Raw genomic sequence first — 124,819 nt, forward strand, 5'->3', positions numbered from 1 at the left:
AAAACCGTAATAAACGAACGCGAGCGAAGGAAGAAGCGGACAACAGCTTGTATTCTTATTGTAAATGACTGTAACAACATGGCAACGGGACTACCAAAAGTAGCATGCTTGGTATATTTGCATACACTTTGCGTCGTTAGACGCCTTGCCGCGAATGTCCTGTGGCCCAGAGCAGATAACCGATAGGATTTTTCACAATATCCATTAAGTAGTTATATATCCTACCATTAATTTAAATATCTTAAGTTGATGGTACGCTGCTGCAACGAATATTCAATACAGACAACCTATTATAACTGCACTGTTCGCTCGCATCAAGGACATCCGCATTTCTTTGACGTGCCTGATGCAGATAATTTGTGCTGCTAACGTCATTCATTTTAAGTTTTAAAGAAAATAAATTTAAAACCCTCGCGAACTCATCCAGGGAAACCCCGCGTCTAATTTACCTTTTATCTAGTCAAATAAAATTAATTTCATATATATTTTTATTTACGGTCCTACATTCATATAGTTTGCTCGTAGCTCTTTTGAAGAGCTACGTCTACGATAGAGACGCTAAAATAAATAATAATATTACTACCTACGATAAAAATAACTAGCAAGTGCAAGTCAGATAAGCATTTGCAAAACGAGGGTGTTCGCACCTTGGAACAACAATAAATAGTTAATTTAACTAAATAGTTAACTTAAATTATACCCTTCATCTAGTAACTTTGACTATATTAATTCTCACGTATTGTGATGAAAATTTATTTTTCTTGCATTAAAAACCAAGAATTAGGTATTTTCAAAATTTAAAGTCGGTGATATCATTGGTTAGTTAATTATAAAGTTGTGTCGCACGAACAAAGTATAACAAACATTTTGGTAAATATTACAAAGGTTTTTAGTTAAGGGCGGACGGACGGACAGTTGTTACTTTGTAGTGCAACAAGTGCTATTTATCTAAAAATTTCGGAAAACTAAATCTTTGTGATATCGTGTTTCATGATTCCATTATTTTAGTTTTGGCTATGAATATTCAGATCCGTAGTAGTATTAGAGCTTTTTTTTGAGCAGTCCGACGAAGTAGGTACTACCGCCATGATTATTTCTGCTGAGGAGCAGCATTGCTGTATTCGGCCTGAACGTTGCCGGTTTATTTGCATTAACAAATACACGAATCAATGACATATTCCGTTTCTCAAGTCTAAAAAGCCTACAAAATTATTGAAGCCAATAATTAAGAGATTTGTTGTTGTTTTTTTTAAAGTAATACTAGGTAGCCATTGAAGACAATATCACCTAGTGATGATGCGGACAAAGACAAAGATGTTAGCCTATTAGGAATATTACAGTTATAATTAATCCAGATTACTAATATTTTCTACGCGGCATAATGCCGGAATGCTAAATCGCTTAGCGGCACATCTTTGTCAGTGGGGTGGTTACAACAAACAACACAGGACATTCAGAAATTATAAATTCCCGATCCATCCATGCCAGCTATCGAACCAGGGACCTATGAGACCACAGTGTTTATCACTGCGCCAATGAGATCGACGTAACGCTTTGTTTATTATTACACGTTAGTGGGTGATGATGTCCGAGACTGACGGTTTGCTCTCCGAACCTAAAGGCACGGGGATGGACATTGCTAATATTCTATTTCTATCTCTGGGCTGGTAGATTCTGCAATTTATTTAAACGGATGAATTGAATATCGAAGAATTTTTGCCTCACCGAAGGGCTTGCTCTCAGGACAGCTATCTTTAGTTTAGTTATAAAAACTTTAAATTATACTCAATTTTGATTTATATAACTTTGATCTACTTATTTATTTCAATTTGTATATGATGTTATAAAGGAGAGGGGCCGCCTGCCACAAGTGCTAGTAATGATACTAGTAACTTACTAGGATGACCCCAATTTCAATGTATTATTTTGCTGTACGAAACGATATAAATATTTTTAATTTAATTTAAAAGGATGTTACTTTAAAATAATACATTGAAATTGGGGTCATCCGCAGACCGAATTGCTTACTACTAGACCAAGGAGGCTGTGCCAATCCTTTTGGATTAAGATTAATGTTTGGAATGGCATAAATATTTTTTTTTTCTAATTTCAAAACAAAAGTCTCAGACAGTTCACTCATTGATTAGCTAATACTATTTCAAACGAATGAACTTTTATAATTTTACTGATTATAATACTATAAAAATGAACAACAATTTGAAAAAACTAACTAAACATTAACATTTAAAAAAAATATAAGCCGTTTTACGGCTCCCTAATGGGCATGCTATCCAAAATGGGCGCTATGGCCACTTTGAATTGCCGTTCGGCTAAATAAGTGCCAGCTCTTGGGTCACCAGACGTCAAGACCAATCTTTGAGACACCATATTAATAAAATTTTTCGTGGCTAAGACCATGGGCCCAGAGTCCCAAACATAAGCGCCGCCAAAATGTAGTCATTACATAGAACGGAGCATTTAGGGCGCTTTAGCATTTGAGCAGATTCAGCAGCTGCACCCGCTTTATGGGACGTACTCGGTAAGTACGAAACTACCAAAAGAAACTTAAACTCGAAGTTCATTTTGTAGTTTTGGTTGGTGCAAAATAGTGATAAACCTCTAGGCCCTATTAGGTGGACAAACTAAATAAAATAAGTTGCAAGTATCCGTTGAGTAAACGGCTCACATTGTGTGAGTTTCCGACTATGTTTGGAGAAGAGTGACGACAATATGTAAAATAATAATTGCTTGCGTAATGCTAATAACTTAAAGCTTTCTTGTCCTGAATTTTTTACATGATAGTTATGGTCACACTAGAAACGGAAAGGGACACACGAAAATAACGTCTTAAGTTATTGAGTGCTAACGTTTTATTTATCTTCTTCTCCTAGTATATTTATATATATTCCAAGTACATACTATACTATAGTATGGTGGTTACAAACTATAATTGTTTATATTCTCTTTGGCACATAGGTACTTTATTTTTGAGTCTGTAGGAAAAACCAGGCCAAAAATTTACTGTCAAATCAACTGGCAACTTTCAACCTCATATTTGTTTTTGGCACTATGGAAAGTCAGAAATCAAAAGAAAAAGAATATTTGTTGTCAAGTTGAGGGTTATTTAAAAGCTTAAACAAGAATATGGTCCATACAAATGTATTAAAAAGATCTTAATAATTGTGTGAGCCGTATTTCTGAAAGTTAAAGAAACTTTAGTCGTAAACATGGATTCAGTGTTTATGAAACCGGTGCAACCTCACGTATTCAAAGCACTTAAAGATGTTGATATACCAGCACTTGTTAACTGTTCTTCTGATGAAATAAGACCTATTATCCCCTGTCTCGTAAGGATGGCCCTCATAGCGCCATTGGACGTGACAAGGTACTGCGCCGAGGCAAAAAAAGATATACTGACTATTTTATCTGGAATAGATTTGGTAAATTTCATTGTTTCGTTACTATCTATCGAATTTCACGCACTTGAAGTTGATCTTAAGAAAGAACAGCAAATGCGGTAAGTCAATTGTTTTAATAAGTTAAATTATAACATAATCGTCTCATTTCAATCGTCATAACTAGTTTTATACATTGCATTTACCAACTGAAAGGTGAATATTCGAACTCTTAGTTGGCTAATAAACAAACTATTTTACTTGAAATTAAATATATTGAGACTGAGACAGCTGAAGAGTTGTAATTCACTGATAGTACCTATTAATGTAACCTTTTAGGATTAAAATATTAACTATTCACCTGCACTATACAGCTTCAAGACATGATTATCAATAAATAAAAGATTATATTTTTCAGGATGTATTTTATAAGCTTAAGCTCAATGAGTTTAAGGTCGAAAAATAGCTTTTCAATCCCTCGCCTGATGAATAATGCTATGCAATGTAATTTACAGGTTAACCACTGATATTCAATATTAAAATTACATAAAACACTTTTGTTACACTAAATACCACTAAAAAACAGATATTTTTCATGTTAGGTTTTACTTCTATGCAGTGGTGTGCACTGGGTTTCTTACCAGGGTATGCATACAGCAGGAAATTTGCATAAAACAGCAAAATTCCTCCTAGCATAAAACAGCAAAATTGATATATAACTCGTATAAACGAGTTATATATCAATTTTAGGGTATGCAGTGCTTTTGTGCATCTATGAAGTGCACCTCACTGCTTCTATGTAATTATACTAAAACAATAGAACAACAAAGATATTTAAAATTAAAACATTTGAACTAGTACTTTTTATCACATTTTCAACTTTTCTTTCAGACAAAAAAATGGTTCTCAAAGCGCAGACTCATTTTTAATTCAGAATGTGGTCAATGGAATAGCAAATGACTTTGAACAGTCCGATTCTGCTAGAAGGGTACGGCTGGTTCTCTCTGAATTATTACAAATGCAAGCACAATTGGCAGAATATAATCAGATTAAAAACTGTAATGCTGAATCTTCATTCAAGGCATCTGAACTTTTTGATAATGAAGTGTACCTTGAAGAAATAACAGATGTCATTTGTATAAGTCTTGCAGAGTTACCCAATTTGCTCAATATTTGCGATATAGTTGAAGTTCTTCTTTATGTAAACAAAGGACCTGTTATCATATCTTGGGTTGTTGCAAACATGCCAGATACTTTACTAGAAGGTAAGAGTACAATAATGTTTCTGTCTTGTGTGTTATGAAAGTGGAGTCTGCTTCCAAGTAATTTTGTCATTAAAAAATACATGAAGCGGGGCAGGCAGACGGCAGACAACTAATATAATACGTATTGGTAGTAAACAATATAGTATAAGTGTCTACTACTACTACTACTTTTGCAAATATAAACCTAATAGTATTAAACAACCTTCTTATTTATTTATTTACATAGGGTTATAAAAACGTATACCTAGCCCCATAAAGGTTATCTGTACTTTTCACTGACAATATGCAGATATCAGTAATATATAACCGTTTCTAGTAAGTTGATTATTTTAAGTACTTTTTTTTATTTATTCTAATATTAATGTTTGGTTTGCAAAGATAATAAAATTAAAAATATATTGCAATGTGAGACAAACTTCTTAGAATTTTATGGATTTACCATGCAGGTGCCAGGCAGGTTCCATCATGTGTGTTCCAAAGAGTGAAACTTCAGATACAGCTCATTTAACCGGCTAGTGTGCATTTAAGGAGTAAAAATTTTGTTTCTAGTTGCTGAATCACTTGTAATAAATGCTGAAAGAGGTGAAGAAGGCGGTATCAGAGCTAAAACTTTGTCAACATTATGTGATGCTTGCCCATTTATAGCAGCAGCAGTAAGGGCTAAGGCTGTTACTTCCTCTCGTTTACCATGTCTAGTTATCAATCTAACTTTAACACATCATCGGGATGACTTGGTAAGCTTTATATGACATCTTATTTTAACCAACTACCCACTTGCCTCTCTAAAATGTTTCAATTTCATTATTTGTTATCTATGAGTATAGACCTCATCAGAACATATAAATGTGAGCTTTTTATTGTATAGGTATAAACTTATGTCAACGATTTTATTATAATCATTTCCGGCCCTAAGCAAGCATTACCTGTTATTTTGGGCAACAAAAGAAAAACACACTGAATTTCTATTGCCATAATTTCGTGCTCATGTGAAATTGTGTATTACGGAGACTAGCAGTTGAGCTCTTGAGACAGACCTTACATCATCCCTTTGATATTATATAAGCCTTATGTTATCAATTACTTTCATCCCATATAGTGAATCAACAATTTTGGAAAAGAAAAGAATTGAATGGATACAATATTATTACATTTAATTTAGGAAATCTATTGCAAGATTCTAAACATAAGTACATAGGTGATAGGAACCGTAATAATAAATATCCCTAGATTCACTCCAATCCAATGTAGTTTTGGGACTTTCAGTATGACAGATAAAGATGAAACTACTTCAACCAATTAAAATTTACAAAATATATAGTAAACTGATTTTGTCCTCGGTTTTTACTTATTGTTTAATAGGTCATTTGACAGTGAAGCAACATCACAGTACATTTGCTGTTTGAAGTTTTCTTTTGTTAAAATATTAAGTTTGTTTTTATAAAAATGTATGTTTTTCTGATTCCTTTAGGAATAAAAATATATTTTTCACTTTTAGGTATCCTTTGTGTCTGGACTTTTGTTAGGCTCTGATCAGACCTCTAGAGCTTGGTTTGCAACATTTTTACGCAATTCACACAAAAGGGGTAAAGGCGATGGGCACACTGCATTAGTAAAGTTACGCCAAGAACTATTAAATAGACTGAAAGAAGCCACTGCTGGGGTAGAGGCCTCAGCATTGCTAAGATTGTATTGTGCACTAAGAGGAATTGCGGGAATAAAATTCCAAGATGATGAAGTATCTGGACTTTTGAGACTTGTTACACAGAAACCTCCACCGACTCCTGCTGGAGTTAGATTCGTATCTTTAAGTCTTTGTATGATACTTGCTTGTCCATCATTAATGGGTTTGTATTACATTTGTGAAGATATTTTTAATTTTCACTTAACATATACTTGACCTATAATATAACTTTTTACATAGCTGCTGCAGATCATGAAAAGAAAGCAATAGAATGGGTACAGTGGCTAGTAAAAGAAGAGGCATATTTTGAAAGGTATGTTTTCTTAGAGATACTTGTATTTCTTAGAAAAAAAATATTACATAATAAAAATTGAGTGTGGAGTGTATCAAATGAGTACAAATTACAATTTCGATATCACTGAATTTTACATATTTTTTTAGCAACTCTGGTGTTACGGCGTCTTTTGGGGAAATGTTGCTTCTTATTGCAATTCATTTTCATTCGGGACAACTTGCTGCTGTGGGCGAATTAGTTTGCGCAACTCTTGGTATGCGCGTACCCGTTCGGCCAAATGGCTTAGCACGAATCAAACAAGCATTTACTCAAGAAATTTTCACTGAACAGGTAAATGATGACTTAAAAATAAAAGAAATGTAGAAAGAATATGTTATTCAAATAATATAAAAATATATAATTATTACCTAATCATTCGCATTTTTTTGAATTATTATTTAAAAAAATATAAAAATTGCGAACAAAAGTTTAAGCTCGGCTCAATACTAAAATATTCGAACCCCTTTATATTGAACACCTTCTCATTTTTACTTGCCTAATTGTTTCAATAATTTATATAGTTAGCTGCAACTTCTGTCTGTTTCAGGTTGTTACTTCACATGCTGTCAAAGTTCCAGTTACTGGAAATCTTAACAGTAATATCACTGGTTATTTACCAGTGCATTGTATTCATCAGCTACTCAAGTCACGAGCCTTTTCAAAACACAAGGTACCAATAAAGAATTGGATATACCGTCAGATTTGCAACTGTACGGCCCCGTTACATCCAGTAATGCCCGCGCTTGTAGAGGTTTACGTGAATTCTATTCTTGTAATAAACAACAAAGGCACAAATGAATACTTCAACAAACCGATAGCAGAAGAGGAAATAAGAAAAGTTTTTAGAAATTCCATTTTCGGTGTTAATTTCGACACAGAAAATAAACCATTCACTCCCACTCCCGATGGGGAATCTTCAATGGAAATGAATATGGAGAAACCCACATTGGCATCACAATTACTACTAATATATTACCTTCTTCTATATGAAGATGTTAGATTGGCTAACTCGGCCACTCTTTTAGCTAATGGAAGAAAAATAAAAAGTTATTCCTCAGCATTTCTGTCTGAATTGCCCATAAAATATTTATTGCACCAAGCTCAGAAAGATCAAATGAGTTACGGTGGACTTTTTAGTCCATTATTACGTTTATTAGCTACTCATTTCCCACAACTATCTCTCGTAGACGATTGGATGGACGATCAAGTGTTTGGAGATACTTGTCGTCATCAAGTAGATGTTAACATTTCCGAGGTATCAATACATGAAGCATTTCAGTGCATTGAGGAAAATCCATACAAAACTGGTAAAATCCTTAAAGCTATGCTGAATAAAAACCCGACCGACATATGGCCTTTTGCTGAAATATTTGTCAGATATTTTAAAAGTGTGCTCGGCGACCAGGTTCCGAGACATATACAAGATCTTTATCGCGAAGTTTGGCTGCGACTAAACACAGTTCTACCGAGGTGTCTGTGGATAATGACTATAAACGCTCTACTAGACATTAATAATGGTAACAGTAGAAATGTTACAATTACTCAAGAAAACGTTTTAGTGGATCCACTACAAGTTTTACGGTGTGACATTAGAGTATTTAGATGCGGACCGATTTTGAAAATTATCCTTAGGATTTTAGAAGCCAGTTTAGCAGCATCTAGAAGTCAACTATGCCGTCACCTATTAGATAAGCCAATGTTGGAGAAGAGTGGTCAGTTAACGTCCGATGCGGAACGAGAAGAATTAAAGAACGCTTTAGTAGCCGCTCAGGAAAGTGCCGCACTGCAAATTTTACTAGAAGCATGTTTAGAGACTGAAGAAGACCAATCTAAACCTGAACTTATGTGGGCGCTAAGGGAAGTCAGAAGTATAATTTGTTCGTTTCTCCATCAAATATTTATTTCGGAACCGTCACTAGCTAAGCTAGTTCATTTTCAAGGTTATCCAAGGGAACTTTTACAAGTTACCGTGCAAGGTATACCATCTATGCACATCTGTTTAGATTTCATTCCTGAACTTCTAAGTCAAGCTTCCCTCGAAAAGCAAATTTTTGCTGTGGACCTTGTATCCCATTTGTCGATTCAGTATGCGTTACCAAAAGCAATGTCGATTGCGAGATTGTGTGTCAACACTCTTTCCACACTTTTATCAGTTCTTCCAAGTGACTTGCGCCTCGAACTCTTTCAGCCGGTATTAAAATCGCTTGTACGAATATGTATAGCATTTCCTTCCCTCCTTGAAGATATTACGTCTCTGTTATTGCAGTTAGGAAGAATATGTGAATCCCAAGTTTCCCTCGGGCACTGTTGGAATGATACCAATATACTAGGAGAGGGGGCGTATGTTCAGTCAGATGTTCAGAGAGACAGTAAAGTATTAGTTGCAGAAGTTTTGTGCAGAGATATTAAAATAACAATGTCTGAAATAATTCAAAAAGCTCTTCTTAATGATAAGTTATATTAGTTATTAAACCTATTATAAAATACAATATGCATTGTTTTGTTCACCTTTCATATTTAAAACACTTAAGTCGGGCAAAAAGAAGTAGTTACGGATTTTAAAATATAAATATATATTTTTTACTAAACGAACTAACTTATTACAAGATTTGCTCGCATGGAATTGAAGAGTCGATTTCAAATACTATCGTCAAAGTAAAAAGGACCTAATGTCCCTCGTTTTAAGTCGCAAATCTTGTGTTTCTGATTTTTATTTTTCACGTTTTGTCGAAAATCCGAGCACCAGAATTGAAGGCAATTTTCAGCTTTAATCAATACAAATGAGATCCATTGAACTCCGTTGTTGAAGTATTTAAATACTCGAAATCGATTCCTAGATTTTGAGCGAGCAAATCTTGTACGTACTAAGGCAAGGTGGTTCGGTGGCAAGTGACGAAACACTCGAAGGCTAGGAGTTAATTGGCAGAAGTTTGAGGCGGGAGTCCATCACTACGAATATAAATGGCAAGTGTAATTAAAATTTTAATTGGCAAGTGTTATATTATATTTACGGAGGGAAACATATTACAGTTGGTTTTTTCCCTCGGACGTAGTATTGCGAACTTTGAAATACTATAAAACTATGCTTCAAGAACGCAGACAAAAATATTACGAAATATAATTGTGTGAAACTAATTTATTATTCTTAATACATTATATGCAGCATATTAAATGGTTCTAGTGGTTGCTGTGTTTCTAGTTGTCTGTACATCCACGCACAATGATTCCTTGCTACGGTATTGCCAATATCATTGTAGAGTTGTGCCTGAAATTAGAAATATTTATTTAACCAATTAATTGGCATTTTGAGGGAGTTAATATTCCATGAATTATAAGTTCTAAATTTTATATGAAATTAGATATTTTATTGCTTAAAAAGTTTTTTAGTGTTAACTAATAACTCTTACTTATATTATAAATAAGAAAGGAATCACTTTTTTCATTTGTACCTCGATCACGCAGCAACAGTGTGTTATTTTGCAGTGTCGTGCATAGAGGGTATGTATGCACAGGGTATTATAAATACTTAAAGGTAGGCTTTTTATAACTCTTACAATGCCTATCCTTAAGTTTTTTATAACTCGTTGATTTGTTGGCGGGAAAGTAATAAAGGCTGGGTACTTTATAGACCGATCACCATTCATTCCACACCGTTCATGCTCAAATATTTGATCGCAAAGAAAAATACACAGAGAAGTTTTAAATTTTTATCCAGACATTATTAAAAAAAAAAAAAAAAAAAAAAAAAAAAAAAAAAAAAAAAAAAAAAAAAAAAAAAAAATACACATCGTCATCTAGCCCCAAAGTAAGCGTAGCTTGTGTTTTGGATTTGGATGACTGGTGAATATTTTTATGAAGAATATACATAAATACTTATAATATACAGATAAACACCCAGACGTTGAAAAACTTTCATGTTCGTCGCAAAAATATTTTCTAGTTGTGGGAATCGAACCCACGGCCTTGGAATCGGCCTTGGAATTGGAAAAGCAGGGTCGCTGCAATCGGCCGTTAAAATGCCTCAAGAGTCATTAGGGGAAGTACATAAGTTTCGGGCAGAACTAGTCTAAATGTATAAATGAAAATCGATTGCCTTACGTTAGACTCCCATATACTGTAAAAGGGCTCAACCATTTTGCATTTTTTTTGTTAACCTTAACAAGTGACAACTTGGTCATGACAAATAAATTTAGGAATAGCTACAAAATCATTTTTGTCATTTTTATACCTGAAGGAGCTTATGAGCATGAGCTGTTGATTTTGAACACACCCGTAGAAACCGTCAATAAACAAATTCTACGTTATTAAGTATTTTTAAACTTTGATAATAAATATGCTGTTAAATTAAAATTTAATGTTATTATGATAAATTATTAAAATAACAGACACATATCATATGTGTAAAAATATAAAAAAAAAGTTCTTTAAAAATTGAGTTTTGGCAGTTAATTTAAATCAGCTATAATGAGTCGACATACCTATTCTTGATACTAAACAAATAATACTGCCATATTACTACTACTGCATTACATTACCATTATCAGGCTATCACCGGACTAATACGGAGCACGGGCCTCCTTTAATAATGTTCAGAGTTTTGGCCGTAGTCAACCGTGCTGTCCAAATGCAGATTGGATTCTCAAGATCTGCGGGTTGGATTCACCCGCCCTTGTGATCATTATGAGACTCACAGGTTCCCTCACGATGTTTTCTTTTACCGTTAAAGCGAGGAATATTTTCACTGATTTTATTTAAAAAAAAAAGTTATTCAGAACTAACCTGCAGATACCATGTATGCAAAAGACGCGCTTGAGCCCCAACCTTCGAAAAGTTTTCCTTCACAGTGTCGAGAGCTTCACAGCATGACTGCAGCACTTGGGAGCGCGCTTCACCAGCCGGCGGCGCAGTTGCTATCCGGCATTTTGTATACAGTAGTGTACCTGGCATGAGGGAAACCATTTGAGCTTGTCCGGGGAAGTGTTACCGGCAAGTAGCACTGCTTTGTCCCGGTTTAATTACAGGCACATGAGCCTTCGTCGTGTCAACCCATTACCGGCCCACTACAGGACACGGTTCTCCTCCCACAATGAGAAGGGGTTAAGGCCGTAGTCCACCACGCTGGCCCAATGCGGATTGGTATATGAGGCTTAACCAGTGCTACTATCTTGTGATCTGCGTCATTATAGAAAAAAGTAATTTTATTTATATTTTTATATTACATGTGTAACATAATGCAATGACAAGAGTAATCTTGGCAATTCTATTACAACAGTGAAAGCGTCTGGTGGCAACTAATGCAATTTACCTTATTAGCAACTAAGTTGTTGCAAATTGTAACTAACCATCAGGTAGCATCAGTTATTGTTTGGTATAAAAAGATTTGACTAACTAGACCTAGAATTTCCGTCTAAGGCAATGTCCAGGTGTGTATAATTTGCCCAATCCGATCACCGTTTCACGGATGCGTACCATGATCGCATATACGGACGAGTGATCGAAACAGTCACGATGCCTTCAGTAGGGCTACCATGCGCGCAACGTAATAACTGGTACGTACACATACTTATAAGAAAATGTGTACCAAACTATCAGTAGGTGCAAATTTTCTCATCATATCAGATAGAAAACGGACAAGAAAATGGTAGACATAATTATCTCAACAATCACCATCAACTGGACAGAGGTAAACTCAGGAAGTTGGACTAATAACAGGACACAGTCCAATAGTGATATCTTTTCCTAAAGTTGTCGCAGGGCATGCATGGCGGCGGACAAAACACAAAGGAATTAGATAAAAAAAACCTCCATACTTAACCGGAGACCTGAGACAGAACTACAACTCGGGACGCGATCCTAATATAATACGGACTGAAAGTTGCCCACAATGAAAAGCTTCGGCTCTTATAGCCCGCAAAACGCGGAATGGATTCGAATTCCACCAGCTAATCATAGATTAGAATAATTATTAATAACATACTTAAATAACCTATAATATCCGCAGAAGAACTAGAGTTACCGACATAGCTCAACGAGTCGCGAAGCTGAAGTGGCAATGGGCGGGATACATAACTCGGAGAACCGATGGACGTTGGGGTCTTAAGGTGCTGGCTTGAGGCCCCCAAAGAGGTGGACAGATGACATCAGGCGAGTAGCTGGGAGCCGCTGGAGGCAAGCGGCCCAGGACCGTGTATTGTGGAAACTCCCTACAAAAGACCTATGTCCAGCAGTGGACATCAATTGGTTGAGGTGATGATGATGACTAAAATAACTTACCTCTGGCTAAATCGTAGGCGCTCCCGTGCTCCATAATCAGGGGCAGGACTTTCCTTACTAAGGTCAAAGCATTTTTTGTACAACCCATATGAAGTTGAACGTTTGCTATGTGCATTTCCGCTGTGGCCGCAAGGTAATGTAGGTGATACTTTCTTGCCAAAGACAAAGCTTCATTCAACAACATAATATTGGTAGAACGGATTGTACTGAAAGTATGTTGAACTTCTGACATCATTATCATGCCTTTCAACCTCAGACTCATATAATGCAAACTATCATCTTCGGTCTTGCAATAGTCCAGGATATCATGCAGAGTTTCAAGAGCATCCGTTGCGTCCCCTTTCAGGAAATACATCTCCGCTCTTAGAAGTTGGCTCTCCCATCGATCGTACGATGCCAATTGGCGTATGTATTGATCTGCCTCTTCCCATTTCGCTAAAAAACACAGGCTTTATTATTAGGAAACTGAGATGAATGACTTACCAACTAGGTATAAGGCGTTCAAAGTAACTCCAAACGACTTAGAGTTAAGTGGTAATAAAGGTTACCATTGACGCGAGTTATAAATTTGCAATGGTGATCCGTAATGTGTAAACATTGGTGAGCACTGAGAAAGGATTCTTAGAAATTCCATCACTAGATCTTGTAATATGAACCGGCTAAATAAAAAATAACAGGAAGCTCTCGGCCTGCAGTTGTTCACATTAAAACTAACAACTTTTGTTCTACGACTTTAAAAAACTGGATAGCTCGTGAAATACTAAATATTTAATATTTTACATAGATAGTCTGCTCGTTACTACTCTGTAATGTTACATCTGCAACAGCGCGCGAAGCACTACTCTTACGTGCGGTCACTGACCAGACCACGCGTCTTTGTCGAATCACATATATAGGGGTTACACAGTGTAATGTCACTTTACAGAAATGCCATGATTTATTAATTTTTTGTATGAAATAAATTAATACTGCATTTTGAAAATAAGTTGTTAGTTTTATTGATAGGAACTAACTACAAGGTCGAAGGTAGATTTTTTTTAATTTAATCCTGTATAACACTCACGAAATCTGTTAATAGCGTGTTTAAACATAATGCATGATCAACTTAATTGTATTACAATGTCCTTTATGCACAATTTATTAGGCACTTACTGCACTGTATTCAAGAGCGTCTTCGATTCTCAGTCCTTACCCAATGGAATATTCATCATAGTCATTATCAACTTACAACCGGCCCATACAGGAAACGGATCTCCTCTCAGAATGAGAAGGGTTTAGCTCGTAGTATGGCTTGGTAGACTTCACTTCACAGGTTTCCACACGACGTTTTCCGTCACAGTTGAAGCAAGTGATATTTTAATTCCTGAAAACCCACGTATCTTAGAAAAGTTATAGGTGCGTGCTGGGATTCGAACTCAGCCCCCCGAAAGTTACATCGAATTCCTACCCGCTGGGCTACCGCTGCTTCAACTGCTTTAACGCTTGTACTGGAGGTTAAGCTCCGGTAATTGGTCCATCTCGCAGTTTATTTTACTCCCAAGAATGAATGAATGAATGAAATAAACTTTATCGTACACCAAATAAAAAAAAAACACAAACATTAAAAAAAATATACACACAAGAAGAATCCTCACATCCTAGAAGCAAATGTCTCCATTGTAGCTTTTAAGTATGCAAAAGTATATTGCCCGGGAGTGCAAACACATGTTGTACCAAAACTTACCAGCCCTGAGAGCAGCTGATGCTTGTTGCTTGGCAAAAGCGGAGCGAACTTGCGGTGCCACAAAGAGTGAGGCGAGTGCGGTAGCCAGTTGGGTACGACCGCGCCAAGCAGCCGCGCAAAGAGTGCCCGCGCCCGCCGCACCCATCGGTCCCGCTGCACCCACTCCTTCCGACCACTGCCAAACACTTCCGTTGCCCACATTGCATTCTACAAAAAAATTACAACCCCAGATTAAACAGATATATGCTCTACCCGGACGATTACCAGCGTTATTAAAACCTTTTTATACCACGACGCAAAGACGACGGGGTGCTATAAGTTTGACGTGTGTTGTGCCACATACGATGCCACAGAAAGACACACTGTCTTTCTGTGGCATCGTATTTCCCGAAAGGATGAATCGATTTTGATTTTGTTTTAGAAGTTCAATTAGTCGGCAGTGTTCTTAGCTATGTTTAATGATAACCGGTTCAAGATGGCATTTTTTCACAACCCCCTCAATATGGGTATCAAATAAACGGGCGTTAATAGTAAAATAATGTGTGTATGTGAGACGCTTTTTTTCAAATATATTTAAATTTTATCACACGTATTTCCCAGGAATTCCGTACATTTTCTAAACAGCAATTATAAAACGTGTGACTTATCTAAGATTTATTTCAAATAAAAGATTCTAAAGACATGCCTTATGGCACTTAGCGATGCGTTACGAACATGCGTTTTTCTTTAAATGAGTTTTAGGATCGTATAGCTGTTACGGCTCGCCTGGTATTAACAGCGTATGAAATACTTACTTGTGTTTAAATTTAGAAGGAGCTGGCAGTTAACAGATGCCATTTCGGTCTTTCCATAGAGACCCCATAAAGCAGCCGTGTTTGACAGACCCGCCATAGTCAAATCAGTCATGGAGTGGAGGTAATTAATTGAGTCTCCTTTGGTAATGATCTACGAAATACAAACCACGTTTAAACCCACTTTAAAAGAAATAGCAATTAGAAAAAATTTGGAAAATCCAAAAGTGCACGACTCATAATACTCATTTAATTATCAAATATTGAAAAAAAAAAAAAAAAAAAAACATAAGTCGTTCAAAATTAGTTGCCGAAAAAACAGCTGTACTAGGAAGGTACTGCACAAGCGCCCCTGGTGGAATAAATGTACATAATATCCTTAGATATAGATATATCTCCATCCATGTTAATTTTACATGGATATATATATAGATATACAGTCTTGTAGTTTTCGTTTTTTATTAATTGTAATTAAACGACACTGAATTAATTAATCATTCGCATTCAGTGACCTACAATCGTCGATTAGAATTTTTTTTTTTTTTAATTTAACTCAAATAATAGATTTTTTCACAAGTTAGAGTGTTTTCGGGTTTCACACATGACGGACAGGAAATTTTTTTGACCTATTTTGGTGTTTTTTTCCAATTCTATTGCAGTAAATCATTTTTTTAAAAGTATGGAATTAATCTCCCTTAAATTATCTCGACAATAGTATGCAAAATATCTTGATTCCGTGAACTAACAAGGCTATAATAATAAAAATAGCCGCCGAAATGAGACGAAAAAAATTTTTCGATCGTAAAGCACTCTCTGATGCTTCGCATCATGAGTCGTGCAATTATCAACTATAATTAATTTTTACTTAATTTTTAAGTGTATTCTTGCTTTTAGCCAGAAATGGCTACACGTTTATAAATGGATTTAAACTTAAAACAGTATATTTATATTATATATTCGAAACACTTAATTTAATTGAATACTCCGAAACACGTTTTGTCGGAAGGGTGTAAAGCCTACGGCAAGACGCATTCTTTCGCTAGTAAAACAAGATAATTTTTACACTGGAAATTTTGGGAAACGTTTTGGAGCAAACGGATACTTTGAGGCCAATCAATTTCGTTTAGCTAAGAGATTTGTATACAAAATAATTGGCACCAGTGTTTAGCCAATTGATTAAAATTTGGTTTATTATACGAAAGTTTTATATATTAGACATTTTAGTACAATTTCATAAAAAAATATTTATTTAAATCGCATGTAATTGTGAAAATTGCCTGGAAGTTTTGGAAATTGTAATGTGAGGAATAATATATTCATCATGTCTCTAACAGATTGACGTCCACTGCTGGACATAGGTTTTTTTGAAGAGAGTTCCAAAAACCGAGGTCGCTTGATGTCGTCAGTCCACCGCGATGGGGGGCCGACCAAAGCTGCTTTTGCTGGTGCGGGGTCGCCATTCCAGCACCTTGGTACAACAACATCCATCGGTTATCCGAGCTAGATGCCTCACCCATTGCTACTTCAGCTTCTCGACTCGCTAAGCTATATCGAAAACTCTAGTTCTTCTACGTATCTCCCAGTCGCGTGCATACAGGCGTTTTTGTTCAGGGCAGGAGTAGCAAGATGGCGTTAAATAGAAAAATCCTCCTTCTATACGAATTATATAAAAATTCAGTAGGCAGTGCTTTTGTGCATGTATGAAATGCACACCACCGGTATCTCCGCATTCCTTATTTGATCACGAAGCATAGCTCTTTCTATCGCCCGCTGATTGACTCTGAGCCTTATTAAAGGCCTTGATAATAAGCGACCACGTTTCCTTATAGAACCATAATTTATTATTGAGGATATATTTCTTTATTACTTTCCCACCTGGAACACATCCGCGGGGCGCGCAGCGTTGACTGCCGCGTGCTGTGCCATAAGCTGCACGGCGGAGGCAGCGGCACGCGGCGGTCGCGGCACGCGGGCTAACAGAGCGGCACGTCGCGCGCGCCCGCCCGCCAGTGCGCCCCACGCAGCCGCGTGTGCCAGGCACGCGCCGTCCGCCGCCTCCTGTGCCACGGCCAACGCTTCTCGCACGCCCTCCATCGCCACAGACCTTAAAGTTTTAATTTATTATAGTATGTAATAACCATAAGCGGTGATAGCCTAGTGCACTCTTTCTCAAACTATTGCCCATTTTCCGCCTACATGAATTATTAAAAATATAAATTCATTAAATCAGAAAATTTTTTAGTAATTACTTTTTTTTTAATTTATTTTACGGCCCTGGATTGAAGTCATTTAAGGCCTTTCAAAAAACATTACATTTTAGCTTAAAACTAAGATAAGTTTAAATTTTCTTCTTACTTTTTTCTACATTAACAATGCTGCAGACACAACTGAATTGGCACCTTATCTATCTATGTGTAAACTGTACAGGTGTTTTTTTATATGTGAAGTGGAATGTCATCACCTAGAAACGTAGCAAAACTTCCAGGCAAATTTCAAAATTACATGCGTTTTAAGTAAATTTTTTTTTATGCCCCTTGTGGGTGTTGAGGACCTAGAGCGATGGTTGATTCTTAATTTTATTTAGTTAAATTAAATACATTCAACAGATCGCTATGCAGCGATAGGGCCACCAAATTTTATTTACAATTTTTATGTGGTGTACAATAAAAGTGTATTCATTCATACATTAACATATATTTCTTAATATTAGAAAGATGCGTGTTAATTACTCTCACTGGTAATTAATTATGTCTAGTTCAGAATGTAAGTTTAAACACAACAACCGACTTATATAGCACACCATAACTAAATTAATTAAAGTAATGAAGTTGTGGTGTTAAGGTTTTAGGAGTGTATAAAAAGTTGGGATACTGAAAAATAATTGATTTTAAGAGAAACAAGTTTGGTAATCGATCGATCGATCCTCGGCAAACACGGCCAATGGGCGCAGTGGGCAGTGAACCTGCTTTCTGTGATAGATATATATATATATATATTGTTGAAATTATACTTACTTGTGACCAAACTGAGTATGCATCGCAGCGCGATTTAGTGCAGCATATCGGAAATTTTTATTTCTATCATTTGATATGTTTCCATTTCCGCACATATTGAACACAGCACGATCGAAACAATTATAAAGCGAATCTTGCGCACCACTGAACTCTTTCATTCTTATACAATTCAAAAAACTAAGGAAATGCTGAAAGAAAAAATATTAAAAAAGGGTTTTATAACTTCACTTATTTATTGACACTCTCTATTTGCTCATTACTACAAGCAGAATACAAAATAGCTTAGTACTCTGCCAGGCAAAAAAGGCGACTGTGATGAAAATACGAAGATGGGTGCTTATACCATTCTGCTGCATTTAAAGTAATTCTTTCTTACCTGTTTTATGTTAAAAACAAATGTCTCACGATACTTACAATATCTGGATATTCCGGAATGTCATTCATAATTTGCAATATTGTTTTTTGCAACTGTTTAGGTTGCATTGCCCTTTTTTCATTAATTTGCAACAGATTCGCTTGTTGGGCTGTAAATAATTCTGCTTGCTTCCTGGACCATTGGCATTCCTCGAAACTGCTAAAATTAAAAATACACATTATTATTACAAAAAATACACATTATATAGAAAAAAAAGTTTGAATAACTCTGTGTGTAAGTTAGGTGTAGCCTTGTGCCAAGTAAAGTGATAGTATCACACACATCAACCCATAACCGGCCCACTACAGAGCATGGTTCTCCTCCCACAATGAGAAGGATGTTAAGGCCGTAGTCCTTCACGCTGGCCCAGTGTGCATTGGCGGACTCTACACAGCTTTGAGAAATTATGTAGAACTCTCAAGCACCCAGGTTTCCTGACGATGTTTTCCTTCAATGTTGAAGCAAGTGATATTATTGTGATTGATTACTGAAACTGATTATATGATGATATTGATTCGAACTCAGCCGCCCAAAAGTGTCGAGCTCCTACCCAATGCGCTACGACCGCTTCTAGTGGTAGTATAGTAAGTGGAAAACCGAGGCCTAAAATATCAACAATTCCTAATTCACGTAGGCCTGATGAAGCGTTCATACATATATCCAATGTTGCGAAGTGATGATGATAACCAAATTCTTACTTAAAACTAAAGCTATAAACATGACATGCAAGGAATACGTCCTGCAACGTGCTGCCCTCTGTCTGTCAACCTGAGGCGTACTTGTTAATCCACGTGTGCCTGTAATACATTTTTCACTTCGTTAGAGGCGAAAAAACTGTAAATCTCTGAAATCTAAAAATCCATCCAAGATGTAAGGATAAAGAATGCCTTTATGTAAATATAAGCACGCTGTTTCGAGCTATACGTGCATGAGTTGCATGATGTTGACTTCTAATTACGACTATATTGTTTTATTAACGTTTGTTCATACATTTCTCCATCAATTGTGGACCGATTTTGGAAATTGTTTTAAAGAGTATATATGCTGTCCTATTGTTGCAAATTTTGATCAGATGAAGGAATCTTAAGGAAATTTAGGGAAATCCTGTTTATCCATGTGCCAACAGTGAGGTAATGATTCAAGAGTTAAGAATTTTAGAGGTCATTGAAGTCGATTGAAGTTTTTTCTAAGTTTGTATTAAGCAAATTTTACTTACTGATCTCTATCAAAAAGGTTAATTTTGATTAATAACTCCTGCTGTTTTGATTCATCAGGTAGTACAGGTGATATTGTGGGTCCTGCCGCTTGTACCTCAACATTGTTCAGTTTCTGTAAATATATGTACACATATGGAGTATGCTATCAAAAACTTTTTTTTTTGATAAACAAAAAAAACAACAAACCTATTCTAAAAATCCATACCTATTAATATTATAAATGAGAAAGTGTGTATTTGTTTGTTACATATGTTCGGCTCAACTACTGCACCAATTTAGATGATATTTGGCACAGGGATAGCTGACATTCAGGAGACGGTACCTACATAGGGTAATTTTAATCCTGTAAAACACCTGGCAAGGATTCCTCCGGGATTTATAATAACATCCTTACTTTACTTTAATACACACACGGCACAGAAGCTATTTTGACGAAATTTTGTAAAAATATCCTATTAAATACCATCCAATTTTTTCTTTAAACATATCATAACAGCTAGTATCATATAAATTGACTTTGTTGGTTGATTTATGATTATATTCCGATGATTTCAATATTTAACAATATTTCCGTATGTTTCATTTTAGATTTAGAGTCCTGAAGACCATCAGTAAAACTTTGATAGCTCATAATTCGAAAAACTGACGCTTTTATCTGATATTGGACTTTTTCTTTGAATACACCTTATAAAATAGCTGTTTTTATTGATGAATAAAAAATATTTTTTTATTTATTACGTCAGTGGTGTAGCCACTATTTTAATATTTCCTCAAACATGCTTGGAAGTTTGATAGTTATTTTGTCAAATTTCTTTGAGATAAACGAGATTGTTGTACTGGCGATATACATGCAAACAGCGCGGCGGTTGGCAAAATTTGTATGAAAATCCTTATCTGTCGTGTTATTTACTAATGGAACTAACTATCACTGAAAACACTGAAACATGGCAAACAAAGAGGTAACTTATCAAACGTTTTATTTGAATTTCGAGGGGGCTTAGAAATAGAAAGCTAAAAACACTAATGATCACTTTAACGCGGGAAAAATTATTGATGATCGTTGTTCGATATTGATTTTGAATGTAATTGTATTTGACAAAATGAGTTCAAGTGAATACATGTTTGAGAAAAGTACGCTACAAGCCTTGGCCACAACTAAATAATTATCTGTCGTGTTTTAGCGGCGAAATAAATTACATAGTTATCTAGTATCTGTTGCCTTTTTCCCACATTTACACGTTTGCTGCCTCTTATACTGGCTGCTGCAGTAATGTACTATAAATGAAGGATGAGTATAATCCAAGATATTTCATCCACTTCCATCAGGATAAAAAAAAATTGTTTTCCAGAACAAATCAGATCAAGCGTTGACATACAATTATATGAATATATAGTACTGACCTCCTTGCTCAGGGATCTCATCATCAGTCCGGGTCTACCTCTTTGATAGTATATACAAAAAGCTTTGTACAGTGAGGCAACTTGCACAAAAGTAAGTTTATCCAAGTACAACATTATTCTTCGTAAATAAAAACCTAGAAAAATGTATAAGATAAACTGTCCATAATGCTGCTCCCACACAGAAGTTGATTTTCTTACTTGTCATATCATGCAAATAGTCTTTTTATTACTTTTTAGTGCATGAAGTATGTTTTAAAAATAGAAAAAATAGAAGTGTGTAAAAATTATGTTTCTATGATTCCATAGTTATTTCCTTAATGTGCCAAGGAATGAACCAAATAGTGATATATAGCATTAAAAAATATTTTTACAGCATAACAGGTAATAATAATAAATTACCTAGAACACTACATCTGGTTATGACACAAGGATTTGTTTCGCTTTGTTCTATCATTAACTTATCAATGGTTGAAGAAACACAATCTGTAAGAGCATTTACTCCATTGACATAAACATTTTGCAGACGTACACAAAAATTCTGCAGGTGTACACTTAATAAATTATACCTTCCATCTGTGAGTAGTGCTTCTAATTCTTTAAATTCCATATCAGGGCACTGTAAATAAAGTTTTTATAACTACTTTTATTAATATCTTTATACAACATGAAATTACTACCACTCTAACAACTAAACTAATGAAGCAGTTAGCATAGTTGTATGTGCTATAGATCAATTGTTATAATTTATAAAACTTCCAGCTGTTAGTTTATCATACCCTCTAAGGTACATTGTCGTCAACCAGAATTATGTAACTCCTTGCAAGTACTAAACATTTTTTTTACCAACTATTTTGGACCCAAAAATATAAATATTATATAAATGTATTATTTTCTTAATAATAAGAGATGCTTATTCAAATTTGTGTATTATATTATTATGTTATAAAACAATTGTCACATGTGTAATGAAGTGCAAGGGTTCAGCACAACATAATATCTCCTTCAAGAGGTAAGACAGACTTGTAGTTTGTAACGACTGTCTGACAGCATATGTCAACCGTCTCAATATATCCATTTAATAAAATTGAGTAAATCAGCTATGTACTCATTCAATAATTAGTTTGCATAAAACAATTATCACAACAATCTGTTCATTATTTTTGTAATCATACTAAAAGAAACATATTACATACCTGAATTAATTTTAAAGCCAAAATACAAAAATCTTTCCTGTATTTAGGTGCCATGGTACAATCAATCATATCTTTTGCTATAATAAAAAGGAAACTTTTTATATAAAAACCAAGAATTAGTTATTATTATTGTTTATTTATTATTATTGTAAGTCGTATGGTTTACTTATGCATTAATTATTTTTTTCGTAAAATAATAATTTAAAAAATAGTATACCTTCTATTTTTAACAATCCATATTCTCTAATAAAAGCCACCACTGCTATTTTATGGGGTGTTATATTATCAACATTACCCTTTATATTAATTAATTTTATGAAGTCTATATTTTCATTTCCCAAATCCATGGTTTATTCTTTTTAACAATGCAAAAGCTTTAGAGCTCACAGAAGCTTTTCTAAGATACAGAAACCTATTTTCCACCACCACTCTTGATTAAACTTTAATGTATGTTCTCCTATCCTCAATTATATGTATTTAAAAAAATAGAGTATCCCTTAATAATCACTGTTTAATAAACAAAAGTTTAAAAAGTAGATAAACAACAAACAGTTCCTTGACAATTTATAAATTTCAGAAATGTTTCCATTCTGACTTGGACTGATATTTGACATTGACACAGACTATTTCTATTTCTAACTAAAACAAACTCCCCCTCGGCATCTGTGTGGCGCGAAAAACATAAAAAGTACCGAACGAACTCTTAAAGGTTTTTTACTAATAGACAGAGTGATTCATGAGGAAGGTTTTGGTATATAGTTCATTACGTTTTTCTGTTAATTGACTGTAATATAATGATGCCGCTTTTTGTTTCAATTTCAATCTTAACACTGATACAATAGAAAGATGATGACATTCCTATCATATCATTTTGGAATTAAGATTAATTATGAACTGTATGTATTGTATGTAAATTCCTCTTTAAACTATTTATATTGAACCTATTCGTCCAATTTGAATAATATAATCTATGAATGATGGTGTTAATTATTTATTTTATTTAAATGTACGTAAAAAAAACATATTTAATTAATATTTGCAATTATAATTTAGACAATAATTAAATAGTTACAACAATATTTAAGAAATTTATATTCTCTTATATATAAATTGTATGTTCGTTTCCTCTTTGTTCTATAAACCGAGAAAAAAAACAATATAAAAACATAAAGATGGCGCCAATGATGGATTTAGGTACGAACCTCCATAGTACGAACGCTCAGCGTCCAAAGCGATGAGTAAAAATTTTAAATGATAATGCAAAAAAACGAATACAGAAATATTGAGAGTTATTTTGAACTATCAGCAATTTGCTTACAATACTAAGGCACCCATTTTACAATTGATTTGTAATGCATTAAGGTATTATAAAGTGGATTTTTTTATTTGTTGGATCCGATAGATACCGAGTCCAAAACAGATTTTTATTTAATTTTTGTCTGTCTGTCTGGGCATTACGTGAAGACTACTGAACGTATTCAAATAAAATTTGGTATAGTGGTAGCTGATATTCCGAGTCAACATATAGAATATGTTTTATCCCGATATATTCTTTTGGAGTTTACTCCTTAAGAATCGATTTTCATATATAAGGCGCCCGGTATAAGAAAATTGTGAGGAGTAAAATCTACTGATAAATGATCTCGTTACATTTTCGCTTTGCGCTGTTGCATGCTCGCAACTGTGATGCGCAAACATGCAACGTCGCTTTCGTTTCATTAACTTATTTATTTAGGAAAAGGGTTTAGTGAGTGATGGTGCGCAACTTTCTAATTTGTTTGTGAGTGTATTAAGACGTACATAGGGTATGCAGCATACCCTATGTACGTCTATGTACGTTATAATTTTTGTCATTATATTTCGCTAAAGTGAACTGAAAGTATTTTGAAATAACTATGGCAGAAAGGGGTGTAGATAATATTGACGGAATATCTAACAAACACGTGGGTGCAAGTTACGTTATAATTCATGGATACGAATATAAATACGAATATATATATATATATATAAACAGTATCTCCTTTGTGCCTTCTCCGTCTACAAGACATTGGCGGTATGGAGGGTAGAGGTTAGGAGAGTCATCTTATATGGGAGAAAAGTGTCCAGTGTATGCGCTAAATAACAGTTCAAAAATCCTCCACAATGGCGCTGGTGGATGCACAGGGTATGGTATGAATGTAGCAATCGTAGATGAATTGAAGTATGCCGAGTTAAAAAATGTAATGTCATTATCGACTAAAGTAGTTAATTATTGAGAATTTCAACAACTTACGTTGTACAAAATATTGTGGTAAATATAACCTTACTTCCTTGTTTATTTTTCAAGCCTACTCTAACAATATTTATATTTGGTGCTTCTTTTAAGAGTTACCCTGATGCAAATGTGGCGCCATCCTAATTTAATACATTTTGACGACACTTTTTCGTATACACAGATGACTCTCCTTACCTCTACCCTCCATAATTGGCGGAGTACCTTGTAACCAGTTGGCACAGACAAAAGTCATAAACAAGAATTGAATCGGAGGTAAATAGTCCAACGACTTTGATCTCAACAATTTAGAACTTTACTAACGAACAGTTAGACATAATTTTCTCTAACTCGAGTCTATTTTGTAACATAGTATCAAAAGAAGTATGTGCTCGCGATACGTTGAACGAATTCCGTGACGATGTTGATTTCCCGCCAAACGCCTAGGTTCTGAACACAGACTATGATGACCGTGCATCAAGTTATGTTGAAAGACTACCTACGTTTTTAATTTACGTTTATGTTTCAAATACATAGATAAGTAATAAATGATCCATTGTGTAATTATATATCGATATTGTATATGTCTATTCGTATACATATACCTACACGTTTATACCTGTATTTTCATATTTATGACGTGAATATAAGTAGTTCATGTACATTTATTATAGTTTTTACTTTATTCACCATCCACTTTCAAGATCACTTTTAGTGCCGCCTTGGCACACCAAGTACTTACTGTTTTTCCTATTGTGTTTTGTTGCAATCAAGTTTTTATATTCTATAAATTTAAACTTTATGCGATTGTGCATAAGATAAATTTAACTTATCTTAAAGGATGCCCTCTCACAGTCAATATTACTGATATTATTATCAATACCTACTTCAACTGTTTATTACGCCCCGCACACTGGCATTATTATTGTCAATAACATTAACGGGCAACAAAGTATGACTTCGCATGTCAATATTAAACAATATTTAAAATTCCTTTATTTAAAATTTCTTCGAACAGTGCGTGTTGCCAGTGATGACCTATGGCTCTGAAACATGGTCGTTAACTGTGGGCCTCATAAGAAGGCTTAGAGTCACTCAGCGGGCGATGGAGAGAGCTATGCTCGGAGTATCTCTACGCGATCGAATCAGAAATGTGGAGATTCGTAGAAGAACCAAAGTTACCGACATATGAGCTATGTCGGTAACTTTGGTTCTTCTAATCGCGTAACGAGTCGCGAAGCTTAAGTGGCAATGGGCCGGGCACATAGTTCGGAGAAAGGATGGACGTTGGGGTCCCAAGGTGCTGGAATGGCAGCCCCGTACTGGTAAGCGCAGCGTTGGTCGACCCCCAACGAGGTGGACAGACGACATTAAGCGCGTCGCAGGTAGCCGTTGGATCCAAGCGGCTCAGAATCGTGGAACTTGGAACTTCCTACAAAAGACCTATGTCCAGCAGTGGACGTCTATCGGTTGATGTGATGATGATGATGATGATTTAAAATTCCACAGAATTAAGAACATACAGAATCCTCTCTCTTAACATCCGGTAGACCACAATTTTTTCCTCATTTTCCCATTTTATGGTAAACGTTTACGTAACATTAGAGGTAAAATAATTATCTTCAACTGCTAAATGGTACGAAGTGACTTACCATTTATTTAAGAAAGAACTCTTAAAGTGGAGCTGTTTTTGATGCTTCAATATTAGTCGTGTATGTTCTTAATTCTACCATACGCTGTACGCTTCACACACAAGCAATAATGTTAACAATAATATTGATTGTGTGCGGGGACCCTAAGGGAGCATGAGAAGTGAAAAAGTTATTTTATCTATTTGATACGGTTCTTATCACTTACATGGGTCGCTTATGTGTTCCTCATCGTTAAATACACTTCCACAGTGAGCATATAGTAACATACGAAATCAATACACTTCCACATAAAAATTTGACTAGTGAACTATTAAAAATGAGTGATACTTTCACCGATGCTGGTAATTACAACAGAACTCCGGCTGCATCAGGGTAGGTTAGGGTATTATAATTTCAATATTTATTTTAGGTATAACTTTAAAATCATGTTATGTTTGAGTAGGTATTAGGTACGGTCCATTCAAGAACAAATGTTTAGGTTTAAATAAAAACCTTCAGGATATGCATTCTTTTGTTTATGTTTTTTAAAAAGATATTTAATATTTAATATACAATAATATTAAAAAAGACGATTAGATTATTTTCTTAGTCTTTAGAGTTTTTCGTGGGCTGGTTACCAATTCTGATGCTTTAAACGTTTTTATTGCAGTTAGTTAACTTGACATGACAAACCTTATATTATGTTACCTATATTTTGATTGAAATCTACAGTGGTTAGAAACATAAAACCTTTGCATGACTTGTTTTAAGCTTTTAAAATGTATATTGTTTTTTCTTCCAGAAACGCCACTGCTGATTCATCGGTAATAAGTAACGTCAAAGAAATTTCTTACTATGACGTGTCTGGTGAAAAATATTTGACAATATTCAATCACTATTGTTATAAAAATACCAGATATTTTCAGTAAGTTTGAAAATAGAATATAATATAAATCCTTACTGGTAAGAAGCACAGATAACTATGTTTAGGTACCTATCTTTTGATTAAGTTCGTTCAAAATAGCAACGATACACGTAATTTAGCACAAATCAGGAGTTAAATAATAACATAAGCGACAGTAAACGGTTTATATTTTCAATCTCCGATTTTAATCACCTGCTTAACAAGTACCTACCTACTTGGCAGAATCCGTACTTTTTCCATTCCCCCAACTTTTCCAGTCAGGAACCTGAATGTCTTGTCTAGGTGCTATTGCCTATTACTTTTGCATTAGAGACCTACTTTTAGAGATATTTTGTGAGAATCCAACTTTAGTTTATGGCTTTATGCTAAGAGTTGAAAGTATTTTCATTACTAAACGGTCGATCGGCGTCGATCCACGATATTATCCTCTATGTCTATAATTCATCGATCTGTTTGGTTTGCATGTGTTTTCCCAACTAAGCTCTCTGTTCACATACATACCCATTATCCAGGTATTTCACATTTTTACATTGCGGGAGCTCATTATTACGCACACGATACGAGACACGACGACATTGCCCTCTACGTAATGTAAATTTTCTTCTAAGCTAAGAAGATCCGAAAGCTTCGAAAACTAATAAGCTTCGTAGATCCTCCAGGGCACCTGCTACGGGCTAGAATGGCAATGCTAACTACGTAGGTTTCTAATGTGCAGTTATGACATAATGTGTTTGTAAGTCACTTATGTTGATGTACAAGGAACAGGTCCCAGATCTGATCCTTGCGGTACTCCAGCAGTGATTTGGTGAAAGGAAGAGTCATATTTATTTAATTAAACTCTTTATGAGTACACCGAAAAATAAAGGATACCACAGGAAAATAAAGGATGAATATAGAGAAACACAAAGACTGGACTGTACAATACAAAGTAGGCCTTATCGCTTAGAAGCGATCTCTGCCAGGCAACCTTAAGATTAGGAAACCAAGAAATTACACAAATAAAAAAAAGTTTACGAAATCCCTACTAATATTATAAATGTCGATAAGCCCGTAGCTGCGGGTGTCCATGAGGAATTCCACTCATGTAAGGAAAAAAAAAAAGGATACACATTAACAGAGGGCTCTCTCTGTTAATGTGGACTCCACATTTTTTATTTCGTAATAAAAGCTGTAGAACTAACCACTAACTTATAACTCAGGCTGACCACTGATAAATGACAAAGCAAATAACGAGTTTACCAGTTGATACATTGATTTAATATGTTTCTTTTATAAGCTCATTGAGTTGATAGGTAACGCTCTCAGAAGTATATTGTCCTTTAACGTGACATTGGCGAAATTTTTGTGCTCTGTGCACGTGTACAGCCTTTCTCGTAATAAATGATTCTTAGTGATGTACTGATTTCTTGTAAGAGTAAATATTTTTTTCTGCATGGTAATCTCAGTTCACGTAGAAGCGCATCAATTTAAATTATTATTTTTAGATATAAAAAACCATCATCACGCATTGGCACAAACGAAGATGTCAAAAGATTGACAAATACATTCCAAAATATGGATTACAAAGTTACTTGTCATGATGATATGGACTATGGCGATATTATAGACAAAATCATAGAAAGTGAGTATGTTTTGGCCGTTGATATGTTACTGCTGAGTATTATTTTTAACGGGCATCGCATAAAATACTTCCAATGACTACTTGAAAAAAACAAGTGTATACAATATTTAGATACTTAATATTTATTTAGGTTCACTAATAATCGTAAAGGATATTCGTATATAAAAAGGATAGTCGTAGTAAAAAAAGGTATAGCATTAACTTCCGATAAGAAAAGCTGTTGCATGACCGCTCGAACTTATATTAGATAAGAATCTACAGTACGTAGAAAGATATCCACATTCCATTGTCCAATACCGGCTCTAAGAGACCCGTTTAGCTGTGAATAATTGGGCAGATTTCCATCTCCCCAATCAGACTACATTAAACCGCAAATGAATGCTTAACAAAGCCTCTCTACGTTCAAGAATCTCAGCTTGAGGACCGGACATATATTTCTCCGTTACGATGCTGTCATCTGCATATCATAAGATATCAATCTGGTTTCAGCAGATCATTTATGCACAGCATGGAAACAGACACGTGAACTGTTCCTTGAGGCACACCAGCAATCCGCAATGGCTACTATTTGATCTGATGAGGAGCCATTTAGTACAACTCGAAATTATTCCTGTCGGGATATCTAACATGTCATGACAATTTAATAAGGCGAGAGGCGATACAATTTTAATTATTTTCAGTAAGTAAGCAGGATCATAAAGAAACATCATGCCTGTGCTTTGCATTTTTAACACATGGGCTAAAAGGCGGGGATCTCTTTGCAGCCGACCGACCTTATCAGTTCAAAGATGTGACAATATTACTTGAAAATGGACATCCAAGTCTCGTCGGCAAACCGAAGCTCTTTTTCATTCAAGTAAAATTACTATAACTTTTACACTTTCCTCCTCTCGGATATGTTGTTCATATCTGCTTTGATCAATTATGTAAAATAAGTTAATTTTTAAGTCAATTGATCGACATAAATAAATAAATCAAATGTAAAAAATTCTAAATTCAAAATCTATTTCCCAAGATTTATAGAGCTACTAGCTGTGGCCCGCGACTTCGTCTGCGTTTGATTTTGTTTTTAAAGTATTCAGTATCGCTAAGCCTTAAATGAGTATAGTAGTATATATATATATATATAACATGTGACTGTCAATTAATTATAGACAAATAATAAAATTGCAACTATAATTAAAGATCTATCTATAATTAAAGATATATCAACTATCCTATCTCTTAAGTTGAACCAGACTGCTCACGGTGTGCCAATTTAATTTAAAATCGGTTAAGTAGTTTAGGCGTCCATCGCGGACAAACATCGTGACAGGAGATTTATATATATTAAGATAAGGACTCTTCGGGAAGTCATTTTTATCCTAATTACATTATTATCCGGCTGCGGGATTTGTGCGTTTATCGGTTTTTTTTGCTGGAAACCAGGTTTTTATGCATATTTATAATTAGAAGAGTATATATTTACTAGGTTGTCTATCAAAATCTGGCCGCCAGTATTTTTAATTTATTTTTGGGACAAATTTTCGTTCACTTTTTTCGAATAAAATAACGTCTACATCAAGGTAATTCATATGAAGATTTTAAAAAATCACGGTTGCCGTTGCGCACTTGGCCGTACCTCTTCGCTGCCAGGTGTAAACAGGTATGATATCGATACACTTATAATTTCATAACGTTTATTTATGAATCATATACCAATTGAAAGCTATTTTTTTCTATTTATTACCATACATATATGATTGCGTAATTAAATCCGCCCGCAAATGAATGTTTAGTTTGCTTAAATGTTTAATTAACCAGTAAAATTCCAGCACCTTAAGACCCTAACGTCCATCGGTTCTCCGAGCTATGTGCCACGCCCATTGCCACATCAGCTTTGCGCCTAGCCTCGCTGAGCTATGTCGGTTACTCCAGTTCTACCACGGATCTCCTCATTTCTGATTTGATCACGTAGATTTGATCCTTCTAGCAATGTTCTCTCCATCGCCCACTGAGTGACTCTGAGCCTCGTTATGAGGCCCATAGTAAGCGACCACGTTACAGATCCGTAAGTCATCATTGGCAACAGGACTTTGGTCTTAAGGCTGCAATTAGATTGCTCGTAGCCTGATCCTGTATACGGACTGAAATAGAGGCGGTTTTGTACAAACACTTGGATGATCCGGCAGATATTTCGTGATCACAGACAGGTGATCGCTCCCGGTTTTCACCCTGTCGATCACAGATACATCATTGAATAAGTATATGCCATTTGGTGGCCATGATAAAGTCCATTTCATTTCTCATCGACCCATCCGGGCTCAGCCCTAATTAACAATCATAATTATCAGATTCACTCATTTGTTACCTGGTAATATAGCCAAATTGACATGCAAATACTTTAATACATATGCAGTAAAAATATAACCCTCCTTTTGGAGATCAGAGTTTGGTAACCGAACCACGTTTATAATTCCATAACGAGTAAAGATGTGAAGTGGGCCAGCTTTTAATATTATAAAGCTTTTGAGTTTCGTTTGGATGAACGCGCTAAATTCAAGAACTGCTGGTGCGGTTTGAATTTTTTTTTTGTTGGATAGTCTATTAATCGGCTTGAGGCAATATAACATCACGACACAACCAATACCTACCACCACCACGCTACGATCAGAAGAAGAAGAAATAAATAAATGATGACGGTAAACGTTCGCCAAAACGACAAAGGTATGCAGTAAGTATGAAGATAACAGTCCCCGTTGTGGATATTGGAATACGCGTGATATTAACGAATGCAATGCGCTGATTTTAGCACACGTAAAAGCAAAAATGCAAAAGATGAAGAAAAACTATATCTAATCTTAAGTAACTTGACATATGTAAGAATAAGTAACTTGACATATCTAAGAATAAGTATCACCGTAAAGAAAGAATTTATTAATTTAGAACTGTCAGTTTGTGTAGCTGTCGCAATATTGTGTCGTATTTTTGGAATTGATTTGTCAAATATTTATTTTATTTGCAACAGGCATGCAGGGGTGACCAGATAGACAGTGGCCGAAAGGTGGTAATTGATGGACCTGAAGTGTCAGTAAACATTCCTACTCACGCGGATTTTTTGGTTTTGTACTCAAGTGTAGAAAGTAAGTTTATTTTATCTATTTATATTAGTTTAGTTTGGTAATAGCATAAATGCTATAAGTAACTGCAAACAAAAAGTCAGGGTATAATAAATATAGCTCATGCAATTCGTCAAAACAAAAAAGATTCGATATATAAGTTATTATGTATCGAATCTTTTTGGCTAAAGAAAATAACTCTGTGTACAGCCATTACAAAAAAAAAATAAGCTTTGCTAAAATCTAGTTTTTTGAAATAACACGCTGAAGCAGCAAACTGGCGGTATTATATTCAACTTAGTTTTAATATTTCATTAATTCTGATGGTTACAGATTTCGTGTCCTATAGAGATAGAGATGGTTCATTCTTGGTCCAGGAACTCTGCGACATTATTGAAGAATATCACCAAGAGTGGGATATTTTGCATATTATTACACTGGTGCAGAGAAGAATAGCCTACTATAGAGCAACATTTTCGCCAGCAAACCTCTCTATACATGAGAAGAAACAAATGCCCGAGACTCGTTTTTCTTTGACAAAATTGTTTAAATTTAGAAGTTAAGGATAAAGAAAGAAATGAATAAATAAAGAATAAGTAAGAAAGAGAATGTAATTACAACGTTCTAAGAGACGAAACTTTATACATTATTATTTTATATTTACTTCATGCAGGATATTTTTCGTATACAGGTACAGTACGCGCGGCGAGAGTTTGGCTTTGACCTTCGGGTGGAGGGGATTACTGCGCATGGGTACTGTCACGCACACAATACTTTTCCTTTTTTATGTACCAGGTTGGATATTTCAGTGGGTCAAAATTCATGTACAGTGGTAATAATGCTAGAAAATAATACGAAATAGATAAACTTCTTCATTTATTAAAACTATTGATAGTTATTTTACTTATATAAAATGTTTATTTCCTTTTAAAGTTTACAGAGACAGCGATGAAAATTCTAAATAATTGTTTTTTAATAAAATTATTTATTCCAAGATACATGTAAAATTGGTACATACAAACAAAAGAAAACTTAAAATAATTATTAAATACAAAAGTTAACATTAAAAAAAAGTCTTAGCAGCAGTGCTATTCAGATTCTGAATCAGTTAAAGGTTTAACGCCTTCTATGAAATCACCGCATGGTCCAGTGGTGCTGCCGCGACACGAAATTGTGCAACGTCTTTTGCTTGTTGAGGGTCCGGGTTCAGGGCTTCCTCGGTTGCAGTTGTCATCATCATCATCTTCATAACCATCATCAGAATCATCGTCTTCGGAACTATCATCGACGCGAATTATAAATTGCTCGGTAAGTAAATCAACTACATGGTCACTCTTGACGTACTCTTCTTCTATATCTTTTACCTTTTTACATATTTTTCCCCATTCCTGGGCACCCATTAAGGATACTTTTTCTTTGATAAGTTTGGTACATTCTTGTAAATTCCATTTAACATTTTTGCTAGCTATGGGGTTGAGGTCTGGATGGTAAGGCGGTAATCTCAATATGCTATGGATGGTTCTGCTAAAATTTGATCTATTGAAAAAGTTTTAAATCTTTCTTTATTAGCTTTTATCAAGTTGTACAATTGTGGCTTGAGCATTGTTGAATCATATTGTATGCCTTTATCAGTTAGCCAATTCTGCATATCGGCTTTTTTGGTATTGGAGGACGGTGCTAAATCCCATTGTTTATTGTGGTATGAAGCGTTGCCGACAACCACTACAGAATTGGGTGGTAGGTTGGGAATTAATTGTGTCCTAAGCCATTTTTCATAATTCTCGTAATTCATGTTGTCGTGATAGTCCCCTGTTTTGGTGCCGGCTTTAAAAGTTAATAAAGCATTTGGTATAAACCCAGCTTCAGATCCTGCGTGGACTATCACGACTCGTTGTCCTTGAGAAATGGGTTTTTTTAGTCCTTCCGTAGGGCCATCGCTCCAGGCTTTGGTTGTTGAGTGCGATGAATCTACGTAGGATTCATCTGTGTAAACAATGGGTCTTCCTTCTTGTCGATATTTTCTTATTTTACTTAAATATTCAATGCGTTGTAATCGGATATTCGATGTTTCTATTAGTAATTTACGGTTGTTTTCTGTTTTTTTCCAGCGAAATCCTAACTCCTTTACAATTACACGAAGACTTGTTTCTGACCCTTTAAAGTTTATATCTTCCTCAAGTTTCTTTTTTAGTTTCCCAATGGTGGGAAGTTCATTATTCGTCTTGTGAAAATTGTGTATACATCTTTTTATAATACCTTGGTCAAAATTATCAATATTCGTAACTGGTTTAGCTCTGGGACGTTTTTTTCCAGGTGTTCTGAAAGTAATTAGCAAATCGGAACTCTTGGCTTGATTTGCGATATTTTTTACAGTTCCAATTGAAGTCTTAGTGGCCTCCGATGTCCGTTTTTGAATTTTAGCTAATTTACTGACTACACAATTTAATTTAGAAACAGTTTCCGTTTTCATTACCTGCATAGTCTGTATAGTTTGGTTATTCTCCGACTGACTGAGTAAAGAAGCAACTTCCTCAATCTGACTTCGAATTTGCTTCAGTGAATCGACACATTCGTCAGCTTCTTTCTTAAAAAAACAATTCACGTCATATATCATTTTCCGTGCTTGCCTTTTTAAAACAATGTTTTTTTTACGCATTTTCAAATCACTTTTTAATATTTAACAAAAAAAACTTAACTGACAAACTTAAACAAACAAACTCAACAAATAATAACAATCGACAACAATAAACAATTAACGAAAATAGCAATTCACTTGTGAACGTGATTGTACAACAGGAGTGCGCGGTACGTCGTATCGATGCGAGAGGCAGGGAACGACTGGAGCGCCAATCAGAGCACCGCGTGCGCCTACACACCCGCCCCACACCCCGCTAATTGCCCGTTGATACCCAATTTCTGATTTCTGCGCAATAACGGTCAAAGCCAAACTCTCGCCGCGCGTACTGTAATTGTATTGAGTGGAATTTCTAATATTATGAATCGCGCCTCAAATGGATGAAGCAATTAACTATTAATTATTTATCAACAAAATTTCTTAACAAAATAAAAATCGTTTGATAATTTGTATTCAGTATATCAATACCACCAGCATCACTAAAGCGCAGGTGGTAAGTAGTGAACACAAATGAAATATTATTTGCTATTTAGTAGTATTTGATACCTATGCAAAAATATTAAGTATTAGTAAATATGTTTGTTCCCTCGGAACTGGGTCATTTATAAACCGGTCAGAATCAGGAGCTGATAGTGAAGGGCTGGGAGGACACATCAAGCATTAGGTAACCTTAAAAGCACCATTTTGCAAAGTATGGCCCCGGTTTCGGGAATAACAATATTTTTGTAGGTTATGAGCAGTTGATATTCGGCTATTATAAACATTAACAGACTAGTCTACTATCTTGTACTGTATCAACACCAAGTGAGATTTTAATCCAATGCTACAATTTATATTAAATAAATATATCATTGGTGAGCCATGAGATCGCAGACAAAACATTTATTACTAAACCACCCGTAGACAGAGAAGTAAATAGACGAATGGTTGGCGTGCCGCTTGTGAGACAGAGCATATTTGAGAAGTGTTGCCTTACATTTTTTTTACCCCGATTCTAAGGTCCCAGATTTCAGGTCTTCTACCACACTTATAGTTTGTTGGTATGTGTTTATTACTATTTGTTCCGTACAAAATGTAGGCATTTGTTTCATTAGAAGCAGCTGCACTTAGAAACATATCCTAAAGGAACTGCATAATAATTTTGAATGTTCCGTAATTAACTTAATTGTAAAAAGGGAACAGTTTATGGAATAACATTAGTACGTTGGTCTGTGACGCAATTTGGCAGTTTTTATTAGAAAGGCTTCCGGCTCGTGATTAGTTGGAATAGGGAAACATAAATACTGAAAAAAATAAACAACGTTATAATGGTAATAATATAACAATAATCATTATTTGCATATATACTTTTGTATTTTGTTACGATTATCAAAAATAGTTTTGCTGTTTTACAGGCATTTCAATGGTTTATTTACAATCATAAAATTGAATTGTAATAATAACAATTTAACAAGTACACCAAACAAGAGAGAAGCATAATGTAGGTTTCGCATCAATCAGCTCAATTCAGAAGAATCTATATATCGAGGAAGGCTATAGAAAAATCTGAGCGAACGAAGTCGCGTTTTTTCGAACCACTAGTTTTAATTAAAGATAACCGAGGGTTCGTGAATGCCTCTCGAGATAAAAAAAAAATTGTATTTTGGCAAACAATTTGTTAAAGATTATCAAGGATATTTGTATCAAGGAGACCATTCTTAACAGAAAAAATAATAATTCGTAAATTAATAACAGAATTCTTTGTTTACTGTCCCTTAAAGAGAGATGAAAGCGGAGCGGCTTGCTTCCAGTCAACTTTGTCATTAACATTATAAATCTATATACATATATACAAACTAAAAATGATTTTATAGTAGGCTAATAAACAAAAAGTGTCATAATTATATCATCCAGCATATCTCCATACAATGAAAACTCAAAAGCAAAATTATTCACTGACCAGTGTTGGAATAGCGTTAGAATACAGAACCTAGCTTGTTAGCTTGTTCTTTTTAATGACCATATTTTTATGAAGGTGTTTTCTGCAAATCTTTGTACTCTTTTTGGGTGTCCAATTAGTGCGACCTGTGGATTCAACCCATAGCATCAATAAATTATGGTCCGTAGGAAAACTGTAACAAAATATTTTAAATATAATTTTTAATTATAGTTGGGAGATTCGTTTCTCCGCAGAGTATAGTTTTAAGTTTAACATTCTGTACATGAAAATGGTCAAAAACTATCTTCGATGGATTCCGAAATATTTCGAGGAGTATAAAAAATTAGGTTTAGACTTTACAACGTAGTGCTTACGTATTTGTAGGAGTCAACAAGTTTTTTTTTACAGTTCCACCAAATATTTTTTTTTCTCTAATACATCAACATCGTATTATACATCCATGGAATTAAATTTATGATTATTGACACATGAAACTTGAAATTTTATAATTTTAATAAATTAAACTGCGCAGTTTGGGGAATTTTCATTCTGAATGTAGGCAACACTGCACTCTATTATACTTTAGGTTATGTATGATTAAAATTAGCATAAAACCTTATAAACGATCTATTTTCTATTGTAAATTGTGTTGTATATTATAGAAATATAATAAACCATAATTATCTATACTTTTAACAAATCAAAAGTATTGTACTTACGAGTGGAACGACAAATCCGGAAATTTACGTTCTCTATCACTTTTACATCCTAAAACACTGCACCGAGCCATGTTTTCGCAGAAATTCTTCACGGTTATTAACAATGTCAAATTAGTTAGGTCTGTATTTTTGTGCTCACAATCCGTTTATCTCGAATTTCTTACTAATAAAAGTATCTCTTACTAATAAATAAATAAATAAATAAATAAATAAACTTTTATTTCAGGCCATTAGACCCATAATTGTGTTAGTATGACAAATAACTTAAACTATGTTAGTAGGTACTTATTTCTAGCTTAACAACTAATTCTATAACTAAAAACTATAACTAAAAAGCCCGAGGGAGCCTCTTGGCGCCTATGTGCGCACCCCCCCAGCACCTCCAGAGAGGACTATCTAGTTTCCTGGCCAATGCGCTGAGAAGAGTGTTGGTACTACTCATTAGCCTGCGCATCATGGACGCGGCACGCTTGCGCATGATCGCGTAGAAATCATCCACGCGAGCATCCGCAAACATTGCCGACGCACTGCAGTGTCGAGGCTTCCTCAACACCGCTCTCAGCACATTGTTATATTGAACACGCAAGGCACTGTAGGTCCGCTGCCTGTAGTCCGTCCACAGACTGCACGTGTAGAATGACTGGCAGTAAGCCCTGAATAAGGTCAGCTTTACTTGCCCAGTACAGCGCGCAAATCTGCGGGCTAACATATTACCTCGGACCGACAGAGCCCGGCGCTCTCGTTCCATGTCACTATCATCCCTCAGGCTGTCGGTTACTACATGACCGAGATACTTGAACTCAGTTACTTGCTTCAGGGGATTACCACATAATTGTATCTTTGGTTTAAAGCTGGATAGTTTGTTCTTTCCCCTGAAAACAAGGAACTCGCTTTTTTTGGCGTTGTAACTGAGTCCATTCATCTCGGCATACTCCTCACAGAGTTGCAGCAACCTTTTAAGACCCCCAACTGAGGGGCTCAGTAGAACCATGTCGTCGGCGTAGCTAAGGTTATTCATGCGTATGCCATCTATTGAACACCCGACACCAGCTCCACCGAGCCTCTCAATCAGCTGGTTCACATACAAATTAAACAGCCTAGGGGACGTCAGCCCTCCCTGTCTCACTCCACACTCCATTTTATATGGGTCACTAAGTTCATTACCCCACCTAACCACATTAGTTTGGTTACCATACCAGTATTTAAACAATGAAATCAGTTCGGGTCTCAAAGCTGATTCCTTTTCGAGCTTATGCCACAAGACGTCGTAAGCTACTAGGTCAAATGCTTTGGATAGATCCAAAAAACAGGCATAAACAGGAGTTTTCCTGTCGGTATAGTACCGCACAGCTTGCTTGAGGCACAGGATTGCGCTTTCCGTAGAGAGTTCAGGCTGAAAGCCGAACTGAGCGTCGTGTATTTTAATTGATTTACTTAGCTGTGCATCCAGCAAACTGTCCAGCACCTTAGCCACTATCGTCGCCAGCGATATCGGCCTGTAGTTGGATCTATCCGCCGCATCACCTGTTCTGTTATTGATAATGGGCACTACTACTGTCTTCATCATGGCTTCTGGCAGGTAACTGTGGTTAATACAAAGGTTGTAGAGCAATTTGAGGACTCTGGGAAGGTGCGAACCCGCATACCTTAAGTGCTCGATGCTCAGGCCATCGTGTCCCGGTGACTTTCCATGTTTCATACTCTTTAGTGCTCCCTTGACTTCAGTAAGCGTAAAACGCACCAAGACTTCCCTGTTAACCACGATGTCCTCAGCATCGTTGTTCGTAAAGGGTATTTTAAGAGGCTCCACTTTAAATTGCTCCCTAAACATATTAGCAATCTTTTGAGATCCGCTCACTCCACCTACTTCACTCGGAAGATTCGCCCTTGCATTCAGTCTATTGGTGTGCTGCCAGAACTTGCCGAAATGCTTAGTCTCGTACGATGTGGCTAACATGTCCATTTTGATTTGCTCCTCGTTGTTCTGGCACCATTTAAGTTTATTTTTAAATACCTTGCGAGATTCCCGCATCTCGTCGTACAAGACTCCACAAGTCGGCCTCCCAGCCCACACCCATGACTGAAAACAGAGACGAGCCTTCGCATGAGCCGGTCTCACATGTTTGTTCCACCCAGTGATATATCGTTTTTTATGTCGCTGGGTAGCTCTGTGACTATATATTGCCGCATCCTGTAGTATGCTTGTAATATCCTCGTACAATCGGTCTAAGATCCGTTTATGTTCCGGGTCGTTACATAGTTCATTACAGCAATCTACCATCTCTACGGGAAAGTCTACCATCTTCAACCTATTGTTACAAAACTCAGTATAGAGACTAATCTGATCAGTGTCCCTACGTCCCCAACTTATTTTATTAAAAGCCGTCGATTGCGCGCTTTCTAGACGAGTGTGAAATAAATTGAGTTTACAATAAACCTCTACAGGATAATGATCAGACCACGACACATTGTTCACTATGTTTATACGATCAACGTATTTTCTAGCCATACTCGTTACAAGGCAGTGGTCTAGCCATCGCGAGCAGCCGTGAATGTCACTAGTATATGTAAATACATCGCTTTTATTTGACAACAGTTCGTAGTCGGCACACACCCATGATTGCTCGCTACAAAACTGTATCAATTCATTAAAAAATAATTCCCCAGGGTGTGCGTTAAAGTCGCCTAACATAAAAACCATACTAATACCGCAGTCTTCAATAATTGCATTAATTTCACTCAAGCACTCTGTAAATTCCGCTAAATTATCCGGGCAGTCTGTAGGCATATACACAGAAAAAAATAGCATCGAGTGCTCACGTACCTGACATTTGAGGGCGCACAACCTCACGCTGTCGCACTTCACTATAGACACGGACGAAAACACATTCTTACGCCATAACAGCGCGACTCCTCCGTGGGGACGGCCACGTAGAATGCCGGCTCCCGTATCAACAGCCGATGTACCCGTAGACTCAAACTCGTCGTGAATGGTGCTAAGGTAGGTAAGTTCAAACGGCAGCAGCCAGGTCTCCTGGAGTGCGACTACATCCGCAGATCCGCATAGGCTCCTCACGCTGTCCACCGACCGCTTCAAGGACTTACAGTTATAGCTAACTAGCTTTAGTGTATGTTTGTTCCCTCTAATTTTGTTTAGATCCATTATTAATGTCTACTTTTTCTGGATTTACTATGGCCTCTTTTCCATGTCTAAATAATATATATCTTCTAAAATATATACCTTCTGGCCATAATTTACTGTCCGTAAATAATAATAATTTACTTCTAGGTATATAAAATTTAAAAGAATTGTAATCTCTAGACGATTTCATAGGTACCTTTTCAGGCACAATATTTATCTGCGTCTTTTCATATACATATTCCGCGACATCACGCTCCGTGTTTTCCTTCGAAACATTATAAATATATAACGGGATTTGTAAGTCCGCTGCTTTTAGTTTTGTTGAGGAGTCTACCGTCGCTGTACCTCTCGTTCCTTTAAATCGCGATGACTTACGCCTTACGACACGAACCCACTCTCCTTCGTTGTTATTTTGCGTTTCCGCGCCACTCGGTTCGCAATTCATTGCATTACATGACATCATCGCATCAGCTGGCGGTGACGCGTGCGCTTCTACTTGTTGCACTCGTTGAACGGGCGTGACAGAGATAGGTTTACTGGTCGGCACCGCTGCCACACACGCGTAAGACGGTGACGGGTGCGCGGGAACTCGTTTTTGCATTGTCACGTTCGGCGGTGTGCCATTTGAAAGGCCAGTCATTAACCCCATCGGGCCACTTGATGAGTCGTAGCTATCTTGCAAGCAAAAACCGCCTCTCTTGGTATTGACATAAGGTTCAGTCTCTCCTGCTTCAGCCTCAGACACAATTTTCTTCTTTTCGTAGTCTCTAACGGAAATTTCAAAATCTTTTTTTGTCATATACTCCTCCTGCTTCTCTTGAAGAGCCCGCACCTGACTCTGCAAGGTAACAATATCCTTCAAAAGGCGTGTCACATCGATATGATCGAAAGTAACGGGCGGCAGCTTGTGTAGGTCTTTAGCCACAAAAGTTGGAATATCATCGGGCTCTGTACTTCGTAAAACACTAATGATATCCTCTATATTTTTCTGTTTTCGATCCTCACCCTTTCTTTTGACGAGTCTCTGTGGAATCGCCTCAAACAGCAAGCGTTTCGCCTTGAAAATTTCCTCTTCGTCGAAGGATTGCCTACAAAGAAGTGCTAAACTGACATTATCAATTGAATCTAGGGTGTTAACACAAAAACTCAGGCACTCATTCACGACCACCCGGCACTTGTCACAAGATAAGGTATCCATCTCGCACGAGGTCACGGACCTCTGACCGACCGCGCGTGCTGTCAGCCGACGACTTCAACGACTAATAAAACGATGGCTAACTGTCAAACTTATTTCGCAAAGTGCTTTGCTAATCCATGAAAAAACCGGCACGCGGTATGAGACAAAAGACCCTATCGCTTTATCTCGTTTATTTACAAGACGTATACATAAGTTGTTCTCTTACTTGTGTGAATGCATATTATAAAAAATTTAAGCTCTTGAAAGAAGTATTAAAAAGTAAACAAGAATTTGGGCTGCTAAGATATAAGTATATCATGTCCGTTGCGTTGTTATATGATAAAACTTAACAGATATAGTATCGATGAGTACTATCGACAAAATATTCGGCACAACCTTGTCGTAGTACTCTCATCAGAGCTTCAAATCGGAACAATTTTGTGTTATCATTTTATATGGTAAAGCCTTAGGTAAGCTCTAAAGCCTGCCTAGCGTACTTAGTGTGACTATAGTATAATAGAGATCAGTGCTTTTCATGCATTCACTGCATTGACTATGCTTCAAGGCCACATATAGGACTATGGTACTCTGTCTTGGTCTTTCTAGTTCTTTATTTCTTTATCTGTGCCACAGACTAATGATTAGAATTTCAGGAATAAAAAAATACACCAGAAGTTTTACTGGTTGCAAAGCTTTTAGAAACATTTTTCTGATTTTTGTTGACATTTCAATTCCTAAGTTGTAATCTCATCAATTATTTATAATTTAATAATGTTAACTATACACGTTTAGTGAGGTCCGAGTGCTCTTAGTTTTACACTAACACTACACAACCAAAAATGGGGTGGCTATGGATGTTGTTTGGAAACGCATTGTTTGTTTTATGTAAAAGTTCACGTGTTACAGTGTACCAAGGGGATACTTTACCTCACCATGGCCGGTGTGAACCTATAACGATACAATTTTGCCAACAGATACAGTACAATCAAACCATTTTTCCAAACTTGCTGAACCACGCAAAGCAAGAGGATGCTGGTTCTTATGTTCATCAATTCACACCTCTTGTAAAAGTAAACTGCTCGCCGGACCTGAAATTCTTTTTATGCTCAGTTTATGCCCCCGTCTGTACAATATTAAACAAACCTATTCCGCCTTGCCGTCATTTATGCGAATCTGCTAGACACAATTGTGATGCGGTAATAATAGGTTTTGGACATGTATGGCCTGAGGAATTAGAGTGTTCAAAATTTCCAGTAGTGACAGATGAAAATGTTATATGTGTCGGAGATAACAATGCAACTCAGGAATCTCGAAAAGCTGCCGTGACAAAACTGCCGAAAGTAGATTACAAGTCTAATATTGATAGAGATCCTACAAAATTACAAGGTGCAAAAGACCTCGGATTTGTCTGTCCAGTTCACTTCAAGATACCCAAGAACTTAGATTTGGAATATTCACTGAAAGTTGGTGATAAAATTGAATTTGATTGTGGAGCACCATGCAATGGAATGTTTTTTAGTGACAATGAAAAGAGTTTTGCAAGATCATGGATTGCTATTTGGGCTGCTTTGTGTTCAGTCAGTTGCTTGTTTACTGTTTTGACATTCCTAATAGATACTGATAGATTTCGATATCCAGAGAGGCCCATAATTTTTCTGTCAGTGTGTTATCTTATGGTTGCTGGAGCTTATGTTATGGGATGGGGTGCCGGAGACTCTGTCAGTTGTCAAGGTCCCTTTGCATCAACAGTTAGTGGAACCAGATTGCCCAACATCTCAGTAATTACTCAAGGGACAAAACATGAGCCCTGCACAATTCTTTTTATGATTGTATATTTCTTCAGTATGGCATCTAGTATATGGTGGGTTATTTTAACCCTGACTTGGTTTTTAGCAGCTGGCCTTAAATGGGGCCATGAAGCTATACAAGCTAACTCTCAATACTTCCATCTAGCTGCTTGGGCAGTTCCTGCCATTAAAACTATATCAATATTGGCAATGGGTAAAGTTGACGGTAAGGAATATAAGGACTTTATTTATAAAATCTGTACAAGACTATTAGCGATGTGTATTGATATATGATTTTTATTTGCAGGTGACATATTGTCTGGTGTATGCTATGTTGGGCTATGGGATGCAGAAGCTCTACGTGGATTTGTGTTGGCACCATTGTGTGTTTATTTAGTTTTAGGCACAATATTCTTGATGGCTGGTTTTGTTTCACTCTTCCGAATAAGAACAGTTATGAAACATGATGGCACCAAAACTGATAAATTAGAAAAGTTAATGATACGCATAGGAATATTTGGTGTATTGTATACAGTCCCAGCTTTAATTGTGATTTCATGTTTATTTTATGAACAAGCATATTTTGACACATGGATGGTTACATGGCACCGTGACATGTGTTCAACTCCTCTCTATTCCATTCCATGCCCATTCACACACCAGGAGACCGAGAGACCTAAATTTGAAATCTTCATGATAAAGTATCTTATGACAATGATTGTTGGAATCACATCAAGTTTTTGGATTTGGTCTGGTAAGACTCTGATTTCTTGGCATCAATTTTTTGACAAAATAAGAGGAAGACGTGTTGAAGCATATGTCTGATGTTTCATTTTCATTAAGTATGGATGTAATGTTCTAATTTGTGATATTGATGACAAAATGTAATAGAATGTTTTTTATCTGAAGTACTATTGGTGCCAATTCAGTTGTACATAAGTCTCTAAACTTTACCAACATATCTAAAAATAGTGCTATACTTTTTCACTAGATACAGTATGTGAAGGACATACTACTTCCAGACTACTTTTAGAAATGCCTATTGTGTTTAGTATAGATATTATGTACAACTAAATCTGCACCTATGTTGAGGAAAATAATTTTATAAGAGTTTTATTGTTATACTTTAAAACGGGGCTGCTATGACAAGATGTAACTCATAGTTTTTTTACAAATCATAACTTTTTTACGTAAGTATTAATACACTATTTTACTGTATTTTTTTATTCATTAAGATCACTCTTGAGATTATTTATAAGGCTGATAGTGTAAATATTATCATAAACTTTTATTTTAATACCAGTAAGTACTAGTATAAGTAACATTAGGTGTCATAAATGTACATACCTATTAAATCATATTTTTTGTATTTAAATATCTTTCATTTGCTAGTTTCCAGATTTATTTGAAGTGATTTTATCTTTCCTGTAATTATTTAAACGTCACAAAAGAAGAAATTAGAATCCAGTACTTAAAGGTCCTTTTTAAGTGCTCTTTTCAAAATTATTTTGTTTGCAGTACTAACCTCTTTAAAAAAGGTTGTGGAGGTGAAATCAGTTACAAAATAACAACTGTTTATTTTCAAACTAATCCTGTACAAAATAATCATCAGCATCATATCAATCTATTTCTACACAACAACCTTTATAGTTGAAGTAAGTGATATTTGAATCGCTTAAAACGCTCATAACTTACTTTAAGTTACGAGCGTTTTAAAGTCAAAGTACCCACTGAGCGAGCACCGCTTTGCATTAAATAAGAAATAGATGGAATTTATAAAACTTAATTTTATTCAAGAAATAATAACTTACTTAAATTGATTTATTAAAATAGGTAAAGCTAAACTTCTACTAGGTACACAGTCTGACATGTTCTGATTTTTTATTAATGTAAACCACTAATCATTTTTATAACATGTCACAACTTAGTATTTACAAGGAGTTTAGCTTTGCCTATGCATACAACGTAAAATCAGTAACCATAACATACTAAACTTTCATTCTCTTACATTATCAATATTGTATTTCTATAATTTTAATTCTTATGTAGGAATTGGAAATATTTTATGCCCTAGTGTATTTTCCCCAAATGTGCAGCATAAACACTGAGGCAATAAACAGAAGAGACATTACTAAAACTGGTACAGGGCCTCTGAAACAAAAGTTGTTGTTAATACTTATGATTGAGACTCAAACATACAGAATAGAAATGATGAATAACTGTTCCCTTCACTTTAATTGCTTGAATATTTTTTCTTTACTAAATGTTATAAAAATAGAGGCAATATCAGGGATATGTTAATTATTTGAAACAAGAACTACAAAGATATGAATTGATGCATAACTTTCGAAGTTCTGAAGAAAACTGGATTTCTACAAAAACTAATTTTCAGATGTTTAATTGTGTAGAAATCCTCAGACATGAAAAAGTAAAGATTTTTTTATAAGTTTACAATAAAGCAGGCTAACTAATAAAGCAGGCTAAATAAGTTTACAATAAAGCAGGCTAAATGGCAGTTATATATATTTAGGAAAACCGCCATACTCCTAATCGGTTTCTAGGCGACATCACTTTGGCAGGGTTTTAACCTGCCATGGCTATAGCCTCAGACCAGAACGACTGAATTTGGATGAAATACTTACACTTTCACCCCAGGTGAATCGTCAGTATAGAAACGCCACATTCCGCCTGATCCAGCACCTGTACTGCGATTTCTAGCTGCTGTTGTTGTTGTAGTTGATTTACGTTGTCTCACAGTACCACCACTTGAAGATCGAGGAGCTGAGGTAGCCTTGCTGGGAGACCGACCTCCTGCTCCAACCGACGTAGAACTTGGAGCGGGCGGCTACAATTTTACAAAGACTGGTTATTTATTGAAAACTTTTAAACAAATTATTGCGTTAGTGTAACTTATCTTACCATGTTGTTTAAGAATAGAAAATATTCACAATTTCAGTTATTTTAATAAATCACCGCAAATCGACTTCGAAACTAAACAAATTTTTATTGCCAGCTAGTTAGAGTTGGCGATTGTCTTTGCAACGCGTACAATCAAATTGACACGTTGTCTTAGAATGTTGCTATCTGAAATAATTTAAGCTCTTCTTACACCTTCCGAATTCAGATTGGGGATAGTCGGAGAGTAGCTTTCAATCAAATATTCCGATCAGTGTAAAGCGGAGTCTTATCGCGTCGATGTAATGAAAATAATAATATTATGTTCTAGCTTTTCATTTATGTTATGTCCTGATAGACTAATTTAAATCGGTCATAATATGGGCGATAATGGGTCACTTTTAGATATAATTAAACAATAGTTTTGGCTGACCGACAACGACATTTCTTTTTCTTCATTTTTAACAGAAATGCAATTGCTAGTAATAATCGTCGCCCTTCATCATTGTGCGTTCAAAAAACTTGTACTATCAGTACTGACTACTGACACGTATACTATGCTTTCCGAGTGAAGAAAAACTAAAGTCTGCGCTAGTCTAACGGAAAACCAAATAGAAATTACGCATCGGTATTCAAATAAATTCAGGAAAATATGGGGCTGTCATGTCTTCGAGGACAAAAGTCCCCAAAAAAAATAAAGTCTGTGGCCAGCTTTAATAGAGGTCAGTGCGGTTTTTGTTACTGAGATAGTATATTATGAAAATTAAGCTTAATTTTCATAATATATTATCGATTTCCGCAAAGTATCGCCTGCTTCTATCCAATATTTATTATTTACTGAGATACCATAGACTACAAGACTACTATTTTTCTAAACTAGAGATTAATAGTTTAATCTGTGAACATAACTTAAAAAAAGTATTTACTTCTAACTTGTTTTACATATGGAGGGTAGAGGTAAGGAGAGTCATCTTATATGGGAGAAAAGTTGAAAAAGTGTCCAGTGTATGCGCTAAATAACAGTTCAAAAATCCTCCACAATGGCGCTGGTGGATGCACAGGGTATGGTATGAATGTAGCAATCGTAGATGAATTGAAGTATGCCGAGTTAAAAAATTTAATGTCATTATCGACTGAAGTAGTTAATTATTGAGAATTTCAACAACTTACGTTGTACAAAATATTGTGGTAAATATAACCTTACTTCCTTGTATCTCCATACTTCCTTGTTTATTTTTCAAGCCTTCTCTAACAATATTTATATTTGGCGCTTCTTTTAAGAGTTACCCTGATGCAAATGTGGCGCCATCCTAATTTAATACATTTTGACGACACTTTTTCATATACACAGATGACTCTCCTTACCTCTACCCTCCATAGATTTACACAACGATTACAAATAAAGAATTCTCGTAAATTCCTTTAATTTAAAATCATATCATATTCGGTACCTATGTTGCAGAAGTTTTACAAATCGTTTCGCTCTTTGCACGCTTTAGTCAGTATTTCCAAAAATCACAAAATGAACCAAGATAAGTGTTATTTTCGATACATTGAAAATGAAGATAAAATCAACATTTGTTTTCTTTATAATGTAAAAGATACCGTACGCCAATTTAATTTTAGTAGAAACTCTTCAGAAACTTTAAAAACATTATGCGTTCGTATGGCGACAAATGTTCAGAAAGTATGTAACAAGAAATCGAAAAAAAAAGGCGCTAATAGTGATCCTGAAATTGTGGTAAAGATTTATGACAAAAAACTGAACCCTATTTCTGAAGATAGCCCTTGCTCAGCTTTATTCAGCTATCCGAATCCGTTGGTATTAAAAATTTCAGAGTGTTTGTATGAAATAGTACTTAATGCTCCCTGGGTTATCAGTTTTAATTTACCAAAGGCTATTATAGTCGGATTTCCAGTGTATCCTGAAAATTTAAATACACTCTATACTGACCAACAGTTGAGTATTTTTAAGTGGTATCAAGGGAAATCCTATAAAGAAAATGGAAAAGAAATCAGTGATAAACACATACAATGGCAATTTATCGTCAATAGCTTTTATTATACTCCAACGACAGATGATATTGCATTTAAACTAAAATGTGAATGTATTCCAGGTAAGACCATTTATTTAATTTTTTTATAGTATGGAATTTATTATTTGAACAAGTAGATGGTCAACTTGATGTGGAAACCATCGCTTTTAACAGAGCTACACTAGTCTTACAAAGTGCAGTCTGGTGTCCATCAGACTGAAATGTAAGCATTACAGTAGCACTTCTATAGAAAACCACTATCACAAAAAGCTCTTCTTTATTTATAAATAGTTTTTGAAATTTAATGCAATGTAACAAACCTGCTCAGCATTAAGCTTTTACACTGAACATTAATAAAGTTTCACTTCATAAGAAAGATTCTAAATTCTTAATTGTAAGTACATAATAACATTTTGTTTTTATTTCCTCAGTTAATAGTGCAACTGTTGGTCCAGCTGTGGAAGATATATCTAAAAATACAGTTGAAGCAGGACCTGGCCCTTGTCCTTTTGAAACTCGTCAGTTATTTACTACTCAAAGATTGGAAGGCAAAAGGTACATAAAAACATATCTGAAGTGACATAAATAAGAAAAGATGTTAATGATGAACCTTGGTAGAACACCCAATAAGTTTTAAAGTTGATGGGAGCCTTGAGTCTCACTTATTCCACTACAAGTTAGGCCTTGACTGCAATCCCATCTGACGGTAAGTGATGATGCTCTCTAAGATGGTAACACACTTAACTGTTAGAGGTAAAGCAATTACATGAAAACCATACCTCTAATCTGTTTTTACGTAACATGTGTAGCCTGATACAGGCTATGCATGTTGAAAATAAAAGATAAACTTTATTGAATATATAGTTATGCATACCCTAGAATTTAGACTTTACTTTTTGAACTTCATTGGCTTGGTGTTCAATATTCAGTATCAGCCTATCAGTTGAATTGTACAGTCAACTACTTGTGCACTGCTACACTCTCAGCTAACTTCCGCAAAAACATAAAGTTTCAATGGAACTGTACCTAGCCTAAACTGAACTGTTCGATGGCCCTCTATTTCTGGCTGGTTTTGGGCACTGCATAACCACTCAACATCCAGGTAACAAGGTGGAGATAAATTAAATAATTTATCTCTTTCAGTTTTCGGTGTGTTTCATACAATATATTGGCAGACTTGTACTGTGATTCTGATTATACAAGGACAACTCTGCATCCTTACTGTCCTCCATATGCATTGCACATAGATTACAGGAAACAGCTCATCTTAAAAGAGTTAAAAGGTAAGACAGAATCAGTTTTATTTCCTTTGCACTACACAACAACTTAACAGAAACTCAAATTTAAGCATTGATATATGAGTTCTGTGTCATGTGAAATAAATTGTTCATTGAAGTGATTGTGTGGATTACACTGAGGGCACAATTATATTTGCTTTATATCATTTAACATGAAGTTGAGTCTGTTTGCAAAGGCCATTAATTTAAAAGAAACTTTTTGTCTAGACTTATTTATAATATTTGATTTATATGGTTGGAAACACAGCCTTTGATCCGTCAAAGTTTTATTAGAAAACCTGGTAGCTTGATAATTAAGATTCTCACTAACATGAGAAAATAATCAACATTCATTGGCTCATTGGAACATTATGGTGTTCTAAGTTCTAAGAGAGGAGAACTGGGCTAATTTCAGTATTAATCGGCCTAGGTTACACTGCCCACGTTACGCTGTTAAAATCATAAGAGTAAATCAGCTAAACACAATCTGAAAAAAAGAGCAGCTTATTTCGGCGACGACATAAATACTTATAAACGTACATTTACGGACAAACCCGATAAACAAAAAAAATATACATAATTTTAAATTATGGTTTCCCTAAATTTAAAATAAATGAATTCCATTTAGAAGTAACTCCATATTAATAGATAACATCATAAAATTACACAAAATTGCACTAAGTACTTATTCTGATAACTAGAGATATGAATGTGATAAAGTTTGTGATAAATTTTATCAATATGAAATGATTATTTTAATCAATATTTTTATGACTCAGGCGCTTACATGAAGCACCGCACTAAAGTATGCATCACATACCCAGGCAGGCACGCATACACGCGCGCACACACGCGCGCACACACACATACACACATACGCACGCTGGCACGCATGCACGCACGTACACACAAATATGTGCATTTTGACGAATACATTTTTATTTGATTGTTTTTGATCTATTAGTCTTAATAGTTTTCTTCGTTTCTTAATGTCTTGTTCATACTTTTATGTTATTAACTCTTTTAAATATTTATTAATTCTAAATACCTGATTATTTTTATGTTAAATCAGAGACCGTACTATTTCAAAATGTTATGATTATGTAATCTTTGTGGCCTTAGATTTAAGTGAAACTATTTATAAATATATTTTTATTGTTACGCTGTTGATTATGAATAAATAAATAAATATTTATATTGCAGGTTACAATGCTGATATAATTTGCCTCCAAGAAGTAGATAGAAAGATCTTCAATAGCAGTTTATTGTCATTCTTAGCATGTGATGGTTTGAAAGGGTTATTTTATAAGAAAGGTAAGTTAGTTGCTGAAGGTTTGGCCTGCTTCTACAGAGAAAATAGATTTAGGTAAGTGTTGTAAGTGTCACGTAAAAAGAGCGCTCATGGTCGATCAACTCAGTAGAAAATAATTAGGAGTTCATGCAAGTTTTATAAATATGTATATTTATCAAATAATTGCATTACAACAGATAATATTTTTTTACGACTGACAGTTTAACAGATAACAACAACTTTTTGAAAGTTAAGCTTATAAACTATTTTTTTTTCACATCTTATTGAGCCACATAACAAATGATAATAACTTGATTTACGATACTTACTTTTACATAATATATCTTCTATCTTATGTGTAAAAAAATTACCTGTCAGATACCGCAATATGCATTTCACGAATACATCCACGTCAATATGAGAGCTTAAACAATAGCTAATATGCATTTGTTGCATGTTCCAATTGCAAATAACAATTTATCTGCGCGACTATCAGTGCTCTTTTAACGTGACACAATATATAATAAAATCATCATATCAACCCATTACCGGCCCACTACACCGCAAGGGTCTCCTCCCGCTATGAAAAGGGGTTAGGCCTTAGTCCACCAGGCGCTGGTCCAGTGCAGATTGTTGGACTCCATACAGTTTATTGTGAAGAACACGCAGGTTTCCTCACGATCGTATCTTTCACCGTTGAAGCAAGTGATATTTAAATTTCTTAAAACGCACAGACTTAAAAAAAAGTAAGAGATGCGTGCTTGAAATCAATTTCGGCCCTTAGTAAGTGAAGTCACTGGGCTATCATAGATAATAAAATATATAACATATTATATTGTTTTTTTTTAAATCATAATAATTAATTTTATATATTATAGTAATTAATTTTATAAAAGCACCTTTGTAAAATATTAAAGATTTGAGAGTCTATATAAAATCCAACAATAATTATCTGATCACCCACATTGTAGTAGTTAAAGGCCTAAGCTCTATATGGATCTGTAGCCTTACTACAAGATTGCTGGTTTTCAACCAAGGAGTCATTTAGGGTCGTAAATTCTGTACTTCTGATTTTTATTTTACAAACATTCTGTCAAAAGACCGAGCTTAAAGAATTCTAGGCAAATTTGAACTTTAAAAAAAGTTAGTAAGATCCATTTGACTCCTTTGTTCAATTATTTCCATACTCGAAAACGGCTCCTCGATTGCAAGCGGGCAAATGTTATACTAAGGCCACTGTCCATTGCGAAAGTATTCCCAGCAGGCATATATTTAAGTTATGGTGCTATAGTAACTAATTAAAAAAAAACATTGCAGGTTTTTAGGAGACGAACACATAATATTGGCAAATGCTTTAACAAGTATACCATGTTTGAATGGCATATGGGAAAAAATAAAAAATAATAAGCCCCTCGTTGAGAGAGTGTTAGACAGGTCTACTGCGGCAAGCGCTACTTATCTACAATCTATTGATAATCCAAATGAAATCCTTTTGGTTGGTAATACACATTTATATTTCCACCCTAATGCTGATCATATACGATTAATTCAAGGAGGAATTGTAGTGTATTGGTTAAGTGATTTACAGAAAAAATTAGCTGAAGAGGTAATATACAAATTCTCTATCCCAGCTTAATATTAAAAATTCTATGGTGTGTTTCTATGTTTGTCCTTTCTTCTCGCGCTAACTTTGCAACCAATAAACTTGATTTTGTGCAAAGAGTTCGTTTAAAGGACGAAGAGTAACATATCGTACTTTTGCTTAATACCACTTATACTTTTAATAACAGAAAAACATACGCGTTATAAATGCGAAAGAACGCGGGAGCGTTTACACTTAGTCCCTAAAAACATAAAATAATAAAAATAAATTAAAACTAATATATACTATAAAATACTATAAATACTATAAATACTTTTGACGGCCTATTGGCGCAGTTTGCAGCGACCCTGCTTTCTGAGCCCAACGCCGTGGGTTCGATTCCCACTACTAGAAATGTTTGTGTGATGAGCATGAATGTTTTTCAGTGTCTTGGTGTTCATACGCATATTCTAAGTTTTTATGTATATTATTCATAAAAATATTCATCAGTCATCTTAGTACCCATAAAACAAGCTACGCTTACTTTGGGGCTAGGTGGCGATGTGTGTATTGTCGTAGTATATTTATTTATTTAAATAAGAGTAAGAATACTTTACCTACTCATCCAGTAATTTCCAACTACCCTTTTAAGGTAATCTGTTGTGGGCTGAGAAACGTCCCACAATACTGAATGTAACGTTCTACTCTGGAACACGTCTGTCCAAACGGTCAAGTGGTTCTACGCCAGACTTGTCCCGCCCACTGCTATAAGTAGCAGTATACTAGCTATACTATAGTAGAAAAGTAGCTGCTATATATAGCATATAGAATGCAGTGGCGTGCATAGAGGTTATGCACAGGGTATGCAGATGATAGAAAACGAAGAAAATGTCCAGTACGAGTTATAATTACTTTAAGGAAGGCTTTTTATAACTGGAGTGTTTCTTCATTTTATATCAACTGCATGGCGTGCATAGAGGGTATGCACAGGGTATACCCTCTATGCACGCCACTGATAGCATGCTTATTCTTTGAGCTATTTAAACAAAAAATAAGTGCATCTCCTTGCGAACGTCTGTTTTAACGTTTGCAGGTACAAACTTTTATAAAATAATGTTATCACTATCCATGGTTTTCAGCATCCAGGAAAAAGAGTTAGTGTAGTTCTGTGTGGAGACTTTAATAGTATCCCGTCATGTGGAATTTATCAGTTATACACTATGGGCACGGCACCAGACGATTTGCCAGATTGGAGTTCTAGTAAGTGTGTGGGCTCTTTTGAATTCGACGATTGACGAGATATATTCGGATACCAAAATGAAATAATAAACCAATAGGACTGAAACTTTATAATTATATGTATTTTATCAGTATTTATGTATATTATTCATAAAAAAATATTCATCAGTCATCTTAGCACCAATAACACAAGCTACGCTTACTTTGGGGTTAGAAGGCGGTGTGTGTATTGTGTCGTAGTACATTTATTTATTTATTTTAATATTCACTGTTTGGAGTCACAAATTAAATTAAATACCCTCGTAACTTGTTGGACTCATCCTAACAAAACCTTGAATTAATATTTTTTTATAATTATAGACATTTAATTATTATTTACTTCTCATTATTGCAATTTTAGATGCGACTGAAGCAGTTCAAGGCTTAAGTTTGTCACAAAACATTCCACTGGATAGTGCTTGCGGAACGCCGCAATATACCAATTTTACAGATGGATTTGCAGACTGCTTAGATTACATTTTCTATGAGAAAAGTAAACTAATGGTTCAACAGGTAAGAATTTAACTAAACCACATACAAAACAGGTTATAATATAATTGTAAAGTATGAGAAAGCCGGACTCGGCTTCCTTATAACCCGTCAGTTCATTATAACCTGATGGTGCTGATGCGGCCTAAAGAGGAGTGCGCTTACTTAATATGGATTATTCCTGCGTTGCTCTGTCTCCTTAGCGGGACAAATAGAAAAATAAGTGCGATCTGTCCCCCTGCGCCCCACGAGGGGACAGATTAAACTTTTATCATTATTTCATTATTCATTATATTAATAAAATGCCTATTCACTCTTGCTTGGTGGAACAAAATTATAAGTAACGGGAAAGACTAAAGTCGGAAAGGCATACCAAATCTTTGCAGTGCGTATAAGGAATTAGGAACGTTCGTGTCAATTACACTTTATAATATTTAGTATTCATTTAGTAGCCAATTAGCCCTGATAATTTTTAAGTCTAGTATATTTCTGATATTTACCTTATTTAGATGCAGGAAAACGTTATTATTTAATATTGAAACTATTCTTTTATTCTCAGGTTATACCGTTCCCCAGTGTTGAAGAGTTGAAAGTCCACACTGCTTTACCCAGCATAGTTTTCCCCTCTGACCATATTGCGGTTATATCAGATTTGAAATTTAAATAACTAACTCTTAACTGTATGTGTTCAATCAACTGTATGTTGATGGTACCTTATTGTGAAAGTAAAAAGTGCTTAAACTCAGAAACAGATAATTTATTAATGCTTATTTAGCATTGTGTTTATGTAATCATATAATAATAGTTGAGTTTTTTGATGTTATGTTAAGCTTGAAATGTACCCAAACTTTATCAAATCCTTATTTTACAGATTTATTTGATGTTGATGTTTTTTGTTCTAAATAAAATATTAAAATAATTATATTTTGTTTTTATTAGGATTACGGTTGAATTACGGTTGACCTAACATCCAACTGTTAGATATTATTTGTACTATAATATTCTAAGGGCAAAAGACTTCATTTTTAATCCTTTTTAGTTTATTTTTTGTGATTTATTTTTAAGCACTTGTTATTTTTCTAATATGAAACACGCTTTCTTTACACTAAAACGTAAGCTAATGGAAAGGTTATTAAGAAGAAATGTCTTTTAAAAATACAAAATGTAACATCCAAGCCGCAGGGGCATGTAAATCCTGACGAAATGGCTTAACGTGTTCGGTCATTACATTTTATAATATTCGTTATTATATTACGATTACATTTTATAATAATAACTAGAGTTGGAGTACGTTGTCTGGAGGAGATGTCTGACTTTGGATTTATTTACTTTTTATTTTGTTTATTTCAGCTTCTATTTTTGTCAAAAATTGTGCAATAAAACCTTTGTCTAAAACTTTGTCCAACCCGCATTGGAGGTAAGTTTTTAGGTTTTATATCCCACTCCTGAATAAGGAAGCTAGTGACCAGCTGTGGGATATTTAAAGTCTAATGGTGCCGGTCTTGTAGGCTACAAGTAACGGTCAAAGTGATGGTAGGCACTTAAACCATACTTCCTGATTAAGCCATAAAATATAAAAGGCATGCTTTTGTAAATCGCACTTGTGACTTAACAAGGTACCCAACCGCGGCGGACGTATCAACTGTTATCCACCTTGCCCGAAGTTTATAATCCATAATATCCTAATTCAGTTCGTAGACAGAAGTAGGTATTAGTTTTATGTGTTTTAATACAATATGTTATCGTTCATACGTAACAAACAAACGAACATTAATTATCACTGTCACTGTTAAATTATATCAAAAATATTTTATACAATGGTCGCATTGGCGCCAACAGGAAAAACATTAGTGCCAATTCTTTTGTAAGTATATAAATCTGCCTAAAGTGAAGTGCTGCCAGTGGCAGAAGCAAATCAAATCCATTATACTCCGATGTTAAAGTTTTCCATATTAGAAAACGACTTCTCGATTGTGAGCGAGCAAATCTAGTACTAAAGCTACAGATCTACATAGCACCATGTGAGATTCTCCGAGACTGAGCTTTCAACATATTCAATCCATTAAAACAATGCTCCTAAATGCATAAGGATGCATAGCACACACAGCACAGCTTCCAGATAGATCTTAGATCACAGTATAGACGTCTGAGGAAAAGACCTAAGAATAAACTCCATAAAAGATAGGTTAATAAAATCAAGGTCACATCACAATGGCTGGAGCCACAGAGTACCTACCCAGCCTTTTAACTTTTTATATACACAAAAATCAGAAGTACAAGATTTGCTCGCTCGCAAGAGGCCGGCTTTCAAGTAGATAAACTTGCATTTTGTGACTTGACACTCGGGCATCGTCACCGCGGTATTGTAAATACCTAGGTATTCTTAACCGTTATTTAATCTGTGATAAGTGATTCTGGTTTATAAATTTTGTATCATTTCTATTTTCATTTTATAATCCGTACAAGCACCAGTTCTCAGTACACACTTCACAGCTCTGTGCTTTAAAATCTTTAGAAGAACATTATAAACAGACCAGGTATTCAAGGTCAAATAATAAATATTATTGTTGTAGATCACAATCGAGGAACATATTGAATAAGAGTAAAAAATGTTGAAAATATACAAATCGAATTGCTTCCCTTCAAATCAAAACCAGTTCTTTTATACATTCTTCGGTAAGTACCGTTTTAATATTTCCTAGGTTATACTACTCGCTTATTGCTTACCTGCGTATTGAACACAAATAACTGTAAATATAGTACCTTACCTTGTCGTGTCGCAACTTTGAAATTTTCCAATGTTACAATGTAAGCTATGAGTTCACTATAGGTTCAACACTAAAATAATATAGTCTAGGTTTGTACTTTTTATGTCTTCAAGATGATTTTACTATCTTAATTTTTTGTGTCAGGTGGTAGAAAACAAGTTGGCAAAACTATTTACATTACTCCAATAGTAAAATATCCACAAGTTGCAGAACTTAAGCTACCCACAAATGTGATCAATATAAATGAGGCTGAAATGGGCAGATTTTCTCCTCTAAGAGTAAGAGACATATCTGGACCTGTGATTAATGCTTACAATATAAAACATGCTGCGTCTCAAATTGATATAACATTTCAATCTGACCCCCATGTCAATAAGTATGATTGCCGTGGAGCTGTGAGTTTGTCTTCATCAATGCAGAGTAATGTGCCAAGCCCATTTACTGGCAACAAGACACATCTCAACATGCCAGGCTCGCAGTGGGGCCAAGGACATAAGTACTTATCAGACCATCTGCATAGTGCTCATTACCTAACTCTGAGAAATGAATACAGGGGAAAGATGTATAAAGGTAAAGTTCCCAATTTTAATTATTTTATAAAAACATTTTGTAAATAATTTAGTACATACTTACAAAACAAGTATTCTTTTGGAGATAGGTATACTATTTTATATTAGTTTGAATGGAGGCCTCATAAAATAAAAAAGATTTTCTTCAAATAATAACCAGATCTTCTTTAGTCTGTCAAAAAAGAAAGAAAGTTTACAAAGAAAGACTTATTTCTCCTTTCTGTGGGTTGGAGGACTAATAAATATATATGTCTTTATACATATATTAAATATACTAATAATCAAATGCTACTAATTATATACCTGGTTCCTGTACACACTGATTATAAAATATGTATTGGTAGTTATAATATGTAATATACAGAAGGACAACACAAAACACTGGTCACACACCCAAATAAAGAATAAATTCAGCATGCTACAGCAATGAGACTAAATATCAGAATGTAGAAAAACAATGAGTATTTTAACATTGTGCTGTATTAATTATTATGGCACTAAATTAAAAATAATTTAAAACATACCTACTATCATACTTATCTGTTGATAGTGTTGTTTACTATTATAACAATACATTTGTTCCTTGTCCGTTGCTGGGCATTTGCCTGTAGTAAATATTATAAATGCAAAGGTGAGCCTGTGTCGTTAAAATTCCATACACACACATATGATATCCACACCTTTACAGCTAATCCACTGACAGAAATAGCAAGCAGTCTGTAGACCATAGGTTTCCAAATCTTTTTCTCAAATATTTGAGATTGATTTTGAAAGTGCTAAACATTATTCAAAAAAAGTATAAAATATAATAAATTGGTTAGGTCATGTTCTTTTTCTATCTTTCTTTCTCTGGGCTTGTCTCCGTACTTGGTCGGCCGGAACCTTCCGTTGTTCGTAGTGCCACTGGTACGGCTCCAGCCAGCCGAGCTCACTCCAGAAGCTTAGCAGGCCGCCCAGGTCGCCAAGTGCTTCAGGGAGTGATGCTGGGGAGCCAAGGTATGCTGCGCGTTGTTCTTCTACTCCTCTACATTGGAGCAGTACGTGAGTCGGTGTTTCATCTGCCTCCATGCATGCCCTGCACAGGGGACTGCTGGTTATACCTTAAATGAAAACGTGTTTGTTTAGTGAGCAATGCCCTGTTATCATGCTTACTACCGTCCTTAGTTTTTTCCGACTTAGTTTAAGTAGTTTGGTTGTTAGTCGTGTGTTTAGGTTTGGAAAGACCTCCTTTGTATGTTTACACTAATTTCCGTTAATCCATAGCTCTGAGTGTGAGAATTGCGTCTGTTTATGTAGCCATGTTTTATATTCCCTGAAAGGTATTGGTATGATCGGTTCCGGTCCTACCATTTTCAGTGATGTGGCCAGCCGCGCTGGTTCATCGGCTGCGTCATTTCCCAAGTTTCCCTTATGACCTCGTATCCATCTCACAGTTACTCTGTTTGATTGTGTTAGGGTTTGTAAAGCCTTTTAAGATTTTGGATGAGGTCGCGTATTTTGCTATAGTTTTCAGTACTGCCTGGCTGTCACTGTTTATGTTGATGTGGAAGCCTGATACCTTCCTGTTTAACATAGCTGTGGCCGCTGTTGTGATACCCACGCACTCCGCTTGAAAGACAGAGTTATTCCTCCCGAGCGCTTGGGCAATGTTTATGTTAAGCTCCGGGCAGTATACTCCTGCGCCTGTACCTGAGTTTGTTTTTGACCCGTCCGTGTAGACGTCGATTGTTAGTTTTGTATGTTATGTTGCCTTCTACAGTTACTTTAAAGTTCCTGTCTAGCACATGTCGCTTCCGCGTTTTGTCACATATCCACTCCAGTTGTGGTCATTTTGTCATTTCTTTTGATAGTATTTTTGTATGACCCGTGTTTGTGTTTTTCCACAGACCATATGCTTTAAATCTGAGGGCAGCGATTGTGGCTTCCTCTTTGATGTGTAGGTGTAGTGGTGGTATGGCGATTGTGACCTCTAGCGCCGTTGTTGGGGTCGTGCTCATGCACCCTGTGATTGCAAGGCACCCTTGTCGTTGAAACTTTTGTAGTTCTTGTTGAGTTGTCTAAGTGTTGTTCTTGGCCACCATATAACTGAGGCGTAGGTTAGCGAGCTTCTGACGATTAGGTCATGTTATCAGTATATGTGTAAACTTTGTATCAGAAAGAGCGAGGTCGGAAATATTTTTTTTTATTTCAACAACCCCTTTAAAATTGTTACTTGGCCCTCGGCTGCTACAATTCTACCTTGTGCCCAAATCTCAAAAGTTTATTAGCAGCTTACATTGATAAGTAAAGCCATAGCTTGGCTTTACTTATCAATGTAAGCTGCTGCATTTTTGTTTTTTGATATGAAAACTAAATAAATTATATTTTAGTCGACCCCCCACTAATAAATTCTCGAACCCCTCCTTTTTATATCATGCCCATGTAAATACGCGCCAAGCCTCCAGGGATCTGTGGTGGTCCAGCTGGACTACTTTGCGAGCATTGTTGGAGAATTATCATAATAAGCCTGGGTAAACTAATGGTTCCCGTTGATTTAAAAAAAGAAAATTACTGACACTAAACTACTTTATGACAGTAAAGACTTTACTGTACATTTAAATATAACAGTCAAAACAGGGTTAACGAACTGGTCGATAGGTCGATAGCACAGTAATGGCAAATTTTTAAAACATACCTACCACAGAGTTTATTGACCCATCCACACGTTTTTTAAAGGAGACAGTCATTGAAATCTGTTCAGCTGTTATTGATATTGAATTAATGCGGTTTTAAACGTAATCGCAGTAAATAGGTTCAACAGTACGCTGTCATCTTTATTAACTTGAGTCATTCTGGAAGACCATTTTATCTATTACTAGCTGTTGCCCGCGACTTCGTCCGCGTTTGATTTTGTTTTTTGATGTGGCATTCAATTTAGTTATAGTTCTAAAAAAATTAAAGTATTGAGTATCGCCAAGCTTTAAATGAGTGGTTTGCTGCTGTCCGCTGAGAAGTTTTGTCCTCTATCTCCAACCACAATCATCAGATCTACACAATGTTTAAGCAAAATTAACACATATTATAACCTCAATAATAAAAATAAATAGTAAAAAAATAATTAAAGTGTAAAATCGTCAAAAACTTTCATCCCCTCTCCCAAAAGAACCGAGCTTATTGTCGGGATAAAAAGTATCCTTTATTACTTCTAACACTTTCAAGAATATGTGTACAAAGTTTCATGAGGATCGTTTAAGTAGTTTTTGCGTGAAAGCGTAACAAACAAACTTACATTGACATTTATAATATTAGTAGGGATTAAGTAGGTATCTCCAGCACAACAATACCAAAACACAGTATACTTGAAGGCTTTTTTGATTTTTATGTCTTACATTCCCGCAACGCGAAAATATATTTTTTTGTTTGTAGAGAAGTACGTATATTATAGTTGTATGCTTGAGTATTGTTTTGAATCTTTTGTGATTAACGCCAAAGAAGTATTACTTTTGAATGGAGTACCAAAGTTGGCATACAGAAAATTTAAAAAAAAAATTATTATGTTGCATTACTTAAGAAATTGCTTTTTAGGAACTACATGTAAAATGTGAAGTTGGTTACAAGGACCAATTGAAGCTATTCTCTCCAGTTAGTTCCATAAACGAACGTAATCTTGTGGTATATTATGTCTTTTTATCGAATCCCGTCCTTGGACATTTGTATTGCCTTCTATATTTCCAACCACTATCATCAATTTATTTATTTTATGATTTCCTCTATCATCAATCGTCCATAAAATATTGTTCTGCAGGCTGGCTTACATGATAAGTGATAACTATTCATAGTAGCGTGCATACAGGTTTTTTGGGTTCCGTACTGAAGGTATAAAACGGGACCCTACTACTAAGACTCCGCTATCCATCCGTCTGTCACCAGGCTGTCATGAACCGTGATATTTGACAGTTTAAATTTTCAAATGTATATCTGAGTGAGAAATGTCAAAAAAGAGAATATCTTTGCGTGCGAGATCGACTCGCTCTTGGCTGATTTTTTATTTATAACTTGTACTGGAGATTTTTTTTCATTTTATATCATCTGCCCGCTTAGTGTATACCCTGTATGTACCCTTACCCTAACTTAGGGTCGTTCTTTGAATGATTACTATGGACAACCAGACCGACCAACAATTGAATTATGCTATCGATTTCTGATAATAATATACGACTCGAAAAGAGGCTATTACGAGGGGAAGTCCAAAAGTTCGTGGAATTAAATGATTTAAATAAAATTAATCAACAAATATATTTTTCATTTTCAATATAATCATACTTAAGCTGCATGCATATATTTATAAGATATATTAATTAACTTTTCTAAACCATCCTAAAAATATCCATCCGTTTCTTTCGCATCGTGGCCATTCTCGGTACCCATTTTGCACTGACTTTTGTCATGCCATGATGGTCACGTAGGATTCTCAAAATTTTTAAAACATCTGATACTTCTAACTTATGCTATCTGCATGTTGTTTCTTCAAACGGGTAACTTCCAGTACAATTTTTTCCACTTTTTCGGTGATAGACATCATGTGGTAGCCTCAACTGGCTTTCCTAAGCGAGGGTCGTCTTCAATCGTCCCCCGTCCATGTTTTAAAAGACCATGCCACTTGTAAAACATTTATTTACTAGGCAGTGGCGTGCATAGGGTTTTCGGTCAGGGTATGCATAAAAAAAAATAGGTACTGAACATGCTATTTTGATGTTACTGTAAAATTTTATTTGTGAGTAGGTACCTAACCTAACATTGTTTGTGATACCCATGTAGATCTTCTCATCATCTCCTATTTCCAGTAGGTATAGTAAGCTCTGAGACGACCGACTAGCGAGTTTTTAAAATTGTCTGCCATTGCGGCAATTACATTAAATAATGTTTTTTAGTGTAAACAATAAACAAACATAGGTATTATTATAAATAAATAATGAAACAAAACATTGATCACTGCTATTCGCCTGTTTCTGTAAGTCAGTCAGAGCTCTTTTTACGTGCCGCTCCTTGTAGGTGCATTCCTTCCTTTACGAATAATCTCAATTAAACGTTAGTTAAGAATTAGCTCTAAACTTACCTACATTTTCCAAGCACACTGAACCATCAGATCACACGCCGAATATAAGAACTTTCTTACACTAAGAATATTCCTCACAATCATTTACAAACAGTACACTGTCACAAAGGTTAATGTTAACAATAATAATTGTAACTATTTACAAACAACAGCAAACGAAAAAAACAGTAATTAATTCTAATTCGGTGAATATAAGTTGTTATGACAGAAGGTAAAAGGTAAACAATAATGGCGCTGAGCGATCGCCAGCAATAATGAGAATATCATAGTCAAAATATGTCCGTAATATTTTCTTAGTACACAAATGCTATTAAAAGTTGTCATTTGAAGAATATTACTTCATCAGTTACCAATGGCACCTGGTATACGTTAATAATTTATTTAACATAATTCGGCAACTTTTAATTTGGTTATTTTAATATACTTTTTGAACAAATTAGGTACTTATAAATTTCTAAAGACCTTGAATGTAATAAAATTCATTGATAAATTTTTTAACTAAAAAAAAGAATTATTGCCGTTTAAAACAATAACAAACAAAGCAAATTACTTGTGCTTATAAAAAAACAAAGCATACATTTGGATTTCAAATTTCCGTAAGCAGTGCTTTTAAGATTTGCACACAAGCGAAACCCCTATACTGGAAACCTGGAAAACTCGCACACATAGAAAGAGCCAAATATTGTGTAAGCACGCACGCGATTATATCACTACACACCAGAACTTCCTTGTGTGCTGGTGCACACAAGTAACGACAGATGCATTCAATCGCCGTGCTTCTATGGAGACCGCGGCGGCGCGGCGCATTAATTCGAGCGACGAATAAACGATTTGCCCGGCAATGGATACTTAATCGTGAAAACCCCAGCTAATTTTATGAGATTTAAATTTTTTAAAGCGTTACTTTTTATTTAGGGATACTGTTTACAACTCAAAATTAAAATATAGTCGAAATATTATGCAGTTTGCCTATTTTAGTTCTAAACCATGACACGGGACTTGTCCATTGATTTACATAGAAGTGCGGCCGGTTTTAACTAGATGGCGCTTTTATAGTTTTCTATAAATTGTTTAATTTTTTTTCAATCTTTAAATTTTAAGTCGTCCTTATGGTCTGAGAGGCCCTGAGGTCAGGGTATGCACTGCTTATTTGCATCTATGAGATGCACGCCACTGTTACTAGGGTACTGTTCCCCGAAATCGGGTTTAATTTCATTCAAAATGGTCTGAACTTTCCTTGCTTGGTAAGAAATTTTATCACTGCACGGTGTTCTATTTTTGACTTGTTTAGCAGGCGAGTTTTTGTAAACGAACGACGCAAAAAAGCTAAAACTCAACTTATATACTAATGATGAGTCGCTAATTATTAGTATGACACTAAGCGAGCACACTTTTCTCCACTCCATTCCCTCCATTCCGCGAACGTTTGGACCTCCCCACGTATTTCGAAATTTACACAGTTACTATAATCTTATTTATTTGTAAATATTGTTTAACATAGGTATACCTAAACATAGATTATGCTTTTAGTATTGCTAACAGATGATAAAACATTAACTATAAGTTATGTACATTCCACACTTAGATTCTGTGTAGTTATTATATAACAGACTTTATTCTTTAGATAATGCGACCTTCAGTTGACAGAAAATGTATGAAATTTTGTTTAAATCTAGATTTGAACAAACTTTCACCGAAGGTGTTGTTAATGCAGGTTCTTGACCGGACTGAAGTAAGCTCTTCTACCATGTTCACGCTGCATGTACCATGTTCAATTCCATCATTGAATTAATAAAAACTATATTTATATGTTCAAGGCTTACTTCAGCCCAGCAAACCTAGTTCGCAATCATACGTGTATAGACAACTATGCTACTGTCTTTTTGCTGTAAAAAAATGTTTTAATATCAAATTGTTTTAAAAACAAAACATTCGAAGGTTTAACAGATAACCAGTAGCAATATTTGAACAAAATATTATTTGTCTGCGTTATCTTGTGTAACCCACTTAAAAATTGTCATACAATGTTTTGAATAATGGTAACAGAAATATTGAGTGTGGACTGTATTTTCATTTTAAACTCTATACTAATATCATTATATCAATTTGTCCAAAGCATAGCTATAACCGTTGGGGCAAGAAAAATGAGTACAGAACCGGATGTTCCGCTAAGTGCTAAAGAGAAATTAAAAAAAGCAGTCAAAGATTATGGCGCAACTGTTATAGTATTTCATGTTACTATATCTCTACTATCTTTGGGGGGTTGTTACGTCCTTGTATCTAGGTATGTGTTATTCGTATCTATGCATGTTTATTATCACCTCATTTTGCGCTCATTTAATTATATAAGTATTTAATACTAATTTGAGACATACAGGGCAATGTCTTGGAAATAATGTGGTTCACTATTAATAATTTAGGATCAACTTTGCACGTAAATGGGTTCTTTACGTAACTGTTACGTAGAGTAAAAAAAAGGTGTAGGTCTAATATTACTGTACGTCATCGTGAGGAAACCTGCATGCCTGTGAGGTCTCCGTAATGGTATCAAAGGTGTGAGAAGTCTACCAATCCGCACTGGGCCATCGTGAACTACGGCCATAACCCCCTTCTCATAGTTGTATGAGACCCGTGCTCTGTAGTGGGCCGGAAATGGGTTGATATGATGATGATTCAATTAATTATCAAAAAAACAATTTATCGTGTCTTTATAATCATTGTGACAAGTGTCACTATAACGATAGCGGAAGACGGAAGTTTAGTCGGTAATGTCACACTAACTATAGCTAATTCCCGAGGTTCACGTGTGATGATTTACGATTTTCTTATCTAATGACACTAATTAATCGCTATAAGAATGGCCACTTTGAGAATTAGTCCAAAACCATTTGTATTACCAAATGCAAAAATCTGTTAACTATTAGCCTTAAGCTTAGTATTTTTTGGTAAGTTACCTTATTAATATTATTTTAATTACTGTTTTAGCGGAGTAGATGTGCTGGCAATTCTGAAGTATTTTAATATTGGTGAAGGAGCACTCTTTAACGCAGTAACATCCAACGCCGGCACATTTGTGATTGCATATGGAGTACACAAAATTTTTGCACCAGCAAGGATAGCCATTACACTGACCGCGACGCCATTTATTGTACGATATTTACGAAGGATAGGAATTTTAAAAAGCAGTGCTTCTGGTGGTGGGAAATAAATATCATTCTAAAACATTTTTGTTTTTATTTCCTGACGGATATTTTGATTTTTTTTATATTCCGTAGGCAGTACTCTCGTATAGGTCCCATTAAAAATGGATTTTTTCTTATTTTTTATTTTATAATAGTACGAACCTCTAAAATAACTAAACTGAGCGGTCTGAAAGTAGTGCTATCCTTTCACAATACAAGTAGATAAGAACGATCCTTCTTAGACCGGAATTCAGAATGTAATTTAGGGATTTGTGTATAACAAATTGGCACTATTAGCAAAACCAACGCCCTAAAAGGTTTTGGCTTTATATAATACTTATTAGCAGTGTTGAAGATAACAGTATCGGTTCTATTGGTCGACATTAAAAAAACATTACATTTGTTTTTTTTATTTAATTTAAAACTAGCGGTAGTATCAATAGTTTTACTTTAGTAACTATTCAATCCTATTTCAATCCTATCTATCAAATTACTAAGATTTTCTGTTTTTGCAGTTTCTAGATTAAACTTGATGTAGAAGACATGTAACTTAATAAAAATTAAAACGTGAATTTTACCGAAGAAAACGTTACCGATAACATGATTTAATACATCTGTTATAAAATGACCTTATTATTGGAATATTTCTAAGTATCGCTGATATAAAAGTATAGATAGAAATGAAATCAATAGCATTCAACCTGTTGTTAATTGCTACTTTCTAATTTCACAACCGATACTATTGGTACAAATTTATACTATTGAGTTTTAGCATTTAGTTTTATTATTTTTTAACAACTGATTCTATATGAGATAAATAATCACCAAAATAATACTTCGGAGGCTTTAGAGGTACATTCATCACTCTGAAACTTATCCGTGAAACCGAAACCCAGTTTTTGGGTAAACCATTGCTATAGTTATGACTGAAAGAAATCACAGCAGCCTAGCAGCATATGCAAAAGTAAAATCAAGTGACTCCTGTTATTTATTAGGGACGTGTCTTGTAGTGTAGGTACTATATACACGTGTCGGTCTTTTATCTTCAATAGGGTTGTTATAAGGTAACACTTAGAATGCTTTGAATTAGTTTGTATTGAAAAATAAATATGCTTCTTTTGATTCAATATTGTTACAGGATGATTCCTTATGAAATATACTTATGCACCCATCAACAGTATTTCGTAATTCCGTTACACGTTGTGTATATGATATGATGTGATGATATTGATAGCGTAGCTTCTTTTCATGTTAAATATTGTCGATATTATTGGCATTATTGCGGTTCAATGTTCATCAAAAGTATTACCTAATTCCAAACTATAGAATAAATGCTATTGAGAGTATCTTGATATTCTAATTAAATCTTGATTGAATTAGGGTTTCCACCTTTTAAATCAAATAACGATAATTTATGTTTTAGTTAATTACGTTACTACATACATTGGTTACGTTAGTAAAAAAAATATTTAACCTTTAAATGTCAAAGTAGCTAGATAAGGTAGGGACCAAGTTTGTCCATGCAGTAGATACTGCACAGTTTGATAAAAGTAAGTACATTCTATTACTATCGGCTGCCAACCCTAGGCCACATTGCTATTTTGCTTTATGTATATTTCATTTGGATTTCAAAGTAAAGGAAGTATATTGAATTGCTTATAGGTCAATAATAAAGCGGAGTACGTATCTTCTTACTACCCAAGAAGCATTTAACGAGTCGCAATGGATCAACTGGCCACAGAATTCGAAAACAGGTATGTGCCCAATAAGTACCACTTCTATTTTTTTAGTCCAGCTTTGGACTGTTATATTCTCTTGATGGTACATTTGTAAATTGCCAATGATCGAACCTAGGACCCACTTATAAGACCACAGTGATAACAACTGCACCGCAAACGTGCATTGGAACTAACTGTAATTTTTTAAGGAGGCAAAAATTTCGACAACTGAACAATACAAATCCTAAACTGAAAACGCCTCTTTAGTGCAGCGTTTAATCGTTTTAGCCGGGTTGCAGCGCCTTTGGCTTACTTGGTTCGTTCGGTACTTGGCATAGGTACTCATCTGCGTAAGTTGATAGAATGCCTTCCTTATTGTTTTGACAATATACTAGTAGTAGGTACCTAAATCAGATGACCTGTGTTATCGATGATCCCGGGTCCGAATTCCGTTTGGGATCAAACGAACCCATTTTTCTCAAATCACAGACAAAAATATTTTTTTTCAGTTACTGTTATGCAAGTAAATAATCTCGTTAAACATTTAGAAAGATTCCGTCGATCTAAAATGAAAAATCTATACCAATCAGACTCTCTATTGGCTGATAGATTAGTCCGGTGTGACGATGTATCCATAGTGAAAATATATTATAACAATCTCATATCACCCAATATATAAGTTTGATTGGCTACACTCTGCATTCAAACTAAAGTACCACGATGCCGGACGGTTGGCAATTAGCTCAGAGTTATGGCGCGGGATGCCGGATGGTCGTTGTATTTTTTATTTCCATAACGTCTAATCTCTCCTTCAAAAGTCCGAAAAGTCTGTCATCCCCTACGCTGGTCCAATTAATTACAACAATTTCAGTACAGTAACAAGTAAGATATGTTCATTCGATTGCCTTGCAATAATCTGTCACTAGATATGAAACCAAGAAAATTGGATTAATTTTCTTGGTAATGAAAATAGGTCATCCTAGTGTTTACTAGGATGGTATTTGCAATTTTCTTGATATTTCTTCATAATCTTTTTCTGTTTTATGAGAGCAATAATCACATTTCTGAAAAGTAGGAGTAAATAAGAAACTAGAAAATTTTTCCCAAGCGGTCTTGTTGCCTGCTGGCTGATGTCTGGTCGACTCACAAACAACTGACCGACCGACAGACCGACAGTTGGTGTAGTTTACACCAGGCAGTCGACTTCTCAATCCTCCGGAAAGTCTTTCTTATGAGAGAAAAATAAAACTAAGATTTTGTAGGTACCTAACTAAATTATTTTGGAGAATAAGTAGATATGCCGGACGTCAATAGCATTCGTCAAGATAAGAAAGTCAAATGCTCCCTAAAGTAAACATATAAATCGTAATACTTACTTATTGTTTATACTTAGTGATAAATAATGATACACAAGTATGTAGGGGTACCTACCTAACATTAAAACATTCTTTAAAATGTAGTAATTCATTCATCATTATTCAACTAGGAGGCAACAGTCAGTATTTCTACATAATCATGCATCAACGTGTTTTTAATTTACTGTCAATTAATTGTTTATTCTTTTATTTAATAATTATCATTAGTGTTACAGCTGATAGGTAAGAAATAGAATAATTTTCCAACCATAGGCATCTACCATACCTACCTGTTTACCAGACTAAACATAATATACTTATAAGTTGCAATCTATGTAAGTTACTTTGTAAAGTTTATTAATTATGCAGTTATCGCACGTTTATTTATATTTTCTAATTAACGTGACTTTTATACTCAATTTTATAAAGAATACCTGTAAACGAAAATCCAATACAAATAGAGTAGTTGTCGAGGTTTATTCCAAATCAAAAAAATATACTTAGTAGGTATTATGATGCTCCATACATTTTATGCAACAATTAACAACCTTCACTTCAGCTCGGTTTCCTGACATTTAGGTAGGTAGTTCATTTGCTTCAAGCATATTTAATAATATTAATTCGTAACGAGGTAAACATGTTTATACGTTTGGAAGTAAACTTATGTTTAAAGGTTATAGGTATCTGCCTAAACTATTTTTAACGGTCGTATACAAAAGACCAAGACTGTAAAACTTGATTCCCGGAAGAGACGTGTTCTCTTTTATCACGTTATCCGATGTTTTGAAAGTGCTGGATACTTTTAACTTTCTCTAATACGTTGCATCCCAATAATGCACTTATTTAATACCTGCAAATTTTTCAGCTATGTTTCAGAGCCAGTTAAACAGTATTTATTTGACTTTACAAAAACTGATGATGTGGACAATTGGCAAGAACAATCTGATACTGTGCGGAGTGTAGGAATGTCTAAAGCTGTTTTTGTTATTCATCGCAATGCAGAATTCAGAAGAGCTATATTCTTTGCGTTGTTGAATCCGCAACCGAATGGTGCCGGTTTTGCTGGTATACGAGCACTTGGGACGTATAATTTAACGGGTCGCACGAAACTGCAACTACTTTGTCGCGGTCAAGGACAATTTAATGGCTTCAAAGTTGTACTTAGACATAAAGGACTCAACGATGAACCTAACTATTCGTTCGAACAATACTTCCAGGTAAGATAATACTTATTAGTCTAATCTAAAGTATTAACGGACTTGTTCCGTAGTACATTCTTAAAGAACCTTTGTTCCCAGAATAGGCGATAAAAACGCGCCATGTTCTGCTTACTTGGCTCTTTTTTATTCTATTAAAGTGCACTCTACTTAGCCCTCGACTGCAATCTCATCGTGACCCCGGTGGTAAGTAATAATGGAGTCTTAAGATTGAAACGAGCTAACCTGTTGACAGTATATATTATAGTATGACAGTTATATAAACAACATATGAATGACAACGTACCGGAACGCTAAATCGGCTGGCGGCACGTGTTTATCGGAGAGTCATATCTTCTCTTAATTTACTAAAACCCGAATTATTAAAATAATACATAATATGTTGGGAATGTACGTGTGTTATGAGGCGACTAAGAGAATATAAAGGAGAACGGGCCAAAGCGTCCTCTACTGCTACCATCTCCTGCGATCACCAACCCGAAAAAGCCTACCGTTAAGAGCCGCGGACGATCTTAATTAAAAAAAAAAACTCACTCTCCCCCCGGCCAGAAGCTGGGTTATCTTTACATCTTGACGCTTCAATCGTACAATTTTTTTTTTAAATTTAAAACTGCTAAACGGATATCGACGCAATTCAGGAGCTATTCAGGATTATTTCACTATTCTATAAAATGCTAAAATACATGGTGCTTAAAGGATATAGATATTAAATACTGATGTTTTACTTCACCAGTGCAGTAGAAAAACTTGTGGTCCACGTTGCATAACCAGCGCGATCTTCTTATTTGCGCTGTTAGTAATAAGTATGTCTGGGCATTAGTTGTTTTAAATCGTAGTATGTGCTTTCGCTTATTGATCTTTGATTTTTCAGGCTCCAAAAGACGATTTTGCAATACGTGAACTACCTTTTTCGGAATTTAAAGCATATTATAGAGGAAAACGTGTGAATAATAACGAAACATTGGATTTATCTCAAGTAACCAGTATTGGTATTCAAATTTATGGTGGAGTTTATCAACCCATCAAACAAAAAGGCCCAGCTACGTTGGAATTGGATTGGATAAGGGCGGAATAAATTTAATTAAAGAATTAATATAACAATTATGTATGAACACATTAAAAATATATAAAATTGAATTGTCTTTCCACTAGTAATTAACAACCTCCTTTAGTCCTTTATTATATTGTGATAGCTTAAAACAATACTAAAAGTTGCTGTTTATTTTAAAAGTACTGCACAGTTAGCAGTACTTTTAAAATAAACAACTTTTTTAACAATTAGCTCAGAACAATTTATGTGATTACGAATCTCACGACAGGCGTAAATCTCGCAATCTTTGCTGTGAAACGTCTGACTTTTGTAAATATTTGGAGGTGCAAATTTAAAAGCCAATTGGGTGTAGAGATTGTTTGGTAAAAATTCAGAAAAAAATTTCGGAAATAGACATTACTTTGAATCGTGTGCGTGGTTGATGTTGAATCAAGGTTAATTAAGGTCGATTGCGAATTGAGCTTCCTACCCTATAGAGCTGAATTTCGTAATAAAAAGTACCCTTAGTCCCACCTCGTAGTATGAACTTAAATAGTGCAGTATCATTCGAATTCATTCTTTAGTTTCAGCGTGATGCGCGGATATGATACAGACAACCAGACCAAAATGAAAATAAAAATTCCGTTTTGGCTTTAGTATCTATTATAGAATGCTCTCCAAAATTTTTTTGTCACGTTGGCTGCTGAAAACACAACATTTGTGTTTTAAAACTACGTAACGCGTGTGCGGCTCGAACACGCTAGGCGTGTTAAAATAAATGTACCTACAAGGATGCGGCCGAACACGCTGGGCGTGTTTTTTCGGCGTTCTGCGAGTGCGGCAAACACAAACGCTGTGTTGTTTAAATATACTGTTAGAGCGGCCTTTACGCAACAAGTGTGTTATACGTTACCGCAAGTACGTTTTATTAAATATTAGTTAAGCGTTAACGCAATCACGTTTTATTATATATTAGACAATATACCTACTTAAAATTCGTTGTTTTGTGAGTTATCTAATCATTATACATGAGTGTTTTTCTTAATAAGTCCCATGCCATCGAGAGAATCGACCATCACACGTATAACTAACAAGTTCATATAAAAAACATGTTTTCGACCAAATATTTGCAACAATAGTATAATACCATCGATCACTAAATAATACCCACCTAGATAATAGCATTGTTTTAAAATATTTTATAGGGACGCGAAGTAGATATTGATATCGATATAGGATCGTCGTCCTATATTTTAGCATACTCTACAATGTTTTTCTGCAATAAAGGTATCCGCAACATAAGTTTGACGTCTATTTGTATATTTTTTAATATTTGTACGCCTGAGTTCGCCTGCACTATTTTCATTGGTATCGGTATCGTCAATAATTTATTTTATAAATATCGGTTTGCATTCCATTATACCGACAGAATTACAAAACGATGCATCCGCATCCTTATTTTTTCTTATCGTCTTAAATAAACGTTATCGGTGCGGCCAGCGGTACCAATAAACTACTCAGGAATGAGTTACTATTGTTTCGAATTTAAAAGTAAATTTAACAATGGTTCTGTATATTTACTGGAAGGATTATTATATTTAAAATGCATATTATTTTAAAATTTGCTTCTCTGTCGGCAATCCGCATTCGTATGTAAGTAGGTATTTAATACTGTTTTTTTACTTATTTATTTATCATGATTCGTAAATGACATTCACAAGTTACACACAGGTTAACGTTGCCGCGATTTTGAATATAGTAAAATAGTGTACCTACCAGATGTAAAGCCACTATATTTAAAGCTCTTTAGAAAATGATTATTTTTGAAAAAAAGAAAATCTGTGTTGACTACATTAAAGTTTTATTCTATTTTATCCAACAAAAAAATACAAATTGCTATTCAAATGCGACAAGTGTTGGGTTTTCATGTTGTTCAATAAATAAATGAGAAAATACGAGTGATGTAATAACACACCTGTTGCGTAAAGGCCGCATAGCTGTCGCGATAAGTTTAAACACGCCAGGCGTGTGGGGCCGCATGCTCGTAGCGCCTGTTTCGAATACGCTTCACCAGTGCTGAAAACACGCCTAGCGTGTAATCCTGCCGCACTCGTGTACCGTATTTGTTAATGTTAGGCAGCAGTCAACGTGTTAATATCTTCAATGAACAGAATCCGACCCGATAGTTAGATATAAAGATAAATTAGTCAGATATTGATACTAGAACCAATATTATTTAAGGTACGACGCCTTTGTTTTTAAGAAGGCTTGGGCCTCAGCAGCGAGCATTATTGCGTAATACGTTGGGGTAAAAAGAAAAAGCCATAGGAGTAAAATCACATAATGTAATGTACCCTAAAATACAGAACACCACTATTAGATATCCTAAAATTAGAGTATATTAATTTGTATTTATATTTAAATTGCTTTGCAGTAAATGCTAAATTAGGTGATCAATTTTATCTTTGTCGTGTAGGTAGTAGCAAGGTAAGTGCAGTCATAGCGTCAGGGAATAGCGAGTGGTAATTTATAAGGGGCACGTATGCTGCAGTAATCACTCTTCCAGCAAACCATCTGCCGTGCAGCGAGTTAACAGAGGCCACAGCTGTTGCTATCGTAGGGCACTTGCAATACACATTCCCTTGCGGAGAGGCTTTGTCTACATAAACATGTAACACACCCCCGTGTTTATTACATTCACTGATGACGTCATCTCTGATTTCTATATCCCAGCTTGGATTTGACTCTCTGAAACGATAAGATTTTAATAAATATCATTTAAAGTTTTTGTTTTAAATTTTGTAGTCAAATGAACGAGAATTAATGAATTTTGAATGATTAAGATTAACTTACGAGGCTGGGTCGAACATATTGTTGAGCATAAAACATTGTGTGGCAATCGGCGGCGCTACTTGGGGTTGTGCAGCGACTAAGGTAGATCCTGCTCCCATGAGAACTGACGCAGCGGCTGGAGGTATCTAGGAACAAAAACATATACTTATAGTTCATGCAAAATTTTCTTTTATCAAAATATACCGGTTGCTGTGACCCACTTCTTTTTTTATTCCACTACAAACTAGCTTTTGACGGCAATCTTATCTATCTCTGATGGTAAGAGATGATTTAGTCTAAGATATATATCGGATGGTAACAGGCTAACCTGATAGGGGTATGGCAGTTATATGTATATTTCATCCACATACAACTTCTGCGTGGCTAGCATAGGTAGGAGTAAAAATTATATTCCCTGACAAGGAATAAAATTTACATGTCCACCTTCCAAAGCAAGGCAACAGGGAAAAAGAGAAGTTTAGCCCGTTAATTATCCCACTTATATTATTTGGATATTCTTTCAACACCTGCTCCAAAACTCGGAGAGTTGATAAAGTTTTAAAGGAGATATAATTTTGTCCTTTCCCCGGGGGAAAAAATGTCTCCTGTCCATGCTAGCCGTGCTAAGTAGATTTATACTAATAACATTCTTATTTCACTATCTAGCGTATCGCCGCCTGTTGCCCGTCACATTAGGAGTCGGGCAACAGGCGGTGTAAACGTGATGTTAAGTAGGCCTACCTCAAGAATTGCGCTATCAAATGTAATGTAATGTTTACTTTTATATGATTTCATTTAGTATTTAACTCTTTAGGAATGAATTAAAAAATATAATACAGTTGTAGCTGAGCGTGTGTCAAATAAACAATGTGTAAACCGAATTACAAATATTGAAGGATGTACAAGTATATTTCATAAGGAATCACCCAGTAAAAATATAAAATCAAAAGAAGCATATTAATATTTCCAAACAAACGAATAGAACATTCGAAGTGTTTTACAAACCTATTAAAGATGAAAGACAGACACGCGCATAATACTTAGGCTACGCTATGTGACAGGATTCGCAGTGGTTTATTCAAAACTATTAGGTTTTCAGTTTCACAGATAAGTCTCAAAGACAGTACATAATGTACCTCTAAAGTCTGTATTATTTCAGTTTTCACTTAGACGTTGTATATGTTTCTGCCTACTTTTACTAATGCAAGTAACTTACTTGTAAACCAGTGCCTTCAGCTAACTTGAACATAAGTTGCAAGCGTCCAGTGGCCCCAAGGTCGACACCGGCCCGATCCAGCTCGTCAGCATCGAAGCGCGTACTAGACCCTCCGTCCGTTCTTTCAGTTACATTACCCACTTTCATTGGCCGTCCGGCTAGTTCAAATCCGTTTAATTGCTCCATTGCCTTTTTTGCATCTGCAGCATGATGAAACTAAAAGTTGTATAAACATTTGTACCATAGGGCGTCAGAAACTTCACTCTAAGCATACCTTGAAATAAAGTTTCCGTTACTTAAGTGTGTAGACAAAAATTCCAATAAAGAAAATAAGATTTTCGAAGAAAAAGCGTGGGGCATCTCAATCTTTGGGAGACGAAACATTCTTATAACCGACGAAACTGGGCACTTGTGAAATCTATGTATAACAGATTGGACGTACACATACAACACATTATACAATTGTTTTACACGTAAAAATTCAGGTTATTTCATTTGATTCAATGGTGGGCAGTTATTTTTTAATGACAGATACTGTGCCGAATCACAGCTATCCCCTACCAATCTCAGTATCAACGAATGTGTTTGTTAAAAAAATACCTTTTAATCCAGATTATTATAAACAACTTACTGTTAGGAATCCATAACCTTTACTCTTTCCTGTGTCAGGATCAGTCATAAGTTGAATGTGGTCAATTTTTCCGAATGGTTCAAATATTCCTCTTAACATGTCTTCATTAATATTAAAATGCAGTGATCCTACATATAACCTAGTTGGTCCATTGCTAGTCTTTGGTGCTAGATTCGGCAATGTGTTACCTACTCTATTTTTCTCTGCCTGAGTATGTTGAACAATAATAGGAATACCCAATAACTTCTGTCCGGTTAGACCAAGAGCCTGAAAACGTAACGGAAAATTAGTAAGATATATTACTAAACAAAGAAAACATACTTTAAGTATTTATTTACCAATGGCACAGACTCTGCATCTTTAAACTCAATGTATGCGATTCCTTTAAATCTCCTGGTCTTGTTACATGTGATAAGCCTAACATCCCTAACTTTGCCAACAGATGAGAAAAATTCTTCTAAATCTTTAGCTCTAATGCGCTGCGATAACTGCATACAAAATACAGTTCGCAAATCTCTTTCTTCTGGTGGCAAATCTTCTAGCTTAGGTTCTACTCCCCTAGATTTCGATCTGTATTCTGTTCTTTCCGGTTCACGGACTTTTTCCTCTTCACGAACTTTTTCTTTTTCGCGGCTCCGCTCTCTTCGTGATAAATGTTTGTCGCGGCTTTTTTCCCTATCTTTACTACGTTCTCTTTCTTTATCCTTGCTACGCCGTTTTTCCCTTTCTCTTTCACGTTCTCTATCCTTATCGCGGTCCCGGTCCCTATCTCTATTGCTGCGGTCCTTGTCCCTATCTCGACGATCTCTATCCCCCCTATCGCGGTCCCGGTCTTTTCTGTCATCTCTTTCTTTTGAACGACGTACGTCTCGATCACGTGATTTTCTTCGGTCTCTGGATCGGCTCCGTCTAAATTAGGAAAACATTTATTATTTAATCCTTATATTTTATTTAAAATTATAAATGTAAAAGTGTGTCCGTGTTATCCATGTTCTGCTCAACCGTTAAACCAATTTTGATGTAATTTGGCACACATGTAGATGGACGCATCCTGGAGATGGACATATGATACTTATCCCAGAAAAGTTGCTGGTAAAATTTATAATTATGGCTTGACTGCTCAACTTATCCCAGTGAAATTTTGCATAGGAATAGTTTGCATCCTGGAGACGGCCATGGTATACATTTTATCCAAGGAAAATTAACGGTTCCCGCAGGAGTTTTAAACAACCCAAAATAATAGCGGAATAAGACACGGGCAAAATCAAATACTCAATTCAATAATTCATGGTAATGTTAAAAAATATTTAGTTTTTAGGTTACCTTCGGTTGCTCTCCTTTTCTCTGTCTCTGTGCTTGTCAGAATACTTGTCCGAGCGATGTTTTGAAGAGGAAGTGTTATCCTGTCACACAAAGCACAAGGTAGAAGCAGCGCCACAGCAACACACGCCGAGTGAATAAATAAAATTGCATTAGTTGAATGAATTGACTGAGAGGTATCTGTGCACTTTCCATAATCACATTCTAGAGCAAAATGTCATCATTCAAAATGCACAGATATTGTTTGTTTCCTATTCTACAGACGACAGCTCTCACAACAAAGTTTGGTCCTATTGGTGGTTCTTAAAGATGGGTCCCTGGTCTACACTTACCATTCGGCAAACCACTGACTAAGGATGTACACAGCACTAACATCACACAGGGATACTTCTGCAAAAGATTTACGACCCATCAGCGCATGGCTTTTTGGAATTTGTAATACTTGACTGTATTTAAATTGCAATTTACCACATAAATAATTTTATAAATATTTTATGAAAACTTAAGATATAAATTAAGTGGAAAAAAGTAATTATAGTTGTCGATACCTCATTCTGTTCAGGTCGGTGAAGTAAGCTGGACTATTACCACAAAGTTCTATAAATACAAGAAATGATTCTTATATGTAACTGTTTCACAGTTCTTAGCATGTAACTGTTCAATGATGTCGCTAGTTTTATTAGTCTTGATAAGGCTTCATGAATAACTTGTACATTGTTGATCAGTTACAGGAAAGAATTTTATATCAGTAAAAACCAGCACCAATGTTTAAAATTTCATTAAATACAAAAAATAGTGGCCACATTTAGTTGTAGTTTAAGAGAGCAATATCGATTTTATTAAATCATTTTCATTTTTATGATACATATGCATATGCCTAAACATTTTGTATGTGTATCTTACTTGTGCCAAAATTAAGTAGTGGTTAAGGATTTGGGACATTTTTGTAAGGAGCCTAGTACACCTACAATCGGCTATTTTTGATGAACTTGTCGGAAGGTCAGTTATTTAATTAAGTTAGATAACATCTAAACAAACAAAAATATTCTTAAATATGTACTATCGCTTCATCACATTGTAATAAAAACTTTTATACTATTTTTTGTCGTACCCAGTGAATCAGTGAACCGTAAATAGGTAGGTTGAGCCTGATGTGAAATCGGCGTACTAATATAAAAAGAGAGAGAGATAACTACGCAGCTCTCGCTCGCCACATTTTTGCGTTGGTTTGAAAGTGTTTTGACAAGAGTCGTGATCTGTATTTAAACTTATAGACAAACGGCTATCCGCGAGCTGCAGTTGCAACAACAACAAGATGAAACATTTTTTAATGTTTTATTTTATTTAATAATATATTTAGGAAAATGAAAAGGGGCAATAAAACGTTAACTGGTGCTTATTAAGTAATATTTCCAACAAGTTGCCAAAATAGGTTGTTAATGCTAGAAATTTTATAGAAATTACCCTTCAAAAAAATACTGAATAGTTAAATCCCTCTTATTCTATAACATATAAAATAGCCCTTATGGATCGAGGGACACAACAAGAAACCCTGGAAACCAGGGAGCCTAGAGGCACACACACTGATTCATGTCAGGTAAGAATATAGGATGTTGAATATTTGAAATAGACAGAAAGCATACATTGAAAACTGGATGTCTAAGCCCCCATATTCCAAGCAAAGGTCTTCACAATAATTGAAAGTCCGGAAACCTGCCTGCTAAACTACTATGCTATGTTAACAAAACACAGTTAATGGTTATTTTCTTGTAGCCTTGGCAGTTTGAACTATTAAAAATTGTCCAATTTTATTATTTGACTAAGGTACCTTTTTAAGAATATTGATACTTGTTTGGTTTCATAGTTTTTTTAAAGTATATTTACAACGATGTGAAAAATGGCTGATGTAAGTATACAATTAATGTCCCATGCCCTTTGTGAATTTATTAAAGTTATTAAATTGGGATATGATTTGAACAATTACAATTTCAACAAAATTTAGTAACAAATATACAAGTTGTAAACTGTACATAATACAGAAAGCTTTTATATTTAAATTAAAAAATACTTCAAGAAATGTTAGATGGAGATACTTTTTTAAATCAATTTCTAACTACTTATGTACCTAACATTGTAAACTAATATTTTAATTTAAACTTATATGTATATTCAATACAAAATACATGAATGTAATTTACTTGTTGAAATAACTTGTAGAATGAAATAAAATGGATGATATTAATCTAATTTCAGAATAATAAATGTAAAATTTCTTGTTGCTAAAGTTAAAAATTACAAATAGGTAATCTTAAGTTTATAAAACAGTAGCAATAACTTACCGATTTAATGTATGGTGCTTCTAACATAGCCTCTACATCCAAATCCTCAGCCATTCTAAAATAATATAATAAGGTACTGTCAGTAAAATTGTGAGAACTACTTATCAATGGCAATGTTAGGCAACATTTATTTGAAAGGGTCTAAAAGGTCTTAAATCTACCTATATGTGGATGTTGGATCCTTTTTGTTTTATTATCTCCAATGAATGTACTATTCATTGGACATAATAAGTGAAAGCTGTAATCTCAAGTGAGAATACAAATCTTGCAAAATGGCACACAGGGGATGGCAGGGTTAAGCCTTTTATCTTTACTTATATTAAATATGTATGTAACTATTTATTAACACCAACGCATATATATACAAAGAGATTCCTGTGACAATCTTAAAACAAAGAAATATGTATCCTGCTAGTACCAGTTAAAAAATATGAAGTACATAAGGTAAAGATCAAAATGCTTTGACCTAGGATCCCCAATGTGCCTCAGCCCTAAAAATGCCAGAGGTTTCACCAATCAGATCATAGAGCTGTCTTGTAAAAAAATCAATTGATTCCATGCCATACCATACCAACCATATTTACTGGACAACTTGAATATGTGGAAAAATAACTATTTTCAAGGTTCACACCTGGTTACTACTTATGCTTATGCAAAGATTTGTATAAGCATAAGAATGCATGAACCCAATTATAGTTATCAAAAAGTTAATAAATGGGGGGCACAGTTTATGAGTTTTGTTATTGCAATATAATGCAATATCTGAATATATTTGACATATTAAATTTTAACTACATTGAGATTGATTTCTAATGTATGTATGGAAGGTAACACAGTATATGTTATATTCAGTTTAACTATTAGAACTTTACAATATTACCAAATTTAAAATTAAAACTTACTAAACTAATAATAACTAATTAAACGATGAATAAGTAAAACAATGAAAAGTATAACTGATGTGATTCTAAATGTTACCTATACCAAAAGTTATCAGTAACTAAGTCTATAAACTTTTACATAGGTACCTATTTGTATCATCTTTTTTTAATTTCCAGATGAAAACAGAGTAAGTTGGGCAGTGTCGAATGGTTTCTGGCATTATAATCATCGTCGCATAACCCCAACACAACGTGTCTGTAGTTATTTCATAACAGTATAACCAGAAGGAACTAAATGTTCAATTAAATACCTAACTATGGAGTCAGAACGCAAATAAGTATAGCGTGGGACATTATTATTTTAACGCTTTGTGGAACCTACACTCTGCATTCGGATGAACTGTAAGACTTCAGTAATATCAGTAAATAACTACAAGTGGACTTTAACACAAATGGAGTATTTCTATCATCCTATGCGTTTAAATAACGATTGCATTAAAAATTGTCTGAGTTTAGTTACGAAGTTTTAAATAACAAAAAAAAAATAACGAAGCTGTGATAATTAATATTTATAAAGCATACAAAATGGCGTACTACTAGATTATTCCACGCCGAGCAATGAGCATGCCTTAATCACAGTAAAATGATCCTTTACAATACCTGAAATATGCTTGATTCCGAAGGTTAGTAAATATTTCTTCTAATTATGTTTATTTTCTGGAAAACAATCAGGAATTAAAAATTATTTTAACTTCAAAGTATAACATATCATTTTTCTTTCGACGAAGACTGACATAAATGACAAAAATGACAATGACTTCAAAGCATAGACAACTTAAAGAGGTTAGTATTTATATTATCTGTCTGTTTGTGATCTGTGGTGTTCTGAGTTCTGCAATCCACCACTTATGGACACTTAATGCTGCGTACACACTATGGAGTCTACACTCCATAGTACACACACATGACTACAAACAACAATAAAAACCTGCCAAATGGTTGCCTGGCGAAATCGCTTGGCTAGTATATTACAGATGGCAAACATGGCACACGAGTTTGTGGCAGCAATTACTTGCGGCTAGACATACGAGTATTTTTATTTGAACAAACATGGCAAATACAAACAAAAATAAGCAATTAGCCAGCCACACGTTCGTATTTGATGTATGTTGTTCGCTGTTTGCCGTTGTTAGCCAAGGCGGCTTCACACAATATTTTTTATTATAATTTTAACCCGTTATTTTTCAGGGTTTTGTGTGTAAAATCAATAGATACACATATTTTTTTAATCTGTGATATTTTGTGGCAATTTGTATTCTGTGGGACCAAAAGTGTCTATGCTAATATCGGGTTGAGGTCTTAAAACATTGATGTATTTCTTTTTTTCGGAATTTACTACTTCATTTACTAATTATTATCTATTTACTGTTGACCTGCGTATTGTGTTATTATACATACATAAGAATATACATAGGTATGAAAGTTGATTACAGTTTTATTGCTTTTTTATTAGAATCATATTTTTTATGATTTTGTTGTCTTAAATTATTATGTTATATACTTAATAATTTTTGTTTAGTAAATAATTTGAATTACTAACTTTTTCAGTTGATGTGGAGCTTGACCGTGGTTGTGATTCACTTGTGATAAAATGACTACCGCAGCTAGACCAACTTTTGACCCAGCTAGGGGTGGCCAAGGACGAGGTGAAAAGGATTTGAGTGCTATTTCCCGCCAGTACTCGAGCAGAGATCTCCCGGGCCATACAAAGCTTAAATACAGGTTGTGCATATGATTTTTTTAATCAATCAAGCAAATCCTTGAACAACTAAATTTTTATAACAACTCAAAACTGAAACGAAATTCTTTGTTCTACAATATTATTGATAGGAATTAAGTAAATTATTCATGTTGCTTCTGCCCAACCACTTACAATTCACTGAGTATTAATGTTTTAAGTACCTTAACTTTAATTAACCTTTTCTTGTTTACAGGGAACAAGGCCAAGGAACTACAGATGAGCTACGTTCAAGAGATTTCCGTAAAGAACTTGATGAAAGGGAAAAGGATGTAAAAGCCCCAAATGCCAGAAGATTAGTTGAGCCATCTGTAAAAAGATTAAAGACTGACCAAGTACCAGCAGCCAGTTTAGATGCTGATGATCCCCTTGAAGGGGATTCAACAGACTCTGAGGACTCTGATGATGATACAGCTGCTTTGTTAGCAGAGTTAAACAAAATTAAAAAAGAGCGTGCAATTGAACAGGCAAAGAAGGTCAGTACATAAAATATTGATACTGATTTCCAACCTCTTGTCTTAAATATACTTAATGGGAGGGTGGTGATTAAACATATCTAAACAATCTTATCTTTATGTACTACAGCTTGTGTTAACCAGCAATATTTCCCTTGTTTAGTTAAGCTCATGCTAAGTGATGTATACATTAAAAGAAGACCTGTATGTTTATTAGTGTGAATGTTCACACAAATAAATATAAATCTGAACCTTGTTATTTAAAATCTATAACTTCCACTGTCTTGAGCTGCTTCTATTCAGCAGCTTCCTGCAATTTGCTAAATATAATTGGCCCTCGCAGATTTCTAGTATGGTCAAACAAAATATTTTGAAAAGTTATTTAATTTAATTAGTTTATAATGACTTTCTAATTAAATACAAAATAAGTGGCTTGTCTGAAATATTTGCACTGTTGATATTTAAATTTTTGTTAAGTATGGGGTTGAAATGTAATAAAAGTCAATATCCTTGTTAAAATGAGATTGGTGAGCGTGCACTCAAAATTTTTTTCTCTTTATTTAAGTTAATAGTTTTTGTTATGTCCATTCAACAAAATGTACTTTGCGAAGATGCCATGACTCATATATTTTCTTAAATTATATTTTGATATGGCCTTGTGCTATAAGTATTTGTAATTCAGAAGTTATAGGACTTTTGCCAAGTGGAAATTATATAAAGACTTCTCTTTTCACAGTAAAACAGGAAATCCTGTCTTTTGTGCTTTTAATATAAGCTGGCTTATTTTATCAAATAAGTGTGATATATACTATACCTAACTTTGTGACACTAATTAATGCTGATAAGGTTCGGGTTGGGACGTTTTGTAAATTTTGTTGTTGTGAGTGTGAAGACAAGGAATTATGGCTTTTGGAATTGTATAAGTAAAATTAATCTTTTATTCAAAAGACTTTCATAATAAATTATATTAGCTCTCTGCATTCCGATATTGCAAGTGCGGTATAATCATTAGATTACCAGATAGTTACTACATACAATTCTATTAGCTGTCAATGGCCAATGGACATATTTTGTATAGATCCTTATAGATTAATTATTTTTGTCATTCCCCTCAGTCAGTCAGTTGTCAATTTCAATTCATGAGTTGAATAAAGTGCTGAAATAGTTGATTTTTATTTAAAAAAAAAAGATTATTTATTTTTATATACCTTGATATGAATGTGAGATGTGTACTAATTTTGCTTAGTAAATTGTACTTATTAATAATATCTAAATCAATTATTTGTTAAATAGGATGCTGAAAAGAAACAAGAGGAGGAGAGAATAAGAATGGAAAATATATTATCAGGAAATCCACTGTTAAATTACTCTGCAGCAGGACAAAAGAATGATTTAAAGGTAAATGATTATAACAATGAATGATGATATGAATTTCTGCTGATATTTTTTGCAATTATTAAACAAAATATAGCGTAACCTAATACATTTAACTATGAAAGAAAACTGAATAGATATTATCAAAATGCATATTGAGGATAGGTCAATAATAATTGTAAGAAAATAATTTAATTGTCAAAAGGAAAAATTGTTAACATTACTAGTCAAGTTTAAAATGTAACTTCTATTGTTTTAGGTAAAAAGGCGGTGGGATGATGATGTCGTGTTCAAAAACTGTGCACGCACGGAGCCTGAGAAGAAGCCAAATACATTTATCAATGACTCGTTAAGATCAGAGTTTCACAAGAAATTCATGGAAAAATATGTTAAATAGTTAGTTATATTTACTGTGAAGAACCTAATATTGGATATTCTAAAACACTGCTATCATTAACTTGATCATCATTGTCAGTTGTTTATGATATTATGACGCACAGAACACGGTACTGGGGGCCAACATTTATTTAAGTGTTTGTGTTGCCACAGAAGGTGACAAAAAATGGGAAACTGGCTATTATAAAGATAAGTATACCAGTTATCGATAGCTTCGAAGTAGCCATCTTCCCTTTAAAGTTGCCGATTTACTTCAAAACCAGCTGGCCTTTAAAGTAGCCGACATACCTCAAATGTAGTGGTTATACCTCTAAATTTTTCGCGGTAGTACCTCCAAAGTAGCCAGCGTTTCCAGCATACCTCAAATGTATCCAGCGTACCTCTAAAGTAGTCATCGGACCTTTAAATAAGCGAGCATTTCCACTGTAGAAAACGATTCATTAAGACCCCATTTAGAGCTTCCGTAATTTTAAAATATATCCCATATTACGTGGTAAACTAGCAACACTATAGATAATCGTTGTTGATTTGTTTCTAATATTTTAAAACTTAGCAATAAATTTAAAGAGTTGTAATATAATTTCTTACGTACGTTGAGTACAATTACCTTGATGAGTCGCATTGCACTGTATACATTTGTGTTAATTTCCTTTTCTATTTATATTCTTTAGATGTCCGCACTGCCCTGTTTTGAGCGCGTCATCTGTATAATTAATTCTCCTTGGCTCATATAACTATATTGGATTATATAAAACTAATTTGTTTTCGAAATTAAAGTTGACTGTAAATTAGTCTAAGATCAGTTTAAGTATTGTTCAATAAATATAAGATGATAAATTGGTTTATTTTTAATTAAATTTATTATTCTTAAAAATTCAAAAAGTAAGTTATTAGATTGTTCAACAAAATGTATGTACCTATTTAAGTTTCAAAAGTTTATATATGAATTTTTTATATGAAACTTATTTTTTTACGGTAAATTAGTGATAGTGCGATATAAGATGGTAGCGAGCTTACCCGTAAATGGCAGTCATATTAAACCCATATCGCTACTCTTGTTCTACTATACAATTATTACACATTAAATATTTTTCAATGGCAACATAAAGTCAAATAATGACTTATTATGATAAATTAAGTAAACAAATCCACTAATATAAATAATATCATTACCATAAAACAAATCGATTGTAAAATGTCGATAAAGATAGCAATATGAGAATGCATTGATTTTATTCGGATGCGCATTCTGCATTATTTAAGTCACATTTCAACTCTTATTGGTAATGGATTATAGCCCATTACAACAGCACATAGCCTTTTGAATGTAATGACTTTCTTTTCGTTTAGATAACCGGCTATGTAATAAGGCATTATCGAGCGAGTGGCGAGAAAAGTAAAACTGACGATCCTGTTAAATTCGTGAATCATATATGTATTAATCATTTCTTTCCTACGCCTACATGCTAATTGCACCCACAAGTTCACTCTGGCCATTTGCTATATTTTGTATAGAGTTTTTTATGCCTAGTCTTTTTCCGTTTACGAGAATGAAAGTACGTAACTAAAATTGAGTTAAGTAAACCTGCAGGGCTAGCATGCGCATCTCAGGAAAACTATTTCTACCCGTAATCTAGTCTATCACACAGAAATATACGCGTAGAGATAATTATCTCGTGGCACCCAGTATAGGGTATACATTATAATATTAATAACACGAACCGTTATAAATTTTGTGTCTATGTGGGTATGTTAGAACGCACGTAGTATATTTTAACCGACGAGATGGATCAAAGGAAATGTAGCCGCGGTAAAATAACTTGTTTAGTTGCAAATAACAGAGTTGATCAACTATGAAGGAATGTGCATAAGTGATATGAATGCGCGCGGCTGGCCGGTACGATGTTTACATTATTTAAGGCGAGAGGGAGGGGAGGTTGTGGCGAGCGCGGCGGTCGGCGGCCCACCTTGAGTGGGCAGGTTCAGTGGCTGGTCCCGACGGGTGTATCGCCGGCGGCGCACACGTCAGTCGTGTGGGCGCGTTAACTGCGTATACAAGCGACGCGAACAGGGCAACGAACATGTCTAGCTCCAAGACTGCGTGGCGGTACGCGACTTGTGTACTGCTCGTTGTCGCGGCGGACGCTGCCCTGTCCGGGCTGTACATCGATAATGGTGTTGATCAAACCGTAATACATCACTCTATGACGCGCCATGAAAGACAAGTGGTCGAACACGAAATATTGGAGCTTTTAGGCCTCGGCGAGAGACCAAGGCGATCCCAAGCGCCACCGCTGGATCGGTCGGCGCCGAGCTTCTTGCTGGATGTTTACAAGCAGCTTGCGGAGGAACACGAACAGGCTCGTCCAACACGCAGCTCTGAAATGGCCCTCAGTGGTGAAGAGCAACATGCCATCGATGAGAGCGATCTAATTATGACATTCCAGAGTAAAAGTAAGTTTAATTTACGGTTATTCTCATAGGAAATACTGATATTATTTGTATAATGTTATGTTTAATTAATAACGCGTTATTAATTAAACATAACAATAATTATATTGCAACGATCTAAGTAGGTAGGTATATATCGGACAAACTATAAGTAGTTTTCTCAGAAGTTAGTCAATACCTAATACTTTATCAATGCGGGAGCTATAATAGGTAGGTTTAAAGCAAGTTAATTATAAGTTCTTATTTAAATAAGGGGCTAAAGTAATTCATTTTCATTAGGTATTTGGATAATGAAATATAATTACTAAGTTAGTAAAACACATAGGTATACGATCGACCTACTACCTATGATATTTGTTTCCCTACAAAGAGGATATAAACTAACTAAATAATCATAAACATTACGTTGGTGGGTGTTGTAGATATCCCTAAATAAACTTTGTTAATAGCTCTAGCTAATTTTATCTAGGTAGGCTTACATCCGAGGAGGTTTTATTTTCTTTGGTTGGTTTACCTACCCAGGATCGTACCTCTTGAAAATTTACTAGGTAGATAAAGTGATTAGTAAAGCATTTCCAGATACTGAAAAAATCGGCCAAGTGCGAATCGGACTCGCGCACCAAGGGATACGTATAATATAAAAGCGGCAAGAAAATCATGTCATTTGTATATGAGCCACCTTAAATATTTATTTTATACTGTTTTTAGTATTTGTTTTTATAGCGGATACAGGAACCTATTGTCTGAAAAAAATTTAATTATCACGGTTCATAAGATACAGCCTGGTGACAGACAGACGGGCCGACTGCAGAGTAATAGGGTCCCGTTTTATCCTTTGGATACAGAACCATAAAAACGAACAGCCCCCTGCTCATCTAGTAATTTACTTAGCTTTTATAGGTACCTGTTTACTCGTACAGGTAAGCCGAAAGAGGGAAGTAAAGTCTTTAGTAGCCCGAAATTGGGTGATAAAAGGGACTGTGCTGAGTTAGTCGCACACTTAAGACACCTACATAGGACCCAAGTTAAGGATCTTGGAAACTCGAAAACGAGATAAAGATCAAAAAATTGATAGGTATTTCCCTACTTATCGATTACCTACTCGTCATTCGGTAGCGAATGGTTCACGTTTCTGTCTACAGCGGCGCCATAAACGAAAAAAACTTACTAGTTACATACAATCACATTGTCTACTACCTATAGAAATACAGTTTTTTAAAATTTTTAATGAGATGAGAGAATTATAATCAAACCTAATAAACCTTCTTTGAGTCAACTTTATATGAACCTAGATTAAGCTGGGTAGGTAGTAGGTAGTGCGGATCAAATTCAACCTAAACATCTTAGAGAGACCGATAGTTTGACCTTCCTTTACCTACCTTACATTCGACGAAGCTAAATAGCTTAAAATAAGTTTACTCGTTTGGGAAATCTTGTCAAGCATGAATAGTTGTTGGAAGATTAAAATATAAATCCACCACAACAGACAAATAACTGTTAGGAAAGTGAAACTGGGTGTCCGCAGGTAAAAATGAGTCAGAACCTATTGAACGATAATTCCACAAACCTACCGTTGAGCCGGACCGCCCAAATCGTTTTTAGCTAGCGACCCATAGCTTTAAATTATTAAAAACATGTCTTTAAATATAATATTAGAATTATAAGTAAATGTTCTTCCTCTTATTCTTAAACCACACTTAAATATTCTCGAATATAAATATGTTGTTTTGGTATTTAAACTGAAAGCTAAGAATTAATTATTTCCCGTATAAAATTCCACGGCGGGTCCAATTTCTAAAATACCTAATAGGACTATGGTCAACCTAATTATCGTTCGACTCTTGAGATCCAGCCGCTAAGTTGGATAATTTCAGCTGGTCCCACGATGTTGCATCACTGGCATCCTTCAAGAAACTTAACGAAACAAAAGGATAAAACGATTTATACAATTAACATTAAGTTTAATTTGCTATATTCCTTAAAAAGCAGGAGAATCTGTACGATGTTATTTATAATTTCGTTAAACTTAACAAACAAATCTTTCGCAAATGCGCAAAGAATTCCATAAAGTAGAAGTTCAATATTTGGAATGGCTTAGATATTCAGTACCAATGGAAATACAAGATACTTCAGTAGTTTATTTTGCCTATGACACTTTTGAATAAGTAGCTTTCTTATTTCTCTTCTTTCTTATAAATAATGCAAAACACTTACACCTTACTTCCTAGCTCCTATAACATAGTTTTCAAATTAAAAATCTGGAAGTAAAGGTTATTCAAGATTAATTATAGAAATAATTAATACTCTACTATATTGACAGCCGAGTGGCGCAGTGGGCAGCGACCCTGCTTTCTGAGTCCAAGGTCGTGGGTTCGATTCCCACAACTGGAAAATGTTTGTGTGATGAACATGAATGTTTTTCAGTGTCTGGGTGTTTATCTGTATATTATAAGTATTTATGTGTATTATATTCATATAAAAATATTCATCAGCTATTTAGTACCCATAACACAAGCTACGCTTACTTTGGGGTTAGGTGGCGATGTTGTCGTAGTATATATATTTATTTATTTATTTATATTTTGAAATAGATTGTTACGCCGACCATTATCAATTTTGCCGACCTCTCTGGTGCAGTGGTGAGTGCTGTGAGTCTTAGAAGTGGGAGGTAGTATTATAATGCGTGAATTTGCTCTGGTCTAGTTCGGTGGGAGTCTCTTAGGCCGTTGCTAATTAAAACCAGTCCCTACTAAAAATACATGCCGTCAAGCGATTTAACGTTCAGGTACGATGTCACGTAGAAACCAATTAGGGTTTATAGCTGCTAAATTCTGACTGCATTATGACTAGATCAGGTGAGATTGCAGACAAGGCCCAACTTGGAGTCGAATAAAATACTTTTTTTTAACACACTCCGGCAGACGTAATGACGCAAAAAAATAAATGGTCTCACGTTAGCTTAAACAAATTCCATATTTAATTTTGAATGTTTTTACCTACCTACCTAATTATGTTAATAAATTCGACATAGCAAATATAGGTATACATTAATGTACACACGTGCATTGGGAGTCAAGTTACATCAAGCCTATGAGACACTGAGACACCTGTTAGAGCAAATTTGCATGTCATTAATATTTTATTAAAACCAACCAACGTGGACAGGTAAACATAAATTATTTTCATACAACTAGAAACTTAAGAACGTAACTACCTATCTATAAATCAATTTGAAATGTACAGCATGATATATTTTTTTATATTTTATATATTTTGCACGCTCGCTAGTCGTTTTCGAGTATCGAATCACTATGCGTCAAAGTATAGTGGATCTTATTCGACTCGTTTTTGTGTCGCTAATATTGCCAGCCCTACCCACGAAGATGCCTGAAAAGTTTAGACAAATTTGAATTTAACACAAACAAGTTAAGTTCTTTTTTACTCTTTCGATAAGATAGTTTCAACGATTGTGAGAGAAAAAATCTTATAGGGACTAAGGACGAATTTAGCTCTTGTAATGTTAAAACGTTAAAGTCCAAAAGTCACACATAATGGATATTACGTGAAGAGTCTACGTTTTGACACTACGTTTTGATAGGGTTGCCAGATCGATTCTTCCTGTTATCGGGATCAATAACCGATTTTTCGGGATTTTAGGGCTTTGGTCGGGAGAAATAAAAAAATAAGTTAATAATATTAAGTAAACAAACATATTTTGCATAGCACTGTAGATATAAGAAAAAAAAAACATAGTAGGTATTTGTGACACATAAGATAAGAACCGAATGAGCATGTTCATTGTTTTTGTTCTTGCCATAAGTATTTGTAATTTTTTTTTGTGTGTTGTTTGCGAGTTTCGTTTGACGAAAATGTAAACGTAAAATTATCGAACTTGTTTTTCGGGAGATTATTTGCTTTGTCGGGAGGACATACAAAAATTCGGGAGAATCCCGCCAATTCCCGACCGTCTGGCAACCCTAACCCTACATCATACAAGTATATAATGTTGCCGTGCATCATTTAGGCCAATTAAGGCCGAGTTCCAGACTTCAGAAGTAATCGAAAAAAGTTTTAACACGTAGTATAAGTATTACTCCACTATACAAAATGCTTCATCTATTAACACAATAGTCGCCAGATGACCATCTGGTAATATTTTACAGCACTATTGTAAAATATTAAAAGACTGCCTCGAGGGAAGGATAAATAAAACCTTATTCTAATTGATGAGCGATATACCCGATATAATATTCTGTTCTAGTACGTATAATCTCAAGTCGTCGAAATTGACTGGTAGATACGCAGATGCAGTAGCACACAGAAAAAAGGATCACGGTTTTTAAAATGCAAAATTTTGTTATGACTTCCTGAATCAATGTTTCCAGAGCATCACCTGGCTGCGTTACGTCAAGGCCACGGAAGGCACGTCTGGTTCGACGTGACGAGCGCGCCGGGCGATTCGTCATCTCTCCTAACGGCAGAACTGCGGTTGCATCAAGCTGCATCACATTCAGACGATCCAACCGCTTTGTATACAGTCGTCGCAAACCGAGTTATAAGCGTCGATAATTTCGGGTAATTACCACCAATTAAAATGCATTGAACGTTATTCTTTATAGTTGTTGTTGATTATTTGGATATTTAAGGTATTTGGTCATTTGGATATTACTATAATATTATCTATAGATATGGCTGGATATCAAACATCTCCTTGGTTAATACGAGGAATGCTTATGTTAAATGATTAAATGTTTGAATGTAATTGTTGAAAAAGAGCAATCTGCTGAGTTTTTTGCCGGCTCTTCTCGGTAGAATCTACCTTCCGCAATGGTGGTAAAGCCACCATAAACAGACTAACTTGAAGTTTCAAAAGTGCTTATAAACTAGGCCTACTTGAAACAAATGAATTTTGGAAATATTTAATTTTCTGTTACTTGCTAAATCTCGCATAATAATAGGGTGAAACGATATGAATAGGTACATTTTTTGTAGTCTGACTAATTAATGTACAAAGGATGTTGCACTGACGACATAAGGAAACCAACCCAGGAATTTGCATGCTCTCTCGTGTTGCAGTGGCATTCAAATGGAGCGAGTTGCGGCAGTCAACACGAGCGCGGGTGCAGAAGGCTGGCTTGAATTAAACGTGACGGGAGCCCTGTCTACTTGGCTCAACGCCCCTGTGGACAACCAAGGATTCTTTATTACACTGCATCCGCATTCGCAACCAGGTACAATCATATTTCCCGCTAGCAATACCCGCAACCCCCTTTGGTGAATATTTCTATTTTCCTTTTTTCCGCGTTTCCGTGGTGTAGCGCAGCGACACCTAGTGGTGCTACATGGCTTTAGTTCGACGGCATTGAAAGTTTGTCGTGATGATACTTCGGGCTATAAGCTAACACCGTAACTAGGTGGCAGTGTTACGAAAAACTGAACTCTACAATCTAGAATATTACTCTAGATCCTAGAGTCTACAATAGATTATAAATTTTAACACAAGCTTTAAGAGCTTGCAAACTATGACAGTTTGGGACAAATCCGAACAATCAATCTGAGCATCATTCATTCACAGCATTATGTCATATGGAATTTTACTATGGTGTAATGCTGCTGATATTGGCACTATTTTCGTGCTGCAGAAGAGGGCTGTTCGTGCGATCTATAAAATGGCTCCGAGAGAGTCATTGAGAGATAAATTTAAAGATGTTAAGATAATGACAGTTCTTAGCCAACACATTAGAAAATTTAATGTATGTTCACAAAAATATATCTAAATTTAAGAGCAAATGTGACTGCATTAATAACTGCAAAGTGCCATATTATGTGCGCCTATTTGAATAAAGAAATAAGTATTTGACTTTGACTTTGGTTACAGAAAGGATGATAGGTACATATAAACTTTTTGAAAGCTTATTAAGCTACCGAACGATATAGCGTGTATATTGTATTTCAGAACGAAATGTTAAACCGGAAGATATAGGCTTAGCAGAGACACACGGCCCTAACTCTGAAGGGAAACAACCTTTCATGGTTGCGTTCTTCAAGAACGGACCCAAACTTGGTTCCTCGGACACAGGGGCGCGAAGGAAACGTGAAGCAAGACGATGGCGTAATCACGGCTATTCCGAAAATTACCTTAGAAATCCTCTCACAGGTTAGTGATTTGTCAAACCATTTAATTATCTAAGTTTTATAAAAGTTACCGAGAAATATCGAGTATTTTTTTTATTTCATATGGCGTATGAATAATTGTAAAATCGTACGATATACAGTAACCACGTCTTTTCATGTTAAACTTACCGATGTTTAAGTCACTGGAAGTGTATATACACTTCCAGTGACTTAAACAACAATAGAGGTCAGTGGTTCAAGTAGTTAAAATCTTAAGTGTCGTAGTGACAAATTCTTCAAATGGTCCTATGTATAGAGTTGACTACGAATAGAGTTGAAGGTATAAAAAAAAATTAGATAGCGGCGTAAAATGTGCCAGGGGAATAACACTTATTTTGTAATTACAGATACATCACATTGGACTACGCGAAGTTGCGAAATACAGACACTTTACGTTAGTTTCAAGGATTTGGAGTGGCAGGTAACTTCTATAAAATTTACTAACGGTCACTCGTGACTTCGTTCGCGTATGAGTCAACTTTAAAAGTTGGTCATGTGGTTTCGCGAACTTTTTTTTAACCTTCACGTGTAACTTTAACTCTTTAAGCATCGCACGCATTGGAAGCTCCCAAAAGCAATATGTTTGCCCGTTTTTGCAACATTTTTCATCGAAGGTCCGCTCCTATTTGTAGAAGCGTGATGTTGTATAGCCTTTCTCGATAATTGGAATATTCAACAGAAAAAGATTTTTCCAATTCCAACCAATAGTTTCTGAGGTAAGCGTGTTGAACCAAACGAACTCTTCCTCCAAATATCTTTTATATATGAAGTACGCATTTGGTTTTATATACGAGTATATAACAATGATCATATTTATTTTCACAGGATTGGATTATAGCACCCGATGGCTATGGTGCATTCTACTGTAGTGGAGAATGCAACTTCCCGTTGAACGCGCACAAAAATGCAACAAACCATGCAATCGTGCAAACATTAGTTCATCTGTTAAACCCAACTCAGGTTTGTATTTTAATTCACATTCTGCGTAACCAATAGTCTATAAATGTTATTTACCCAAGTAATACAGCCTTTTAAGATAGTGTGCAATAATTTTCTTCTTCATCTTCTAAAATCTATTAAGCGGTGATACCATATGCGGCTTTGGCTTCCCTTTCGGGTTTCGATCGAGTTCGATTCCCAGCACGACTCTCTAACTTTTCAGAGATTTATGCGTAAGTAATTGTTTTAATGGTGAAGGAAAACATCATGAGGAAACCTGCCTGAGAGTTTTCATAACGTTCTCAAGGCGTGTAAAGTCTACCAATCCGCACTCGGCCAGCGGGTTGGACTACGAGTAATTAGGCGTTACCCGTAGCCCTTCCAGTTCTGAAAAGAGCCCTCTCCCCAGACATGGATATGTATTGAGTTAATATTGATAAATATCGATGCGTTGAACGCAAATCCGTATTTAACGACTGCAATTTATTTCAGGTACCTAAACCATCGTGCGCACCAATCAAGCTATCTCCAATCTCAGTTTTGTATTACACAGATGACTCGAACGTGATACTGCGAAAGTACAAAAATATGGTGGTTAAAAGTTGTGGATGCCATTAGTTAACTGTGACCATTGTTACCACTTACATTTAGTTTTGACTGTGCAGCAAATATTGATAAAATAAGCTATTTAGAGTTATTTTTTTTACTTCATAGATCTATTTACAAATGCCTTTAACCAAAATAAACTGCGTTGTATATTATGTTTGTCCGACTGAAGTGCACAGGTTTATCTAAATGTTTGTGGATCAAGAGATTTTACATATTTTGAAACTAGTCTATTACATAATCGAACAAACTGAATTAAATTAGGTAGCTAACTAAGTATAGGTTATTAAATTTCTTATTAAATTAAGTAGGTTAGTAATCATCATCATAATAATTTCAACCAGTGAGCTTACAATAGTAACATATTAAATCAAGTATTTCAACCAATTGACGTCCACTGTTGGATATTGGTCTTGTATACTGAGTTCCAAAATTCAAGGTCCTGCGCGGCTTGTTTTCAGCGGCTCCCAGCATCTCGTTTTATGTCGTCCATCCACATTGTTGGGGGTCGACCAACGCTGCGTTTACCGGTGTTTAGGAAAGTAAATGTTACTTTAAATTTGAGATTCAAGGTCGAATTGAAAACTTTTTACCGGGTCCACATTGACTTCATTCTCAAATGCGGCGGTCTTTGACCAAAACTGCTTTAGTTACACTAAATACATTATCTCAACTAATTCTAATCTGACAAAAGTAAAGCAATAGTAATTTAAGCTTTTCACAAAACTTCGAAAGTTAAAAAAATATTTTATCACGTGAACATCACATATTTTAGGTTTACGCGTATTTTCCTAATTTATTAATTCACTTGGTAACTCCATAATAAATTTATTTTATATCGCCGCCTAAAGCAAGGGCCACGTTCTAGGCGTTTAACCTGTGTCCTTAGCAGCGGAGGTAGGTCTGCGTCCTGCCTGCTACAAACCACAAGATTTGCTCGAACACGCGTATTTTGTTATTCGGTCGCAAGCAGGACGTAATCTTGAAAGCTAGAGCGGACGCAGGTTGAATCCGCGGTTTGTGTGTAGGAGTATTCCTTTGTTAGTTGTGGTTACTTTAAAATAATTAAATAGGTGTAATGCCATTACAAATAATTCGTTACCAACTAAATAAGCCATTTTTGAGCATCAAATAAAGGAATATTTGAAAAAAAAAAATTGATTCCCTTTAAAAAATTCTCTCTCTTTCCCTTTAAAAAAATACTCTTGGGCATACCCTATTAAAACGAATGAGGATACGATGGCAATGGTTCACGTAGGTCAGAATCTTTAGTCATATCATATTATTATTCTGATAGTATAATATGATTAAACTATTCGCTTTCACAAGATCCCCCACAGATTTTAATAATTACCGACTTCTAACGTCATTTGTAGAATTAAACTAATAAAAATTGAATTCGAATTAAGTAAATGTGTATTAATGTTATGTTATTTTTATGAGCGTGCTGGTTTTTAATTTGCTATTGCATTCACTCACATACATTAGTTGTTCTTAAGTTTATGCCTATATCTGTATGATATATTTATGAGATTTGGAATTTGTGTAAGTTTTGTTACAAAGCCATATCAGCTGACTGAAATGCACAAAATATGTTGCAAGTCCAATAATTCTATGCATATGTATTCTATTGTTAACATATACAACGTGTAAACGAATTGCGAGATACTGTTGAAATGTGAATAAGTATATTTCATAAGGAATCACCCTGTAAAAATATTAATATAATTTATTTGCATTTTTTCCATACAAAGTTATTCAAAACATTCTGTATGACAACCCTATTGAAGATACTCTTATCTTACCTGCACGTACATAGTACCTACGCTACGCGACGTGTACCTAATAAAGTGTCAGGAATCACTTTATTTTAATTTTGCATGTGATGTGAGCGCTGTATCTGATTTCTTTCAGTAAAAAATTACATATGGCAGTGGTTTAATCAAGAACTATAAGTTACTGTCTTGATTATTTTTCGTCCGCTTCAACTGTTATTGGCGGATGATGTAGAGATAAAGTGAGTTTGAAGAGATAACAAGGCAAAATTAAGAAGAAAATTTAAAGATGGATGGATGCAAAAGTGTTTTAAATGTAATAAAATGGTTACTAATATTTTACAATGTTTCATTTCTTGAAATTACTAATGTCATGACTAATGAAATTTTCTACAGACATGAAGTCGGTGCCTACTCAGATAAATAATCACATGTTGGTAGAACTTGAATACTACAATATTCATAGCGAAGTGCTATAGCGTGTGTTTGTTTGTTGATTTTTGCTGCGATCATAGGTAAGAGTCTAATAAATAAACGCACTGTCACATAAGACAGGCTAAGCTTCCTGGGGTCTGCTAAAGTATGTTTTCCCAAAAAAGCTCAGTAGGGCTATTCCTGCGGCATAAAAAATCAAGATCTTGTCAAAATCTTGCATAGAGATATGCATTCTGGTGATGAACATGGGATATATTTTATCGCCAGGAAAACGAATGCGCATGTAGTCGCGGCAACAGCAAGTAATATAATATGACTGTAAAAAAATAGGGATCGGATATATACAGGAATTCTTGAAGTGTTTACTTTGTGCAATGGTTACATTTTTATTTGTCATAATTAAATAAGCGGGAGGTATCCCAAATATCTTGTGTAGTTGAATTAATTATAAAAAGATCTATGAACCTTATCCTCGCGACCAATACCACTGCTAGTTTAATGACCCGCAAACTTAGGACCATCATTAAGATTAGTATTCACTCGATAATAAAATATTATCATCAAAAGCCAGTCAAAATGTTCACTGCTTGACTAAAGGCCTTTCCCAGGAGGGTTTGCGTGTAATCATCATGCTGGGTTAACGAATTGGTTCACGCTGCTACCCATTCTCTGTTATATTCCCTTAGTCGTTCGACAGAGACCCGCGGGTCCAGGAGGAATTGTCTGTATTCTGATCTGCCGTCACCACGCGGCACATTTAATATGTACCCATTCATTTTATTAATATTCATCTGCTTCAGGCAATTAAGGCCGTTTATGACCTAAATAAGATAAAAATCACAAGCATACACAAAAAAAAAATTAGTTACCCTTCAGAAGATATTTTTTTTCTCGCTTCCCTACATGACGGTCCTAAGGAATTCCTACTTAGAAATTTTGATTGTACTGGTTTAAAAATAAGAAATCCGTAAATTAATTCTTGCGATATCGATGCAAGCATGTTAATAGGCGATAGCTATATTATTATTTGTGTTAAGTATATTTACCTTTAGGAAGGTAACTTACTAGATTCCACGAAGTCGGTCGGCCGATTGGCGATTATCGGTACTTGATAACGATTGAATCGTCATCTTTGTCGCAATGGGTACATATGATTCCACGTATTATTTATGTTTAGTGCTTGTAGAATTGTTGTTTTCGACACACCATTAATATTGTGACGACGCTGTTTAACCTTGGGAAAGTTAATAACTGTAAACATTTGCACAAAAAAGTTTGGAGTCTAATAAGCGAACATAGCGTCAGTGAGGGCGGCTCAGGTAGTCGTTCCAAGGGCGTTGCAGCCTCCCATGAGTGGTCCAACGATGATCACATAGGCGCTCAGTGGCCGGCAGCATTTACCCGCCGCCGACGACCTATATCGCACGTTTCGTATTCCTCCGCAAAATAAACAATGTATTTCGCGACGACCGATGCTTACCACCTGTTATAACCTTATTTATTTATTAAAATCACGTTCTTGGGTTTTGTTTACAAAATGTGGCCTCACATTTTTCTATTCGTATTCGTTAATATAGCACCGCGCGTTGCTGCTGAAGATTTTAGTGATAATCAGACAAAAGTTTTTCGAAAATGTTGTCTTAGCAGTCAAAGTCTTATTGGAGTGATCGAAGAAAGTGAACTGTATAAATGTGTTGATAATAAGTTCTTAGAAAAACGATATCATCTTACCAATGAACCCCTTTACGTGGGTCAAAGTGTTGTGATCAGGCATGGTCTGCCTACTGATTGTGATGAACTGGAAGTTATACAAATACGTGTTGCTGAAACCGAGCTGCAACCGTGGGATAATATTTGCTATGATAAGTTGGTTGCTGAGATTCTTAACGGCACCCTTAAATCAAACATTCCTAAAACAGTTGCTTTAACCTGTAACCGCAGTGAGGAGACGATTACATCGGATTTTAAGCTACAAATCAGTCAAATACGTAAATGCTGTCCACGGGGCCAAAGTTTTGATGTAGAATATCACGAATGTAGATTAAATTTCCAGGAAGTCGATAAAGATTGGATATCCAATAAATTGGATTTTAATACAGATGACATATATGATATAGAGTATGGACTCTCTTGTAAAATTGACGAGTATGCTGTGGAATTGGACGAAGAAGCCTTTGTATTATCAGACGAAGGAAGTAATTTATTAGTATCAAAGACTACTGGAGAAAAAATCGGCAAACTAACGCCAGGAGAGTGGTGTATGGATAATGTACATGGGGGACATAAACTACTAGCTCAAGTTTGTACTCGCAACTGTGATCAATTTAGTGCTTTTTGTGTTAGAAAATGTTGTCCTCCCGGGCAGCATTACAAAGTCCGTCATTGCGGAACATTTGCGAGCAATTGCATACCCAATGAGGATCTTAAAGGATCATTCAACATTTCCTCGTATTTAGATCCTTTACGAGAATATAACAAAAACCTACTGGGTAAGTCTTTTTATACCTATAGTTTTGTTATTATTATATCTTTCATTTATCTATATAATTTTTTTTTAAATTATCAACAGTGAAATAATAAAAGAAAAACAAAAAACACTAATAAAAATTTGTAAATAGAAACCACTCTTCCACTTACGGGGTGTTTGAGAACCCAAGCAACCGACGGTCAGGGCTCCAGAGTAAGGAACCTTCTCACAATAAGTGCAGAAGGCAGTAATAGTTTTAAGAATGACTGCCTTCTGTATACGAACCTTGATCCATCAACCAAGCGAAAGCTTGATGTTGGTCGAAGCTTTTCGCGAGAAGACCGTTGGCTGAAACAACTATCGGAACAAAGACTGTTGACTCATTCATACACTTAACTTAATATTATTTTTATAAATAACTGTTATTGAATCTTTCAAAAGTTGCACTTTTTTATTTATGATATTAATTTACCAAATCTGGATAAATTTTTTGAGATAAGGTAAGAAAAAGTGTGCAGATTTGTGTTTGGCTGTTATCTTATCTGATGGGTAGCGAAAACACCGAGCAGAAGACGTGAATCAGTCTTTAAAGCGTAGGCTTGAAGTATCTAGAATTATTAGTCAAAACAATTACACTTTAATATATAAGAACTTAAGACTTCTTATGAGGAGTGTTATATCAAATTTTATTATTTTAAACCTATTGTTATGAATGAAACCCGTTCCCTGTAATGGGCCGGTAATGGGTTTATATGATAATGATGATTCTGATTAGAAGTGATAATTATATACTATGAAACGGTGATAGCCTAGTGGTTAGGACGTTGGCTTCACTTTCGGGGGCCGAGTTAGAATCCCAGCACGAACGCCTTAATTTTCAAAGTTATGTTCGTTTTTAGCAATTGAAATATTACTTGCTTCAATGGTAAAGGAAAATATGGTGAGGAAACCTGCATACCTGCGAGTTTCCGATAACGTTCTCCAGGGTGTGCGGAGTACACCAATCCGCAATGGGGCAGCGTTGGTAGACTACGGTTTAAGCACTTATCATTGGGGGTGGAGACCAATATCCTGTAGTGGGCCGGTAATGGGTTGATATGATGATGATGAAACATATTATGTGTGGAATAATGATTAAGAAAAGCGTCAGTGGCATGTTTGTTGTTCAACAGCGTACGATTCATAGCGGTTTAAAAACAGGCTTGCACGTATTTATTTTTGGGAAATACCTACTGCACGTACCAAATTTTCGTGACTAATATCAGAATTATTGCATCGGAATAATCGCACCAAGTGGCAGATGAGCTTAAATACATCAACAGTATCTAATACCTATCCGCTTGTGTGATGTGTTTTTAACGCAAATATCTTCTAATGGTTTGGCTAAAGACTAAAGCCAAATCGAGCAGGCACTATACCGAGGATTTAGCTTATGAGTTCTAGAATAAAAAGTAAACCAGCACCAAATGGTTAATATAAGAATGGGATATGTGGTCCATTTTTTTAAATAATAATTTTGACGACCTCCCTGGTGCAGTGGTGAGCGATGTGGTTTTGAGTGAGAAGTCCCCCGGTTAGGTTCAAGCAGAGGCAATTTGGTAATTTATAATTTCTGAATTATGTCTGGGCCGGTCTTGTGAGAAGCTTTGGCCTTGGCTAGTTTCAGGATAGACTTTGACTGCAATCTCACCGATGGTAAGTCATGATGCAATCTAATTTGTTAGCGGCCTAAATTGTTAGTGATATAAGAGTTAGGGGTTATACCCCCTAATCATCGATATCGTACCGAAACGCTAAATCGCTTGGCGGCACGTCTTTGTCGTGAGGGTGGGGTAATTAGCCACGGCCTCAGAGCCTCCCATCAGGGCTAGCCAGAGGAAAATATTATTTCGCCTAATGAGGGATGAAACTCGTCGACATGCTAAAGCACGGAAACAGGGAATATGAGAAGTTTACCTCCGTTTATTATTATTTCCACTTATATTATTTGAATTTTATTTCCACCGCGAGTTGATAAAGCTCTGGGAGAAGATACATTTTTACGCTTTCCCCATGGAGAAAATTATCTCCTGCCCTTGCTAGCGGTGTTAATGGTGGTTTGGCAAGACCAGAGAAAATTTTGAAATAATAAATTCCTAAATCGCCCCTGCTAGGGATCGGAACCTATGACCTCTAACAAGACCTCAGCGCTCACCTCTGCGCCTAAAATAATCATCAACTATTGCCCCTGCTAGGGATCGGAACCTATGACCTCTAATAAGACCTCAGCGCTCACCTCTGCGCCTAAAATAATCATCAACTATTGCCCATGTAATTGTTTTAACTGTCCATTTCAAAGAAAGACCGACAGCGTACTTTTAGTATGGAACGTATTCGTATAGTGCATAGGATATTATATTTTGTCTGACTAAACCCGATGGCTGATGACTGCACGGCTAATATTTCTAATGTAACATCAAATGCCATACCTATTAAACTTTTACTTTGCTTTATGGTTTTTCCTATAGATACCTACTGTGTTTTATCTTAAGCTATCTACCGTACAGATCATATATGTACACTATTAAACCACTAGCAGTAAATATTTATCCTACTTAATAAAGTGGGATTTTTGTGTGAAGAAAAATAAACCATCAAATAATTACTTACGCCATTCAATTAAGTTTATATGGCAGACATATGGAGCGGACGCATAACTTTTATTCAATTCGGCGAAGGCCACAGCGCAGCGTCCAACCTGCATCCCTAGTGGCGTAAACGTTATCGTTTTACGTGCGGCCAATCACAAAACTTACTTAAAATGCCTTGCTTGTGATTGGTCGAACGGAGAACGTAAAATAGAACGCTATAGCGGACGCAGGTTTGGCCTTGCACTTAGAGTGGCGTAGCGGCCCTACATAAAACAATCTACATTATGCGAGTGCAATGAGTGAACACGCACGCTGGGTTCCCTGTGCATATTATCTTAGTTCAAGTACTTGGTCTAATGGAGGTGTGATGAAACCGCGCCACGTCGGCGCCTGCTCTCCGCCAGTCGCCACTTCTGTATTTTAAACCGCTCATTACTATGTTAGAAAAAAATGCACAATAATGTAGATTAAATGTGAACTAAGTATTAAATATTCCTTATGTATTATTACTGTGAGTTAGCTATTATATTCTAGTACTCTATACTTGTAGACTACATGGACTCTACATACTCTATGGGAAAAATATTGAACGAAAAACTTTACCTAGATTAGAAGAATCTAACTACTTGTGTCTGACGGACAAATGGCAAGGACACTGTAACAATATTATAATGATCCTTAGTATGATTGTAATATTTACATATGCCGTGAGATCCATACTGCGTTATGCGTTATTCGATAGGCGGCTACACCGTACCGAACAACAAACATTAATTGTTTATACATTACAAATATTGTATGATCCACGCAAAATCTATACTTCGTGCCGATATGTCGAATATGCCAAATAACTGTGATCTTTGCTCATCATGACCGTGTTATAGCATCAAGTGATCAAATGAGTGATCGTAATGGGAAGTCTAGGCGCATATTCAGTGGATTTGTCTCCTTTGATGTGTGTCTAGCTATTGACGTTGTGTATGCGTAGAATGAAGAAACTATATACGAATAAACCCTACATACTAGGCAGGATGCGGTAGAGCCGCCTCAAGAAAAGCGCGTTACGCATTGTGGTTCTACCTTAAGTTGGCCAAAACAAAAAAAAGAAAATTCGCAGTGTTAAAGTGCATTTAAATCTATTTTATTTAAGTGACTGCAGTTTATATTCAACCTTTTCTGAAGATCATTATATATTTTATGCATTTATTTTTCTCTCCGTAGGCTGTGTAAACCCATTAATACATGCTTTATTAGAAAAATAAAAAATAAAATCGTGGTGGGGCCAAATTAGACCAATTTAAACGTCCTATTGTAGAACAATAATTTGGCTGATGCACCGTTAAAATAGTCTGTTTATATCTTACGGTTTCCCTCGACTTCGCAAACAACTTCATTTAAGTAAATTCTTCAGATTCAAAATTTCATCCTATTTTATCCACAATATATACTAATCCACCCCTATTTCTTCGTTTGCTAGGCTTCCAAGGGTCGTGGCGTGTTTTATAGCTTTGTTCAAGAATTTGGATTCTAATGCAAACAACATTGTTCAATACGACAGATATTACACAGGTTAGCGTAAGCTGCACAGGGAAACTAGTTAGAAGATTAGTTCTAGAGAACAGAGAGTTCAAATATGAAAAACAACTCTTTCGCTTTATGATACATTTTTTACTTACTTACTCTGACTTAAGCCATAATTCTTGACACAACGTGACAATCATGAACATAAACCCAGGGCTTAGAAGACAATCCAACCGTGCTGCTCCTATACCATGGTGTACAGGCACATTAGGTTTAACACGTAAGCCTCAGGTTAATGGCTAACTAAAGCAGCACTTTGTAGGATGTGTTACTTGCATGCCATGAAAGATTATTTATAGGTTATGTATCTCCACTTACCAGATGCGCACCACTAGATGAGTGGCGTGCATACAGAATATGCACACGAGTTAGAAGAAACTTAAGAATAGGCATTGTAAGAGCTTTAAAATGCCTACCCTCTGAAAACCCAGCAAACCCTGTGCATACCCCTATGCACGCCATCGGCGCCATCTGCTTGCATGCTATTGAGAAATGCATTGAGAAATCATAGGCTCACATTATTTTAAAAACGCACATAACTCCGTTAGAGGCGCGTGGCAGAAAACAAACTCAGTACCCCTGAAAGAGATACTGAAATGTTGACCACTAAGCTTTCACCGCTTCTGTGATTATACTATATAGAGCAAACAGCAAGCAGATTTCCAGAATAGTTATATATTCTTAGGTAGCTAATGGTTAAAGAAAAAAAGATCAAAAGAAACTCTGAAAATAATTCTAGATCAAAAATCAACCCTATTAATAGGTAATTTAAGTTTATTTTAGAATAGCTCACACAGCTCGCACAAAGTTAAGTAACCTTAAAAGTAATGACTATGGACGTTTTTATCATTTGACTAAAGGTGTTAATAAGATTGTAGATTTAAACTTGCAATACAACTTTGAATAAATTGTCTAGTTGTCTAGTTTTGTGATTATGGGCATCCCTCCCGTTTGACCAGTGTTACAGACTGTTGATTAGAGAAATGTATATAAATTCGGTTTTCTGATTGACTTGAAATTTAGCCACAAGTTTTTATTTTTATATAAAAGTGTTTAGCTATAAAGCGAACCGGGGTCGGCATTATCAATTTTATAGTACTGTGCCACGTGTATTTCATACGAAGGGGATGTAGAGTAACCAACCGCCGTATAAAACTTTCGATCGCTTTCTTAACATTTCTTCGGCCTTTCCGGGCCGTTTTATTATTTTGTTTTAGATGTGATGGGCGTACGTATAGATTTACAATGTCCACATTTAAAATTCGTTATGAACAAATCACAGCCTCAAGACAAGCATTGGTTAAACAGAGATTCTTTCCTGGAGACGTCCACTCTTCACACTAAGGATTATTGTCTGGAAGTCTTCGATCGACGGGAATGTCCGTTTGATGACGTTGTAGTGAGCAGTGTTCTTTGCTTCGAGCCAGCGATAGCAACTAAGGATTTCCGCATATCATTCATAGTAAGATTTGTTTAATATAAAATTAGTAGCATACGACGGTTGGTAAGTGTGGCAATGCAATTGTATATTCTCTTGATTTACTAAATTGACAATCTAAATTATAGCATGCTATAATAAAATAATAATACACTTTCATACGTACGTACAAAGTGTATTATTATTTTAATTATATTGTATTATTTAAATTTTGTATTATATTGATACGTACCACACGTATCATAACAATTAGATAGGGATGTAATTTTTTTGGATTATTTTATAACAAAACTGAAATATGCTCCTTATTTGAAACTAAAATCATTTTATAAATAGGATATAAGTAATACTTTTTAAAGAGGCGTGTCTTTGTACATCCGTTTTAACAAGCCTTGTATCGATGAGAAGACGAGGTTAAATCCTCTGGTTGAATAATTTTAAGGTCCCCCGTGTCTGCGGTGTTGTATAGATTTTCTTCTCACTCAACAAGAACAACAACAAGAATTATCATTAACCCTTCTCAGTCCGAGAGGAGACCCGTGGTCTGTAGTGGCCGGTAAAGTGTTGACAATGATAACGATGATAATAATATTACATTAATGGAACATTAGACTATATTTTTTTTTTGATGCAACCAACAGTTATTTTTAATGACTTAAAGTACTTAGGTGGGCTTTGAATGATGGATTCTGTTTACGATGGTTTTATTTACTTTAAATCTTCATGGAATATGATGAAAGAGGCAATGTAAAAATATATTTGGTATACAAATCAATCAGTTTTTGTAATAGGGCTATTAGCTACTATACAATCGAACTTTTGAAATATCAATGATTTGCTATTAATAGGTTTCCTAGTGCATAAAAAATTTGAATTTTAATTGAAGACTTCTTCTTCTTTCCGGTCAATATTTCTCTTATGCAGAAAATGTGTTAAATATTTTGTTCGTGATTTTTTAAAGAAGTAAAATCTATCATCAAGTAAAATATATCAAAGTTAAAATTATATTTTTTTCATTTTTAAACTAATATTGCTCTTCTTACATTTCTGGGAAGTTGTTTACTACACAGTTACTGAATTATGACTAAATTGATATTGTATGTTGAGAGTACCTAATGTGATTGTACAATAGAATTTAAATGTTGGTCACAAAAGTAAACGCTTTATTTGGATTATTGTAATTAAGTACAATGCCGATTACTACTTCCGTCGCAAGCCATCACAGCATGGTATGTAAATACTTAGTAGTTTATATTCTACTAGTTGTCCCAGCGAACTTTGTAACGCGGACATATATTTTTTTTTATGAATGTTCTATATTTTAATACTCATTATCCTATTCCGGTCTAAGAGGAATCCAAAAAATCAAATATCATAAAAATTGGTCCAGCCGTTCTTGAGTTATAAATGGTGTAACTAACACAACTTTATTTTATATATATAGATAATATTTATATTCTTGGTATTCTTTGATGTATTACACACCCTGATAATAACAATCAGCAGTCGCCGAGTTGGGACGTAGTTAAATACTACTTTGACGCAAGTTTGCTAACAATCCAAATTCAAATCCATTACAGGAGTCCATTCGAGTTTTTCAATTCATACTTAATAAATTTCTAACACACATACACCACAAATATTTTTGTATAAGTGTATTGAAAGCTTGATAATCACGTATCATTACCGCCTATTTAGCGTTACCGGCAAAACACATTATTTTACAGAATGTTTATATTATATATATTTGCACTTATAAATGTGATGCAAATTGTAAAATAAAATTCAACATATTTATTTTAATAGCACATTGATGTGCTAGAATATTAAATAAAAACTAAGAATTTGTCGGTTATGTTAAGTTAGTTAGTGGTTATATGTTATGGCTGGATAAATTCTCAATGATTAATTTTTGTACAGGTTATCACAATATCGTGCGTCTGCCTGGCGCTTACGTTGATCGTCTATTGCTCTTTGTCCGAATTGAGGAACCTTCATGGACGTACTCTGATATGTCACGTGAGCATGATGCTGTTGGCTTGCGGTTGTCTTGCAAGAGTTCAGCACAGTACCATTGCGGATCGTAACGTCTGTACATTGTTTGGTAAGTTTCCATGTCACCAAAATCTGCTAGGGGCTATTAGTTAGCTGACGACTGATGATTGATGAAGGCACACACACAAACACACACACGCACACATTCAAACACACACAAATACACAAACACACACACACCCACACCCACACACGTACCCACACACGCACCCACACACATACCCACACACACCCACACACACCCACAAACACCCACAAACACACAACCACCCACCAACACGCACTCGCACTAGCACTCGCCATGCACACATACGCACATCATCACATGCACACCCACATGCATACCACCCACACGCTCATGCACACGCTCACGTACACGCACACGCACGTACACGCACACGCACGAAACGAAAAAAGGCTGAATGAGTTAATACAAGTTATATACTATATTTAGAAATACAAAAACTGAAAAAAAAAATGGATAGACCATGATTGAACCTGTCCAATTAGATGGTCCACCATGATTACCTTTTTAAAAACATATCAAGCAAATGCCTGGCTGCTATAGTCACCAATTTATTTAATTATAATAATAAATACAAATGAAATGAAAGTTACTTATTATTATTTATAACCACCAGTGAATGATCACTGTAAAAGTATAAAACTGCTTTACAGTGATCTCGCACTACGTACGCGTAAACTCTTTTATAAAACTACTAGTGTAAACTATGAATTAAAAATAGAAAAAAAAGTATAGGTCGGCTTGACCTATACTTTTTTTTCTATTTTTTCGTCCATATTATATCCTTTATTTTAATAAAAATAGCTATGTTTCTAATAACTAACTAGTTTACTGAGTTAATTAAAGAAATGTAGAGATTAGGTACGTAAAATGTTAATAAATGTATGAACAACGTTCGATAAGGCCCGATATAATTTGAGTGTGACTGATAAGGTCATAATAAGTATGGATTTATTTTGAATATTGAGATGCGATGTTCATGTTAGGTATGACGTAATTGACGAAGTTCCATCAGCGCCGTATTTACATGGTATTGTTTGATCGCGGAATACCAAATGGATTTTCTGGTTATTCTGTTCATCACACAGCATATTTTTAGCGTAAATACGATTTATACTAATATTATAAAGAGGAAAGTTTTTTTTGTTTGTTTGATCGTTTGTACCGAATAGGCTCCGAAAGTACTAACCATTTGTAACTAATCACGAGATAAAATATGCTATAATATAAAGATCCTTAACAATTCAATTGCAATAATGCAACCCAAAGAAGCAATATTTCGCCTATAAAATTAATTATTTGGCGTGCGCTTAGAAAACTTTTGATTTACATATAAATGATGTACTAAATGATTAAAATTATCATTATTACCTACAAATAAGTCCACAAGCAAATATATTTAACTATCATAGTTATGTCGCAATAGCGTGTTCCAAAGTTTTGTTCGATCGCCGGTAGAAACATATAAAAGTTGATTACATTAGTATCACAGTATTAATCCTTTTCCTGTAGAACTTTTTAAAAACTACGCCCGATTTTTTTAAAGAATACGCAACTTTAAAAGGTCTTTAGAACTAGGTAAACCTTAATTGCCGCACATCTCTCAAATAAACTGTAGGACCAGGTTATTTGGGTTGTATTGTTTATATGTCATATCAATTAATTTATCAGTATCATTGTTTATGAACGTGATTCAGAATTTAATCGAATTCGAAACTTAGAATTATTGTCTTTATCACGTACTACTACTGACTTTTAAAAAGGTAGCTCTTATAGCGTAATTACTCTTAAGTATGTTTTACTTTATTCGCTACAAGTAGCCCTGACTGCAATCACACCTGGTGGCAAGTGAAAATCCAGTCTAAGATTTTTTTCCTCTACATGTTAGCCCTTGACCATAAGGTGTAACCTCACCTGGTGGTATGATGGTGTTCTAAGAAGGTAGCGGGGTAACCTGTTAGGGAATATGGTAGTCATGCCCTAATTGGTTTCTACGCAAAATCATACCCATACACACCAAATCGCTAGTTTGCTAGGGTGGTAGCTAGTCACGGCCGAAGTCTCCTACCAGACCAGAGAGAATTTAGAGATTATAATCGCTATAATTCTCAAATTGCTCACCCTTCTATCCCCACTGCCTGGTATATAACAACAGTACTATAGGTAGTTGTAACTACCAGGGTCATCACCGCTATCACATTGATTAACCACGGGTTAGTCATATCCGAAATAGTCACTAATTCCCCATCTATTATGTGTATCGTGACAAACTATTTTTTAAATGCGAAAGTCAGTAGGTACGCTGGTTTGTCCTTCGAGTACGCACCAATAGAGCAATGCATTGACGTGATTATTTGTTTAGCTACTTTTTATGTGCTTGAGAGTGGTACTTATAATCCCAGAAAAATGGGTCCTTATGCAATAGGTCGAACACTCAATTCTCTAGAGCTTCATTTATTATACTACAAGATAGCCCTTGACTGCATTTAACTTGGAAATAATATTATATCCATATCATAACCAAGCAATGAACTGGTTACAGAAAAGAAATCAATATATCTTTTTTGGAAAGGAAGAAATTTGAAAAAAATAACGTTTCTTTTATATTGATTTTAAGCGTAATCTAATTTAAACATTTCTTGTTGTATCGATGGAACATATCGATAATGTATTTATTTTAGCGTATCTGACGCAAATGGCTCATAGGATGAGATAATTTGAGAACAAAAGTATATTGTTAGACCGCTTCCGACAGTATGTGCAAATGTTCATTGTTTGTGTAGGGTACGGCATATACTTCGGCTTTGTAGCAGCGTTTGCTTGGCTCAACGTCATGTGCTTCGACATCTGGTGGACATTTGGGTGAGTTTATATGTATACTTAGAGCTTATTAAGTAAATATTAATAATGTGTGAACAATTTTACTTCATGAGATGGTTTAAGCTGGTTTTTATTATATCAATAGCCTGTAACCATAGAAATCTTAAAATGAAGACACTAGAAATGCTTTTTAGCATCTAAAATAAAGAAAACACTTGTCGCCGAACGAAGGCTCCTAGCGGCCGTACTACTACGAGCAAAAGTTTGCTCTGGGAGTAATACATTTCTGTTTTTCAAAACGGTGGTATTAGACCTTAAGAGGCGATGTAGTTTAAAACATACATAAAGACGCTACCTGTTACAAATGTTTTGTTAGAATGTAAGTGTTCTGAGTCGTTTGCTGAAACAAGATGTCGCGTACCAACATAATTATGCAACAGTCTACTGCTGGACTAAAGACCTCTCCCGATGGTTGGTTGGTTGTTGGATGGATGGTTTGCCCATAATCCACCACGTTGGGCAGACGGGTTGATGGTTGGTTCTGCCCATTCGACTTTAAATTCCCTAAGTGGCCTCGTACGGCACCGGAAAACTGGACTTATGTCATAAAAATACTATCGAAAGCTTCAATAAAAAAATATTGTTGCTTAGAACGACGGTTATATTTTGCCTTTTAACATTCAGTGCCTGATAAAGGGGAAGTTTCATAAGTGTTTAAATAAAAGATGAGAAAATTTGTAGAAATCGTTGCTTCTACAATTTACTACTTATTGACGCTCGAAGTATATATTTGCTACATACATATATCCCAATTACGTAATCCCATTGCTACACACCAGCCGTAGACGTCCGTTTATTCATAAGTTTTTAGAAATATTGAAATATCTCGTTATAGTTTAATGTTTACCTTTGAACATTTGTGGGCATAGTTCGCAGTAATTCAGTACCAGTTCTTATAAAGATTGCGATAAATATATTCGATGCTGCGATATAAGAGTGGGATGCTCCAAGGTTGAACTCGAGGAAATTGCAAATTTTATTAATACGTACATAGATAGGTGTACTTCTATATTTCGAGATAATATTATAGTGTTCCAAAAGTTCGCGATAGTAGAAAAAACTATAGACAACTCATACAAATTGTTGTATTTCACTGTTTGGCATAGTTTGTGCATCACAGAATATGTACAAATATTCGCGCCCTTTGCCACTGGTAGCAAGTCTCCACAACGCGTAATACACCTATATAATATACGAGTACGTGTCATAATTTACATGTACATTGATACAGGATATTGATTTCAGCTTAGGATTTAATCAAATAATCGAGAACACTCCACTAATTGTGGCATCGAATGATGTCAATATACCATTAATTGTAGGTAATAACGGACTAGGGTGTGGAAGATTCACAGTAATTTTGTCGTATCGCCCCTGTAGTCTATTGAGACTTATCGACTCACCAAATTAGTTCTTCTTCGATAATCGAGCGTAGATATATTATAATAGGTACGCGTTAGTTTTCACGTAGAAACGCTTATATATTACCAAATATTACCAAGAAAACTTGTCGGTTTGATGTTTGATAAGTTACAGGTACCTATTTTGTATAGGTTTATTTAGTGAATGTACGGCATAGCCCTCAGTAGCGTCATAAAAACCTTTTCAATATAATTTAGGGACCAAGCAATTCGCAGCAGTTCGTCTGATAGTAAGTGGAAAACCATCGTTTATAAACTGAGCAACACCTTACAGCACGTCCTGCAACATGCCGCCCTGCGTTCACCAATACATGCGCATGCAGGCTTAAGACGTAGGTGTTAAGCCTCATGCACCTGCAATTGCATATATAATTAATTAATTAATTACACCGGCAACAACGCCCTTCAGGCCGAAAAACAGCATTGCAACAAAGCTACTTAACGAAGAAATAAGCATGGAGAGAATACTTCCTCGGACGAACTCAGTCACAAAAAGTCTACAACTATTAGATCTCATATTAAACTGATTTTTGACCAAATAACCTGAATTATGCACACCGCATTAGTTCAGTTTATTTTGTCTATACTCCATATGCTCAGGAAACACTTTCGCATTTTTTCAAAAATAATGTTAATACTACTATACTAATACTGAGGTACCTAAAGTATATAAATAGGTGGAAGGGAAAAGTGTATGAAAATCAATTTTAAAAGTGCAGGAAAAATTAGATGAGAAATAATTTTCAACTTGCTGTTTCTTAAGTTTTAATAACGTCAGTTTTGTACAAGGTACTTAAAAAACTATATCATTTTTTACTTTTTCTTTTACTGTATATCAAGGAGGTTGGTAAGAAAATGTTTTTAGTATAAACAAGGCCACGTATAACTGACCGCTATTAATATTCTTAGTGGAGTTTTGCGTTTGTGAACCAAACTGAATAAAAAATCAGAATTATCAATTCCGGTGCCTACATAATACATTACAACCCAAAGGTAGGTACAATACAATGATATTCTGACGAGCTTATGGCTTGAGAACGAGCATCTTTACGAGATTCCCGGGTCAGGCTCAAATTATAAGTTATTAGAATTATCTGTTACAAATTATAAGCCTGGAGAAAGAAGAAATCCTTAGGAAATGGGCGTTTTAGTAGCGGTAGAAGCCGTGCGTAGAAGAGCACGGTTAGCCAGTTATTATAACTAACTAGTTGTACCCTGCCACGCTAGAAGAGCACGGTTAGCCAGTTATTATAACGAACTAGTTGTACCCGGCCACGCTTCGCTGTGGCACATTGTGATTGAATGGTTGAGAAAAATAGATAAAAACAATCCTTGATGCGTATTATATATCATGCTAAAATTACAGCCCGATCATTGCAGAACTTTTTGAGTTTTTGAAGCGTACACAAACCAACATAACATTTTTACATATATAGATATGTGTTTTAGCACTAAAGATGTCCCTCCTATATAGTATTATTTGGAAATTATAGATAGTTGCAATCATTGACTGCAAATATTACATAGACTATTCCGCACTTAAAGTTTTATTAGTAGTACCTATTAAAGCATTTTGTGGCCAAGCTTGTCCAGGGAAGTCCCTACTACCCCCATGCCTATTTAAGCTGCTAAGCTGCGTTCCAGTCCGAAGGGTGTCATTTCATAGGATGTGTTCCTTGCATGGCATTCAAAGTGTTCCTCTGTTTATGTAACAAATTATGGTTTTTCACTCACCATTAGGTTACCACAGCTTGGTCCATCATTTATTACTATAAAAAAAACTTTAGGATGTTATGAACAATTATAATTATATAAATAATTTTAAGGCCCCCACAATCTCCTCTAGGGCTAAATTTTTTCGAAATTTGATAGTAAGTGACCTTAATTTAACAAACATGAAACTTTTATTAAATTTTAAGTCTTTGGGAATTTTAGTATAAAATTTTCATTTTTTTTCATTAGAACCCCCGTTACCGATTTTGTGATTTAAACTTCATTCAATACATTCTTGTTTGCTCGTAACATAGCCCAAAAAAATTCTGTCCAAATTTCATGTCTATAAGAGTTAAAATTCAAAATTTAGTTTTTTATGATTTTTCTAAGCATTAACGCCCCCGCTATACACTTCGAAGATTTAACACTTTTAAAAAAGTTAGCCTATCCATTAAGTCAATGTATCCTCTACATGGATGCAAAATTTCAATTGAAACGGATGTATAGTTTAATAGTTTTAACGGAACAACCGTAAAAAAACTCTATAGATTTATATATTAGTATAGAGTATAGATATATGAAAATAATCGTTCGTAGGTTTTTTATGCTCTAAAACCATTTCACCTATTTGAGAGAAGACCTGTGTGTGTGATGAGGTCAGGGAGCTTTTAGTAACATATTAAATCAATAGATGAAGTGATCAGCTTCTATTTTGTTGTCAAGTAATTTTGAATGACTTAGTTCAATGAGGTCATGTGACATACGTTGTATTTGAACAAAACATTTACTTAATTTCTCTATTAGCCATAAAGAAGGTGGAGTATACAGTGGGGAATTTTTATTACATGTTAATTTACGTAGCGATGGCGAGCCTTTGGCATGCCTACTAAAAGAATAACATTTTTAATACCGTTGAAAACATTTATTAATTAGATAAATATGTGATTTTATTTTTGCTAAATATTGTTTCATATTTTATATCAGGGTTTTATCTGCGAAACAATAATGTGAACAGGCACTGTCAACATTAGTGCCTCTGATATAATGCGATAAAAGCAATCGTTCAAGTCTGAAAACCCGCAATGAAAATTTTACAGTGAACAATTGTTAAGTCAACCTCTCCTGAGGATGCCCTTGTGTCGGAGCGAAACGCGCGTAGAAATTACATTGCCGAAGATCTATTTTGTGGAGTAGGTATAAAGATTGATCAAAATATAAATTAAACTGTACCGATTTTCTTGCTTTTCGTGGAGTACCTACTTATAGTAAATTAAGCTTAATTTGCATGGTATATGCAAAGTAACGGCTGCTTCTAGCCAATACCCGGAAACCCGCATTAGGGCAGCGTGATGAGTCTATGCTCGAATACTGATTCTCCTATGAGAGTTAAAGCCTGCTTCTAGCCAATACCCAGAAACCCGCATTAGGGCAGCGTGATGAGTCTATGCTCGAATACTGATTCTCCTATGAGAGTTAAAGCCTGCTTCTAGCCAATACCCGGAAACCCGCATTAGGGCAGCATGATGAGTCTATTCTCGAATACTGTATTTCGAATAATATTCTCCAATGAGAGTACTGATCCTCCTTGGGATATTAGTAGGCTGAGGATGAACCTAGTTACAAAAATGATCTATATCCCTGCCACATGCCAAACAAAACATAAAGCTAAATATAAACCGAGTATGGTATACGGAAGGACGTGTCATAAAATTAATAAATTCCAAAACATTTGGTAAATGTTAACCTTAGTGTTCATTGTTTACAACAGCGATACGTCTAAAGCGTACGCTCAGGTGTAAGCTTGAGTACAATAATAGGGTACTCGTTCATATCTATAATTAACCAATAACTATCCTATTTTATCGGTACTACGTTATCTCTTATTTTCCACAGTCCCCGTTATCGGGTAATTATCGTGGAGCTTTTCCAATCATTTGACAGTCAATTGCCGTAACCGCATAGGGGGGGTGGGCCGTAATACATTCAATATACTTTAACGAGCATGTACCTACTCATACCATCCAACTTCAGTTGTTAGTTTCCTACATACTTATTAGGTACATATGTCTGTCTACTTATTAGTAAAATTATCAAAAATATACCTAAGTTTTCCTATGACATACCTAGACAATTGTACTTCTCGTTATTTTTAAGGTTCTATTACAAAAATTGTGATGACTAAACCTTATTAATAAAAAATATGATAACACTAAGTCTGTCTATCACAACTCTATTTTATAGAAGTAACCACTAATGCGGCGTTGGTGCGGTGAGAGAGCTTCAGACCCTCAAACTCGTTATTGATTTTAAGCAAATAAAATATCACTTGCTTTTGCGGTGAAGGAAAACATCATAATGAAACCTGCATATTCGAGAGTTTTACAAAATATTCTCAAAGACGTGTGAAGTCTATTCATCCTTACTTGGGCAACGAGGTGGGCTACGGCATACTCTTCTTATTCTGGGAGGAGGTCTTGGAGGCCGATAATTGGTTGAAAATGATAATAATTATGATTAATAATTAATCTTGGAATGTGGAATGATTAGAGTGGATGCTCCTTAGTCTGGCCGCTATCCAAGCCCCTCTGCAATTCAAGTCCAGCGTGCGAATCGAATGAAATACATTCGATATTAGTGTAGCCTTATTTTAAATAAGACAAAACTTTTCTTAACCACTATCAATCAGTTTTCGTTTAAACGGGTACGAATACTTAGTTTTGGGTGGGGGCCGGACTAAGGAGTATCCATCCTAAAATGCGTTCAACATGGACGAAAGAAAGGTTGTTATATGTTCATATGTTTAGATAATATTGTACCTATTCTTTTCAATAAATGTTCAATGTTTAATATGTTATCATTTTTTTATATTAGGAGTATCCGCACGGTTAAACCCCTTCGCAAGTCCAGTTCAGACAGGCGCAGGTTTATTTGGTACTCTATTTATGCTTGGAGTGTCACTGTGGTACTAACTACGACAATGTTTCTTTTGGACCGGTATCCTATATCACGAATATTGGACGCTAATATGGGAACTAACGCCTGCTGGTTTGGATCTCGTAAGTTTTACAAACTGTACTAATTTTATGCACAAATGTACCGAGCTTCTTTGTTGAGATTTACATACATTATTTTTTATCCAGATTCTCTGCACGTTAGTCTATAAGTTAGTATGTTCGATTACGGGTCACAAGATCCTGTGTTCGATTTCCAGGTTGGGCCAATAAAAATTATTGGAAATTTGTTTTCTGTTAAAACAAATTCTGTACCTACTAGTCCGGAGTTAGGAAATTTGCGTGCTATGCCTCATATGTTAGTATTTTAGGAATTTTTAAAGAGATGTTTTTTACGTCACTATACATATTGACGTTATTATATCTTGATCAGCTAAGAATTTTCTGTGTGGATAAAAAATATTGAATTGTTTCTTTTTCAGAGCAAAACAAAAGTTCGGACTGGCCACATTATATATTCTTTGTGATACCAATGGGTATAGTTACGTGCATAAATTTCATATTGTGGCTTCTTACGGCTCGTCATTGTGCACAAGTGAAGTCTGAGGTTCATCGTTTGCAGGCTGGTTCAGTGGGTGATCGTGAGAAACGAAGATTCAGGATTGATAGAGCAAAGTACGTAATTTAGTTTTATCTTTCTTTGTTAACATTATCAAAAGTAATTCATTGTTCTGAGAAAATATATGATGTCTGATGGAAATATGTGAACTTTGGTTAGTTTGCTAGTGAGTATAACGTCCGAATATGCCATCAACGGACGGAATTTAAGAGACCGTTATATAATGTTTATTTGCATGTGTCTAAATGTTCTAAATCATAATAAATACTTAGATATTTAACGCAACAAATTAATTATGATAAAGTAGATAACTATGCGTATAAACTAAAGTCGGACCCTATTTCAGGTGAAGTTTGGCTGGGACCGCGTAGCGTAGGTATAGGGATTTCTGAAGGAGATTGCTTCAAACGATAAAGCCACCTCTTCTCTTAATTTAAATAATTGTATTTGTTGTAATATAGTTAGACTAATTTTCTTTTATTAAATACTATAGCAATTTTTTTTATCTGCCTATCTATCTATATCATTGATTCAGGATTTAAAACATCATCTATACGCTACGGATGCGCTTTCACCACAGAGTCAGTCCGCCTAGGCCGCCCTGTTGTTTTGTTTAATATAGCTAATCTGAAGAGTGCTAAAGCTAATCTAATAAAGTTTACCATTAAATAGAGTGTCACCTAGTACATATATATGAATATATATAACGTTTCACTTTTCCGTACCACCGCTGATTAGATACTTTGATCATTTTTTTCAAGTAGTTTGTATATCTTTGCTATACTTTATTTATATACACTTGTATCTATATGTGCTAGCTAGTGATAGAAAAAGGTTTCTTTTTTAAATTAAATTTACACCTAGACAAATTTTTGCTGTTGTAATATGCATGGACAGGTGCTTTATTTTTTATATACTTATGTGAGCTACTTACTATACCTACATATTTGAAGATCTGTAGACTGTATTGATATGCAAAAAATGGTTTTTCCTATCGTATCCAAGAACAGGAAAACATTTATATACCTACGTTTACACATATAATAAAATGTCCAAGTACCTACCTACATTTAAGGAGTGCAGTGCAATGCATCAAAGTACGATAAGATGTATTGATTTTGGTACTATAAAAATGTTGATTACGATGGACACTTAAAAGTTTATAGCCTGTTATTAATTGTTTCTATGCCCATTAAACTGTTCCTTGTGTTATGACTATCCAATTCTCAATAGACCCTGTTCGTTGTACCTAAATATACAATGTGTAAATAATTTAGTACAGTAGCAGAATTTTGTTATGGAGACAACTTGCTTCCTGGACATATATTATATACCGATTAACCGATCCTTACCCCGTTCCCCGATCCTTACCCCGGATATACCCCGTAAACGAAGGATCGGTTTAACATGTTTATTTGTCAAAAGAACATACTGTACACTATTTTTTTTCTCGAAAAAGAACTTTTGCGACATTAATAAAAGTGGAAATTTATATTGAACCGAAACAAACTTGACTGAAGTTGCGGGCAAAATAACTAATAAGTGCTTACACTTTTCAGGTACGTTCTGACCGGAAAGCTTTGGGTGGTGATGGGTGCCGGATGGATATCAGAACTTCTTTCCACCGTATTTACGGAACCTCAATGGTTTTGGAACATCGTCGACCTTTTTAATGAATTGCAAGGAGTTTTCATATTCCTCATTCTAGTAGCCAAGCCTAAGGTGTACTTTCTTATCAAAAAGCGCCTCGGTAAGTACATATTACGACGACTGTATACGATACGACTTCATATTATTTTTTATACTTCCGGCGCAAAGAAAAAACAGGCAAGATGCATTAGATGCTGCCATTGAAAATATTATTTATTGAAAAAAACCTTATTGGGCTTCATTATATAACCATCTGTTAAAAAATATTGTAAAGCGCATCAAAATTCGTTGCGGGGTCAAAGAGACACGAAAAGCGATTTTATTTTATACAATAAAGAGAAGAGATATTGGTTATTAATTACCTTTATGAGCCCTGCCCATCTAACTAAGCTATGTGCAATTTAATTATAAATTATAATTTGAATGTTATCCAACAAATATGTTAATATATTTTCTATAACATGCAGGCTGACCGCCGCACTATTTACTTAATCTACAAAATTTACATTGTAAATAATGTAATTAAATAGAAGTAGGTACTTGTAAAGGCCTTCGCTCATTTATTACACTCAACACCGTTTCAACACCAGTTTAACTCAAATCACTTAAAATAGTCCACTAGAGAGTCGTCAACAAGTGGACTCCGAGTAGTCAACCAGTCTATAGATCGGCATCGACAATCGGAGTGCAAAGTGTGAGATTGTCTACCTGCGTTAACTTATTCGATCGCGTGAAAGTTACATACGATTAAAGGCATTGGAAGAGCGCCAACTAGTGACAGTGCAGTTTCCCAGTATTGTAATTAGATGGAGTTTTTTCGATAGTATATAAATAGTAGTTAACTTTCATGCGATTAAGTAAAAAAATGTTGGTAGAAAATCTTACGCTTTGCATTCAGTTCTACTACGCCAGAGGACGATCAACGCGGTTTTTACGAGTCGGCAAGTCTTTAGCGAGTTAGCATTACGTTGTCGACGATTTGGCAAAGTGTTGTTGACGAGTGGTTGTGGCGGTGGTACTAGCTGATAGTATTTAGAATTGCACGAAGAGGTTGTAACTCGTGGTCCACTCGTCGTCGACTATTTCGAGAGTTTTTATAGCAGCTTTATGCTTAACGACATAAATCTTACTTTCCCATACTTTAATTTTGTGTCGAGTCGGCTTCGAGTCAATATGCTATGCGAAGGCCACTAAGTAGGTTTTTCGTAGAATACAAAACTTTATTTTTTAACAAATTTATTTTACCTTCAACCTTTATTTCAAATGTCAATAATAACTGATAAAAGTAGTTACATAAAGCATAATTAGATAGATATTATTTATAAATAAAATAGTGATAATTTTTTTTTCAGGCTTATCGCCGACACCGATTGATACAAGTATATATTAGTGTTACTCGTTGTTGTTTATCTATCTGTCCATTAATGATTTAATTATATTAGTAGTAAATGCTACCTTTCATAAATAATTATTGTGCATTCAAATTAGCCACTTAAAGCTATGGAGCGTTGCTCGATTGTTATGATATTTGCAGCCCTTCAGTTACAGGTGGCTAGTGTGAATTCACCCTTGCATCAGTAATCAGTGGTGTTTTGGTAATGACGTCATCTCCCTCTTCTAACTCGAGGGCGATATCGATAGCTTTACATGAATAAATTCTCAAACCAATTTGTAGATAACGATGCTTAACTCTAATAAGTATAGAAAATACTGTTATCGCACTGATTTATCTAACATGACAGTCACATCGGATTATAGTAACGCTGATTGTCATTTATACCGCTATTAATGTTTTAACAACCTACACTTCGGCCCTTGGCCCCAGAAGCATCTTCTCTATTGCATGCAGCTTTTATAGACAAGGCTATAAACAAGGCTGGAGAGGGGGTAGTAGGACAATACCTACAACAAGTATTTACAAAACTCGATTTTGATTAAAATGTTAAATCAGTTACTCTAAAAAAGTAATCTAAAAATAATGCCTTGTAATTACTTAAAATCGCGTATAAACGTTTATGTGTGTGCGTATGAACCTATGTGTGTGTTTAATTATAATCTAGGAACACAATTTTTTTCTGAAATTCAATCAGCTAGATGACTTACTTACATTTTTTTAATGACGAATTTGCACAGTTAATTTTCTAATTATTTTAAACCAAAGTTACATTATTAATAATACTGTAATAACCCATCGGCTTAATATCCCCTTTCCGCCTGGTTTTGTATTTTACTTATGTAACATTTTATGAATGTTATTAATTTGTACTAATATAACAGGGTTGGAGAAGCCGGATGCGCGAAACAACGCTACTGCATCTGGTCGAACCTCTTCTACCTTCCTGTCCAGGACAATTAGCTCTGATGAACGTGCTAACCTGCGGACTTCATTGCCCAATAACATCAAGCAACCCTAGTTTAATAGTTCATTATAAACTGTAGTACAAGTGAGCGCTGTTGATAATTAAAGCTCGAAGACGCGAATTATTAATACCTAACATTTTAATTATCAATGTACGCGACTTGCCATACTACGTATTCAATGACTTTTCATTACATTTGTTAGTAAAATATGCTTAAAGTAAAAGAGTTTTTAACATTTTGTGTAACAGTTTGGCATGCTTGCAGCATAAATAATAGAGGACACCTTAATTATTGCTACAACCGAAAAACATAATTTTGTTGTCGGCTAAATATATCTGTCGGCTGCTATTAACTGTCAGCTGTATGAAGACTACGAAGTTGAAATCATTTTCCCAACCTAACTTTAATATTGCATTATCGACTTAATATAAGACACGCATTACTTATAAATAAAAACAGTTCGCTATCAGTCTGCACGTAGGCGTGAGCAATATTAAGATAACGTTAAAGTTTGGCAGCAAATATACAAGCCACTTTGCAAGAAAAATTATTTGAATTCTAGATTGTAAAGTAGTGAAAAAAAACCTATCTCTTTCATTCCATATGTTTAATCTTTATAGGGATGATAATTAAGACGATAATCTTTAAAATAAAACAGAGGTATGTTTTGTAGGTAAAGTGAATACCACACTGCCGCGTCCAACCTTAGTCCTTAGAGGCGTTCAATTTTGTGTCTTGCTTGCGGCCAATGACAGTAGGTTTAGTAGGTAAAAAATTTGTACGCTTGGAAACGTGGAGTCACTCTTGTCTATCAAAACACTACACCGTCGTAGCAAAATAGACCATAGTCACTGGTACACTCTAAAAAAAGAAAGCCAACTAAGAGAGATTTACTCTTAGTTGACGTTATATAAATTATAACAATTATGATAATAAACATAACAACAAAAGCTGATTAGTTGCTATAACTAATCAGCTTTTGTTGTTATGTTTATTTTATGCAAGTTCATTATAGATTGAGCTAACAATGTAGGTATGTTCATTGATTCTAACAAATAAATACGTTGTTTCTATTATTATTTACTTCTTTGTAGGATTAGATCATTTTTAATTATTTAGCTTAAACAAGTACGTAAATTGAATCAGTTAAGAATATGCCTTAGTTAAGTAACAATAATAGGAGCAATACAGTTGCCCAGTCCATTGAATTATGATAAACAATCATTATCATCTTATTTGATGTATCTATGTTCTTGTTAGGCTCGTATGGAATCAAGATGCTTGATCACAACAATCACTATCTTGTTAGGAATAACCAATTTTTTTTTAGAGTGTAATAGATTCGCAAATTCTGTTCTCCTGATTTCAATATTTGCAAATGTTCTACATAAACCACTAACTACAGAACTGTGGATAAATTCGAGCTTTAAAACCATGATCTAACACATCACACAATTATATTCCACCATTTTGATACTTCTGCATGATTTGGGTGCGTCTTGTGAACGCAAATTTTGAAGCCACTAAGGACGCAGGTAGACCTTGCTTGCCCTAGCTCTTAGTTCATTCACTTGTTGTACAATCTATTAAATTGAGCGTTCTATTCATGACACGTATAGTTATAGATTTAGTAACAGTTTATACTAGCTTTGTAACAAGACTGCTTGTCTCTTCTAACAATTAAGAACAATCAAGACAGCTTTCATTCTGGGATTTAAAGTTATATATCGACCGCACCTTATTATAAATACCGCTGTTGATTTAATCTCCGTGGTATTCTCAATATTGAATTTGGGCATATGTGTATTATGTAAGCTCAAAAAAGGGAGGAAAGTTTGGAAGAAAAATTAGTGCTCCACTGGATTGAAAAATCAGGAAGCTGGCAAGCGAGCACCTTTGCACTCCGTCCTGGCACCTACAAAACTAGTACCGACATAAAAAAATCAGTAGCTAACTATAGCCTTTTTTTACTAAGTTACTATTACGCATTTTAAGGTTCCGTAGTCGTTAAGGAATCTTATAGTTTGTCCATGTCGTCTGTCAGCCCGTCCGGGGCTTAGCTTAGAGACTCTTAGGAGACAGCTGTTATTTTGCATGTGTGCAGAGTCATATCAGTGTCTAGAGCTAATTGGTTTATTTTGGATATCGTAGGGGCTAAATATTATAATGAAGTATGAAAGTAAACTGAAGGAGATGGAAAACTGTCACAACTTACTTAGCTGTGACCGTTTTCCTATTCCGTTAATTTACAGGTTAACTAGTAGGTAATAGTCGACCAACTTATTGTGAATGTTTCGGTACAGGCAGTGACGTTTATACAGGGTATGTAGATGATATGAAATAAAAAATAATCCAGTAAGATAGTTAAAAACTTAATGGAAGGCCTTTTATAACTCTTACTATGCCGATCCTTAAGTTTTTTATAACTCGTACTGTAGATTTATTTCATTTTGTATGATCTTCCCGCTTAGTGCATACCCTGTATGCACATTACCCTGTATTACTCTGATATTTTGTGACGGGCAACTACGGAACGGTATCTCTCTCTCTCTCTCAAGTCCGTATTCATGCTATTTACCTATACTTATACATTTACAGACACGTTATATTGGATATCCGCATATTGCCAAATAGTGACTTAGCACATTTTTTTTCCGCGTACCTGTTATAAAAATATATGTATTATCCTGTTAGTTATAGAGTAACAATGAGAACTAGTCTGAAAAAACATCCGATCACTTAAGTCACCAGTCTGACCTTTACTGTCGTTGGATAGGCTGCTTTTTTTTGTCTCCAATCGATTGATGGTTAAGGTAGGTTTTTAAGTATAGCGGTGCATTTTTGCATTTGTAATGCATATTATAATTGTATAGATACATTTATGTTATAATATTTCTTTGTCTAGTCATAGAATTAATGATAAACGTAAAATGTTATGGAGTGAAAGTATTAGTCTTGGTAATCTAGCATCATCCTCACGGCTCACCCAATGTCCTTCCTCTCATAGCAGAGACTTCTGAAGTTTTTACTTATGGGTCTTAACCCTCCATGCTACTCTAATCTAGAGTACTTTCACTAATTATTAGAATTATACGTCTTATTTTGTTTTAATAACTGGCACCAGTCCTACGGTTTAACTTACGTGCTATCCGAGGCATGGCGTTTGACAACACCAATTCCATGCTGGCTCTGTCAATTTCTTGCCAGTGAAACCATCATATTTTAGGTACCCCATTGACACGGGAATCAACAATCCTGGAACTTCCGTAGTCGAACAAGCTAACTATTGGAACAAAGGGGCTGCATATTCAATTGTCCACATCTCCTACACTAAACGGAATAGACAGTTTTAAAAGTAGTGATAACTAATAGTAGATGGTTCAACGAAAGGGTAATGCAATGTTTTACGTTAACTGGGCCGGAATAAATCCTTAGCGAACCAGGGGCTTTCGTGTTACTCCTGAGCGAAGCGAGGGTTTCGCACCTAGATCTTGAGTGTAGAGAGGAATTAAAGGGCTCCCAAAATAAAGGCAGAATTAACCATGAGTTTAATGCTCTACTTTTCACATTTCGCGAGAGATATATATCGATACGCTTGCTAAGTTTAAAATCTTACGTTGCGCTTGGGATTCATCCTGGCGCCCGTAACGTAAAACATTGTACCCCCATTATAGAACAATGTATTATTGCAATGGGATACATTTCAGACTACTTTTGCAACTGTTGGTCCAGTTAAGTTAACTATTTGTAAATAACTAAAAACAGCACTATCTAAAATAGATTTAAGTTAACGATCTAGTACTTACTTTATACACATATAATAAAAATAATGACAGTTTTTACTATAAGAAATGTATATGACATAATAAACTTTTTGAAGCCAAAAATTGTTTTAATACAATATTTTAGATTCAGTTATAATAAGTTAGTGAGGTAATTCATATATCAAGGGATAAATAAGTAAACTTAAAATATCACTAAATGTGTGGCTATTTCTATATTTATTTAATTTATGCTC

At 35.1% G+C, this 124,819-nt stretch overlaps 12 protein-coding genes across 25 annotated transcripts; 8 read left to right on the plus strand and 4 right to left on the minus strand.

Moving 5' to 3' along the window:
* Positions 1–3,077: 3,077 nt before the first annotated feature.
* On the plus strand, positions 3,078–9,139 carry LOC120636603 (integrator complex subunit 2). Its single transcript, XM_039908153.1, has 7 exons — positions 3,078–3,517; positions 4,287–4,660; positions 5,210–5,394; positions 6,156–6,504; positions 6,582–6,654; positions 6,783–6,966; positions 7,223–9,139. Exons 1-7 carry the CDS (start codon positions 3,228–3,230, stop codon positions 9,137–9,139), a joined length of 3,372 nt encoding a protein of 1,123 aa, XP_039764087.1. The 5' UTR covers positions 3,078–3,227.
* Positions 9,140–9,793: 654 nt separating this feature from the next.
* On the minus strand, positions 9,794–23,291 carry LOC120636613 (anaphase-promoting complex subunit 5). Of its 2 annotated transcripts, none has more exons than XM_039908175.1 (13): positions 22,920–23,291; positions 22,703–22,779; positions 21,909–22,125; positions 21,510–21,643; positions 20,108–20,220; positions 18,891–19,047; positions 18,477–18,664; positions 17,338–17,566; positions 15,466–15,616; positions 14,672–14,878; positions 12,949–13,383; positions 11,455–11,615; positions 9,794–9,940 (listed from the first exon to the last, which is right to left on the minus strand). In XM_039908175.1, the coding sequence occupies exons 1-13, from the start codon at positions 23,047–23,049 to the stop codon at positions 9,821–9,823; spliced, it is 2,319 nt and encodes a 772-aa protein (XP_039764109.1). In that variant the 5' UTR covers positions 23,050–23,291; the 3' UTR covers positions 9,794–9,820. The 2 variants fall into 2 exon arrangements, with proteins under 2 accessions (XP_039764109.1, XP_039764099.1); XM_039908165.1 differs by having other exon boundaries at positions 18,891–19,050.
* A 3,555-nt stretch (positions 23,292–26,846) lies between these two features.
* On the plus strand, positions 26,847–32,916 carry LOC120637104 (caspase-like). 2 transcript variants are annotated; one of them, XM_039908752.1, is made up of 6 exons: positions 26,847–26,977; positions 27,387–27,509; positions 28,994–29,130; positions 29,811–29,986; positions 32,138–32,252; positions 32,562–32,916. In XM_039908752.1, exons 1-6 carry the CDS (start codon positions 26,922–26,924, stop codon positions 32,789–32,791), a joined length of 837 nt encoding a protein of 278 aa, XP_039764686.1. In that variant the 5' UTR covers positions 26,847–26,921; the 3' UTR covers positions 32,792–32,916. The 2 variants fall into 2 exon arrangements, with proteins under 2 accessions (XP_039764686.1, XP_039764687.1); XM_039908753.1 differs by having other exon boundaries at positions 26,871–26,981.
* Positions 32,917–40,690: 7,774 nt separating this feature from the next.
* Positions 40,691–41,840, minus strand: LOC120636987. The gene is made up of 2 exons (XM_039908566.1): positions 40,839–41,840; positions 40,691–40,744 (listed from the first exon to the last, which is right to left on the minus strand). Exons 1-2 carry the CDS (start codon positions 41,838–41,840, stop codon positions 40,691–40,693), a joined length of 1,056 nt encoding a protein of 351 aa, XP_039764500.1.
* A 643-nt stretch (positions 41,841–42,483) lies between these two features.
* LOC120637145 (frizzled-7-B) lies at positions 42,484–45,093 on the plus strand. Its single transcript, XM_039908812.1, has 2 exons — positions 42,484–43,832; positions 43,914–45,093. Exons 1-2 carry the CDS (start codon positions 42,659–42,661, stop codon positions 44,429–44,431), a joined length of 1,692 nt encoding a protein of 563 aa, XP_039764746.1. The 5' UTR covers positions 42,484–42,658; the 3' UTR covers positions 44,432–45,093.
* A 282-nt stretch (positions 45,094–45,375) lies between these two features.
* Positions 45,376–46,673, minus strand: LOC120637147 (protein transport protein Sec61 subunit beta). Its single transcript, XM_039908813.1, has 3 exons — positions 46,526–46,673; positions 46,249–46,451; positions 45,376–45,757 (listed from the first exon to the last, which is right to left on the minus strand). Exons 1-3 carry the CDS (start codon positions 46,526–46,528, stop codon positions 45,670–45,672), a joined length of 294 nt encoding a protein of 97 aa, XP_039764747.1. The 5' UTR covers positions 46,529–46,673; the 3' UTR covers positions 45,376–45,669.
* Positions 46,674–47,887: 1,214 nt separating this feature from the next.
* LOC120637296 (2',5'-phosphodiesterase 12-like) lies at positions 47,888–55,342 on the plus strand. 3 transcript variants are annotated; one of them, XM_039909069.1, is made up of 8 exons: positions 47,888–48,618; positions 48,969–49,092; positions 49,681–49,820; positions 51,018–51,180; positions 52,423–52,600; positions 53,827–53,947; positions 54,327–54,478; positions 55,014–55,342. In XM_039909069.1, exons 1-8 carry the CDS (start codon positions 47,955–47,957, stop codon positions 55,119–55,121), a joined length of 1,650 nt encoding a protein of 549 aa, XP_039765003.1. In that variant the 5' UTR covers positions 47,888–47,954; the 3' UTR covers positions 55,122–55,342. The 3 variants fall into 3 exon arrangements, with proteins under 3 accessions (XP_039765003.1, XP_039765002.1, XP_039765004.1); XM_039909068.1 differs by having other exon boundaries at positions 52,423–52,711; positions 55,014–55,341; XM_039909070.1 differs by lacking the exon at positions 54,327–54,478 and having other exon boundaries at positions 52,423–52,711; positions 55,014–55,117.
* A 1,360-nt stretch (positions 55,343–56,702) lies between these two features.
* Positions 56,703–71,465, plus strand: LOC120637099. Of its 8 annotated transcripts, none has more exons than XM_039908738.1 (5): positions 56,703–56,831; positions 57,028–57,130; positions 57,367–57,792; positions 65,008–65,170; positions 65,872–66,110. In XM_039908738.1, exons 2-5 carry the CDS (start codon positions 57,064–57,066, stop codon positions 66,092–66,094), a joined length of 879 nt encoding a protein of 292 aa, XP_039764672.1. In that variant the 5' UTR covers positions 56,703–56,831; positions 57,028–57,063; the 3' UTR covers positions 66,095–66,110. The 8 variants fall into 8 exon arrangements, with proteins under 8 accessions (XP_039764672.1, XP_039764673.1, XP_039764671.1 ...); XM_039908739.1 differs by having other exon boundaries at positions 56,744–56,765; XM_039908737.1 differs by lacking the exon at positions 56,703–56,831 and having other exon boundaries at positions 56,848–57,130.
* A 2,253-nt stretch (positions 71,466–73,718) lies between these two features.
* Positions 73,719–81,407, minus strand: LOC120637432 (RNA-binding protein 39). 2 transcript variants are annotated; one of them, XM_039909275.1, is made up of 10 exons: positions 81,268–81,401; positions 79,727–79,781; positions 77,936–77,984; positions 77,720–77,777; positions 77,391–77,470; positions 76,406–76,976; positions 76,068–76,334; positions 75,437–75,652; positions 74,242–74,366; positions 73,719–74,136 (listed from the first exon to the last, which is right to left on the minus strand). In XM_039909275.1, exons 4-10 carry the CDS (start codon positions 77,720–77,722, stop codon positions 73,848–73,850), a joined length of 1,551 nt encoding a protein of 516 aa, XP_039765209.1. In that variant the 5' UTR covers positions 77,723–77,777; positions 77,936–77,984; positions 79,727–79,781; positions 81,268–81,401; the 3' UTR covers positions 73,719–73,847. The 2 variants fall into 2 exon arrangements, with proteins under 2 accessions (XP_039765209.1, XP_039765208.1); XM_039909274.1 differs by lacking the exons at positions 77,720–77,777; positions 77,936–77,984 and having other exon boundaries at positions 81,268–81,407.
* A 519-nt stretch (positions 81,408–81,926) lies between these two features.
* Positions 81,927–84,960, plus strand: LOC120637434 (protein CWC15 homolog). The gene is made up of 5 exons (XM_039909278.1): positions 81,927–82,081; positions 82,216–82,389; positions 82,602–82,881; positions 84,154–84,258; positions 84,494–84,960. Exons 2-5 carry the CDS (start codon positions 82,259–82,261, stop codon positions 84,629–84,631), a joined length of 654 nt encoding a protein of 217 aa, XP_039765212.1. The 5' UTR covers positions 81,927–82,081; positions 82,216–82,258; the 3' UTR covers positions 84,632–84,960.
* A 1,643-nt stretch (positions 84,961–86,603) lies between these two features.
* On the plus strand, positions 86,604–96,914 carry LOC120637433 (protein 60A). Its single transcript, XM_039909277.1, has 7 exons — positions 86,604–87,084; positions 91,467–91,656; positions 92,158–92,312; positions 93,038–93,238; positions 93,603–93,676; positions 94,081–94,215; positions 94,687–96,914. Exons 1-7 carry the CDS (start codon positions 86,712–86,714, stop codon positions 94,810–94,812), a joined length of 1,254 nt encoding a protein of 417 aa, XP_039765211.1. The 5' UTR covers positions 86,604–86,711; the 3' UTR covers positions 94,813–96,914.
* A 1,295-nt stretch (positions 96,915–98,209) lies between these two features.
* Positions 98,210–121,652, plus strand: LOC120637152 (probable G-protein coupled receptor Mth-like 3). Of its 2 annotated transcripts, XM_039908819.1 has the most exons (9): positions 98,210–99,499; positions 104,906–105,150; positions 107,047–107,230; positions 109,990–110,068; positions 116,092–116,276; positions 116,654–116,846; positions 118,350–118,540; positions 119,793–119,819; positions 120,718–121,652. In XM_039908819.1, exons 1-9 carry the CDS (start codon positions 98,548–98,550, stop codon positions 120,852–120,854), a joined length of 2,193 nt encoding a protein of 730 aa, XP_039764753.1. In that variant the 5' UTR covers positions 98,210–98,547; the 3' UTR covers positions 120,855–121,652. The 2 variants fall into 2 exon arrangements, with proteins under 2 accessions (XP_039764753.1, XP_039764754.1); XM_039908820.1 differs by lacking the exon at positions 119,793–119,819.
* Positions 121,653–124,819: the final 3,167 nt, after the last annotated feature.

This window comes from Pararge aegeria, chromosome 3, assembly GCF_905163445.1.
Source record: "Pararge aegeria chromosome 3, ilParAegt1.1, whole genome shotgun sequence".
NCBI lineage: Eukaryota > Metazoa > Arthropoda > Insecta > Lepidoptera > Nymphalidae > Pararge > Pararge aegeria.

Excerpts from the sequence above, each read along its gene's own strand:
- LOC120636603 (XM_039908153.1), top strand. The coding sequence starts at position 3,228 with ATGGATTCAGTGTTTATGAAACCGGTGCAACCTCACGTATTCAAAGCA. Across the intron at positions 4,661-5,209 it reads GCCAGATACTTTACTAGAAG|TTGCTGAATCACTTGTAATA; the intron begins GTAAGAGTACAA and ends TTTTGTTTCTAG. Across the intron at positions 6,967-7,222 it reads AAGAAATTTTCACTGAACAG|GTTGTTACTTCACATGCTGT; the intron begins GTAAATGATGAC and ends TGTCTGTTTCAG.
- LOC120636613 (XM_039908165.1), bottom strand. The coding sequence starts at position 23,049 with ATGGATTTGGGAAATGAAAATATAGACTTCATAAAATTAATTAATATA. Across the intron at positions 22,126-22,702 it reads TGGCTTTAAAATTAATTCAG|TGCCCTGATATGGAATTTAA; the intron begins GTATGTAATATG and ends CTTTATTTACAG. Across the intron at positions 15,617-17,337 it reads GCCCCGCGGATGTGTTCCAG|ATCATTACCAAAGGAGACTC; the intron begins GTGGGAAAGTAA and ends TGTATTTCGTAG.
- LOC120637104 (XM_039908752.1), top strand. The coding sequence starts at position 26,922 with ATGAGTGATACTTTCACCGATGCTGGTAATTACAACAGAACTCCGGCT. Across the intron at positions 27,510-28,993 it reads AAAAATACCAGATATTTTCA|ATATAAAAAACCATCATCAC; the intron begins GTAAGTTTGAAA and ends TATTATTTTTAG. Across the intron at positions 29,987-32,137 it reads CGAAGCTCTTTTTCATTCAA|GCATGCAGGGGTGACCAGAT; the intron begins GTAAAATTACTA and ends TATTTGCAACAG.
- LOC120636987 (XM_039908566.1), bottom strand. The coding sequence starts at position 41,840 with ATGGATACCTTATCTTGTGACAAGTGCCGGGTGGTCGTGAATGAGTGC. Across the intron at positions 40,745-40,838 it reads TAAATATTGTGCCTGAAAAG|AAGGTATATATTTTAGAAGA; the intron begins GTACCTATGAAA and ends AATTATGGCCAG.
- LOC120637145 (XM_039908812.1), top strand. The coding sequence starts at position 42,659 with ATGGGGTGGCTATGGATGTTGTTTGGAAACGCATTGTTTGTTTTATGT. Across the intron at positions 43,833-43,913 it reads GGCAATGGGTAAAGTTGACG|GTGACATATTGTCTGGTGTA; the intron begins GTAAGGAATATA and ends TTTTATTTGCAG.
- LOC120637147 (XM_039908813.1), bottom strand. Across the intron at positions 45,758-46,248 it reads GATTCACCTGGGGTGAAAGT|AGGCCCTGTACCAGTTTTAG; the intron begins GTAAGTATTTCA and ends CTTTTGTTTCAG.
- LOC120637296 (XM_039909068.1), top strand. The coding sequence starts at position 47,955 with ATGTTGCAGAAGTTTTACAAATCGTTTCGCTCTTTGCACGCTTTAGTC. Across the intron at positions 51,181-52,422 it reads TACAGAGAAAATAGATTTAG|GTTTTTAGGAGACGAACACA; the intron begins GTAAGTGTTGTA and ends AAAACATTGCAG. Across the intron at positions 52,712-53,826 it reads AGAAAAAATTAGCTGAAGAG|CATCCAGGAAAAAGAGTTAG; the intron begins GTAATATACAAA and ends CATGGTTTTCAG.
- LOC120637099 (XM_039908738.1), top strand. The coding sequence starts at position 57,064 with ATGTTGAAAATATACAAATCGAATTGCTTCCCTTCAAATCAAAACCAG. Across the intron at positions 57,131-57,366 it reads GTTCTTTTATACATTCTTCG|GTGGTAGAAAACAAGTTGGC; the intron begins GTAAGTACCGTT and ends TTTTTGTGTCAG. Across the intron at positions 65,171-65,871 it reads TGTTACGTCCTTGTATCTAG|CGGAGTAGATGTGCTGGCAA; the intron begins GTATGTGTTATT and ends TTACTGTTTTAG.
- LOC120637432 (XM_039909274.1), bottom strand. The coding sequence starts at position 79,780 with ATGGCTGAGGATTTGGATGTAGAGGCTATGTTAGAAGCACCATACATT. Across the intron at positions 77,471-79,726 it reads AAGCACCATACATTAAATCG|GATAACACTTCCTCTTCAAA; the intron begins GTAAGTTATTGC and ends TTTGTGTGACAG. Across the intron at positions 76,335-76,405 it reads ATGCAGAGTCTGTGCCATTG|GCTCTTGGTCTAACCGGACA; the intron begins GTAAATAAATAC and ends TTACGTTTTCAG.
- LOC120637434 (XM_039909278.1), top strand. The coding sequence starts at position 82,259 with ATGACTACCGCAGCTAGACCAACTTTTGACCCAGCTAGGGGTGGCCAA. Across the intron at positions 82,882-84,153 it reads CAATTGAACAGGCAAAGAAG|GATGCTGAAAAGAAACAAGA; the intron begins GTCAGTACATAA and ends TTTGTTAAATAG. Across the intron at positions 84,259-84,493 it reads GACAAAAGAATGATTTAAAG|GTAAAAAGGCGGTGGGATGA; the intron begins GTAAATGATTAT and ends CTATTGTTTTAG.
- LOC120637433 (XM_039909277.1), top strand. The coding sequence starts at position 86,712 with ATGTCTAGCTCCAAGACTGCGTGGCGGTACGCGACTTGTGTACTGCTC. Across the intron at positions 87,085-91,466 it reads TATGACATTCCAGAGTAAAA|AGCATCACCTGGCTGCGTTA; the intron begins GTAAGTTTAATT and ends CAATGTTTCCAG. Across the intron at positions 93,239-93,602 it reads CCTTAGAAATCCTCTCACAG|ATACATCACATTGGACTACG; the intron begins GTTAGTGATTTG and ends TTGTAATTACAG.
- LOC120637152 (XM_039908819.1), top strand. The coding sequence starts at position 98,548 with ATGTGGCCTCACATTTTTCTATTCGTATTCGTTAATATAGCACCGCGC. Across the intron at positions 105,151-107,046 it reads ATTTCCGCATATCATTCATA|GTTATCACAATATCGTGCGT; the intron begins GTAAGATTTGTT and ends ATTTTTGTACAG. Across the intron at positions 119,820-120,717 it reads GCCGACACCGATTGATACAA|GGTTGGAGAAGCCGGATGCG; the intron begins GTATATATTAGT and ends CTAATATAACAG.